Source organism: Lactuca serriola, chromosome 3, assembly GCF_051521515.1.
Source record: "Lactuca serriola cultivar US96UC23 chromosome 3, Lser_US96UC23_V15, whole genome shotgun sequence".
NCBI classification, from domain to species: Eukaryota; Viridiplantae; Streptophyta; class Magnoliopsida; order Asterales; family Asteraceae; genus Lactuca; species Lactuca serriola.
The window spans coordinates 51,146,245-51,290,423 of NC_136410.1; the positions used below are offsets into that span (position 1 = coordinate 51,146,245).

At 37.0% G+C, this 144,179-nt stretch overlaps 5 protein-coding genes, 2 long non-coding RNA genes, 2 other non-coding genes and 1 pseudogene across 10 annotated transcripts in view; 8 read left to right on the plus strand and 2 right to left on the minus strand.

The window, feature by feature from the left end:
- Positions 1–13,583, minus strand: part of LOC145094421 (uncharacterized) — a 40,688-nt gene extending 27,105 nt beyond the window's left edge. Inside the window, exons 1-3 of the long non-coding RNA XR_013703335.1 lie at positions 13,483–13,583; positions 12,833–12,889; positions 12,255–12,344 (exon numbers count right to left, since the gene is read on the minus strand). This is a non-coding gene — a long non-coding RNA (uncharacterized LOC145094421). The remainder of the gene's footprint in view (positions 1–12,254; positions 12,345–12,832; positions 12,890–13,482) is intronic.
- A 12,430-nt stretch (positions 13,584–26,013) lies between these two features.
- LOC145092269 (putative folate-biopterin transporter 2) lies at positions 26,014–29,155 on the plus strand (annotated as a pseudogene). The gene is made up of 5 exons (XR_013702471.1): positions 26,014–26,792; positions 27,134–27,393; positions 27,520–27,612; positions 27,938–28,108; positions 28,400–29,155. The product of XR_013702471.1 is annotated as a putative folate-biopterin transporter 2 (transcript).
- A 15,445-nt stretch (positions 29,156–44,600) lies between these two features.
- LOC145092271 (callose synthase 12-like) lies at positions 44,601–50,398 on the plus strand. Its single transcript, XM_079030201.1, has 2 exons — positions 44,601–49,938; positions 50,044–50,398. Exons 1-2 carry the CDS (start codon positions 44,695–44,697, stop codon positions 50,047–50,049), a joined length of 5,250 nt encoding a protein of 1,749 aa, XP_078886327.1. The 5' UTR covers positions 44,601–44,694; the 3' UTR covers positions 50,050–50,398.
- LOC145096502 (small nucleolar RNA J33) lies at positions 47,672–47,752 on the plus strand. The gene has a single exon (XR_013703907.1). It is a non-coding gene; the product is annotated as a small nucleolar RNA J33 (small nucleolar RNA).
- Positions 50,399–68,583: 18,185 nt separating the features above from the next.
- LOC145095244 (uncharacterized) lies at positions 68,584–70,731 on the minus strand. The gene is made up of 3 exons (XM_079033157.1): positions 70,365–70,731; positions 68,891–70,177; positions 68,584–68,813 (listed from the first exon to the last, which is right to left on the minus strand). Exons 1-3 carry the CDS (start codon positions 70,729–70,731, stop codon positions 68,584–68,586), a joined length of 1,884 nt encoding a protein of 627 aa, XP_078889283.1.
- Positions 70,732–76,785: 6,054 nt separating this feature from the next.
- On the plus strand, positions 76,786–82,289 carry LOC145092272 (callose synthase 12-like). The gene is made up of 2 exons (XM_079030202.1): positions 76,786–81,943; positions 82,047–82,289. The coding sequence occupies exons 1-2, from the start codon at positions 76,970–76,972 to the stop codon at positions 82,050–82,052; spliced, it is 4,980 nt and encodes a 1,659-aa protein (XP_078886328.1). The 5' UTR covers positions 76,786–76,969; the 3' UTR covers positions 82,053–82,289.
- Positions 79,617–79,697, plus strand: LOC145096501 (small nucleolar RNA J33). Its single transcript, XR_013703906.1, has one exon. It is a non-coding gene; the product is annotated as a small nucleolar RNA J33 (small nucleolar RNA).
- Positions 82,290–82,965: 676 nt separating the features above from the next.
- On the plus strand, positions 82,966–84,361 carry LOC145094422 (uncharacterized). Its single transcript, XR_013703336.1, has 3 exons — positions 82,966–83,742; positions 83,870–84,185; positions 84,288–84,361. It is a non-coding gene; the product is annotated as an uncharacterized LOC145094422 (long non-coding RNA).
- A 49,866-nt stretch (positions 84,362–134,227) lies between these two features.
- Positions 134,228–136,522, plus strand: LOC145095245 (uncharacterized). Its single transcript, XM_079033159.1, has 4 exons — positions 134,228–134,624; positions 134,705–134,808; positions 135,051–135,806; positions 136,235–136,522. The coding sequence occupies exons 1-4, from the start codon at positions 134,228–134,230 to the stop codon at positions 136,520–136,522; spliced, it is 1,545 nt and encodes a 514-aa protein (XP_078889285.1).
- Positions 136,523–136,777: 255 nt separating this feature from the next.
- On the plus strand, positions 136,778–137,652 carry LOC145095246 (uncharacterized). Its single transcript, XM_079033160.1, has 2 exons — positions 136,778–136,937; positions 136,985–137,652. Exons 1-2 carry the CDS (start codon positions 136,778–136,780, stop codon positions 137,650–137,652), a joined length of 828 nt encoding a protein of 275 aa, XP_078889286.1.
- Positions 137,653–144,179: the final 6,527 nt, after the last annotated feature.

The window sequence follows — 144,179 nt, forward strand, 5'->3', positions numbered from 1 at the left end:
ACATTTGTGTGTTGTTTAGCAAAGAAGAGGGAGGCTCTAGCCAAGAGGAGGCAAAGGGGACTGCTATTCGGTGGATTTGAAGCTTAGCCCTTCAATCTAAAGGTATGATTTCGGCTCATCTCCTGTTTTGTGAAGTATATTTGATTTTAGGGTTTCTTGTGACCTTGTTGAGTTGATTGGACGGCCAAATAGCCCCTTGCTAGTGATGAGACTTCGGATCTGGATCCATAGAGGTCCAGAGAGCTTCATTCATCAAGCTTTATATAGAACAATGGAGGTTATGACCTTGAGTAGTGAGATTTGTTGATGATTCTTCATATATGGTCATATAGAGGTTGTTTATGCACAAAGTCTGGAGCATTACGTGGTGAATCATTCTAGGAAGGCCAGATCTATGAATTGTTGGAATAGATCTGACCTTAGAAGCAAGTTTGAATGATTGCATGGCATGGACTCGTCGAGTCCGATGAGCAGACTCGGCGAGTAGCTTGAAGATTGCCTTGGACCGACCAGTGAGTGGTCCAGTCGAGTCATGGATTGACCCAGTGAGTCAGGGCGAGTTAGAGAGGGTTGTCAAGTGGTCTAAGTCGAGCTGGGACTCGCCGAGTCGTTCTTGAGACTCGGCGAGTTGAGTCGGGGTGGCCCCGCGATTCTTCCAGGTGGAACTCGTCGAGTCAGGGGGAGTACTCGACGTGTAAGAAGGGAATCCTAGAGAGTTGGTGAAAACGTCTAGACTCGCCGAGTTGTCCTCGTGCACTCGCCGAGTCCGGTCAAAGTTGACCGTTGACCGTTGACCAGAGTTGACCTGTGTTGACTTCTTAAGGATAGTCAACCTTAGAGATAAAAAGTGTTAATTAGAGACATATGATGTTATAGGAGGATTATAGCTCGGAGGATCGGGCACGAGAGATTCAGGATTTGTGAGTCATCGAGATCCGCGAGGTGAGTCTTCTCACTATACTTTATCTTGAGTAGGTAATCAGAGTTATGTGTTAGTGTATGTATGTTATGTGTGTGTTATGTGTTGTACTGCATTATTTCTATGTGATTTATGCTGTGCATGATTACAGAGTTGGAATCGGAAGGTTCCTAGAGTTAGAACCTGAGGGTTCACAGAGTTGGGTGCACGGACCCATAGAGTGATAGCCTCGAGTGGCTAATATGTGTTTATGTGGTATTTTGGGGAACTCACTAAGCTTTGTGCTTATAGTGTTAGTGTTGTGGTTTCAGGTACTAGCGATGACCGTGGGAAGGCGCCGGCTTGATCTGTACACACACAGGGGACTTTGATATATTTACATTGATCTTGGGATTTTGTGTAATGTGAATTGAGATTCAAATCTGATGTTTTTATGAAAATTAATGAGAAATGTTTTTTTTTATATATTTTTTAAATTTTCGGTGTTACAAGTTGGTATCAGAGCCTTGGTTTGAGGGATTCGAGTACACCTTCGGGCCTATTTGAACTCAAACTGAGGATTTAAAATGTATTTTCAAAAAGAGTAAAAGATTTTTTTGAAAAACGCAGAGCAAGAGATGTGTGTACGATCAGTCAGCGCCCGGACGGTGATTTCCCAAAATACCTTTATATATTATGTGATATTGATATGATGTATCCGCATGCTAGAGTAGGCTAGGTATTGCTATTAGGACTAGGGTGGCCTGATTTGTGATGCCTTAGCCTAGGGAGATGTGAGCTGCTATGAGATGCTTGAGAGTGAGTAGGTAGCAGCGAGGGGCTTATGAGAGATCTATTAGAGAGTGGTCTATGCATGATAGAGTACTTGAGACCTGGGATCCAAAGAGAAGGACTTGGAGTGTATTCCAGTGCGGTGCGGACAGTAGTATTGGGCCCGTACTACTGGAAGCACCGGGGCGGTGTGCAGCCCAAGTCAGAATCTTTGGAATGCCAAGAATCGAGGAGGAAAGAGTTGACGAGTGTGAGCATACTCGTGTGGATTCTAATTTATCGTATGTTGTATTTCAAAGGTAGATCATGGTGAGGACACGTTTGATGCCCGAGAGCAGTGGTACCAGTGAGGAGGAGATCCGCCGGATCATTCAGGAGGAGGTGGCTGCGGCCATCAGGGCAGAGATACCGGAGATGTTTGGGTCTATAAAGACCACATTGATTGAGACGTTTGATGAGCGTTATGCCGCTCTTTCTGAGGCTGCTGCTGCAGCGGCTACCGCAGCGATTGCTGCTGCGAGGCCGCAGGGTGGGGATGCGTTGCTGTTCCGTGAGTTCAGCAACACAAAACCACCAGAGTTTGATGGTATTCAGGATCCGGTGGCAGCTATGAGGTGGATATCTGATATTGAGGGGTGTTTCTTCACTTGCTCGTCTCCTGAGCATTTGAAGGTCCGGTTCGCGCTGAACCAGCTTCGCTTGGGAGCGAAGGACTGGTGGAAGTTCGTGACGGCGCATTATACGCCTGCTGAGCTTTCTGCGGTGACCTGGGAGAGGTTCACCACCATGTTTCGGGATGAGTACGTTCCCCAGGTGGAGAGGGAGCGTTTAGCACAGGAGTTTCTGACCCTCAAGCAGGGTACTGAGTCTGTTACAGCGATCACGAGGATGTTCCACGAGAGGGCGATGTTCTGCCCTGAGCACGTGTCCACTGAGCAGGCACGTATGAGCCGCTACTTAAGCATCTTGAGGCGGGATATTCGGGAGTTCGCTGCGAACTCCTCGTACCGGACATTTGCCGAGCTTCAGGCAAATGCCCGGAAGAGGGAGATTGAGCTTGAGACTCAGGCCAGGGAGGAGGCGGAGTCTCAGGGGAGGGATCGGCGACCGGCACTGTCGCAGCCGGCCGCCAAGCGGGCCAAGCCTGCTGATCCCAGACCAGGGAGCCAGAAGGGCCGCACTTGCGGAAAGTGCGGCAAGGGTCATGACGGAGTTTGCCGAGCGGGGTCTTGCTACAAATGTGGCAAGGAGGGGCACATGGCCAAGGATTGCCCCAAGGGGTTTGCAGTGTGCTTTCACTGCAACCAGACCGGACACCGGAAGGCCGAGTGTCCGCAGTTGCGCGGAGCATCTCAGGGGTCTGCTCCTGCCGCCATCAGAGCTACAGAGGGTCGGCCTGTGAAGGCCGAGGCGCCAAGAGCTCGAGGGAGAGCCTTCCAGTTGACTGCGGAGGAGGTCCGCGCTGCGCCCGATGTTGTGGCTAGTATGTTTCCTTTCGTGTATTTATTTTTGATATATGATGTTATGCTTATATTATGTTATGCGTAGGTACCTTTCTTGTGAACTCCGTACCTGCTTTAGTGTTATTTGACTCGGGTGCGAGTCGGTCTTTTGTATCTTTGGCCTTTGGTCAGTATATCAGTGTTAGTCGTGAGGCATTGAGTCGGCCTCTGAGAGTTTCCATAGCTGACGATAGAGTGATTTGTGCCACAGAGGTTTTCCGGGGATGTGTGTTAGAGATTTTCGGGGTTGAGTTTCCGATTGATCTGATTCCTATTGCGATGGGTGATGTTTGTGTCATTGTGGGCATGGACTGGTTGAGCCGATTCAGCGCGGTTATCGACTGTGAGCGTCAGCTGGTGACTATACGAGACCCTAGTGGGGGAGTTCTTTCGGTGTACGGCGAGGGTACCCGTTCGGGATCAGCCTTTTGTTCGGCCGCTAGGGCGAGACAGTGTCTACAGCAGGGCTGTAAGGGTTTTGTGGCGTATGTGATGGATACGCGAGCGACTTCCGAGAGACCAAGTTCAGTTGGGGAGGTACCGGTGGTGCGTGAGTTTCCAGATGTCTTTCCCGAGGAGCTGCCGGGAGTACCTCGTGTGAGGCAAGTGGAGTTTGGTATTGATTTGGTTCCGAGGGCTGCACCTATAGCTAAGGTGCCTTATCGTCTTGCACCTCCAGAGATGCAAGAGTTATCCTCGCAGCTTCAGGAGTTGCTGGGGAAGGGATTCATTCGGCCGAGCAGCTCGCCGTGGGGAGCACCTATTCTGTTCGTCAAGAAGAAGGATGGTTCACACCGGATGTGTATTGATTACCGGGAGTTGAACAAGCTGACGGTCAAGAACCGTTACCCGTTGCCGAGGATCGACGATTTATTTGATCAGTTGCAGGGAGCCTCTTGGTTTTCCAAGATCGACTTGAGGTCGGGATATCATCAGGTGAGAGTGCGGAATGAGGACGTCCAGAAGACAGCATTCAGGACGCGATATGGGCATTATGAGTTTGTGGTGATGCCTTTTGGGCTCACCAATGCCCCGGCGGTGTTCATGGATCTCATGAACAGGGTATGCAGACCGATGTTGGATCGGTCGGTGATTGTATTTATCGATGATATTCTGGTGTATTCGAGATCTAGAGAGCAGCATGAGGAGCATTTGAGGGAGGTCCTTGGGGTATTGAGATCGGAGAAGCTTTATGCAAAGTTCTCCAAGTGTGATTTCTGGTTACGGGAGGTCCAGTTTCTAGGACATCTCATTAACCAGGAAGGGATTCTGGTCGATCCGGCCAAGGTTGAGGCGGTGATGAGCTGGGAGGTGCCAAAGTCACCCTCTGAGATCAGGAGCTTCCTTGGACTAGCAGGGTATTATCGGAGATTTATCAAGGATTTCTCCAAGATCGCAGTGCCGCTCACCAGATTGACCCGGAAGGGTGTTGCATTCTCATGGGGTCCCGAGCAGCAGACCTCCTTTGAGACACTTCGCCAGAGGTTGTGCGAAGCCCCGGTATTAGCTCTCCCGGAAGGGATGGAGGATTTTGTAGTATATTGTGATGCATCGATTTTGGGGTTGGGTGCGGTGTTGATGCAGAGGGGTCATGTGATAGCATATGCATCGAGGCAGTTGAAGCCTCATGAGACAAGATATCCCACGCATGATCTAGAGTTGGGGGCAGTAGTGTTCGCCCTCAAGATTTAGCGCCACTACTTATATGGGGTTCGATGTACGATATACACGGACCATAAGAGCTTGAAGTACTTGATGGATCAGCCCAATCTAAATATGCGTCAGAGGAGGTGGTTAGATGTGGTCAAGGATTATGATTGTGAGATCCTGTACCACCCGGGCAAGGCCAACGTGGTGGCCGATGCGTTGAGCCGCAGGGCGGAGAGCACTCCATTGCGAGATGTATGTTTGAGATTGACCATGATAGCTCCGGTGTTGGATGTCATTCGTGGGGCACAGGCCGAGGCTGTGCAGCCGGAGATGCAGAAGAGGGAACGGGTCGTTGGTTTGGTTTCAGAATTCGTTGCGGATGGGCGAGGGCTTATGACTTTTCAGGGTCGGATTTGGGTACCGTTTGTGGGTGGTACGCGCACTTCTTTGATGGAGGAGGCTCATCGGTCGAAATTTTCGATCCATCCGGGGGCCACGAAGATGTATTTGGATTTGAGGAAAGAGTATTGGTGGCCCTGTATGAAGAGAGACGTCGCATGGTTCGTTGAGAGGTGCTTGACCTGCCGTAGGGTTAAGGCCGAGCACCAGAGGCCGCATGGCAAGTTGCAGCCATTGGAGGTTCCCGAATGGAAGTGCGAACAGATCACTATGGATTTCATCACCAAATTGCCGAGGACGGCCAGAGGAGTTGATGCAATTTGGGTGATTGTGGATAGGTTGACGAAGAGCGCTCACTTTCTTGCCATCAGTGAGAGTTCTTCAGCGGAGAAGTTGGCGGAGTTATATGTGAGAGAAGTGATATCTCGGCATGGGGTGCCGATCTCGATTGTTTCAGACCGTGATGTGCGCTTCACTTCCAGATTCTGGAAGAAATTTCATGAGGAGTTGGGTACTAGATTGCATTTTAGTACCGCATATCATCCCCAGACAGACGGTCAGAGTGAGCGGACGATTCAGACGCTTGAGGACATGCTTCGAGCATGTGTGTTGGATTTTGGGGGTAGCTGGGATGCGTATTTACCCTTGGCAGAGTTTTCCTACAACAACAGCCATCATTCGAGCATTGGTATGCCACCCTTTGAGCTGTTGTATGGTAGGAGGTGTCGGACCCCCATTTGTTGGGGAGAGGTTGGGCAGAGAGTGATGGGCAGTACAGAGATCGTGCTTCAGACGACAGAGCAGATTCAACAGGTCAGACAGAGGTTATTGACCGCCTAGAGCCGACAGAAGAGTTACGCAGACAGACGCCGATCCGAGCTTGAGTTTCAGGTCGGCGACTTCGTTCTCCTGAAGGTCTCTCCTTGGAAAGGAGTGATTCGATTCAGGAAGAGGGGCAAGTTGGGGCCCCGGTATATTGGGCCATTTCGCGTGATTGCAAGGGTAGGCCGGGTAGCCTATCCTTTGGAATTGCCAGCAGAGTTGGGGCAAATCCACGACACTTTTCATGTGTCGCAATTGAGGAAATGTATTGCCGATGAGTCGGCAGTAGTTCCATTAGAGGATATTCAGGTGGATGCGAGCCTGAATTATGCCGAGAGACCAGTAGCCATCCGAGATCGGAAGATCAAGGTACTGAGGAACAAGGAGGTACCTCTGGTGTTGATTCAATGGCAACACCGGAAGGGATCAGAGATGACCTGGGAGCCGGAGCGCGAGATGCGGGAGCAGCATCCGGAGCTATTTTCAGAGCGAGACTTCGAGGACGAAGTCTAGTTCTAGTGGGGGAGAGTTGTAACAGCCCGGATTTCCAGGTATTTTATTGTTTTGTATTTTTGGTGTTTTGAGAGGGGACTCGGCGAGTTGGAGCTCAGACTCGCCGAGTAGGGTCGCGATTCTGGACGCGGGATTCGTCTGGACTCGGCGAGTCCAGGATATGGACTCGGCGAGTCCACGCTGTTTAATGAAACCCTAATTTCTCGGGTTTGGGACCTATTTAAAGGGCCTTATGGCCGTCATTTGCACCCAACAGTCCATAGAGAGAAACCCTTGAGTGCTTTAGCGATTTGAGAGAGAAAGGAAGCATTTCTTGACATTTGTGTGTTGTTTAGCAAAGAAGAGGGAGGCTCTAGCCAAGAGGAGGCAAAAGGGACTGCTATTCGGTGGAATTGAAGCTTAGCCCTTCAATCTAAAGGTATGATTTCGGCTCATCTCCTGTTTTGTGAAGTATATTTGATTTTAGGGTTTCTTGTGACCTTGTTGAGTTGATTGGACGGCCAAATAGCCCCTTGCTAGTGATGAGACTTCGGATCTGGATCCATAGAGGTCCAGAGAGCCTCATTCATCAAGCTTTATATAGAACAATGGAGGTTATGACCTTGAGTAGTGAGATTTGTTGATGATTCTTCATATATGGTCATATAGAGGTTGTTTATGCACAAAGTCTGGAGCTTTACGTGGTGAATCATTCTAGGAAGGCCAGATCTATGAATTGTTGGAATAGATCTGACTTTAGAAGCAAGTTTGAATGATTGCATGGCATGGACTCGCCGAGTCCGATGAGCAGACTCGGCGAGTAGCTTGAAGATTGCCTTGGACCGACCAGTGAGTGGTCCAGTCGAGTCATGGATTGACCCAGTGAGTCAGGGCGAGTTAGAGAGGGTTGTCAAGTGGTCTGAGTCGAGCTGGGACTCGCCGAGTCGTTCTTGAGACTCGGCGAGTTGAGTCGGGGTGGCCCCGCGATTCTTCCAGGTGGAACTCGTCGAGTCAGGGGGAGTACTCGACGTGTAAGAAGGGAATCCTAGAGAGTTGGTGAAAACGTCTAGACTCGCCGAGTTGCCCTCGTGCACTCGCCGAGTCCGGTCAAAGTTGACCGTTGACCGTTGACCAGAGTTGACCTGTGTTGACTTCTTAAGGATAGTCAACCTTAGAGATAAAAAGTGTTAATTAGAGACATATGATGTTATAGGAGGATTATAGCTCGGAGGATCGGGCACGAGGGATTCAGGATTTGTGAGTCATCGAGATCCGCGAGGTGAGTCTTCTCACTATACTTTACCTTGAGTAGGTAATCAGAGTTATGTGTTAGTGTATGTATGTTATGTGTATGTTATGTGTTGTACTGCATTATTTCTATGTGATTTATGCTGTGCATGATTACAGAGTTGGAATCGGAAGGTTCCTAGAGTTAGAACCTGAGGGTTCACAGAGTTGGGTGCACGGACCCATAGAGTGATAGCCTCGAGTGGCTAATATGTGTTTATGTGGTATTTTGGGGAACTCACTAAGCTTTGTGCTTACAATGTTAGTGTTGTGGTTTCAGGTACTAGCGATGACCGTGGAAGGCGCCGGCTTGATCTGTACACACACAGAGGACTTTTATATATTTACATTGATCTTGGGATTTTGTGTAATGTGAATTGAGATTCAAATCTGATGTTTTTATGAAAATTAATGAGAAATGTTTTTTTTTTATATATTTTTTAAATTTTCGGTGTTACAAGAATTTTCAAAAGATGATGTCTTAATATGAAAATTTGTGAAAGTTTAATGAAATTTTGTAATCTATGATGTCTTAATATGTAAAAAAATTAAAAAACTTCAAAATACGATGCAATTTTTAAAGTATGATGACTTAATATCAAATAATTGAAAGAAAAATACAGTTATCAAAGTATGATGGCTTAATATGAAAAAATTGGAAGAAAAATGCAATTTTCAAAACTCGATGTCTTAATATGAAAAAGTTGGAAATATTAATGCAATTTTGTAATATATGATGTCTTAATAGGTAAAAAAATTGAAAATTTTGTAAATAAGATGAAATTTTGAAAGTATGATGACTTAATATGAAATAATTGAAAGAAAAATGCAGTTATCAAAGTATGATGGCTTAATATGAAAAAATTGGAAGAAAAATCGAATTTTCAAAACATGATGTCTTAATATGATAAATTGTGAAGTCTAATGCAATTTTGTAATGTATGATGTCTTAATAAATAAAAAAAAATTGAAAAGGTTCAAGATAATGTGCAATTTTTAAAGTATGACGACTTAATATGAAAAAATTGAAAGAAAAAATGCAATTTTCAAAAGATGATCTCTTAATATGAAAAAGTTTGAAAGTTTAATGCAATTTTGTAATATATCATGTCTTAATAGATAAAAAATTGAAATTTTTTGAAAATAAGATGCAATTTTTAAAGTATGATGATTTAATATGAAAAAGCTGAAAGAAAAATGCAGTTACCAAAGTATGATGACTTGATATTAAAAAATCTGGGAGAAAAACGTCATTTTCAAAACATGATGTCTTAATATGAAAAGTTGGAAAAGTCTAATCCAATTTTGTAATGTATGATATCTTCATAGGTTAAAAAAATGAAAAAGTTCAAAATAAGATGCAATTTTCAAAATAAGATGACTTAATATAAAAAAAATTGAAAGAAAAATGCAATTTTCAAAACATAATGTGAAAAAGTCTGAAAGTTTAATGCAATTTTGTAATATATCATGTCTTAATAGATAAAAAATTGAAAATAAGATGCAATTTTTAAATTATGATGATTTAATATGAAAAAGTTGAAAGAGAATATGATGATTTAAAATGAAAACACTGGAAGAAAAGATGCAATTTTCAAAATATGATGTCTTACTATGAAAAATTTTAATAGTTAAATGCAATTTTGTAATGTATGATATCTTAATAGGCAAAAAATTGAAAAAGTTAAAAGTAAGATGCAAATTTCAAAGTAGATGACTTAATATCAAAAAATTGAAAGAAAAATGCAATTATCAAAGTATGATGACTTAATTTGAAAAATCTGGAAAAAAAATGCAATTTTCAAAACATGATGTCTTACTCTGAAAAATTTTAAATGTTTAATGCAGTTTTGTAATGTATGATATCTTAATAGGTAAAAAAATTGAAAAAGTTAAAAATATGATACAATTTTCAAAGTATGACGACTTAATATGAATCAAGTGAAAGAAAAATGCAATTTTCAAAAGATGATGTCTTAATATGAAATAGTTTAAAAGCTTAATGCAATTTTGTAATATATGATGTCTTAATAGGTAAAAAAATTGAAAATTTTAAAAATAAGATGCAATTTTGAAGTATGATGACCTAATATTACAAAATTGAAAGAAAAATGCAATTATCAAAATATGATGACTTAAAATGAAAAAACTGGAAGAAAAATTCAATTTTCAAAACATGATGTCTTAATATGAAAAATTTTAAAAGTTCAATGTAATTTTGTAATATATGATGTCTTAATAGGTAAAAAAATGAAAAACTTCAATATAAGATGCAATTTTTAAAGTATGATCACTTAATATGAAAAAATTGAAAAAAAAATGCAATTTTCAAAAGATGATGTCTTAATATGAAAATGTTTGAATGTTTAATGCAATTTTGTAATGTATTATGTCTTAATATGTAAAAAAAATGAAAACCTTCAAAATAAGATACAATTTTTAAAGTATGATCACTTAATATGAAAAAATTGGAAGAAAAACAATTTTCAAAAGATGATGTCTAAATATGAAAATTTGAGAAAGTTCAATGAAATTTTGTAATCTATGATGTCTTAATATGTAAAAAAAATAAAAAACTTCAAAATACGATGCAATTTTTAAAGTATGATGACTTAATATCAAATAATTGAAAGAAAAATACAGTTATCAAAGTATGATGGCTTAATATGAAAAAATTGGAAGAAAAATGCAATTTTCAAAACTCGATGTCTTAATATGAAAAAGTTGGAAATATTAATGCAATTTTGTAATATATGATGTCTTAATAGGTAAAAAAAATTGAAAATTTTGTAAATAAGATGAAATTTTGAAAGTATGATGACTTAATATGAAATAATTGAAAGAAAAATGCAGTTATCAAAGTATGATGGTTTAATATGAAAAAATTGGAAGAAAAATCGAATTTTCAAAACATGATGTCTTAATATGATAAATTGTGAAGTCTAATGCAATTTTGTAATGTATGATCTCTTAATAAATAAAAAAAAATTGAAAAAGTTCAAGATAATGTGCAATTTTTAAAGTATGACGACTTAATATGAAAAAATTGAAAGAAAAATGCAATTTTCAAAAGATGATCTCTTAATATGAAAAAGTTTGAAATTTTAATGCAATTTTGTAATGTATGATGTCTTAATAAGTAAAAAAAATTGAAAGTTTTGAATATAAGATGCAATTTTTAAAGTATAATGACTTAACATTAAAAAACTAGAAGAAAAATGCAATTTTCAAAACATGATGTCTTAATATGAAAAATTGTAAAAGTCTAATGCTATTTTGTAATGTATGTCTTGATATGTAAAAAAAATGAATATTTTGAAAATAAGATGCAATTTTTAAAGTATGCTCACTTAATATGAAAAAATTGGAAGAAAAATGCAATTTTCAAAAGATGATGTCTTAATATGAAATTTTTTGAAAGTTTAATGCAATTTTGTAATGTATGACGTCTTATTAGGTAAAAAAAATGGAAGAAAAATGCAATTTTCAAAAGATGATGTCTTAATATGAAACATTTTGAAAGTTTAATGCAATTTTGTAATGAATAATTTGTAGTAAAAAAAATTGAAAATTTTGAAAATAAGATGTAATTTTTAAAGTATGATCACTTAATATGAACAAATTGAAAGAAAAATGCAATTTTCAAAGTATGATGGCTTAATATGAAAAAATTGGAAGAAAAATGCAATTTCCAAAAGATGATGTCTTAATATGAAAATTTTTGAAAGTTTAATGCAATTTTGTAATGTATGATGTCTTATTAGGTAAAAAAAAAAATGAAAGAAAAATGCAATTTTCAAAGTATGACGACTTAATATGAAAAAATTGAAAGAAAAATGCAATTTTCAAAGTATGATGACTTAATATGAAAAGTTGAATGAAATATGCAATTTTCCATGTATAATGACTTAATATGAAAAATTTAGAAAATTTAATGCAATTTTGTAATGTATAATGTCTTAATTGGTAAAAAAATTGAAATTTTTGAAAATAAGATGCAATTTTTAATGTATGGTGAGTTAATATGACAAAATTGATAAAAAAAAATGCAATTTTCAATGTATGATGACTTAATATGAAAAAATTGATAGAAAAATGCAATTTTCCAAGTATGATGACTTAATGTGAAAAAGTTTGAAAGTTTAATACATTTTGCAAAGTATGATGTCTTAATAGATAAAATATTGAAAGTCAAATGAATTTTTCAAAGCATGATTCCTTAATTCATAAAATATTGAAAGTAAAATGCAGTTTGAAATTATAATATCTTAATACGAAAAAGTTTTAGAGTATGGACCAATTTTCAAAATGTGATGCCTTATTAGGAAAAAAGATTGAAAATAAAATGACTTGAGATGATAAAACTTGCATGACATTGATGTTAAATAATCATGAAGGAAAGAAGATGTTACCTTATACCAGCAAAGTGAGTCCATGTTTTGCTCCTCTTCTTTCTATATGTTGTTTGGAGTTTCCTTCATTTAGTTAATCTTACAAAGCAACTGTACAAGTTTATGTCAAGAAGTTCCATTTTAGAATACAATAATACAATGATTATCTCCAAAAGAAATGAGAAAAGTGAAGTAATAAATAGATAAGACAAGTTATTTGCATTATTAACATTGAACAACATGAAATATAGACTACAAGGATCAAAACAAATCAAGGATAGGTTGCCCTCATAACTTTTAATCTTCGTAGGTTAGATTTTTAGAGTATAATGCTAGATTTTGTTAGATTTTGAAATTACAATATTTTTATAGGAATTAAAATGTGTTGATATCAGTTGCATATGTCATGTAGATAGTGATTATTAAGTTGGTTATTTATATAAACTACTTAACAGAGAAGCAATGTCATATAGATAGTGATGATTAAGCAACTCATGTCTCAGTAGCACATCATTGGTAGACTTACTCTTATAAAATATAGGACAACTGAATTTGAAAATAGAATACAGAAAGTGAACAAAATAGCACAAAGAACTCACATAAGTTAATAAATTCCTTCATGATGAACTCCCAATTGATTTTGCATACACTCCAATCTGAAAATGCATAAAATATACGTTAAGGTATGATTTCCATCTTAAATGCCAAATCCTGAGAGTATTTTACCTATAAAAAGTTCAATAAATATGGACTAATTTGTTAGAATTATCCACTCCACCTATTTTATATAAAAGTCGATCAATTAACAAAAATTATGGAAATTGGAGATCATGTATGAAAAAACCCCAAATTACTCCCTCATGTCCAGAGCCCACCCAAAATTACTGTGATGAAAAACCCTCAAACGACTCATAATATAAAAAGAGGAATGGAGTCAACAAAACAAAGTTAAAAACCAACCAAACGACTCTATTGTTTCAAAGTAAAACAGATTTGACTAATGTTTTCAAAGCAAAAGGAAAATTGATGAAAATCGAACATGAATTTCGTTTTCCCAATTTTTCTAGGGTTCTTAATTTGGTTAAAGGATAGAAGAACGTCGGCTTTAAATAGACTTTGAGAAAGGAGAATTTGGCGGTGTCTGGGAATCATTAAACGAAAGTATGGAGAAACTAAGTGGAGGCGTCAGTTGGTCAAAAGAAGAAAACGAACAGAAAACAGAAACAAGGACAAAGATGAAGAAACTTACCGGAGATAATCGTCGCCATTGAAAAGAATGAGAAGAAAGGTCGGAGAGAATCGTCGTCACTGTAAACTGAAGAGAAGAAAGGTTGAATGAATATATATACGCTTCGTGGGGACTGGGGGAGTAGCGTCTAAATTACGTAGTTTCCATTTTTCTTTTTATACCGTTGCACTAGTCTCATTTATTTTACATTCCTTAATTAAATATCGTAATATAACATGATTTTACTTTAGATTCATTAATTCTTTTTAATTAAACAATGCAATTGGAAATTAAATTTTAACTTGTAAAAATAATGCAAAATTACTGTAATTGTTTTTTATAAATAAAATCTATAATCTATATTTGAACGAAATATATATTTTGTTAATGTAATTATCTAATTACCCAGACTTGATATTAAAGTTCCAATTCCATATTGAAGCAATCTAAGATATATTAGACAACATTGCTCGTGAATAAAGGTGGCAATGGATTGGGTTTGATCGTTTCCAATTCTTTTATTAAATTGTTTGAAATTAGGTTGATATGTTTATTTTTATTTTTTTCAACCCAACTTATTTAATAAATGGGTTGATCTATTTAAATTTTCAAAAAATAAATAAATAAATAAACCTTCTATAATCTTTAAATAAAATTGCATAAAACTTATAAACTCTAATCAACGTTCAAATTTGAAAATAATACAACCAAAATATAAACATAATTCAAGTGTTACAAAACATTACTAATGTTTAATTTCTAAATTTTATGCAACTTGATTTTCACTTTTAGCGGCTCGATTTTTGTTGAAACTTTGATCGTATTTATTGTAATAACTTATACCTTTTCGAGAAAGTCATTGTAGGTCCATGATTATTAAAATTTTAAAAATAGTGAGTCATAACTAAGTGGGTGTCGAGAGTAAGATGAAAGAGAAGCAAAGGGAGGTCGATTATTAGAGTTCAAGATTGGAATAAGTTTCCACCACTTGTGTGACTTCGTGGACGTTAGGTTTAGGATCAATCATAATGTGGAAAAAAAATGATAATAAGGTTAATAGTAGGATTGTATGTTATTAGGGTTAGTATTTAGTTGTATCAAGTATATTTTAATTTTCTCTCCAAAGCTTTTTATTATTAAAATATTAATTACATAATAATCCTAAATAAATATAAATTAAAAATATTTAAAATTCTTTAAAAGGTTGGCGATTGAAATCAAAGAATTGCAACCATTCTGCTACTAGGGTTCCAAACCTTCCCCTTAGCTCTATAAAGACCTTTCCAACTCAAGAGATGCTAAAGCTATTGTTAGTTGGTCTTTCTAAGTCGGAAAGAGGGCTTTGGGCAAAGAGCAACTCAAAAGTACTTGACTTCAGTCCCAGTACTGAAAGACGTGACTTCAGGAGTGGATTTCGGAAGGAAAGACTTCGTTTACTTCCTGCAAATTGCTTATGTAAGAACTAGTAGAAAGAAAGTAATTTTGAACTAAATAAGGCAGCATTGATAGACCGTTGAATGAGAATGCTTGAGACTCAACACATCTAATTACACTAGTTGAGTAGTTACATAAAATTAGTTAAAGAAAAAAAATTAACCCAACTAATTATTGGGTTAGGACCAAATTAGATTGACAAGTTCGATTTGGAATCACCAACACTACTCCTAATTGTGATTGTCAAATGATGGATCAGCCATTTCGGCATTTCCCAAAACTTGAAAACTTGAAGAAGGTAAATCAAGAAAAACAACCATTTAGACATGCACCCATGTCAATAAATGAATCAATAAGTTGGAGATTAAATTGCAATTTTGGCCCTTATGGTTCACATAAATCTACAGTTTAAGCCTAACTTTTTAATTTTTTTTGACATGGCTAGTCTATATAATTTCCAAAAATTGGACGTTTCGTCCCTAAGACTAGTTGTGTCATACCTATCCATTAAATTATGTGAAATGAACATTATATCCTTTTTATTTTCTTTCTTTCTTTTTTTTTATAATATCATTAACTTCAAGTACCATTTGTATTAACTTCACAAACTACTGGATACAAACTCTATAGGCTTAGGCCGACAAACTATTTATACTTTCTCTTATCCCCTCTTGGCAGCTCCGACCTCGGCAACACCTTGTCGGACAGGACACTGTCATTTTTTTTACCAAGATTCGCTGTTTTCTCACCACCATCCACGTCTCCTTTGCCTTCCCATGACACTCCCGCCTTCATTATTGTCGTGGGAAAACTTTGCTTCAATCACCGCCGCTCAACCACTATCGGCCTCCTCATCCTTTATCTTCCTCTTCTTCTCATCCCACTACTTCTCAATCAACCCAACCATTTTTAAAAGTTAGTAGATTTGGTATATACTCGACAAAAAGCCTTACTTTCTATCCTTGATCCCCTCATTCACCCCCAACGTCACAATAAATTCATCAAACAGTCACCGACTCCACTTTCCTGTTAATGTTCAACCCCCTCCCCCCCTCAACTTCACTATTATTTTCAATTAGGTTTTATGGATTTGATTTGTGCTTGAAATTTGTTTATGTACAAGATCTTGCTTTTGATATTTATATTTAGGAGTTGAATTTGGTTTTGATCTTCGGTGTATATTTGAATGTGATGGTGTTGTACGACAATTTTAGGCAGTGTTTGTTGGTGTAGCATTGGTGAGTGGTGATGTATTGTTGGGGATAGTGTGGGGGATGGTATTAGTGGTGTTGGTATTGGCGATGGTGGTGATGGTATTAGTGGTATTGGAATCGGTGATGGTGGTGTTTAGTGGTCGTTTTACTAGAAGACTTGTAGGTGATGGTGGTTGGATGACATGTATTAGTGGTGGTGGTGGTTGGTTTCTAGCAGCAATGGGTAATAATGGTGGGGTGATGGTGGTGGTTCTTTGTTGTGTAATGGTGGTTCTTTGATTTAATGAATAAAATAAAATTAGGGTGGACAAGTTGGTGCTAACTTACTCGGCTAACATGGTGGCTAACAAAGTGTTTCTAACAAGAAGACCATGGGTTTAGTCTAGAAGACCATGGGTTCAGTCTATAACGTTCCAAAACTCAAAACCAATTTTTATTATTATTATGAATAGACCATCATCCAAATATGTTTGTTAAAACCATAAAGTATTCAAAGTATATCAATAAACATCCCAAAAGTACATCAAAGTCAAACAAGAGGAAAATAATGGTGTGTGCAATGTGATCATCCCGAGCTCTTCTCATTCGAACCGGAAGCACCTGAAACATAAACTGAAAACCGTAAGCATAAAGCTTAATGAGTTCCCCAAAATATCACATACCATACATATACACCAGCTCAAGGCTATGCCGAGTCTATTTCACCCCGGGTCTATTCCGCCCTCGAGTCTATTTCAACTCATATGTTAGTACAAGGTTGTACCGGGTCTATTTCAACCCCGAGTCTATTTCAACTCATATGTCAGCACAAGGTTGTACCGGGTTTATTTCACCCCCGGGTCTATTTTATCCCACATACATATAACGAATGGGCATAGAGGCATACAACACATACAATAGGAGTCGCAAAAGCTACAAGCACATACAATCCCTAGTGTCCTACAATATATTGAGCAAACTCGCCTCGCAAAGCAGCTTAAAAGCCGACACGTCTTCAAAATTCCACAACAGGTGTTAGCGCCACCTAGATAACCACACGAGGAAAATACTTAATTTACCTATTAGGACATTAATGACTAAACAAAATCCACAAATCAAAATTCAACCCTCAAGGTCAACCGTCAGTGTGTAACAGTTCTTTATAATAAGACCAAAAATTTCATTTTTTTTTAAATTAACAAAACAGTAATCCCAAACATCATCATAGAATCCAAGGTGTATCAATACATCATAAAATATTAGATTAAATCATAAAATGCATAACACGGTGGTGTGTGCTCTACAATCATCCCGAGCTCTTCCCCTTCAAACCAGAAGTACCTCAAACATCAACCGAAAACCGTAAGCACAAAACTTAGTGAGTTCTCCAAAATACCACATATCATATATATCAAACATATAATGCCCGTATCATCGGGCCCTACTCAGCATCGAGCCCCACTTAGTATACATAATTGTCAGTCATCAAGCCCTACCCGACATCGGGCCCTGTCCGGTATACGTATAAGCATATAAACATAACAACATATTCACATGCAATAATCACAAGATAAATAGCATACAAAATGATCATCGGGCCCCGCTCGACATCGGGCCTTGCCCGGTAAGCACATACACACATAACACAAACAATGATTTCAAAAATAGATAACATAAAAGATGGTCATCGGGCCTACGCCCGACATCAGGCGCCACCCAACATCGGGCTTTGCCTGGTAAACATGTAAACACATAACTTATGCAACAGCCACACAGACATCTAGAATCCAAACATAATAAACCATGGGCTGCCATTGGTGCCTTCGACCCGCTAAACATAGTGAGGAGACTCACCTTAAGTTGTCGAATCTCTCGAAAGATCTCTAGTTGTTGACCTGATAAATCCATGCGCTATCAGTATCAATAACATCCAATTATTAATTTGATCCCAACTCATAATCAGAAGTCTAATCCATTGGGCCCATCATCAGGGAAAAAAAACATTTTACCCTTTATTTAGCATAGCCCAAGACCAAGGCCCAACTCAACTACTATGAAGGCCTAAATTCTATTTGACAATCTAAAGCCCAATTATGGCCCAATCTTCCAAATTGGGCCCAACCCCATCGTGGGCTTAAAATCCAAAGAACTCAAGGCACTAGCCAAAAGCCCAAATCATAAGTCTAATGGTCCAAAAAGGCCCAAATGAGGAAAACTCAACCTAAGGCCCAAACTGAGAATGAAAACCCAAAAAGCCCATTTGTTGAGTATGTAGGGCGTACTCAGCTTGTACACTTAACATACACCATCTGGGGCTAGTACGTGCAGCGTACCAGTTGGGTATGCCTGACATACTCCCTAGTGTGCCACCCCCACACCATTAAGCACTTAAACGGTTCAGCCCCTACTCTAAACTCTCAGAACTTGTCTCAAAAGATGACTTATCACATAAAGTTTGCAACTTTACGTGCATGAATGGCATAATGGGGCTCTAGAGTTCAAAAGAGCTTAACAAAGGTCTTAACTCATGGATGAATCAATATACACCATAAAGTTTGCATTTTTATGCCTAACAGACCCCTAAAATGTCCAGATCTAAGGGCTACACTTCTGAAACTGTAACACCGTAAATTTTGAAACAAAATTTTCATTTCAAAACACAATAAAACACATGTCACATTTCCTTAAAATCACAAGTAACAACTTATCAACACATTTTTATTTAAAATTGTTTATCACAAATCTAGGATCCTCCAACATAACTCTTTCTCTCGTGTGTCCAATGGATTTCCTTTTTATGCAATAATCCTAATATGAGACAGAGTCTAAGAGATCCTGAATTCCAGTGAATCTCTTAGCCTGTAACCCACACCAATTAAAGATCCACAATTGAACAGTTTGAGCGAATTCTCAGTGAAGGAAAAGATGTTCCACCAACTCCGTGTTTCTATTAAATAAGAGACATGTTTGGTTTGGAATGTACAGACCCCTGATCAATAATGATTTTGCCACCAGAATCCTATTTAATACAGTGCGCCACATAAAACATTGGACTTTTAGTGGTATGAGTTTTAACCAACATATAGTGGGACCTTTATATGAGATTAGTTTGGAATCTATAAGACGCCTCATGCGGTTGACTATGTATTCCCCACCTGTTGTTAATCCTGAAACCATAAGAACTAGTAGTCGTATTGATTTCTAAACCACCAATGTTCTTATAGATATGTAACAGTTCTTGCAGTTTAATGGGGTTAGAAGGCTCATCTTTCCAAACCCAGGAGAATCCAGATTCACATAGTCGATCACTAAGGAGACAACATTTGATCCATTCAAGAGCATATAGATGGGGGTAATTTTGTTGAAAGGGAGTTGTGCCACACTATACATCTTTCCAAAAGAGAATTTTGAGATCAAAACTTGGAATAAGGTTAAAGAGTTGTTGACTGTCAATATTCATGACATCAAGAGCCATAACAACTTTGGAGATATTACACCACACTCTAGTGGATGTCTTTCTGTTAATATAAGTAGCAGGTTTCTTTCTCAGATTGTGAATGCTGGAAATTACATCTTTCGGAAGACTCATTTGATCATTCATTAATCACCATCACCATTTAATCAACAAGGCTAAGTTTTGTGCCTTTAAAGTCGACACTCCCAACCCCCCATCCCCAATTGGGGCAATAATCTTGGACCAATCAACCCAATGTATCTTGTTCTTTAACTCACTTCCACCCCCATAGAAATTTCCTTCTAATCTTTTCCAATGCATCGATGATGCCTTGTGGAGCTTTAGAGAGAGACATGTAGTATGTTGGGAGGCTATTTAAGACAGATTTGATTAATATGATTTGGCCTCCAAATGAAAGAGCCTTGGCCTTCCAATCAAATAGCTTGTCTTTAAATTTTTTGATTATCCGTTTCCAATATTTAAGTAAATTCATGTTTGCCCCACCGGTACCCCGAGATATGTGAACGGGAAAGTGCCAACTGAACATCCCAAAATTCTGGCCATGTCCTTTTCTTCAGAATTTGAGATTCCCACACTAAATTAACGGGATTTCAAGGTTTATTTTCAACCCAGAACCAATGTGAAAGCATGTGAGTATTGCAGAGAGGTTCTTGATGCTTGACCTATCCCATTCACCCGCAAAAATTGCATCATCCGCGTAAAATAAATGGGATGATTGGGGAAAATCATAGTCAATTTAATTCCTTGGATCAGAGCCTTTGCACAAACGATTTTTATAGTGATGTGTAATCCTTCCATCGCAATGATGAAAAGGTATGGTGATAGCGGGTCTCCCTGTCGAACGCCCTTATAGATTGAGAATTCCTTCGTGGGTGATCCATTGACTAAGATTGATGCCCAAGAAGAGGATAGACATTCCATGATCCAGGTTCTCCATTTACGACCAAAATCCATTTGTTCCATAATGCAGTTTAGGTATTGTCGGTTGACATAATCAAAAGCTTTTTCGAAGTTTACTTTAAATAAGTAAATCTTCTTGTTTGATTTTTTGGCCCAAGAGTGTATCTCGTTCATGATTAAAGGACCATCCAATATATTCCTCCCTTCTATGTATGCTGATTGAACTTCATTCACCACTGAGCCAACCTCCTGTTTTAACCGTAGTGCTAGCAATTTGGCAATGATCTTATACATGAATCCAAGTAAGCTGATGGGTCTGTAGTCGCCAAGGTTTAACGGATCTGAGACTTTTGGTATTAAGGTTATAAAGGATGAGTTGCAGCCTTTTACAATTGAACCGGTGTTTTCAAAGTGCCTGATGAAACGAATAATGTCATCCTTCATTAAGTCCCAATTGGATGTTACGAGTTTGAAAGAGAAGCCGTGTGGACCCGACGCTTTTTCATCGCCACAACACCACACCACATTTTTTATTTCTTCAATAGAAAAGAGAGATTCCAAGAAATATTTTTGATATGGGGTGAGCTTTTTGAAGTCATGGCTGAAGAATTTCGGCCTATCAGGCCAATGTTCATGGAACTTGTCTGCATAGAATCTATGAACTTCTGTTTTGATTTCCTGAGGATTTGAAACCCAAGATCCATTGATAGAGATCCCGTGAATATTAATCTGTACTTTTGCACTTCCATACCAATTTAGTCTCAAATCAATCTTTTTTTTTGAACGCTAGTCTCAAATCAATCAGTATGATTTTCATTTTGGTCACAAATCGCTCAATTTTAGTGAGTGCCATTTTTGTCATAACAGACATCCAATTAGAATTAGTGACCAATTTCAGGAAATTAATGATCGGATTTAGTGACTACCAAGGTTTTTGACAATCAAAGTTTGGTGACTAATTAATTATTAGTTCGCATTTTTGTCATTATGAAGGCTGGTTGTAGTGACTTTTTTGAGCTAAATTGCTGTCTAATGATATTTTCTCATGTATTGAACATTTCATTTTATAATCTTTAAGTGCATATGGTATGGGCCCGTTACAGACATGTTATGGATGAGGTGGAAATGAAAACGATGTCATAACACCATGAACACCACTCCTGGTGCATGTTAAGGATGCGTTGTGGCATTTCTTGTTGTAACAAAGACGTAATAAAACGAGAAATGTGATTGGTTATTCATATTTTCGACCGCGAATGTTATTAAAAAAATTAATTAATATTTTTTAAACTATAAATATATACTATCTATTCATTTATGTATTTCACATCATTCTCATATTTATCTATACTTTATACAATTCCAATAACGTTAAAAAAATTATGATGGTTACGTACAAGACAAAATTGCAAGAATGGTCCCTGTGGTTAGGTTGAAATTGCCACTTTGGGCCAAACACGTTTGGACTAGCACTCATGGTCCACATGTATTCATTTTCTTGCCACTTTGGTCCAATTTACTTTAAATTCTTTTATAATGACCGTTTTGCCCTTTTTTAATTTTTTTTAGTTTATTTATTTATTTAAACAGTTTCATAATTAAAAGAAAAAGAAAAAAATCCCTCTCTCTCTCCCTCCCTCTCTCTCTCTCTCTCTCTCTCTTTCTCTCTCTCTTCATTGCAGACCCCATATCTTCATCGTCCTCTTCTTCTTAAGGATATGCAGAAAAAAGAATCCCTAAATGTAATCTCCATTATCAAAAGCAACTTTGCCCATTAATCTGTATCTCAACAAGATCCAATGGTTTTCAGACGAGCTTCTATGAGAGAGAGAGAGAGAGAGGAGAACCCTAATTGTTGTTCTAACTCTGAAACGAAGGTTTGTAAATGGGGGTTTCAGATCCGCCTCCTCCTAAGAATCAAAGAGCTTCTTCTTTACAGATCGAAGAACAACGATGAAGACCAAACCACCGGCAACCCCTGAAAACACCTACTGCCACCCCTCTTCACCACCATTTCCAACCATCCCCACTGTCTCTCGACTCTCCTGGCTCCGTCAGACCCTCAGGTGAGCTTTAATCGAGTTTGAAGAAGGAAAGAATGCCAAATGACCCTCGGGTGAGCTTCAATCGAGTTTGAAGAAGGAAAGAAGGAGACCCTATGGTTTTTAGAGGTTGTCGCCATTCTCTTTTCTTTAAATCTTAGGGTTTTTAGAGGCCGCCGCTGCTAGAAACCTTAGTTTCGATCTGTCCCTGAAACTTTGAGGGTTAGGGTTTCGCTGCCAGAGCTTCGATATGGTGTCGTTTATCTTTTTCCGGCGGTAGTGTTTAAGCTTCCCAGCGGGAGTGAAGGTTGGGGGAAGGGTGAGGACGGTAACGTTCTTTAAATTGGGGAGAGAGAGAGAGAGATTCCTTTCTTCTTTTTATTTTTTATTTTTTTGTTAGGAAAATAATTAAATAACAAAAGGAAAAGCAAAAAACAAATAGAAAGGGGCAAATTCGTCATTTTAATTTGTTTTGGACCAAACCCACAACAAAATGGAAACTTTTGGACCATTAGTGCTAGTCAAAACCTGTTTGGCCCAAAGTGACAATTTCTACCTAACCATAGGGACCATTCTTGCAATTTTGTCTACGTACAATGATGATGAAGAATGTTATTTAGGAAAAAAATTATGTATTTATTTTTGTCTTGTATTTTTTTTTTAAAACCTGGATGTTATGTTCAATTTAAATATTATGTTTTGTAAAAATATATTTGTTTTAGTAATTTTTTTTTTGAAAAAAGACATGGAAATTAATGGATGTTATAACATGTTCTTAAGATGGTAATCATTTTCTCAATTGATGTTATAACACTATGGTGGATGATGTGGCATATGAGGTGACACCAAAATGCTATGACATGTTGTCCATAAGCTTAAATAACAAGATGTAGATACCTTGGGGACTCATGGTATAAGCTTAATTGCACTATTTCAGTATTCATCACCATCTTCTATCTATAAACCATTGCAAGATTGATCTAGGTTGTAATTAAATTCTAGGTCATAAAATTGAAGAGCGTATAGTTATAGAATCAGACATTTTCGTCAATGGAATATTGGTGTTTTGCCAAATTATCACGTCATATTAAATATTAATCTCTTCATATTTCAAAAATCTTACCGAATGGATAGCCCACACAAAAGCATCAAATTAAAGCACTACTTCAGACCCACTCATATTTCAAATCAGTAATTGGTGTGGATACTTAACTCATTTTATTGTCAATAAGAAACAAGCTTTGTCAGCCATGATCTTTTCACTGTTGGGATTTTCCTTCGAGATTATATATTCATAATACAATTCACATTTATTTATAGCATTATACAAAGAATTCTAAAGATCGTAAGACCCCAAATCATAATAAAAGAAAATAATATTATATATTAATAAACAACCAAGTAAACAACACTCCAAAGTCCAACCAGAAAATGGAAATGTTGCCATAAATAAGAAATCTAGCAGCAGATGCAACAATTAATGCTAATACAAAACTTCTGGAGAGGTTGCCTAATTACTCTGGAAAATTTCTTGTCATGCAAAAAGTTAGGGTTTCGAAGCCCGTTCATCATCAAAGTCGGCTGATATGTAATTAACAAGGTCGTCATCTCAACATTATGTAATTTAAAATAAATGGCAGGGTAACAAATAAAGATTTGTTGTGATGATTTGCCTACGTTTCCTTAGTTTGTCAAACTCCATTAGAGAGTAGCAGGTAGTCTCTTTTCTTTTATATGCTAAACTCTATACAGTGACGGACGCAGAACATTTTCGTAGGGGTGGAACTAAAAAAATTTCCAAATAAATCTATATCAGTAGTGTCACTCGTGTTTTAAACCGGTGCACCCGACAGAAAAAAACATTAAGAAAACATTAAAATCTATTTTTTTTACACTACATGCCGGCGTCGGAGCAGTGGTCCGGGACCCTTGGGGCACCACTAAGGTCCGCCACTGACTCTATATCAAGTAACTTCGATAATGCATGGCAGACTGATTAGAGAATCCAGGAGAAGCAAATGTCACTCTTTTTGGCAAATAATATATAGCTACTGTTAGTGATTTAATCACCAAATATATTTTAGTGTAATGGATTTAACAAGTGCTTTAAGAATATTGTTTTAGTTATAATAGAAGTTAGGAGGTGTGGGAGTGCACACTTGTATTCACTGAACATTGTTAGTACCGAACCCTGATCTACTGTATCAAGTCATTCTTTAAAGATGCAAATTCAAGGATTAATTCGTATTTTCTGAAAGTTGAAAACTGTTCTCGTTTTATCCGTTGTGTGGATAAGTCCGGGAAATGGATGACTTCGTTGAAACACAGAAAACTGAAAGGAAGCTTTCTTCTTCATTCTCTCTCAAAATTGATTCTGTGTTTTGTGCCTAAAATCAGAATCGTTTCTTCATGAATTATCCTAGTTTGGATTTCGTGATACCCAAGGCAATTAGGGTCGAAATATCAAACAAGGAAAGTGTATCACACGATTCCTGTTTGTGATCCAGATTTCCTATAACCCAATTTCGAAATTCCCCAACAGCCACATGATTAATCTCCCTATTTAATAAAACAAACCATATTCCACGTGTCCATCTTTTCAAAGCAGGTTTCGTCCAATATAAAATTACACTTGTGTCCTTTGTTATGAATGAATAACATGCACATTTAAATGATACAATATGAATCAATATAAATCTCTATGTTTACGGAAATTATTTGAAAACATTATTCCATCCATAATTAACTGGATTTAAGGAATTATTTTTGTATAAAGGAATATTTATACACAAATAGTTTCTTAAATCTTTGAGGTAGTCAAATTATCCTCATACTCAATTTTTTACAGAAAATGATTTCGTCTGAATTTGTTTATAAAATACATACCATACTTTGGTGTATATATACACCAATCTGTAATTCTGGTGGCTTCTTCATCACTGTGAAACATTAACATTAACATAACCCTTCCTTAGATATCGATTTATTTCTCTTGTGGAGGTATACATTTTTGTTGATTTTGTTTTGCAAATTTAAAATATGTAAAAACTTAAGTGGTCATCACCCACTACAACAATGTACTCTCCATAGCTTCATGTTTTTCATTGTCAATATTATTGTTGTAACTTATTAATGTACTTGTTTTTTTTCTTTTTAATTTCATTCATATGTTATTGAAAATATAATTTTGTATTTAGTTCTCACTTTGACATATTTTGTCTGGTGATCAAAAGTTTATAGTATGTGTGTGATATTACAATAATAATTATAAATGTTTTATAAATTTTTTACCCGTGGTTTCCACGGGTTGTAACCTAGTTAATTAATGAAGGGGTATGGATCACATCCAAACGAAACATACCCTATCTTCAAAAACGACTCGATCACTCGACTCTTATCCCATTATTTTATTTGGAAAATAATATTTTAAAATCAATTTACTTTGGACAAACACAAATATGGGCAACGCATCGCGTCCAAACATTCTCTATCTTCAAATAAAACCAATATTAATGCAGTCAACAATGTCATAACAATTGCCACCTACTTTCTTGATATTTTCATATTTAGATTTCCCCGGAACTTCCTATATTCCATCTAACGAACATCAGTTGTGAAGTTTTTCCATTCATGCTTAATCATCATCATATTGTGATTTGAGCATTTTTTTTTCAAGCTTTAATTTGCTGATTTTACATCCATCCGAGAGGTTCCTTTTGAAGGAAAAATTTTTTAGACTCTAATTAAGTAGAGGGCATTGCACTGGTAAATGGGTTAATTAAGATGATGTATTTGCTGCAGTCGTTCTCTAAAACCTATTTCATAGATTTTTCAAGAAATTTAGAAGAGAGCTCGCTCCAATTATATTCAAGACCAACATTTGAGGAGCGTTGGTTTTGACTTTGGCTTTGGAGGTTTTTTCAAAGGCCATCAATGCTTTTGATTGATGTTAATATCTATTGAATAAATCTTGAAATCAAGAAACACCTTTTTCTTTGGATTTAATGAATCCAATTGGTTGGCTCGGAGAGCTATTAGAGAAAACACATTGGAGTTTCGTGGTTGCCATTGTGGTGATTTATGGTATAAATCAAGGGTTTGGTTATGCTCTTGCTAAGGTAGGCACAGACTACTACATGAAAGATGTGCAGAAACTCCAACCATCTGAATCACAGGTTTACCTACAAATCGCCAGAATTCCATGGTTTATTAAGCCCGTTTGGGGTCTTTTTACAGATATTGTTCCCTTTTTCGGGTATCACAGGAGGCCTTATTTTATTCTTGCTGGTAATTACCCATATATAAATATATATGTTCATTCATATGCTAGTATAGTTGCTTGCATATATTGAATTACTTGAACATATAGTATAATATTATACTAAAGTTAATTACTCTTTTAGGTTCATAAAAACTGCAACAATCTGCCTAGAAACAACTATAACTATATATTTGCCTATTGGTCACTTGCAATTTGATGGTACGGATTTTTTTTTTAAGGAAACAATACAAAACGATTTTGCCTATATGAGGTTACTATGGTCATGAGTATCTGTACAAATTTAAAGGATTTTTCCCGTATAAGGTTTCATCGATTTATTATTAATTGAATATTTGCAAAATTTCAGGCATTGTAGGAATTCTATCGATGCTTTTCTTGTCATTGCATGAAAAGCTTCATATAGGACTAGCATTGCTGTCTTTAATGGCCGGGAATGCTGGAGGTGCGATAGCAGATGTGACAGTTGATGCGTGTATAGCATATCAAAGTGTTACTCATCGTTCTCTTGCTCCACATATACAAAGCTTATGTTCCATGAGTTCTTCCATAGGAGCTCTTATCGGATATTCTTTGAGCGGTGTCTTTCTTCATTTAATTGGTCCCAAGGTTGCTTTCTTTTTCATTTTCTATACATGGAAATATCGTAACACCTTTTTTTATAGATATCCAATGAAAATTGAAACATTTTTTTTCATGTTAAAATTACCTGTATGCGCCCTTCTGCATTTACAGGGAGTTTATGGCTTGCTAAGTATACCATATGCCCTCATGTTGCTGGTTGGCATTTTGCTAGATGAATAACGAGCTTTAACTGATTATACACAGGTGCATATATATAACTAGCCTCTAGAGGGTTTAATTACAATTTTTGTCCTATTGTCCCGTTCTTAATTAGTCCTATATGGATCCCAAACAAAGTAGAGGGTTGTCATGTTCTGTCCTATTAATTCAATCAGATAAATCGGCATTATATATGGTTGATCAAGCAGGCAATATCGATATGATATCCATTGATCTCTACATATATATAAATAATATAATATGAGCACCTATATATGCATGCTTTTTGCATTGTATTTGTAATATTTTGAAAATAGGTTTACGCTTTGTGACTGCTAATTCTGAAAATTTTACCTTGTTTGAATATCAGGTTCCTAAGAAATTTTCGGATGCTATTATGCGTATGCGGACGACTCTGAAAAGACAAGATGTGTGGGGGCAGTGTTTTTATATGTTTATCTCCTTTGCATTGAGCTTGAATATCCATGAAGCCTTGTTCAATTGGGAAACCGATTCGAAAGCAAGCCCATCTTTCTCCCAGGTGCCTCTCTCTCTCTCTCTCTCTCTCTCTCTCTCTCCACAAATGGACATAGCGTCAAATGTACCAAGGCCGTGTTTTTTTACATTAATAAAGAATGTTTAAAACATATTTGAGAATGATAGAATGGAAAAAATAAAAAAATATAAGTGTTGTATAAATAAAATGTTAAGAGTGTTAGTCTTTTGTATGGATAAGTGTTGAATGGATAAACATGTGTTAGAAATAAGTGTTGTACGAATGTAGACTGTTTCTTTAAATGAACAATAACTATTACTCATATTCTATGTGCAGGAAGCTGTTGGTTTTATTTCATCGATTTAGATGCAATATTGTATCAACATAGTTTAAAGACTCATCCTATCCGAAGTCTACTATTTTGGACTCAGTTGTTTTTGGGCGTATCAGGGATGCTAGATCTTGTCTTAATACTTAGGCTAAACCTAAAACTAGGAATCCCTGATATGTTATTTGCGATTATCAACGAAAGTGTCTTCCAGTTGGTTCAAAATTTGAAGTGGTTGACATTTTATGTTATAACTTCTAAGCTTTGTCCAAGTGACATCGAGGGTACGTTCTTCGCTTTGGTCATGTCCATTGACAATTTGGGCAACTCTTCCTCAGAATGGCTTGGTGCCTCACTTCTTTGTTACCTAAATGTCACAAGTACACAATTTGATAAGTTATGGCAAGCAATTTTGATTCGAAATGTTATGAGAATTGCACCTCTTTGTTTTCTGTCTTTAGTGCCTAATGTTGGTGAGGATAGTGAATCCGGTTTGAGTAGTTTACAAGATAATGAAATATTGGAACCCAGGAATGTGGAACTTACACCCCTCATTGCAAGTGCTTCAAGTTGAAATAAGGTTTAAAAGCATTGAGAAACATTTTATTTTTTATGTTTTGTTACATTTATTTAGCAAGGGGCAAGATTGGTCCGAGAAAGGCAAAATTATGTTATGAAATAAGGTAAAATTGATATGAGGTAGTGATACTAATCCAGTCGGATCATGTTCCATGTACTAAAAAACAAGCTATAAGTTGGATGAAGTTCGTACGTGAAGTGATTAATCCTTTAGGTTTGATTACATTTGGATGATTGAGTCTTCTCATGACAAGGATTTCTCTTGCCATGAACTAGACGCTTTGTGAATCCATGTTGTCAAATCATACTCTTTTTTAAAGTAATAGTTTTTAGATTTGGTCAAAGGGCATTTTGTTATTTAGGAAAAGACTAACTAGTCAAATGTTAAAGTCAACACCAGAAGAACCATTCATGCAATTTTTGAGACCATAAGGACCAGTTACGTAACATTTTTCATAGAAATCCTCAAAGTATAATATCTTGCTAATCATAAAGAGCACTTATAAAATTTTGTCTAGTTCATATTGTTCAAGTAGTATTCAAGACTCTGTAAGATTTATTTTGTATATGATATTTGTCATTTGAATTCAACATGTCCATCTAAATAATTTGCAATTAGAGATATGTAGTAGGATTCAAATTTTATTTATGTAGTTTATTTTTCATGGGAGGTTTAAGATTTGTAAACACTAGTATTTTATTAAATTCATTCAAATATTAGTAATTTCATAATTTTACTTTAAAATGTTAATGTTTTTTAAGTGCGAAACAACTTTATTGTTGGTTTTTCCCGGCCCATTGTGACAAAGTAGTCACAACAATGTGTAGGATTATGGAGGGGTGAAATACTGAAAGACACTAGTGAAGTCTTGCATTTATGTTCCACATGACCAACTAAATAGTTTGCGATCACGATCGAGAGTAAGATTTGGATTTTATTTAAGCATCGTATCGTATTTAATGTTGTACATTTTAGATTTGTTAGGCTTCCCCCCGTCGTGCCAAAGCATTCACAAAAGTTTGTACAGCCGAGTGCGTTCAAATATACCAATATACATATGTAAGTATTATATTTATGAGTAAATTACACAGATGGTCCTTGTGGTTTAGGGTAATCTTTGCGCTTGTTCCATAATATATATTTTTAATTCAGATCACCCCTACTTTATATTTTTGTTGCACGCCTCGTCTCTGTCCATTCTAAAAAAGACTGATTTACCCTAACTGATTTATTTTTACATTTTTTTTAAATTACCAGTTAATTAAATATGAAAAAAAATATTAACCAAATATATATTGGTTTCATTCATTAACCCACACCACCCCAATCATCATCTCTTACCCTCCCACTTACCCACTCCACCCCTACCTTTTTCTTCTAATCCTTTTTCTCCGATGAGCCACCATCACTCCCTCCTGTTCCATTCATGGTCTCCTCCATACTAAAAATTCAACACCTTCACAAAAAATGCAAAACTAAAGCCTAAATCTACAAAACTCAAAATCAATGTTAAACAAATCAATAACATTAAGCAAAAGTTAGATCAAATCAATCAAATTCACAGGTTAAACGTATCTTGATAAAGAGAAGGTTCTAAAAAAACTTCCAAACCCAAAAAATCAGATTTTGGCTTCTATAAACACAATGTTGCTATAACTAATTCTTCACCTGATTTCAACTGTGTTTGGATGTCTGTGAGGAATGAAAGGGTGTTATTATATCTAATTCATAAACTTCAACCAGATTTGGGTTTCGAAAGCAAATCCAAACCCCCCAAAAAAAATCATATTTGGTTTTTTAAAAAAAATTTATGATTTCTGAACATGACATCAAAATTAGATGAAAGGCATTGTCAAGGTTAGAGATGGATCTGAGATATATGTGAGGGTCGTCGGTTTTACAAAATCAATTTAGGTCGACGGTGAGGAGAGAGGAGGAAGAATATGCCGTCAATTAAAGGTGAAGATGGAGGTGATTAGAGAAGATGATTGTACACGAGTTTAGACTATAATTTTATAATTTTTGGTTTAATATTCAATAACTTACAGTCTCCCAAATTCGGGATATGAAGTTGAAAAAAATTCAACTTTTTAGCTATTTATTTTTATATTTTGTATTATGTGAATATTTTAAAACATGCATATCACATTAGTTTTAATTCGGATTGACATTAGGTTTTTTAAGATTGTATATTAGAGTTTGTACTTGATTTTAGACTATAATTTTATCAAATTTGGTTTCAAATAACTTAAACTCTCTCAAAGTCGAGATATCAATATAGAAATTTTCAAGGTTTAACCTGTTGGATTAGGTGTCTAAGCCCATAACTATAACTGATATACACTTGATTTGATTATGAGTATAGTCCTTTTGGGTTGCCTTCACTCCTGCAACTTGACAGAATGGCAAGTGGAGAGAGAGTAGAATTTATTATATGAATAATAAATTGATACTCAGAATGATTTTATTAATATAATATAAGATTGATATATTATTTGGAAATCATATTATTAATTAGTAATTAATATGATATTAATTTCAGGATTAAACGAACTGATTAATAATAGAGGGATTGTTTTGCAAATCATTGATAGTTGTGAAACTGGGCCTAGGGACTCCTTAATGGAAGTGGAAAAAATTTATAGCTTGGGCTTATAAGATTTCGTCCAAGGCATCTTGTGGAGGTCCATGGGTTGCTTTGGGCTTAATTGTGACATCCCCAAAATCACGGCCAGAAAAGACCGGTTTGTTTATGCTTTGTTTAAAAATCAGAGTAACATTTTAAATAAAAGTGTTGCGGAATTTGTCCCAAAACAATAATATGATAAAGATTTATCAAAAGCATTTCCATAGAAATGTATTTCATTAAAAGACTCGGGATGTCATGTTCGTACAGATCAAAAGCATAAACAGTACAATACAAGCCTTACTACATTATTTCATATCTATAGGCCTATATCCGTAATCCCTCGTCCAAACATCATATATATGCTCAAGCGCCACTACCTGTAATACATAAAACTGAGTGGGTCAGGCTTGGGAGCCTGGTGAGCACATAGGGTTTTCAACCCACAATAAATAGTTTATTAATTTCATCAATCAACAATAACCCGATTACCCGTTCCCGTTATCCTCACTTTACGTCCCTAAACACCTATCATAAGGGACCTAGCCTAAGGATCATCATCGGGACGAACACTACTACTAAGGGGATTCCTCAGCAATAAATGTCCTAATAGGCAACCATGTGGGGGATGGAGTACATCTGGTGAACACACAGTTCAAATAAACACACAGTTCAAATAAACACCTACAGGTTGCGAGCCTGCTAGTGTTCCACTGGACTGTCTAGAATAGTCCGTGGTCGTCATCTATACTCCGCTAGATGACTGGATCATCAATAACATCTATAACGAGGCCTCTCATTATTTTATTTTGTCACACAGCAACTATTACATCTACCCATGTTTTACCCAACACATTTTGTAGATATAAAATACATATACAGTTTAAATCTTTGAAAACATGTATAAAACGTTCATCCAGCATAGATAGCAAGTATTCAGATAATATGCACAAATAGCACGTAATTTATATTAAATACTTCATATCTATGTGTAAGTTGAAAGTAAATATGCACTCACCTGAAAAGGTGGTGATTCCGAACTCAGACAGCGCTTCGCTTCTTAAAAAGAATTTTCTTCGACGAAACCTAGTATTATTACCACTAGAGTTTAGTTTATTATTCGTCGAGACTAATTAATAGTCTAGCTATTATTATTATTATTATTATATAAGCGTCAAAAAAATACTTATATAACCCATAATAATAGCCCAAGTATTTATTATAAGTTCCTAATAACGCTACTATAATTAAATAAAAGCTATATTAAAAATAGCGTAGGCGTAGCTCACTTACAGCGGGTTTTATAGAAAACCGGGCTTTGCTTGGAGCAGCGTTCCCGAGCCGAAAAGCTCTTCTTCTCGGAGCCTTCGAGCACTCCGGGGCTTCCGCCTCGTGCTAGGGAGGTTCCCTAGGCTTTTCGGGGGATTTCGGGGCTAGAGAGAGGTTCTAGAGAGAGAGAGAGAGTAAAGAGAAGAAAGAATGGGAAAGGTGTGAAGAAAATGAGGGTGGGAGAGGTGGTATTTATAGGGTGAAATGTGGCTGAACTTGGTGCCACATGTCACCATCTGGTGGCAAGCCTTGGGGAGAAAGCAATGGCCAAGATTGTGCCACATCACCCATTTTCGCACAGCACACTTCCGACTTCTAAAATCCGTAACTTTCACATACGACCTCCGTTTTTGACGTTCTTTATATCCACGCGTAGGTAATAATAAGATCTACAACTTTCATTTTGACACCGTCAGCTAATTCTCGACCGATCTTAAATTTAACAGTACAAGGAGATTATACTGTTAAACGTCTGCGTAAAATTAATAACTTCTACATACGGACTCTGTTTTTGTCTGTCTTTTTACCGTTGATTTCCTATTAATGAGATCTTCAACTCTCATTTACGTTGCGTAAGCCAAAAACCGCTCGAACTAAAATTCGAGTTTCAGGCCGTGCACTGCTAAGCCGAATCTTAGAAAAATCATAACTTCTTCATACGAAGTCAGATTTGGGCGTTCTTTTTATCGATGTTCTTAGTTTAACATATTCTACGACTTTTTTTTAGATTGATAAGGCTAAAAAGTCTTCTATCGTAAATTCACTATTTACGTCTCCCGGTGTCGTGCCGGTTTTGCCGTAAAACTTCGGCGGGCCATAACTTCTTCGTTATAGCTCGGATTTCGGCATTCTTTATATGTACGGAAACCTTGAGACGTATTCTACAACTTTATGTAGAGATATCAGGATTATCTCACACTTTAATTTTGACGCTCATTTTTATTCTTTATTAATTATACATTTATAATTAAATAATAAACACATAAACACACATAATTCACATAATACTCAAATATTTTATATTTATTACTTCAAAAAGAGTTACAATAGTTGACCTAGACTATTACATTGACAAAAATGCTTAGCCCTGAAAACCCGGGCGTTACATTAATTTAGGAACTAGGGTTTCCTTATTCAAGTCTCGCTTAAAGGTTAAGCAACCCAGCCCTATATAAATCCTCTAAACCTAGGAAATTCGACCCTAAGCTTCTAAGAGTTGCCCTAGCCGATTTTCCACCTCTTTCCATGTCATTTTTTGCATTGAGTGTTTATGACTCCATTATAGGTGCAACACTTGGAGCACTAGGCTTTCAGAAGTCAAGATCAAGCAAGGATTGCTCTTGTTATTACAATACAACAAGTGAGGTAATCTCCTAACCCTAATATATATGTGAATTTCTAAATTGTATATACTAAATCTAGGGGTTTTGCTTTGGATAATTTAATTTACATGTATAACTTGAGAAAAACCTAGATCCAAAGCATTAGGGTTGCATATGCACCACGTGAATGTTGTAGTGCTCAAAACCCATCAGTGGTATCAGAGATTATGGTGTTTTTCTGTTATATTTGATGCTATTATGAATTCTTCAAAGCTGGAAGAAAATCGTTTTTGGACTCTGTCTGATGAACACGACGTGTTCATAGTTGAACACGACGTATCCATAGTTGAACACGACGTGTTGACCCGTCAGTTGGCAGATTTTTTGGATTTTAGGCCAAAATTAGATAAGGATAATTACCATAAGTTGTTTTAACTGATTAAAACCAAATTTTCTGATATGGTAATGAATATCCTCATCTAATTGAAAGATAATTGTCAACTTTTAAGATAATTACAAGATTATATGATAAATTAATTATTTGTAAAATTTGATTTGAGCTTTCTTACCAAATAAATTGGATTAGGTCAAATTTATGATAAAGATAAAATTATATGATTAATTTAATTATTTTAAATTTCATCTAGAATTTTTTTGAAAAATGTTTCTAAATTTGCTCTCAAGTTTTAGAATTTAAAATTTAATTAAAAGTTTTAATTTTGAAATATTAAATTCTAAAACACTAATATTTTAAAAGTTTAAAATACATCCTTATACTATTATAATATTAAAATTGTAATATATATATATATATATATATATATATATATATATATATATGTGTGTGTGTGTGTGTGTGTGTGTATAAGATAAGTCAATCTTACCGTTACTAGGCTTCATTCACGAAACTGGTCTATAAGGAGTGTTTAAGGAAGCGGCCTGTAAAATGACTGCCATTGGGTATCCATTCTTACCCACCGCACCTTTAACTAGTAGAGGGTTGTTAGCCAAACAGGTATGATAGGACACAAACTCTCGTTAATAAGTAATGAAAATACAAAGTAACTAAACCCTTTTATAAATTCCCAAATCTTAGTTATTTTAGGAAAAATGTGAATTTGATGCTAATCCATGAAATTACACATTACACCTTATTGGTCGTTAGTGGAGCGCATGTGGTTAACCGGCACACTAATATGGGACTAATGAATGATGGCAATGGGTAGCTCGTAAATTATCATATATCGATTGAGCGTGTGTGGCTAACCGACACATTGATTAGATGATAAATGACATCGAGATTACCAAACTATTTGCATGGTTATTCACACCTTGTTTGTGATCCTTGGTATCCCAGTCACAAACTTGAAGGGCATTATCAAGATTAAACATGACATTGAAAAGTTCAATTAATCTCAAAAGATCTAGGAATTTCATTTAAAACCTAATTTGTTTAAAATTTCATTTTTGTGGTGGAATTGGTAAATTGTTATTTACCTACCTTCAAATAATTTACAATTGGATTACGGCACCCCTCTTCCAAATTGTGAATTATTCTGTTGGGTCCTAGCCTTAATATTTCATTTGGGTGTTATATTATAGATTGAATCAACTAACTTGAATTTCTGCCTTGTAGATGTCTAGTTCTGACAACTATGGTCTTCCTAATCATTTTGGAAAAAGCTTTCCTTATGAAGATGATATTCCACGTGTCGATCGAGGTGAAAGATCAATCCCTTCTTCGTGCATTGGTGGAACTTCTCTTCCTCCACCTCCTCCAGTAATTCTCCTTCACCCACGTGTTCATCGACTTGAAAAGTTCAAGGTCACTCAAGCCCTATTGGCAAGCAAACACCAAGATGGAAAGTCTGTATATGATCACGTCTTGGAGATGAAGTCGCAAGTTGACAGACTGGGAATGTTGGGTGTCGTTTTCCCAAGGAAGCTGGCTATTGACTTGGTTCTTCAATCACTTCCTAAGTCATATAGTCAGTTCGTTAAGGACTACTATATGAAATACCACGACATGACTCTTATCGATCTAACTTATTTGCTAATTGTTGTTGAAGCATCAATGCTTTGGCACAGTGGTCAAGCAAATTTTTCTAGAAGATCTATCTCTCAAACTTCCATGGACATTGAAAATCGCAACACTGGAAGTCCATAAAAGTTTTCTCTTCCCAATGGAAAGGGATCGACCAAGGTCAAACCGTTTGACCAAATGGTAAAGAGAAAGGCTGAGTCTGCGATAGTCCCATTTACCATTTCGAAAGAGTCTGTTTGTTTCTATTGCTAAGAGAAGGGGCATTGGATGTGAAGCTGCCGTATCTACTTGAAGGATCGCAAGGATGGTAAAGTCAAAACGTATGACTCTACTTTAGGTAAGTCCACTATTTAACTCTATTAAGTTCCTATTTATAGATTCTTAATGTATGATGTGATAATATTGCATCTTGATGTTTTGTAGGATCGAAGAAAAGGAAGGAAGCTTAAAGGAAGAGTAAGCTGAGTCCGATAGCGAAAAGATGGATTTCGATCGCATGGTTCAAAGATCAGATTTTTGAGCTACTACTAGAAGTTATGATAGATTGCTTAAAAATATTTAGAAACATAGTTTTCATATGAATTTGCATTATAAGGACAAGTTTTCACACTTTATAAATAAAGAAAATTTTGATTTTGTCGTATTTTATCCTTGCAATGGCTTTTGTGAAAATTGGTGTTTATATTTCTATTGTTAGCAATGTTGAAAATGGATTTGATTCTTGGTTATATCGTTTGTGGTATTGTCATAATTTACCAAATAAGGAAATAATCTCATCACCCAAGTTTCAATTGAACGGAAACTTGGAATCATGCGACTTGTATTATGTGATGAATGAGAACCTTCATCTTTGGGAAATTTAGACTAATTTATGACAAAGTGTCAATTTAAGGACTAAGAGATTGAGTACACTAGGTCGTACATTGATCAAGTCTACCACAAGAGTAACAAAAATATTCGTCATAATTCACTAAAGATTAGTGAATATGGTTATACTTATAAGATTGAGTATAATTATGAATTGATTAAAAGAGTTTCAATCAATAGCAGAACAAATAAGAAGAATCAAGTAGGCAAAAAGATAAAAGTTTCTTCGTTCTAAAAAGAAGGGAGAGTACCTTTATTATGTTTTATGATAGGACTTAATGATTAAAACCATATCTCAATTGATCCTCTAACTGAATCTTAGTACAATTTGTATGGAGGAATCGAGAATTGTGGAAATGGTTAAATCAAGATGTCAATCATACTTCATTCCATTATCAAGTCTTAGAGTAATACTCCAAGATTGTGAATTGAGTGACAAGTCTTAAGACGGTTTATAACATTCATCAAATGTGGAATTTGGGAAAAAGGTTTTCTTATTCTTGCACATTTGAAATTGGTAAGTTGTGATGTCTTGTATAAGACAAACACCAACTAGGACCAATCATGTGAAATGTTTTGTATTGATAAAACTACACTAACTCTTGAATATTTGTTTGTCAAGAAATGTTTATTGACAAGAGAATTTTATATGTCAAGGAGTCAGTGGGAGTCTTAATGGTATTGAAAGGTTTCAAGAACAAATCAAGAATAAACCTTATCAATCATCACTAGCACACGACTTGAGGTTTACAACCTATCGTGTTGACACTATTTTTGTTTCTGTGCCATTCCAATTGAGTTAATTATGCATGTGAGTTCTACGAGTTCTCGATGGATTGTATAGGGGCAAGACACCTTGTTCAATGGAAAGTACATTGAAATGAAGGGGTGGGCTGCTCAATAACTTAGAAGTAATGGTGGGACCCTTGATGGCAAGAAATTAAGAAGAACAAGTTCTATCCATAAGAGTTTGGATTTGTCACTGACATTATCTTGTGATTATGGTTATGACGAATTCACATGGATGGGAACGTATACACCACAAAATCTAAGTGTCATAAGGTTTCTTTCATTCATGAGAATGATTGTGAGGAAACGCTTTCACTAAGACAGATTTTGAAGATAACATTATGTAATTTGGGTTTCTCAAATTCAACTAAGATTACGGGATACCTCTTTATAGTTCGAATTGTGGGAAATAGAAAATGGGTCTGAACATCTTAGACTTATTGATATGAGTCCTAGAATCATTCAGACACACACACACACACACACATATATATATATATATATATATATATATATATATATATGAGCTGTCCAAGGAAAAGTGTATGAGTTTGAGAAGCTTAGATAAAGTCTTATCGAAGCATCTAGTATTAAAAATATGAACTTAAGAAATTGTTTTCTAGAAGTTCAGCTGATTTCTGAATACATGTCGAAGCTAGTGGGAGCATAAGTGTTATGCTGGTAAAGAAATAATCATCATGTAAGTGGGAGCATGATTATTATGGTAAGTATTGCAAGTTAGCAATATTAATTATATAAAAACAAGTGTTGTGCTTTGCAAAATCGTAAGGGTTGAAAAGTTGTTTTGCTATAATTCAGGGAGAGAATATTGTACTTCGTTTCAAAATCTAAAGCTTAGATTGAGAAATTTTAATAAAATTAATCAAAGGATACATAGTGTGTTTTTAAATTTTGATTATGATTATGACATCCCTCTTCATAGTTCGAATTGTAAGAACGTGACACATAAAATATTATGGCAGAAGATTGATAGAGTATCGTATCTTTATGTAAGACATTATGCATCGTGTCCCATACGCTTCGGGTATAGGAACAATTGCATATGCTATAAAATTTAACCATTCTAAAATTTTTCAAATGTCTAACGCATTAAGAGGGAAAAAGGACAAGAATCGGTTTTGACTAAGATAATTAAACAGCTATCAAAGGACGATCCAAAGTTCGCTGAGGATTGGTCGCTTGTGAGTAGTTGGAAGTATGGTATTGAATGGACCATATCGACATTATTATGAATAGATAAGATTCTATTAAGAATGAGTTGTCATATGGTAAATATGGAAATGTTTCCATAATTGGGAATTGGAAATTAAGAATTTATGAAGATTAGAAATTTTTTATGCAAAAGGATGTTCAAAGGAATGTACTTTGAGTGAGAGACATCACATCTATCGAATTGTTCTGTAATAATTTTGATAGAGTACCTTGTGATTTCGTTGGCCGAGTCTTTGTGATTTTTGTGCTGTGACTTCACAAGAGAATCATTGCATAGAATATTAGAATTTGACATATTCTAAAAGGTGGCAAGAATTTGGTATTCTTACACTAATTATAAGGATTGAGGATTGTGAAATGAGTTGCATTTGAAAAGTTTCAATTGATCTATTTCACAAAGTATGGACCATAGGAAACCAAAGTGTGCATGCTTGGAGCATGGGACAATTGTGGTTATGATTCAAGTTATAAAGTTGATTATCTGAAAGGTTAAACAATGGATAATGAGCAATGAATATGGTGATTAAATAAAGGTGTTTTATTTATACTCACAAGTTTGGGGTCATATAAGATTAAGTATTATCATTGTGTTTCTCTTTGCATGTTTTGACTTCCAGAATAATTGAGTTTATTAAGAATAATCAAATTATTCAAACGGTTCGCAGTCGGTCATACATTGGAAGTAGGTATAATTGAAGACTATCATGAATTGGTTTGTAGATTGTCTAAAGTGTATTGGACATAGCAAAGGTTTGCTGCAATGTTCATGAGTGCTTATGAATATGATTTTGAGCATTGGATTAAACCCACGCTCACTTGGATTGCTTCATGGATTTTTATCACGAGCGATTGGTGAGACGATAATATCTTGTATTCTTGAAACCGAGATGTGTAAGTTGTATCTTACGAATTGGTTGCACATTGATAATATGTAAACACACTAGTAACTTGGTGTTATAAAACTTATTGTTGTGTGTGATTTGGTGAGTGAGTGCAAGCAAGCATTGAGTCGAAGTTTGTCCGTTCCTTTTACCCAAAGTGGAAATCGGAAATCGAGAAACAACACATAGACTGAGAGAATAATTTCAATCCATGTCTCACGTCTATACGATATCCAGAATGGAGGAATATATGATCCCTTATCTAAAGGACAGGTTACTGATAAGATCAGAGTTTGACAGCGTCTTTGAGAGCTACGATTTTTTATCGAGTTGTACTTACATTTGTGGTTACTAGACATATCCAAGTGGGAGACTGTTGGATTGGTGTCTAAGCCCGTAACTATATATGGTAAGTACTTGACCTGGTTGTGCATGATCCTTTTGGGTTGCCTTCACCAAAGCAACTTGACTAGAGAAATAATAGAGAAAGAGGTTATTATGATTTATTAATATGTTATAAGAATAATATATTAAAGGAGAAGTCATATTTGTTTAATTAATATTGGTCAATCATTAATCAAGAATTAATTTTGTGATAAAGTGTAATTAATTAAATTAGAGGGGCTGAATTGTAATTATGTGATAGTTACAAAGTAGGGTAAGGATTATCCTAGATATGGGTTGGACGAAATCAAGAGGATAAGGATCCTTGAAATCGTCCAAAGATAAGGGCATTCAAGGCTTATCTTATTGTTACTTGGTGGGCAAGCAACTAGATAAGGATAAGGACTGAAACCCTAATCTCCACACCTATATAAACACCCCTTTGCCATAAGAATTCGTCCATGCTTATTAAAGGGTTCTTAGGGCCGATTTCTATCTCTTTCCTTCTTTCTCTATAGCCTCTCCAATTGCTTGTGGTGTTTGTGAGCCATTAGAGGCACTACACTTGTGGTGCTTGCTTTCAATACTTAGGGTTTGAAGATTTAAGTTGTTATTGCAATATAACAACAAGAGGTATGTGATCTATCCTTCTTGGTGAATTTCGAAAATAGTAGACCACGCATTAGGGTTTCATTATGTGTTCATAATGTTGTGTATCTAATGGTAAAAACATAGATCCAAATCTAGGGTTGCATGAACACATAGGATTGTTTGTATAAAACCCAACAAAAACTACTTCTTCAGTTGCCTTTTAAGCTCATCCCAAGTCTCTATGGTGTATAACCCTTTTTATATGTCGTTATGCTTCCGCCTCCACCATAGGGCGGCGTTCTCGCATAGGTATAGGACGGCCATGTCAATTTTAGGCTTATCATCCTTTACCCTGATTGCATTGAAGTAACATTCTACGGACAAAAAAAAAAATTCCTCAAGAAGTTTAGGGTCATGCTTACCATCGGCATGCAAAATCATCTTTGTACTTGCTCCTCCAGCAATTGCGACTTTGCACAGATTTACTTCGGCTTCTAGAGTAGCTACCTTCTCATGGAACTCATTCTGCAGGGTGTTAATAAGTCCAAGGACTTCTTCCTTGATGACACCGATGGTCTCCTTCAATCCATCGCTCGTGTCACTTATCTCGGCAACGAACTGATCGATTGTATCCTTCCATTCAAGGATCTCATCGACGTTAATCTCAGTTCTTGTAAGCTTGTTCTCTAAGCTTGCCAAGGCATCTATCGATTGGTCCCTTTTCTTGGACTTTATTCCTTTATCCTCGACGACAGGAGGCACGTTTGCTACTTCACTACCTCCTCCTTCCATAGCCATGATTTGTTGCTTGTACGGACTCTGGCTCTGATACCACGTGTCACGGGATGCTTCAATCATCGTATGCCACTTAGTGTTCTCTCAGAATAAGTCAGGCTAATTACGATGGCTTAGATGTATTAACGATTAAAGGAAGCAAGAGAAATAAAAATAAACACTTCTAAGAAAAGAGCTTCTTTATACAACTTAACTTCTTACAAGAGAACTTCTCTGATGGTTTGGACAAATGAGTCCTCCCCCTATTTATAGGTATCCTACACCTCCTCAAAGGGAAGTTTCTAGGTTTCATACATTCCCGAGTATTCTAGATTGTTCTTTACAAGATCCTTATCTATATACAAAGTTCTACACAATTCTATTCTATACTTTTGTGTCCTAGAGAATTCTAGGTCGTTCTAGGGACTTATGGTAGATTATTACTTATTTTACCATCTTCTTGAACAGTTTGGAAAATTCTAGAACCCCAACTCGTGACAGGTGGGTGAGAATGAACACCCATTCAACAACTATTTTATTGGTCGCTTCCGTACAACCCCCTTATAGTCCGACTTCGTGAATGAGACATACTAGCGATTTGAATGACTTATCTTATACATATAATATACTAAACATTTAATCATATATAGTATACAGTGTATTTTAAACTTTTCAAAATACTAGGGTTTCGAGAAGTTTCTTATTCCCAGATTGTGGACAATAAATGGATCAAGTAAAGGCCTTGGGCTTCAAGAGAGTAAGTTTTAGACCCTTTTGTATGTTGACCATGTTATTTATGTTATCTAAGCTATTGGTTTGTGTTTTGGAGTCAAAAGGTAAAATGAGAAAAATGATGTTTTGGACTTCTTTCATTAAGGATTTTATTTCGGTATGTTTTAAGTAAAAACTCATTCGATAGATTTGTGGGGCTTGTCAATGCCTTTTCGTTCATATAACGATTGCGAAAAACAGAGTTCAAACGAAGAAGTAATGGCTGATTGGAGGTGAAGTGGATTTGAGTGAAAAATCGTCGCCACGAAGTGGAGATCAGAGCTCCATGACGTGGCAAACCACGAAGTGGAGACACGTGGCCATAGAATAGCAATATGTCAAGCCTAAGCCCATGATTGCCTACAAGAGTGATTTTGATTACCCATGTTTGAGAAGGGTAGTATAGTAATTTTATTTCATACAGTAATCACTGTTTTTTGATAACTAATTTTTTTTTATGAAGTGACCATCATTATGTCGTCACAATGTGTGGTTTTGAAAAGGGCGTTGCTATTAAGACACCTTTTAGACACCATATATACATCGTTATCAAAAGTCAACTAATAGGTAACTATTTTTAATCATCTTTTTCAAAAAAACAATGTAATTTTAACCAATAAAAAAACCTAAAAATTATATAGGGTGTTTAAATTGTAAAATAGGATGTCCATTTAGCCAACCTTTTTGAAAAACAAATAACAATTAATGACCACCATTTTTGTTCACTAAGTCTCCACCGTAATGATAGTTTCTTTTGGTCATTAAATGTTAAATCAGTGACCACTAATTTTAGTCACTGATACTTGTTATGAAATAAATAATACTAATAATAATTGTTAGTGACTACTCAATGACAATTATCTCTGATTTATCACTAAATATGTATAACTACTAAAATTCAGTGACCACTTTATATATATGATGACTAAAGAATGTTGTTAGTGTTGTTAGTGGCCAGATTTCTAGTCGTCACTAAAACATTGGTCACTAAAAAGGAATTTTCTTGTAGTGGATCATACTTTTCTCTCCCCATTAATGTTGTTGATCAAGAACCATTTGCAATCGTCATGTAATTAATAATGTCTTATGGTTTTCTGTTTTGAATTTGCATGTGTTATTCGTATACATTATATCATCAGATTACAACACATCATGGTGTATATTTAAACTTTAATGAAATTAAAAAGAAGTAAAGGCATATTAGTATTATTATATTATATTATATAGCTAATTAACTAAATAAACGCCCCCATCTGGCCAACCATAGTAGATTTTGGTGATGATTAAAGCTAATGGGAAAACTCATAAAGAAAAAGCAAAAAAGAAAAAGAAATCAGACCAACACATGTAGTGACCTTTGTCGTGGGAGCCTCTATAATTATTCATAAAATTGTCGAAAATTTTAAGATTGTCTATATCAATTATAATTGTATTTGTAAAAGATAAATCGTTGAATATACATTTGCTGTTTTTTCCGTTTAAAAAAAGTTGTACCGCTTTTGTAGTTATCTTTAGACCACTTATTAAAATATAAAACCTTCAAAAACAACATATATGGTGATAACTACGAAATTATAATTTATAATATTTATCTTAATTATTAAAATATTTGATTAAATAATAAAAGGCATAAAAATGTATATTCCGTACAATGATCATTGCTGTTTATACACAAAAATATTCATAATTTTCTAATTAATTAATTCTTGTTGTGCATATATTCCTTAATATAAATATAAATATATTCAAATATAAATACTTAATCCATTATTATGAATATTAAAAATATAGTAATGATTTTTTATTCTATATAATCATCATCCATGCAAATATAAATAGAAATAATTAATAATATACAAACAACTTGTAATATTAGATTAGTCATTAGTGAGAAGTTGGTGTCCACTATTATTGGGTACTTTGTTCTTGTAGTGGTAGACTTGCTAGTGCATGCATATGCATGACATTTGTAATTGTAATCACACTTGGTCATGGGCGCCACCTCATGCTTTTCTAATCATTTCTCTCCCATATCAACACCTTGCATTCAGGTCTATCTCATCAACTCAATAGTCGTCTTAAACTAAATTTTTTAACTTCGGTCGCCACCATATGACTCGCACGCAGCGCCCTCCGCCGTCTAACCGTTCACGGAATCCCGACCCAAGATCCGATGAAACAATCTATAACATAATCCCATTAAACAACTTACACCCTGATCATCCATCCCACCGTTTCCCGGAAGTACATGCTGCCATTGCTGCTCTGGAGGCTGGTGTTGACCTCCGCAGATCACCCTCTATCCAACTGCAACCCAACGACGACCTCCTCGACTGGCTTGGCATCTTGTTCGGTTTCCAACGTCACAACGTGTTAAACCAACGGGAGCACCTCGTTCTCCACCTCGCTAACGCCCAGATGCGGTTGCAGCCACCACCCGACAATATTAACACCCTCGACCCCGCCATGCTACGCCGCTTTCGCGTTAAGTTGCTCAAGAACTACACGCACTGGTGCTCTTTTCTTGGCCGTAAATCCAGTGTCTGGGTCACCACATCCTCCGGCGCCGACAGAGACCTACTGTATGCTGCACTCTATCTACTCATTTGGGGCGAGTCCGCGAATCTACGCTTCATGCCTGAGTGTATTTGTTATATATTTCATCATATGGCTGAGGAACTGAATAAAATTCTAGATGAATACATCGATGAGAACACCGGTAGGCCTGTTTTGCCATCAATTTATGGGGAAAACTCATTTTTGAATCGCGTTGTTAAACCAATTTACAATATTATCAAGGCCGAGGTAAGCAACAGTAAAAACGGCACAACACCTCATTCTAATTGGAGGAATTACGATGACATCAACGAGTACTTTTGGAGTAGAAGTTGTTTCGAGAAATTGAAATGGCCTATGGAAATCGGGAGTAATTTCTTTGAGACAAAAAGCAAAGAAAAGTGGGAAGGGAAGACGGGTTTCGTTGAGCAGAGATCTTTTCTGAACCTATTTAGAAGCTTCGATAAGTTGTGGACTATGTTGTTCCTCTATCTACAAGCTGCCATCATTGTTGCGTGGAAAGATTCCAACGATCCTCAGTTGCACGCTTTAAACGACAAAGATGTTCAAGCAGAGCTTTTGAGTGTGTTCATAACTTGGAGTTCCCTAAGGTTCCTGAAAGCTCTTCTCGATGTTGTGATGCAGTATAAACTGGTTTCCAGAGAGACTTCTTTCTGGCTTGGTGTAAGAATGGCGTTGAAGATCAGTGTTTCGATTGTTTGGATTACTGTTTTTGCGACGTTGTATGCTAGAATCTGGAGTCAGAAAAAGAAGGATATGGGTTGGTCAGATAACACTACTAAGGAAATCATAATTTTCCTCAAGACAGCATTCGTCTTCATCATCCCTCAAGTCTTAGCACCAGTCCTCTTCATTTTTCCAATTCCTACTGACTTGATCGAGACTACTAACTGGAGAGTCTTCTACACGATAACATGGTGGTTTCAGACTAGAGCTTTTGTAGGCCGAGGACTTAAGGAAGGATGGGTTGATAGGATGAAGTATTCTATGTTCTGGATCATGGTTCTCGCCACAAAGTTTTGTTTTAGTTACTTCTTTCAGATCAAACCAATGATTCATCCCACTAAAGACCTCTTACACCACTCCAACATCACATACGAATGGCATCAGTTCTTTAGTAAAAGCAACAGGTTTGCAGTTGGCCTTATCTGGCTACCAGTTGTATTGATCTATTTGATGGACTTACAAATCTGGTACTCCATTTATTCTTCATTTGTGGGTGCGGGTGTTGGGTTGTTTAGCCATTTGGGTGAGATCCGCAACATGCAACAACTGAAATTGAGGTTTCAGTTTTTTGCTGGTGCAATACGATATAATCTCATGCCAGTTGAGTTGTCGCTAGTTCCTATCAACTTGATTAAAACTCAATGGGGCATGGCTAGAGATCGCCTTCATCGATTGCGATTAAGGTATGGTCTTGGCCTGCCTTTCAAGAAAATTGAATCAAACGAAGTTGAGGCCTTTAAATTTGCAGCGACATGGAATGAAATAATTTTGAATTTTAGAAAAGAAGACATTGTTAGTGATGAGGAATTTGAGCTTCTTGAGATGCCTCGAGATACATGGAATGGTAGAGTCCTAAGATGGCCGTGTTTTCTGCTTTGTAAAGAGTTATATCTTGCTATCAACCAGGCAAAAGAGTTGGCTGATACAGGAGACGAGTGGTTATGGCATAAGATCCAAAAGAATGAGTACAGACGTTGTTCGGTTATAGAAACTTACGACAGTGTCAAGAAGTTGCTGCTCTCGATCGTAGAGGACGAAACGCAAGAAATCGCAATTCTCAGAAAACTGTTTGAAGAAATCGAAAACTCAATTGATATCCGCATGTTTACTAATACGTTTAACACGTCCGCCCTTCCCATGATTCATGAAAAATTGGTCACTCTTGTCGATTTGATCATAAAGTCGAAGAAAGTTTTTGAGAAAGTGGATAACACGCTACAGGAACTTTACGAGCTTTTCATAAGGGATTTCTTCACAAAGAAAAGGACCATAAAGGAGCTTATAGACGACGGCTTGGTTCCTGACAGCTGGCCGCTTTCAGGCGCAGGTTCATGGCGGCTGTTTTTAGAAAATGTTGTCAAGTTGCCTGATCCAAGCGATGAGGTTTTCTATCGACAGACTCAAAGACTCCACATGATTCTCACATCACCTGACTTGTTGAACAATATTCCTGTGAATATTGAGGCCAGGCGACGACTTGCATTCTTCAGTAACTCCTTGTTTATGAACATACCTCATGCTCCTGTAGTTGAGAAGATGATGGCTTTCAGTGTCTTGACACCCTACTACAATGAAGATGTAGTGTACCAAAAAGAACAACTTGTTACAGAAAACGAGGATGGGGTTTCCATTCTTTATTATCTAAAGACCGTTTATGCTGATGAATGGGCCAACTTTTTGCAACGAATGCGTCGCCAAGGGCTTGTCTCAGAGGATGAGTTGTGGACAACTAAGCTCAGAGAACTTCAGCTTTGGGCATCATACAGAGGCCAGACCCTTGCTCGCACAGTTAGGGGAATGATGTACAATTCTCGAGCACTTCAGAAGCTAAACTTGTTTGATGCGGCATCTAAGGAGAACATTGATACTGATGGGGTTAATGCTTTGGAAACATGTTATAAGCGTGGAATGGAGTCGATAAAATATACGTACATAGTTGCTTGTCAGATATATGGGACTCAAAAGGCGAAAAAGGATCCTAATGCTAATGAGATTTTGTATTTAATGATAGCAAACCAAGATCTTCGTGTGGCCTATGTTGATGAGGTGTCCACAAGAGTTGGAATAGATTATTATTCTGTTCTCGTCAAGTATGATTGGACTTTGGAAAGAGAAGTTGAAGTTTATCGGATACAGTTGCCGGGTCCTTTGAAGCTTGGCGAGGGAAAGCCGGAGAATCAGAACCATGCACTTATTTTTACTCGGGGGGATGCGGTTCAGACCATTGATATGAATCAAGACAACTATTTTGAGGAGGCTCTTAAGATGAGGAATTTACTTGAGGAGTTCAAAGTTTCATATGGTATTCATAGGCCACAAATTTTGGGAGTTAGGGAACATATCTTTACGGGTTCTGTCTCTTCCCTTGCTTGGTTCATGTCGGCTCAAGAAACAAGCTTTGTGACATTGGGCCAACGCGTTTTGGCAAACCCTTTGAAAATCCGGTTTCATTATGGGCATCCAGATGTGTTTGATAGATTTTGGTTCTTAACTCGTGGTGGAATCAGTAAAGCATCGAAACTAATCAACTTAAGTGAAGACATTTTTGCTGGTTTTAACTGCACCTTAAGAGGGGGAAACGTGACTCACCATGAGTACATACAAGTGGGGAAAGGAAGGGATGTCGGGTTAAACCAAGTATCCATGTTCGAAGCAAAAGTTGCAAGCGGAAACGGCGAGCAAGTTCTTAGTAGAGACGTTTACAGATTGGGCCATAGACTCGATTTCTTCAGAATGCTTTCGTTTTTCTACACAACAGTTGGATTCTTTTTCAACACCATGATGATTTCGTTAGCTGTATATGCCTTTTTATGGAGTCGGTTATATCTGGCATTGAGTGGGGTCGAGAATGTTGTAGCGGACAATGCTAACACAAACAATGCTTTGGCTACGATTTTAAACCAGCAGTTTCTTGTCCAGCTTGGTCTTCTCACTGTCTTGCCCATGATTTTCGAAAACACTCTTGAGTTCGGATTTTTCTCAGCAATTTGGGATTTCATAGTAATGCAGCTACAACTTTCCTCTGTATTCTACACATTTTCTGTGGGAACCCATTCTCATTACTTTGGTCGAACCATCCTTCACGGTGGAGCAAAATACAGGGCAACAGGGCGTGGTTTTGTGGTGCATCACACAAGTTTTGCTGAGAATTACAGACTCTATGCTCGTAGTCATTTTATAAAGGCGATTGAACTTGGTTTGATCCTAATCATTTATGTTTTCTATAGCCCTGTTGCTAAAGGAACATTTGCCTACATTGCATTGACCATTTCAAGTTGGTTCCTTGTGGTTTCATGGATCATGGCACCATTTGTTTTCAATCCTTCTGGGTTCGATTGGTTAAAAACAGTCGGTGATTTTTACGATTTCATCAACTGGATACACTTTCGAGGTAGTGTGCTTGCAACACCTGAAGAGAGCTGGGAAAAGTGGTGGTATGATGAACAGGGTCATCTGAGAACCACTGGTGTATATGGAAAGTGTTCGGAAATTATTTTGGATTTACGGTTTTTCTTTTTCCAGTATGGAATGGTTTATAAGTTGGGTATTGCTGCCGGTAGTAAGAGCATTGCTGTTTACTTCCTTTCTTGGATCTGCATGGTTGTGGTTCTCGTAGCTTATATGACTATTGTATACGCACGTAAAAAGTATTCTGCGAGAAAACATATCTACTATCGGTTGATTCAGCTCCTTGTTACTGTTCTTGGAATACTTATAATAATTGTTCTTATGGTGTTCACACAGTTCAAGCTTCTTGATCTGTTAACGAGTCTGTTGGCTTTCCTTCCCACTGGGTGGGGTGTACTTTTGATTGCCCAAGTGTTCCGACCCATTTTGGAGAAAGCTCAGTTGTGGGAGACTGTTGTCTCCATTTCTCGCATGTACGATATGATGTTTGGGATGATCGTGTTGGCACCAGTGGCTGTTTTATCATGGTTTCCGGGGTCACAATCGATGCAAACCAGAATCCTTTTCAATGAAGCATTTAGTAGGGGTTTGGGATATGCGAAATGGTTGTTGAAAGGGAAACCAAAACGTAAACAACGATTCCAGGTAATAAATTTTGGAATTCTTCAAGTTTTAATTGTATAATTAGTTCTTTATCTTGCTACAACATAATGTTGGTTAATGACCTGTGATATTTTATTTCTGTTGCAGGATTGATGCATCTTTTATACTGTGTGACGACTTTTGTGTTTGTCTTGTCGGGCAATATGGCATTCCTTCTTTGTTTTGCATTATTATATGTCAAAGTGTGCTTGTGTCTGTAAAATAATTAAGATCTGATTTAATGAAAATGGATGTACTGTAGAAGATCAAAACTAAAGTTATCTGTTAATTATTCTGATTGTTTTATGTAATTTGAGATTTTCTCTCATCTCCCTCATACTAAAATGGGTGGTGACTGGTGAGCATAACATGGTTCCTGCCATACTACCTTTACTTGCTGGTAAATGGAGTGTAGCCACCTCCAAATGCTGAGCAAAGGCCATCCATAGCTGAAGCTTTCAAAACATATGCAGTAGCATGACTCCATTATTTCCAAGCCACATGCAAGTCTTGCTCCTTATTTTAATGATATTTATAATAATATATCACACATTTTAAGTTTATTATTACATTTTTATCTATCATATTATATTATATATGTATATAAACAATTAAATATGTATTCATAAAGACACTAAAGAATCTCTTAAATTATACTTTATTATTACCAAGGTGCGCATGTAAAACATAAACGATTAATATATAATATTTTTTTATAACAAACAATGTTTAAATTTTAAGATATTTCTTATTTTTAAATAATAAAAAATATATTTGTATTGATGTAGAAGTTTATTGCAGAATTAATATAACATATTTAATTAAAAGATGAGTTTGGCCTAATCAAATACCATTTAGCTACAAGTCGTCACTACAAGAAAAAGACCCTTTTACGACGTGCAAGCCACGACACTTGTTGATTTATGTTGCGCAAAAGAGAGTGACATTAAAAAAATGTCATCTCTTCAAAAAATTTAAGGATAGTGGACATGCATTATTGCATGCCCTTAAATTAGTGTCTCATGTAAAAAAAATTAAAAACATGGAGGGCACTTTATCTAAAATGTGCGTCCTTTGTCAATGTCGTTTTATATATATCTTTTTTTAATGAAACGCGCATCTCTCTTCTTAGAGGGAAATGAAATCCCCAAAAATTTTAAACCTCTCTTTCTTCTCCTACATTCGTATCGATCTGTTCTCTAACATTTCCTCTCCTTCATCTCCGCCTCTCACCCACCTCCACTATCTCCAACCCACACCGACTCTTCAGGCCTCACACGACGATGATGTTCAGGCCCTCTCGACCAACCTCTAGATACCCCTAACACTCAAAAAATGAACGATGCAGTAAACCCTAACACTCAAAAAATGAACTCCAAGGATTCTACTCCAAAGCATTCTTCTAAATATGAAAAATGCAGAGAGCAAAGAACGATGCAGTAACCCTATAAAACCCCTAATCGTTGTATTTCCGCTTTTCCTTCCTCTGTCCCCTCCCGTCGATCCTCTAGCCCAAATAAGCCTTTGATTTGCCTGTAAAAATCCCAAATAAACCGGAATCCAGTGCTAATTTCTCAACTTCTTTCACAGTTCTTCCAATTTCCAAAATTTCAATTTTAACCATATCGAAATTCGAAAGCAATTGCTTCAATCGATTTCCTGTGGATTAGCTTGATACCCTTGATTCGTCCGGTTGTGCTGCATGAGTAAAGTATCCCCACCCTATCGGACCGCTATACATCTCTGCTTCAAGATATCACATCTCAATGAAAGTGATTCAGGCCTCACTCCTCTCTCATAGCGATTTAGGGTTTTTTGGTACAAGTTATGGACTAAGACACCGACGACTTAGGGTTTTTTCATAAAATTTGTGTATGTGCACTTCGATTGCTCCAATGACGAATCCACAATGTTTGGTTTGGAAAATGTAAAACAGAGGTAATATTTGTTTCTTTTTGAGTTCATACAAATGAGAGAATCACGTCATCTGTCGATTCTATCATCTCACAGCGTTGGTAGCCCCTTCAGGCGGTTTCTCCGGTCAGTGGTTCACTCCTTAACACTTAGGTACAATTTTATTCTGATTTCATCTTCTTATACTGCTTATGTATTTTGTAAACACAATTTTGATTCATAAAATATCAGTTATTCTTTCTACTCAATTTGCAGTTACAAATTCTGCTCTTTCAGCTCACAGTCGTAAGTGGTATACAATTTCACTGAAGCCAAGTTCCATGTAGTGAATATGATGGTTGTTATCATAACTTCATAATCACAGAAGCCAAACAAATTGTTATATTTTTACATATCTATTCAGGGCACAAGAATTGGGTTCTCTATGTTGCAATGGTGAGAATTAGAAAACAGTTGATTTATTAGTTTTACATATTTATGCTTGCTTGTGCTTGGTTCAATGATTAGAGATGCACACAAAAACCGGTTTCACTATTCAAAACCGGATCCAATCCGAAACCGGATTAGGTCAAAACCGGTTTTGACCAAACCGGATCGGATCGGATTTAAAACCGGATTTTCAATCAGATCCTAATCCTATATTCCAAATCGGATTTGATACCAGATCGTAAACCGGATTCGCTAAAAACCGGATCCAAATCCGCCCCAAAATCCGATTAAAACCCACTAAAATCGGTTTAAACCGGTTTCAAATTGGATTAGAATCGGATTCGGATTTTGGTTGGAACCGGATCGGATTTTGACCGGATTCGGATCGGATTTTGACCGGATCGGATTTTTGATGAAGTAAGCGAAACCGGATCGGATTCGGGTTTTGTGCATCTCTATCAATGATTGGTGTATCCTAATAAATTCAAAAATATATTGAGCTTTGTAGTCGTCATCAAGAAATAAGTGGGCTCAGAGAGAGGATAAAGTTTATATCACAGTTTTATTGGCGGATACAAAAGATGCAAAAGTGAATCTTGCTCCAGAAGGTGTTTTTACATTATCTGCTTCAGCTGGTCAACATGAGTATGATCTTAAGCTTGAGCTTTTTGACAAAGTTAATGTAGAGGTAAGCAGCCATTTATATTCTAAATTACTTTATTATATCATTATGTCATTTTACTATATACTATATCTAGATTCAAATATATTCATATTTAAACTCCATTTATATTCTAAATTACTTTATTATATCATTCATTAGGCATGGAGGGTACCTAAAGTCTTGCGTCATTTATATGATCTCCAACTGTTCTCGCTCAAAAAAACAACAATGATGGTAATACAACATTTTAAATCCATAACGTTTCCAAATATACCCTTATGTCATTTTACTTAATTAATAAAAAATTGAATATGTGACAAGATTTACGCCAGCTAAGACAGATCGCTCTAGAAACTTCAAAAACCTCATTGATTTCAACATCTTCTGATTCTTGTGATTGCAGCTAAGACAATCAGGTATAAATATAATTATGGTCTTTCTTATAATCTTTTGTACTTTACTGACATATTCTTGTGATTGCAGCTTGTTGAACATGTTGATACATGCTTAATTAAAATAGCAGAAAGAGTACAAGAATCCAGTGAAATGCTTGATGAACTTTCTAAACATGGATTGATTCATCAAGTGGCACATCTTATAGACCTGATCAACCATACCACTCTATCTTATTCTGTTCATACTGTATGTCCATCTTCTTCTATTTTTAGCAATTTTTGTTTTTTTTTTCAATCTTTTTTGAAGAACGCTTGTGTATTTTTATGTAGGGTTTAATTGGACTACTTGTTAAACTTGCTTTTGGTTCTATGGTGGCTGTGAAGACACTTTTTGATCTTAATATAAGTAGTGAAAGAGATCTTGTCAATATATGACCTTTCACATGGAGTCCCTTCCCCTCTAACAATTGATGGACATTATAATCAAATGCATGAAGTTTTGAAGTTGTTGATTCAGCTTCTACCCGTTGTATCCAAAAATCAAGAAGTTCCATTAGCTGCAGAAAAAGAAGCTTTCTTGGTGACTCATCCTGATCTTGTACAGAAATTTGGGAATGATTTATTACCTGGCTTGATCCAGGTTGGTTATCATTTGTCAATCATGTTGTACTGATTTCTTGATAACTTTTACAATTTCCCTGATATACCCTTTCTTTTCTTCTCATTTCTGAACAGGTTGTTGATTCTAGGGTGGATTTATATATCTGTTATGGGTGTCTATCTGTTGTTGACAAGTTACTTTATTACAGCAACTCTGATATGCTTCTTGATTTGCTTAAAAGCACCAACATTTCAAGGGGACATAATCTTGAATTCTTGATACTCAACTATACTTTATTTTATCAAATTTCTCTTCAGTTTTAATGGTTTCATGTTGGTAATTTCTCAGGTTTTTGGATGGAGTGTTCACTAAGAAGGATATACGTGTACTAATGCTAGCTCTTAATATTTCTGACACTATCCTACAAAATAATACCGATGTTTTCATGGGACCTTTTGTTAAAGAAGGTGTTCTTTTTGCCATTGATGCACTTATAGACCCTGAAAAGTGTTCACAGTTTATGTTTTCAATGTTCAACGACCTCCAATTATCGAATACTTCAAGCAGCTGGAAAAGATGTGATTCGCTGCTTATGCTTTTCTTTTGATGTCAACAAGTCTTCATCATCTTCAGAATCAAGGAAATGTAAGTTGGAATTGGAGTGTATTCGAACTCTTGCAAAACACATAAGAACAAATTACTTTGACACAAATTCCTCCCCTTAGCTTTTTGGATTATGTTTGGATACGATTTCAGGATTGGCTAAGCAGGGCGACAAATTGGGTTAAGTTCAGTGCGACGGCTGGTGGTGGTGGAGGTGGTAGTCCCTATTCAGAAGGGGTTGCACTTTATGCTCTTGGTTTAATCCATTTACAGCAAGGAATAACTATTTTATGCTCTTGAAATGGTTAATCTTGCCTCCAAACCTGAGGGAAGTGGGACCCTAACAAAAGGCTTCACATGTCAACACTATGTTTTACGGTATATGTTATCAATGATTCAAGTTCTTAAATTCTACTCTAATATATATATGGTAAAAATGATTTATTAAAGTATAAGGGTAAAATGGTAACTTCCTACATTTATTTTGGAAGGATATTTTAGTACAAACATAAAGGATTTTAATTTTTGGATAAGTTTTTTAATATTTGATTAATTTAAGCCTATTTAAATTATCACTTTGGATATAGATGTGAGTTTTATAATTTGAGAAGGATATATATGTAAGTATAAAATTTATAAGGATATATAAGTAATATTTAAACTTTCTAAGGTTATAAACAAAATTTTCCCTTGAATTAAGTAAGATTTGTTTTAATTATTTGAATTATGTTTAGACAGGTATGCAAGGTCATCTGGAAGGCTCTCGCCTTCGGCTTTGGTGGGATGTTGGGCTTAGTTGCCTCCTTCTTCTTCGAACAGTCTTTCAAAATGTGCCCCTCTTCATTACAACCAAAACACATCCTTTTGTTGGACGGACACTCATTGGCAAAATGCCCAATTTTTCCACACTTGTAGTAGGTTACATCCTTACTACATTTCCCAAAGTGCTTTTTCTTGCACTTCTCACACCATTTCGCTTCGCCTCCTTTTCCTCCAAACTTTTTCGAATCAGACTTCGAAAATTTGCTTTTCTTATTGGAACCTAAAGTTCCTTCAAACTTTTTCTTCTCGACAACTTCAACCTTGCTGGTAGTTCCTTCCCTTGATCATGTCCTCAACAGACTTGGCAACCCAAATAGCTTCCTCCAGAGTAGGTGCCTGACGAACTGGCATTGCATACTCCCATGAGAGTCCCTTTGTGTACCGGTCAATCTTTGTCAGCTCATCTGGAACGATGCGCAAAGCAAACGCCATCTTGTCTGTAAAGTTATTAGTGTATTCATCGACTGACATGCTGCCTTTCGTCAATGTCAGAAACTTATTCTCCAACTCCAACAGATTTTGAGCCGAGCAGAACTTGCGCTTGAACTGCACCAAGAACTCTGCCCATGACAACTGTAGTGGCTCATTAGGGCTTAAAGTCTTCCCTAGAGTGTTCCACCAACGAACGGCTCCACCTCGGAACTGACGCACTACGTACGTGGTCTGCAACTTGCCTCTGCAGCCACAAGTCATAAAGGCCAATTCCATCTCCGAGATCCAATCCATAACTCCGATCGGATCCTCCTTTCCAGTGAAGGTCGATGGTTTGCAAGTCAGAAAGTCCTTGTACTTGCATCCCATTCCATCATTTCTTCCATCCTGATTGTTTTGTCTAACTATCGGTGGGTTGGCTTGACCAACAGACCCACTGAAGTTTCCACCTTTAGAGTGCCCTTCATTTAATTCGGGCTCTTCCACATGAATTGACAGTTCTTCATGATTCTGTTGAAGCAACCGTCTAGTCTCCTCCATTTAATGATCCAACATTGTTGGAATCATCATTTCTACACCAGCCATTGTTATCGGCTCAGGTGCTGTTGCTACGATAGGTATTTGCTCAATCACTGGTGGTTGATTCCTGTTTTCATCAGCATTTCCAACTCCACTCCTCGTTCTCACCATTTTTGATCTATACACCGAATAAGGTGAAATTAGATCCTCATTCACGATAGATATTCAAATCATACTAATCACTCTGAAACGTTTACATGTTAGTTCTAATATTGTAGACGTACGCTTAGAATCCTACACACATAAGGTTTCCAGATCCGGTCGGCAACAGACCATAGATGCGAACAAATAATATCATATATGGCAACATATAACATTTATGACATAAAAGCATTTTAAACAATTTTCCTAAAATAAACTAGTGCTCGTGTCTAAAACATAACGGACACACATATCAAAATTTCACTTAGCATTTTAAGTTTAAGTCTAGAAATCCTACAAATTCCTAGTTCGCTTAAACTGATGCTCTGATACCAACTGTGACATCCCCAAAATCTCGGCCAGAAAAGACCGATTTTCATTTATACTTTTAAAATAATTTCAGAGTAAACGAGTTGCGGAATTTGTTCCCAAAAACAAAGTATGATAAAATAATATTTAGCAAAGCATTTCATCAAGAAATGTATTTTCATTATATAATCAAAACTCGAGATGTCATGTTCCGATACAGACCATAAAGCATAAACGATAACATTACAAGTCGTTCAACAAATATATACATATACAGACTTGTAAACAAAACAACTTGATGATCCATCCATCTTATGCCCGTGCACCACTTCCTGTAATACAAATAAACTGAGTGGGTCGGGCTTGGGAGCCTGGTGAGCATATAGGGTTTTCAACCCACAATAAATAATTATATTTAATTCCACCAACCAACAATAACCTAATTACCTATTCCCGTTATTCTCACTTTACGTCCCTAAAACAACTAACACAAGGGACCTAGTCTTAGAATATTTCATCGGGGTGACAACACATGCATTCGGGGGTTTCCCAGCAATATATGTCAAATAAGGCAACCATGAGGGGGATGGAGTACAGCGAATGAACACCCAAGTTCATTAACACCTACAGGTGGCGAACCTGCTAGCGTTCTACAGGACTGTCTAGAAAAGTCTGTGGTCGTCATCTAAACTCCGCTAGATGACTGAATCAAAACAACATCGAGGCCTCTCATCTGTTTATCACACAACTATCTACCCATGTTCTACCCGACATATTAGTAGATAAAAATATATATTTTTATACATAGTTTAAAACCTGTATAGCATTCTCATTCAATACATATTCCAAACAACAGATGAGACACATACACATAACATGTATTTCATAGAGAATAAATCATATCTATGAGATAGAAGAAAGTGAATATACATTCACACATATAACAACAAAATATACACATAACACGTATTTCGTATAAAATAATTCATAATTATGCGTTAGAAGAAAGTAACTACACACTCACTTGATCAGAAGATGATCGAACAACACTACGGCTTATAGAAGTAGTATTCTTCGGCAGATCTGGAAGATTTTCACAAAAACCGGACTCCTCGCGGGCAGAGCTTCGGCTCGGGAATGGCACTTCTTGGGATCTTCGGGGATTCGAGACTTGCTTCGGGGCTCAGGAATGATACCGGGGCTTCGGGATAATTCTTGCACAAAAAACGATGCAAAAACGCGAGAGAAAGGGAAGAAATGAGCAAAGAACTCGGCTGCCCTCGACATCCTTTTATAGGGGGCTGGAACTTTGATTTACGCTGGGCGTAATCTGAAATTACGCTGGGCGTAATGAGGATCAGCCCGCTGACTCCCTCCCTTGGATAATATTGGATAATTTATATTTAAATTAAATATCGAAAATATTTAATAAACTTCAAAAATTCATATCTTCCTCATACGAACTCCGTTTTCGACGTTCTTTATATCCACGCGTAGGTGAGACTACACTCTACAACTTTCGTTTAGACTCTGTCGGCTAATTTTGAATTTATTTTTATTATTTATTTTTAGTAGGCCGGGACACAAAAACTCCGTTATAAAATCATAACTTCTTCATCCGACGTCCGTTTTCGCTTATCTTTTCATCATTTCACTACAATTAACGAGATATTCAATTCTTGTTTAGATTGTTTCGGCTAAAAACAGCTCGATCTCAAATCGAGTATTCGGGATGCATACTGCTAAGTCGAAACTTCAAAAAATCATAACTTCCTCATACGAAGTCAGATTTGGGCGTTCATTTTATGCACGCTCTCGGTTTAACGAACTCTACAATTTTCGTTTAGATCACTAAGGCTAAATATTTCTCTAACGTAAATTTCACTTTTTATGTCATTCAGCGTTGTCGGTTCTGTCGCGAAACTTCTACAGGTCATAACTTCTTCGTTATAACTCGGATTTCGGCATTCTTTATATCTTCGGAATCCTTGTTTCGACCACTAAATCGTTATGCAAAGATATCGGGCTTATCTCACACTTTAATTTTGACGCTTATTTTATTCTTAATTCATTAAATTATAATAATTAAGAAAATAAACACATAATTCACATAATTCACATAATATTCAAATATTTCATCATTAATACTTCAAAAAAAGTTACAAGGGTTAAACTAGACTATTACATCAATAATAATGCCTAGTCTGGAAACGCGGGCGTTACAGTCTTGATCTCATCAGATATATCAACGCCAATTTCGAAGGACCCTCACTCTATCCTGATGTAAGATTTCATACATAATTGAAATCAATTGCCCTAATCTTTAAAAGAAAAAGTTGATTCAGTCGATTATAATTACAAAACTATAATATAGGATCATCTTAAAAAAAGAATTTGGAGAAGAGTTGCTATCGTACATCGGTACATTCAATAAATCTATGACCACCTCATTCAAGGGAGATGGGGTTGATGAAGCTAGTATATTTCCTTTTGAAATTAAAGGCCAATTATGAAATTTTAAAACTGAATATAATATGTAATTTGATAAATATATATAATTGCAACAACTGCTAGTTTTAATTATATTGAGAATGCTCTTTCCAAGTTTGATGATGGACCATTCTTTCTAGGTTAGTTGAGCCTGGTTAGTAGTAACATTTTTTATTCTCAATATCAAGTTCTACATGCTCAGTTTCAAGGACCTTTTTATTCTCAAGGTTTACATAGTGGAGGTCAAACAACAAAAGCCCAAAAAGTCAATAACCAAGATAGATATAAAGAATTTGGTGGAATTCAAGAAAGTGGAATGGAATATGTGAGTGGGAATCAGGATTTGGCTACTTTGGCTCTATTAGAACAAAAGATTTTGTTAGGAGATAACATGTTTGAGAAGACAAAAAATGGGCATAAAGTACTACAGTATTATTATATTTACTTTGTCACTTCTATTACGTGTCAAGTATATAAGTGGTATTTCAATTTCAAAATTTATTGATAGAATTTGTTACCTTTAGCTATTATGCATCAAGTATATAAATGGTATTTCAATTTCAAAATGCTCATCAATCATTAACACAAGTAGATGATGATACTTTACTCTTTCCCATCAAGTTATCAAACTAGTCAACAGGAATCTATAATATACAACTATTAGATTCTTCATCAAAAAGGAAATCATAAATTTATAGGAACTTCAATTTTCAGTTGATACTTTCTCTTGCTTATATGTACTTACTAATAGCTAGGGTAAGAATATTAGAAATGCGGCAACTAAACAACGTTGCTGGAGGTGAATCTAGCTTTGTGAATATATTTTTATATAACAAAATACATGTAAACTTTTATGTGTAATAAAATACATGGAATTTCAAAGGCAACTAAATTTCATCAGCCTACCAATTAAGGTGTTAGTGATCAGATTTTGTGTTGGTCGACATAAAATAAAGTTTTTCTTTTTCATATATGCTTAAAGAATCCATAATTATCAGAGCTCTAACAATTTGTCCTCTTAATGAATCCTCATACACAAAAATACAATTGATTCAGATGAGTTATACCAAAGACATTCTCATCTAACCCTGAATAATCTGATCACCTAGCTAATGTGCAACTTATGAGTATATACAAATGATATGCTTCCACTTTAACAATGCATTATGCTATGTAATCAGTCACAATGAAAACTAGAAAGAGAAGCATGGAACATGAGACACTAAGATAATATTGTGCCCAACTGTTCTGCTGAAAAATTATGTGAACACGAGAGGTAAATTATGTGAACACGAGAGGTTATGGATGCTTTGCTGGCCTGAAAGATAAAGACTCATGTTGCTCGGTTTAACTGGCAGTTAGACAAATTCTGAATCAATATCCATATCAATTGAAATGTCCCGTTCTTCAAACTCCAGTAAAATACACAAAGGGTTCTATCAGACATTAAACGCTAACGATTCAAGGTGATTCATGTATGTAATGCTAAGAGATAAGAGGGATGTTGATTGAAAAAGAAAAAATGGGGAAATTAAACCCTAACGAAGTATATTATGCAATTGAACTAAAACTAACCTAATATATGACTAAAGCAAATAAAATCAAGAGATTTACTTGAATCGGAAGTTAAGGAAGAATACTTTCAGATTAAAAAATGTGGTGGTTGCCGGAATCGGAAGTTGCAATGGTGAGTAGTATCGTCATCTGTTCGAACAGAGATGGTGAGATAAAGTAGAACCGAAATTGGGTTAACAGATTGAAGGAAACTTACTGTGATAAAGCTGGAGGAAGGAAACTTACATCACCTCTGTGAAAATGGAACTGGGTTGCGCCAATTTCCGCGAGAGAGATTGGCGATAGAAAAAACAAAAAGCAGATACCCCAAATATAGTTTATGTCGTCGTTCTCTCGCTAAATGCGTACCGGATGACACAATTTTTTTATCCCTCGTTGAACCCTAGCTAAGTGTCTTCATTTTTCAACTGATTAGCGAGGAATAGTAGTGGATCAATATATACTTGCGAGATCGAGCCCTCGGTAAATCCTCATTAATATTCCATATGTTAAATAAATAAAATAATTATAAAAAACATAGTAGATCTATGGTAATTCTTTAGCTATAACTCTAAATGTTGCTAGAGAATAAATCCATAGCAAAATCCGTAACTTAAAGTCAAGTTTCTAGTAGTTATATACACATTCAAATAATTTATAATATAGGACCGTGATATACAGATTCAAATAATTTATAATATAGGACCACTGCAACTTGATAATATAATATAGTTTAGTTCAAATTAAATTGGAATCCACTATTGGGTACTTTGTATTTTAATGGTAGACTTGGTAGTGCATGCACATGCATATCATTTGTAATTGTAATATACAATTGGTGTGATGGCCCCGCCTCATGCTTTGCAAATCATTTCTGTGGAATGCAAAAACCTTGCATTCACGTGTCTCGTCTCAAACTAAAAAATTGAACATCAATCGCGCCATATGACTCGCACGCAGCGCCGTCCACCGTCTAACCGTTCACCGGATACACACCCAATATCTGATGAAACAACCTATAACATAATCCCATTAAACAATTTACACGTTGATCGACACTACTACAAAAAAGGCTATAAAAACCCAGTTAATATGGCTAATAGAACCCGGTTTTGCAACAGGGTTATATGAAGGCGAGTCTTATGTGAAAGTATAAAAAGAACCCGGTTTTGCAACCGGGTCTTATTAGGAAAATAGAGCCCGGTTTTACCTATGCAACCGGGTCTAATGAATTCAATAATATAGCCACTTTTCTTGTATGAAATCACAGTTAAGACTTTACACATACCACCAATTCCACAATCCCATGAGCATCCAAATGTTGTTAATAGAAGATAAAAAAAATTACCAACATAAAAACATGAAAGAGTAAGCAAAGAAACCTTCAACTACTTAATTAGGTAGATTCAACAATAAACAAAATATTTCAATTTAAAATGACCAGTTGCTAATACCAACAATAAAGTTCAAACAATAATAAAAATATTGTTAACTAAGTTAAACAATTGTTGCAACTGACTAAATACAAAAACTAAAACTAGCAATGATGGTTCTAATCATTTTGAGTCCAGCCTTCATCATTGTGCCTCTTGATTTGCCATAACTAAACATGAAAGAAGAACCAGGTTAGAACATCATATGCAGGGTAGGTGTTCTTAGTTTGGCACACAATGGTTAAAGTTAAACTAAAAGTTTGATGTTGTAAATATTAAAAACTAACCAGATATGCCTTTCTACCCAACCACATCTTTCATATATTTGTTCAGGAATTGTGTTGCCCACTTAACAACAGTTGAAAACAAGGTGGTTTCAGAAAATGGAGTTGTGTCATTCCAAGGGGTAGCAGTCTATAAAAATATAAATTACAATTGTTATATAAGAAAGATAGAGTATATTGTGATAGACAAATGACAAAATATATATATATATATATATATATATATATATATATATATATATATATATATATATATATATATATATATTTAAGTACTTACTCTACTCAAGAATCCGTGTTGTTCAACCATCACAAAATCTGTCATCCATTTCATTACATAATACCCACACTCCCAATCGCCCGGTTGTTGGTTGCACTAAATTGTAATCACAAATGTACACTAATCAAACAAGTGAAATACAAAATCTATTTTTTTGGATATAGTGACATGAATTACCTCAGCGAGCGTCTAGCTAATTGGATTTGATGCGTCTTTCCCGTACCTTGCAAAAGCCCTAAAAAAGAAAAATTAGTGTTGTAATAAAAAAAATATATAAAAGAAAACAAATTTTAAGATATTTCTTACGTGTCAACATGTTTCTTGAGTAGGTAATAGGTATCCATAGGCTTTTGTATAGGACTCCTGATTGAATCCAATATGTACCCGGTGCGATTATGAGGGGAAATGACAAAGAGGACCCAATGCTCACTTGTAATGTTTAAGGTATCAGTATAAACTATAAATATGGAGAACATTTAACAATTATTATAGTAACATAAATAACCTTTGAAGATATGGAGCGATAAGAAATTTTTTTCCTTGATTAATTCGCATCGCATCAACAATGTAATTTATGACAGCTTCCGGGTTTTCTTGGCAATCTGCCCCAAGAATCCTATGCGGGTTTAGGAAAGAGCATTTGTTCTTCAAACGTGAGATCGAATGTAGATTCCTAAAAATAAGACAAAAACATGTTACGATCATCTAATATCTAAGCACCGGAGAAAAAATATTAAGAAATTTAAGTGTACTTACATCTGCCAAACCGTTAGAATGGTAACATCAAGTGTTCTTTTGTTCAACAAACGAAGAATTTCTTCTCGTGCAATCCAAAACTCAAATTTCTCAGCTTCTAAAATGCCATAATCAGCTACAACATGAATTAATGGGTTGTTCTTTAATCGCTCACGTAGTAATTCAATTGGCTTCGATTTGTTCATTGGAGCGAGTGTGTTCTTTTTTGTACAACCCCCTACCGGGGTTTGTAGCGAACTTGGAGTTGAATTCTGTAGCTTTCTTCCTTGTATCTATATCCACAAACCATTTGATTAAACACATTGGTAATAACTTGATGCATATATATATATATATATATATATATATATATATATATATATATATATATATATGTAGTAACTACAAAAATCAAGGATAAAAAGAATGTTCCTCAGTTAGAATAATAGCATTCCGTGGCCATTGAATTATTTGGCCAACTGCACTTTGAAGATTACTGGCTTCATCAGTCACTACAGGAATTGGAAGACCCTGAAAGTCTTTGTTGATTTTGTCTATCAAAACTTTAAGGTGGTTTTCACGCAGAGGGAGTGAGTGTATTAGCCCATTCTCGTAGGGAAAGACCAGCCCACTAGCGCAATTCTGGTCCAATGCACCATATGGAAACACCAATTTACATTGAGTAGGGTTCTGCAAGCAAGCAGGTTTTGTATATAAATAACACGAATGTTAAATACCTAATTGAAAGTTAAAATACAGTATCAAGATTAAAACTCAAGCAAATAGGTACACACAATTACTGTTATCTCAACCAAGGCTGGCATTGAGTCACAGCTACTATTCAGAACCCCTAGGCTCACATTGTCCACAACTTGCTTATTAGACTCATGCATCATTGCCTTTACCTCTGCCACCTGTTTTGTAACCCTTGGGCTCTCATTGTCCACAACTTGCTTGTTAGACTCCTGCATCATTGCCTTTACCTCTGCCACCTGTTTTGTAAGGTCATCTATCATGGCGCGCATCTCATTCATAGATTCTTTCACATGCATTTTCCTCTTCTTTTTATCATTCCCTTGCATGGCTTTTCTCAGTCCGACAGTGTGACCAACTGACCTAGTTCGGCCAGGGTGCTCCCTTCCTAACACCGCTGTCAATGAATCCTCTCCGGGTTCAGGCACCCAATCTCCCCGGGACATTTGACTTTCGACCTCTGCCTGTTAACAAAAACAACAGGATTATGTGAATAAATACTGTACCAGTGTGTAATCTACAAAACCTTACTTGTTGTTAAAAACATTCAATAAGAGCAACCTTAAGTAGGCTAGCTCCTTTGTTTCATGTATTAAAGGACTGATTTCATTTATATATATAAAGGTTTAAGATTGTGTAATTAATTCATTATCATGAAGGCTAAGTAGATGCATATATGGATCTGGGAAATTGCTACCTGATTGATATTCTCAAAAGAAATGCAATTGATGTTGTAGGGATTAGTTACAACATCAACATTTTATTGGAACAAAGCTAGCAAGGCATTACCAGATAAAAAAAACATTGATGTCCTTAAGCTGTTAGTTGAGACATTGATAATTAGCATTAATCTAGAATTCTATATTTCATGGTTAACTTAACTTTATCTCACCTTGCTTTGTAAATATACTAGAATTCAATTATTTCAATAGAAATTATAACAAAATTTAAAAAGGAAGAAATATCTTACAAGCTTAGTCATTGTTGGTTGTATGCCAGGTGGTGCATAATACGATCCAGAATCAGTTTTAGATAGCCTACCCATGACAAAATCTCTTGAACACTAGCTTTTTATCTTGCACAATTCTAATGCCAACTCTTCTGACAACCCTCCAGATGCAATCTCTTTTTCCCACTGAGCTTGTTTACCCCGATATCCATGTGGACCTAATCGTGCAGGATTTTTTTGAAGCTTTGCATTGGTTCTCGCTTTCTCACTTATTGCCTGCAAACATAGGTAACACAATTTAAACATTTGCATTACAATAATTAATTTCATCGAAAGAATCAGATGAACTAAAGTCCAACAAACCCGAAATTCCTTTGAAGATCTCTCTTTTTTGAAGGTTTTCCATGTATCAGGGTCTAGATATGGGTAGATTGGAATTGGATCTCTTCCATTGGCCATGAAATCACGTATGAGCCTCTTCTTGTAGGATTTCCATGCAGTGTTGCAAATTTTAAGCACATCACCTCTGCGTTTGTTATTTTGAATATTCCATCGTCTCTGTTTATGTCAAAGTAAAGATTTTAACCGTTAATAACATATTCTGACTAAATGAAAACACATATAATAGGTCTTAGATATCATACTTTAATACTTAACCACAACATTTCAAGTTCACCCTGCGACACTTTCTTCCAAGTTCGATAATTGATAGAAATCATCGATCGTGTGAGGACTCCACACTCATTGGCAAACTTAATTTGTTTATCCCCATAATGCAGACCAAAATGATTGAAATCAACTTCTTGTGGCTCTTGATTGTCAATTAGTTGTGTGGCTATTCTCTTTTTTCTCTCTTGTGGTTGCGGTGGCTGTTGTGGTTGATCATCCATTGTATACCTCAATAGTTTATTGGCTATGGCGGTGATGAAGCTAAGCATTGACATTATTTGTGTGTATTGCTATATTGGGGACTTAACCTGGTGGTTTCTGAGTTTTAGTATCATAGAGGAGCTTAAAAACCGCATAGTGGGTCAAATGGCGGGATATCGAAAATTAATGGCGGTAATTTTTCTCCATTAGACAACGTGGTTGATTGATGGTAGAAAGTAGAAAACGATTTGTTTTATAAGAAGTAGTTATGGTTAATTTTCATTATGGAAACAAAATTTTGATTAATTAATAACCTGTGATGGAAAATGATAACGTATAAGGTCCATTTACCATTAATATAATCTTGTTTTTTAATTCCCCATGCCTAATGTATAAGTTTAATTTCGATTGGTATACACTTGTTTTCTTAACTCTCCGTAATTAATATTCATTTGATTATATACCCATTTGCATAAAATTAATATCAAATTTGACTAAATCAATAGAAGATTTGTTTACGGATATTAAAATTGCAAATGATTTAACTTCCATTTCCTTTGAAACTTTTCAATTTCAAACGCCCTCTTATACATAATTATTTATTATATGTCACATTCATAAAATTTAATATAATATAAATTTTAATATAATGAAATTCAATAGCAATATTTTTTAGATATTATTGATATTCTGGTTTTATTAAAAAATAATTTAATAATATTCTGCTTATAGGTTAATAATAAAATTATTTTGTTGTTGAAGTTTATAACGCCCGGCCTGTTCCAAATCATTTCCTAATAATGTAGGATGGTGACCCGAAGACCGAGTATCATCAGGCTTCGGGACTTTGAGGAAAAGAGATCTATACCAATTTGGGTGTGGGTAATGTAATTTGGATGATCCGGGAGTTCGGTTTGTGTTTTGGAGCCAAATAGTATTTCAGTACAGTGTTAGTTCGGGCTTTCATGGAAATTGGATTTTCGTTCGGGAAGTATTAAGGCAAGTATGAGTTGATAAAAGTGTAGAGCTTCTCATTACCTCTTCGTGGATATAAAGATCGTCGGAATGGACTTATAACGAAGAAGTTATGGCCTTTGGAAGTTTAGTGATTTTAGGGCTTAATCGAGTATGTGAGGCGTACTAAGTAGTGTGATTACGAGTGTTCTAGGCAGTACGCTATGCTCACTCGAGTCAGACCTACACCCTAATTAGGATCTTAGACCCTGTTTAAGCTCCTTAACTCACCACCAAACCTTATTATCTTCAGCCGCCATCCCTCTAAACCCTATAAATGAAACCCTGGCCCTTATTTGAGTGGTTTTTTGAGTTTTTTATGGTATTTCATGCATTTTGGTGATCTTTGAATAAGAAGAAGCTTCTTAGAAAAGTGTGAAATTGCCTGGAGTTTTTGGATCCAACCTTTGTGCACCTTGATCTATCTTTTGGAGGTATAAAGTTTTTATCTTGATGAATCTAGGTGTTAGATATAGTTTAAGGAGTATATTGGGTTCATTTTGGGTCCTTAAAGTCATCATTATGAGTATGGACTACTCCAAGAGCTTTGTATGTTGGATGTTGACATTCGGGAGGTCTCTTGTTCATAAAAATGTCATCTTTATGAGTTATTGTGGTGCATGCATGAGTTTGGGTGATTATTATGGATTGTATTAAGGTTTTGGTCTCATTAAGCCTTTCAAAGGAGTAAAGTTGCCAACTTTACGTGTTAATCATCTCGTTAGGGTCATATCCAAGTTTGGAAGTCATTGTTTTAACCATTAAGAGCTTTTTTAGGATTTTTGGACCCTGAAAGAGTACATAGGGCGTACGCATATTGGGCGGGGCCTATATATATGACGGGCTAGGCTCGTTGTATGACGGGATAGGCCCATTTGTGTGTTGTGCTAGGCCCATTGTAAGTTATGTACGTGTTAACTATCTTTGTGACTTTTACATTTGTATGATAGGCTAGGCCTAATGGTTTGGCAAGGCCAGGCCCATTATGGTGGGTTGGGCCTAATATGCGGGTTATGCCCAATGGTTTGTATGGTATGTGGTATTTTGGGGAACCCACTAAGCTTTGTGCTTACGGTTTTTATGGTATGTGGTATTTTGGGATGTTGCAAAGTTAGTTTAATTTCAACTTAAGAACAATCATTTTCAATAAAAACATTTCAATACAAACCAAATTTAAAAGGTTTTTTGGACCTAAATAATTAAACTGAAAGCCTAACTACATTAAATCTTCTCCAAACAAATCCAATGAGCAAGCACATCTTCTTATATCGTTGTTGTTCGACCTGTAATAAAACAAATTGTATTAATATGTTGATCATAATAGCAACTTTACAATGAATTTTGTTTGCTTCAAATCAAATAACTAGGTTGTTACCTTTTAAAAGTGTATTATGCCATCATTCCCATAATCCTTCATCATGGTCAGATCTTAAGTAAGTGGTATCATCAACATTATCATCCGAAGATGGGATACCAATGGAAAATGGAGGTAGCTCATCAAAATGATCGTTTTCTTCTTCATCTGTGACATCATCAACACCGAGTATACGTCGTTTACTGTGCAAGACAATGTGACATCCTAAATATTTCGGATCCTCAACAAAGAATACTTGGGTGGCTTGCTTGGCTAAAATAAATGGCTCAGATGCATAACCATTTGTTGAAAGATCGACAATAGCGAAACCATCGTTGTCAACTTAACACCTCGTTGGTTGTCAACCCATCTGCACTTGAACATGGGTACAATGATGGAATCATATTTCAATTCCCAAATTTCTTGAACGACACCATAGTAAGAGTCTTTAGCGATCTTGCACCTTTCCTCGTGATTAGCCCCACTGAATTCCATTGTAGAGGCTATTAGTGTCACTCCACTATTTTGAAATGTACTTTTACCATCTTGCCGATTGGTGTAAAATGTATACCCATTGATATCGTAGCCTTGGTACGTTGCCACAAGATTTTGCGGACCATTTCCCAAACTCACTACTACTTCATCCATACTTTCTCCGTCATAACTTGCTTTCACTTTATTTTTCAGCCATTTTGCAAAGGTTTTGTTATGCTCAATAGTCAACCATCTTTCGCCCTTATTTCTATGCTTCGTCTGTAGCATTCTTTTGTGCTCATTTATGTATGGAGCAATGATTGTCATGTGTTGTAACACTGTAAAATGTGCAAGCTGAAATTCCTTACGATTTGGAACAAGCCTTTTCAATCCAGTTGTCCCGGTCCCTACAAGTCTACCTGCATGTCGAGATCTCGGAATGCCAATATTCTTGACACCTTGAAGATAGTCTGTACAAAATTCAATCGCCTCTTCTGAAGCATATCCTTCAATAATACTACCCTCTGGTCGATTTTGGTTCCTTACATACCCTTTTAAGACACTCATATATCTCTCGAATGGATACATGTATCGTAGGAAAACTGGACCGCAAACCTTTATTTCTCTTACGATATGAGATATCAGGTGAACCATTACATCAAAAAAAGAAGGTGGAAAGTACATCTCGAGTTGGCATAAAGTCATGATAATATCACTTTGCCATGAATCCAACTCTTCGTGGCTAATAACTTTTGAATGAATCATGTTAAAAAACAAGCAAAGCTTTGTGATCGTGTGTCGAATACGGTCTGGAAGTATTCCACGAATTGCAATGGGAATCATATGTGTCAACAAAACATGACAATCATGGGATTTCATACCTACCAATTTTAAGTCATTCATCGACACCAACTTCTTAATGTTAGCTGAATAGCCAGATGGAACCTTCATAGTATGCAAGCATTGGCAAAATTTTGTTTTTTCATCCTTGGACATGGTATAACATGCTGGAGGCAAATACGTACGTTTCCCAACATTCTCAACTGGAGCAAGCTCGGGTCTAATTCCCATTGCTACCATGTCTCTTCGAACGTTAGCCCCATCTTTTGACTTCCCTTTAAGGTTTAACAATAACCCTAACAAACTTTCACAAACATTTTTCTCTATATGCATGATATCAAGACAATGTCGGACTTGCAAGTGCTTCCAGTATGGTAAATCCCAAAATATAGACCTTTTCTTCCAAATACTATTGGTAACAGATCTACTTTTACCTTTTACTTTACCGAACACAATGTTTAGATTTTCAAGTCGGGAAAATAAAATTTCTCCATTTAATGGTTTTCTTGCCTTTTTTTCTCGATTCTACCATTGAAGACCTTTTTTTCTCTACGATAACGGTGTTTATGTGGAAGAAATCTTCGATGACCCATGTATACAGTTTCTTGCAGTTTTTTAACCATAATGAATGTGTGTCGTCTTCACAAATAGGGCATGCCTTTTTCCCTTTTGTACTGTATCCTGATAAATTCCCGTATGCCGGGAAATCACTTATGGTGCAAAAAATCATGGCTCTTAGTTGGAAATTATGCCCTATATATGCATCATACACTTCAACACCGGAATTCCATAATATTTTCATATCGTCTATTAATGGAGCCAAATACACATCGATGTCGTTTCCAGGTTGTTTTGGACCTTGAATTAGCAATGACATCATAATATATTTTCGTTTCATGCATAACCAAGGTGGGAGATTGTAGATACAAAGAAGTACTGGCCATGTACTATGACGACTACTCAGACTTCCAAATGGATTAAAACCGTCAGACTTCCAAATGGATTAAAACCGTCAGAACTAAGTCCGAATCGAATATTTCTAATCTCTTGACCAAATTCTTCAAAATCATTGTTGATATTCCTCCATTGAGGAGAATCAGCCACATGTCTAATCTTATCGTCTATTTTACACTTAGCATGCCATCTCAACAGCTTTGCATCTTTGGCATTCGCAAATAACCATTTCAATCTTGGTATGATTGGAAAATACCATAATAATTTAGCAGCTGGGCCTTTTTTGGTCGCTATAATATTTTCTTCTTCCATCTGGGCTTTCCTCTTATACCGCGAAGTACCACATATAATACACTTATCTAGGTCCGCATGTTGGTTTCTATATAACATGTAATCATTTGGACATGCATGTATTCTTTTGATTTTCAATCCCATTGGACAAATTAATTTTTTTGCTTGGTATAATGAAACAGGGAGCTCGTTATCTTCGGGAAGCATTTCATGCACAATCTTAAGTAGACTTGTGAAGCTTGTATCACTCCAACCATTGGTTGCTTTTATGTTAAACAATTTGAGCACAACTAAAAGTTTGGTAAATTTTGTACACCCAGTATACAATGGTTTTTCTGACTCGTCAAACAATTGTTGAAATTCGTCATAATATTCTTTTTCAGGAACATTATCCTCACAATCATGGAACATATCATACACATTCTCATGATCGTCATTCCAATCAGTTTCGTTGTTAAGTTCTGAGAAACTTGTGTTCTGATCGAGCAATATCTCACCATGTCGTGACCAACACGTATAGTTACTCATAAACCCACGAGTTATCAGATGTTCTTCTATTTTTGTAGAATCAGTGTACATATGACAATTTTGACAATCAATACAAGGACACCATATGTAACCTTCTCCCTTTTTCACCCGATTTTCCTCTGCAACTTTTAGAAAATCGGCCAAACATGCCAAGTATCTAACGTCTGAACGTTTCATTTTGTACATCCAATAACTGCGATCCATCTATAATTTCAAAATATATATTTTAATATAATCAATATACTAGAGAAAGTATTTATATAATGACTATACGAGACAAATTATTTAACAAACAGTTTTAAAATGAGAATCTTGAAAATTCAACTTTATTATATTAATTTTGGATAAGTATATATCTAAAAGCATATGCAATGTACATGATACTAACTAAATTACTAAATGGATGTTGCAAATATATGATGGATTTCCTAAAAAGTGATAAAAAAAATAAAGTTACTTTCATGATTTAGATTAAACAATTAACATATTTTTTTCTTTTATCATTTCAATCAATTTTTAAATTAAATACCACCTAAACACTCATAATTTCAAGTGCTAATATATCCTAAATTTCTAACACAATTGTTTATAAATAACATTTAAGAAAACAATCAAGAAAAAAGTAACAATGTAAACAATAAAACAAAATACGTGACACATATCACATATCATGATATCATATAAATAATTTAATAATTAAAAACATTAAAATTTATTTTATTCATTTTATAATGGTTAGATATCATTTATTCTAATTTATTCTAATTAGTTTCCCTCTTTCACATTGATTTTTCCTTCCCGCCTACAACTCTATATTTCCCTCCAAAATCCACATCCACAATTTCACATACTTCCCAATATGGTATGATTAGAGAGAGTATTGTCATTTTTCAACAAGACATAAGAACATTCGTTATACCCACCACATACCATATATGTGGTGGGTGCCACATCAGCATCACATTCCATTACCACTAACATGGATACTTACCACTAACACACCACTCCACATCATTATTTTTATTTTTTTTTAATTCAAAAATACAATAAAATAACTTTTTTTTTAATTCAAAAATACAATAAAATAACTTTTTTTTTAATTCAAAAATACAATAACATTACTTTTTTTTTAATCCAAAAATTAAAATAAAATTACAATTTTTAAAAGTAAAAAGCATTTATTTTTTTAAACTATTTTTTCATTAATTATAAAAATAAAATAACAATTTTAAACTACATTCTAGAAAACAAACATTACATTAATAAGAAAACGAATAAACATACATATAAAAATCATAATCGTCGTTCATGCTATGTTGGTACAAATGTTCCGCGACATCTTCTCGAAGATTGAAACACGTTTCACTGTTATGAATTTCGACAACTCGCTCCAAAAAAGCATTCGTTCCGGGTACGAACTCCTCAATTGGAACGACAACGTCGTTCGGACATACGTGCAAATCGCTCGACCTTCATCTTCAATAATCATATTATGCATTATAATACATGCTAGGACCATTCGCTTAATTCTTTCTTTATCCCAAAGTCGTGTAGCATATTTCACTACATGCCATGTTTGCTTAAGGACTCCAAATGCCCTCTCGATATCCTTTCTCGCTGATTCCTGTTTTTTTGTAAACAATTTTGCTTTTTCACTTCGAGGAACTGAGTATGCCTTCATCAATGTAGAATAATCCGGGTATATCCCATCACCAAGGTAGTAACCATATTTGTACGCGTGCCCGTTTACCGTGAACGTCATATCAGGTGCTTTGCCGGTCCAAATATCGTTGAAAAGTGGAGACTGACCAAGAACATTAAGGTCGTTGTTAGACCCCGCTACTCCAAAAAAGGCATGCCATATCCACAAATCTTGAGATGCAACAGCTTCTAGGATGATAGTTGGTTCACCTATATCTCCTCGAGTGAACTGACCACGCCATGCAGTTGGACATTTTTCCCAAGCCACATGCGTACAATCTAGACTGCCAAGCATACCGGGAAATCCATGCCTCTCTTCATGAGCCGAATATAATCTCTCAATATCACGTTGAGTAGGTTTACACAAATATTCTTCGTGAAAAACCTCATAAACACATGCAGAAAACCAATCTACACATTCAACCGCGGTCCTCTCGGATATTTTCAAGTATTCGTCAGATGCATCAAATGCTATACCGTATCCCAAATACCTAAGAGCAGCCGCACATTTTTGTATACTACTAAAACCCATTCTTCCTCTAGCGTCGGGTTTTTGTTTGAAAAAAATCATAACTAGATTCTAAAGCATTACTAATACGTAAAAATATAACCTTATTCAGACGAAAACGACGTTCGAACGAGTCGTCATTATAAAGACAATTATCGGCAAAGTAATCACGTACCAATAAGTCGTGTGCGGCTTGGCGATCACGATTGATAACCGCCCTTGTACGCGCTGCATTCGAACTTTCTTCGGCGTGAACGTGTTGCACAACATTGAAGAATGTCTCGACGAATTCTACGTCGTCATCCGAGTCAAAACTTTTTAAAAATTCCATATTTGTCGAGGGATCCATAGGTGTAATTGAGTGTAGAATGTGTATGTATGTGTATGTGTTTTGGTATTGAGTTTTTATAATTGAGTTTGAAAAAAAAAAAAAAAAAAAAAAAAAAAGAAACGGCCAAAATAGCCGTTCAACGGCTCCAAAAAGAAACAACCAATAGCAATCCTCGTTTCAATTCGTTGTCCCGACCACAACTTGCAACGACCACGGTCGACCACGAACCACCGGGACGGTGTGCACGTCCGTGGTTCGTGGCCCACTAGACCACGGTCCGCTTCGTTGATAGTATACCGGTTAGCCTAATGGGGATCAATCGGAAATCTAATTTCAAAAGGAAACGGAGCGACACCGAATATGGAAATTGGAAATCGTAATATCAGAAGAAGAGAACTTGATTGGAGAATTCGGTAAGAAGTCGAATGGTCATCATCACAAAATCTAGGGTACATCTCCTCTGCTTCTCATTGACCACCGCTTATAAATAACTTTTTGGTTCTATCTCAATCTCTTCCTCTGCAGATTAAAAATAGAGAACGATGGTTGTATTTTCTCTCTCAATCACCCCAGCACCGTATCGACGGTAGACAGGTGAGTTATCGTTTCTGTGTTTATTCCATGGTAGATTTGTCACCTTCCACCACTACAATCCTCTTCCCTCGCCATTGTTGCAAGTATGTAGCTTACAATGTAGCATTAGATAAGTCGAACCCTGTTTTCTTTCTATTTTTTATTGTATACTTTTGATCCATTTAAATTAGAAATATATTCATGACAGTTCCCTGTTCCTAATTTTAGTCTAGTTGATTTGTTCTGATATCTAATCGAAGCTATGTGGTAAAGAATGAGGTTTTCTTTATTATTTTGTGTGATGCTCTATATCCAAGAAAGCTTGCTTCCACTACCATGAAGATGTGTAAAAGGAGTTTGACAATATTAATCTAAACCTTGTTAAAGGCTAAATGGCTAGCCATAAACAATAATTACATGTTCATACTCAGCAAATCTATTTAATTAGTTTAATGGAAGAGAAGATTAGGTAATATTATGTCCACCAAAATACTCTAATTTACAACACCAGTTCATGCTTTTGGTGAAACAAAAATAGTTTACAACTTACATTCACCCGACTTTTTGTTATCAAATATGCTGGAGAGAATGATGAAAGCACATAAAAGTGATCTCCAATGTGGGGTTCCAAGACTCTTGAGGTAATTATATTGAAGGGTTATTTGAAAAAATAGCAAAGTAGTTTCATTTTACTTGTTTTTTAATAAATTTATAGCACCATACTTTCATTTGGTCATGTTACAACAAAGAAGTTAAATTTTTTTGTGGAATAATAGCAATGCTAACCAAATAAAAAACAACTTTTTACTGTTTTAACTGATTAGAGTTTTTTTCGTTAATCTCATGGTTCATATTTTATTTGCAATTATTGATATATGTACTTAATTATAGGCTGAAGTTGAATGGTACACTCACTTTTTTTTGCTATCACTACTAACTCTCATGAAGAGGTAAATAATTTTGGTTAATTCATTTGCTATTAATTGCAGGATGTGTTTTCTCCAAATTATTCCCGGTGTCTAGCTTTGTTATTTGTTTGAATAATAACTTTTATGCTTTTTTTTTTAAAATTTTCAAAGTTATATTATTTGTTTGAATTGTTTAGTTTAAAAAGTGACAATAGAAAGACCAGTTTTTGTAGACTTTTAACTCATATTGTCAGTAATATTTTTGTAAAGCAGTTATGTGATGTATTAGTGGTTTGGTAATGATGTCAAATAGCATTTTTATGCGATGTATTATGTATCTAAAATATTAAATAAAATTTAGAATAATACGAATGATTGCTTAAAAGTGAAAAAATGTTACCTTGGGCAGATTAGATCAAGCTAGAAAAGTGTACTTCGTGGTTCAATTGATTTCTGCCGGCATTCCTATTATGTAAAAGAGTGAAAATATTTTAACAATTGTACTCGATCTTAGAAGTAAAATGCAAACTTCTAAAATAAATATATAACATGAATAAAAGAGTAATCACAATACCTTAAGAAAGTGAAGTTGAAAGTGATGATGAAATCGGTAATGTGAAAATAATGCAAAGTGGTAATCCTGTAACATAAAAAAACTAGCTCTTTTAACAAAATATAACCTACAAATACAAACTTTTGAATTAAATATGTAACATAATTAAAATAGTAATCACACTACCTTTCGAAATTGAAGTAAAAATATGATGATGAACAGCATAGAATGCAAATTGGTAATGGGAAAGAAAAGAATATAAAAATTGTAGTTTGTTGAAACCAGGTGAAGTATATGGATTTATACGTAATCAATTGCGAATACTTGGGGAGTTGAACAACCAGGCTGTCATTATTGATAAAACTTTATCTCACAAACAAGGTTGTTGCTCATTGTACGGCAAAAAAAGTCTGGTAGTTAGCTGGGCCCTATGAATTCATGAAAAGATCCAAACAGTATAAAACCAGGTTACTTATTTTAAACCGGGTCATAAACGAGAAGCCCCTCTTTCCCTATTAATAAAACCCGTTTTTCTCAAAACCGGGTCTTTTCAAGAGGGTCCCATGTACTTTTTTGTACCGTTTCCCAGAAGTACATGCTGCCATCGCTGCTCTAAAGGCTGGCGATCCTGACCTCCCAATACCACCCTATATCCAACTGCAATCCAACTATGACCTCCTGGACTGGCTTGGCGCCTTGTTCGGATTCCAACATCACAATGTGTTAAACCAGCGGGAGCACCTGGTTCTCCACCTCGCAAACGCCCAGATGCGGCTGCAGCCACTACAGGACAATGTCCACACCCTCCACCCGGCGGTGCGAAGGGGATTTCGCAATGATCTGCTCAGCAACTACACCCACTGGTGCTCCTTCCTCGGCCATAATTCCTGCATCCAAGGTACCAACCGAGACCTTCTGTATGTTGCACTCTATCTACTCATTTGGGGCGAGGCGGCGAATCTACGGTTCATGCCTGAGTGTATCTGTTATATATTTCATCATATGGCTGAGGAGATGAATAATATTCTGGTTTGTTACACCGATACCATCACTGGTAGGCATGTGTGGCCCACAATTTCTGGGGAAAACGCATTTCTGAATTGCGTTGTGAAACCAATTTACAATACTGTCAAGGCCGAGGTAGCAAACAGTAATAACGGCACAGCACCACATTTAAATTGGCGGAACTACGATGATATCAACGAGTACTTTTGGAATAGAAGATGTTTCAAGAATTTGAAATGGCCTATGGAACTTGGGAGCGATTTCTTCGTCACAAATAGGAAAAGAAAGAGGGCAGGGAAGATGGGTTTCATTGAGCAGAGATCCTTTCTGAACCTGTTAAGATGCTTCGATAGGTTGTGGACTATGTTGTTCCTCTATCTACAGGCTGCCATTATTGTTGCCTGGAAAGATCCAAACGTTCTTCCATGGCAATCTTTAAAAGACAAAGACGTTCAAGAAAAGCTTTTGAGTGTATTCATAACCTGGAGTTCCATGAGGTTTCTGAGAGCTCTTCTTGATGTTATGATGCAGTATAAACTGGTTTCCAGAGAGGCTTTATGGCTCGGTGCAAGAATGGCGTTGAAGATCATTGTTTCGATTGTTTGGATAGCTGTTTTTGCCACGTTATTTGCTAGAATTTGGAGTCAGAAAAAGAAGGATCTGGGTGTCTCGGATAATTACATTAAGGAAGTGGTAATTTTCATCACGGCAGCGTTGGTGTTCATCCTCCCTCAAGTATTAGCACAAGTCCTCTTTTTTCTTCAAGTACCAAGTTACTTAACCCAGACTACCAACTGGAGAATCTTTTACCTGATAACGTGGTGGTTTCAGACTAAAGCTTTTGTGGGTCGGGGACTCAGGGAAGGTTGGATGGATAGGATGAAGTATTGTATGTTCTGGGTTGTGGTTCTTGCCACAAAGTTCTATTTTAGTTACTTCTTGCAGATAAAACCAATGATTCAACCCACTAAAGACCTCTTACACCACCACTCCAAGGTCACATCCGGATGGCAACAGCTTTTTTGTAAAAGCAACAGGTTTGTAGTAGGCCTTATCTGGCTACCAGTTGTATTGATCTATTTGATGGACTTACAAATCTGGTACTCCATTTATTCTTCATTTGTGGGTGCGGGAGTTGGTTTGTTTAGCAATTTGGGTGAGATCCGCTACATGCAACAACTGAGGTTGAGGTTTCAGTTTTTTGCGGGTGCAATAGGATATAATCTCATGCCAGTCGAGGAGTTGGTAGCTACTAGCCACTTGAATATTCAATCTCTATGGAGCATGGCTAGAGATCGCGTTCATCAATGGTGTTTAAGGTGGTGTTGTCTTGGCATTCCTTTGAAGAAAATTGAATCAAACCAAGTCCAGGCCTACAAATTTGCCGCGATATGGAATGAAATAGTTTTGAATTTTCGAAAAGAAGACATTGTTAGTGACGAGGAAGTCGAGCTTCTTGAGATGCCTCAAGATACTCATAATGGTAGTACTGTCCGAATTAGGTGGCCGTGTTTTCTGCTTTATAAGGAGTTATATCTCGCTGTCTGCCAGGCAAAAGCGTTGGGTGATGCAGGAGACGAGAGGTTATGGCATAAGATTGGAAAGAATGTGTACAGACGTTGTACCGTTTTAGAAACTTACGACAGTGTCAAGAATCTGCTGCTCAAGTCAATATTAGCGGAGAGAACGCAAGAACTCTCAATTCTCGAAAATCTGTTTGAAGAAATCGATAACTCAATTAAGAACAATAAGCTTACTAATACGTTTAACATGTCCGCCCTTCCCATCATTCAAGAGAAACTGATCACTCTTGTCGATCTGTTGATCATAAAGTCAGCCGAGAAAGATGTTAACAAAGTGGTTAGCACGCTAAGGGGACTTTATGTGTTTGTCGTAAGGGATTTCTTCAAACCTAAAGGCACCATGGAGAAGCTAAAACAGGATGGCTTGGATCCCGACAGGCTTTTCCAGAATGCGGTCAGGTTGCCCAATCCAAACGATGACAACTTCTTTCGGCGGGCTCGGCGGCTCCACTCAATTCTTATGTCCCCCAACATTCTGAACAATAATATTCCGGTAAATATGGAGGCCAGGAGAAGACTTGCGTTCTTCAGTAATTCATTGTTTATGAACATGCCACACGCTCCTCGAGTTGAGAAGATGATGGCTTTCAGTGTCTTGACACCTTACTACAATGAAGATGTAGTGTACAAAAAAGAACAACTTTTAACCCAAAACGAAGATGGTGTTTCCATTCTTTACTATCTGAAGACTGTGTATGCTGATGAATGGGCCAACTTTTTGCAGCGAATGAGTCCGGAAGAGCTTGTCACAGAGGAGCAGCTGTGGACTAAAAACCCTAAAGATCTTCGGCTTTGGGCATCATATAGAGGCCAGACGCTTGCACGCACAGTAAGGGGAATGATGAACAATTATCGGGTACTCCAAGAGCTAAACTCGCTTGATGTTGTATCTGAGAAAGACATTGGTGAAGGAGCAACCAAATTCATTCATTCTAGACGTCCACGGCTTCGTCACATACTGCAGGAGACTTTAGATGATGACACTTTGACTAGAGGCCATAAAAGTGGAATGGAACTGATGAAATACACGTACGTAATTGCCTGTCAGATGTACGGGACCCAAAAGGCGCAAAGGGATCCCCGTGCTGAGGATATTTTGTATTTGATGAAAGAAAACAAAGCTCTTCGCGTGGCCTATGTTGATGAGGTGTCCACAAGAGCTGGAACAGATTATTATTCTGTTCTCGTCAAGTATGATGGGAATTTGGAAAAAGAAGTTGAAGTTTATCGGGTGCAGTTACCAGGTCCTTTGAAGCTTGGCGAAGGAAAGCCCGAGAATCAGAACCATGCACTCATTTTTACTCGGGGAGATGCGGTTCAGACCATTGACATGAATCAGGACAACTATTATGAGGATGCCCTGAAAATGAGGAATTTACTTGAGGAGTTCAAAGTTACGTACGGTGTTCATAAGCCACAGATTTTGGGAGTTAGGGAACATATCTTTACAGGTTCTGTCTCGTCCCTTGCTTGGTTCATGTCGGCTCAAGAAACAAGCTTTGTGACATTGGGCCAACGCGTTTTGGCAAACCCTTTGAAAATCCGGTTTCATTATGGGCATCCAGATGTGTTTGATAGATTTTGGTTCTTAACTCGTGGTGGAATCAGTAAAGCATCAAGACCGATCAACTTAAGCGAGGACATTTTTGCTGGTTTTAACTGCACCTTAAGAGGCGGAAACGTTACTCACCATGAGTACATACAAGTCGGAAAAGGAAGGGATGTCGGGTTAAACCAAGTATCCATGTTCGAAGCAAAAGTTGCAAGCGGGAACGGCGAGCAACTTCTTAGTAGAGACGTTTACAGATTGGGCCATATGCTCGATTTTTTCAGAATGCTTTCGTTTTTCTACACAACAGTTGGATTCTTTTTCAACACCATGATGGTTACGTTAGCCGTATATGCGTTTTTGTGGGGTCAGTTATATCTTGCGTTGACTGGGATGGAGAATGTTGTAGAGGGCAATTCTAGCACAACCAACGCTTTGACTACCGTTCTAAACCAGCAGTTTCTTGTGCAGCTTGGTCTTCTCACTGTCTTGCCCATGATCATCGAAAACACTCTTGAGTTCGGATTTCTTACTGCGTTATGGGATTTCATAATAATGCAGCTACAACTTTCGTCTGTATTCTACACATTCTCTGTCGGAACTCGTTCTCATTACTTTGGTCGAACCATCCTTCACGGTGGAGCAAAATACCGTGCTACAGGGCGTGGCTTTGTGGTGCATCACACCAGTTTCGCTGACAACTACAGACTCTATGCTCGTAGTCATTTTATAAAGGCGATTGAACTTGGTTTGATCCTAATCGTTTATGTTGTGTATAGCCCTGTTACTAAAGGAACACTTGCCTACACTGCGTTGACCCTTTCAAGTTGGTTCCTTGTGGTTTCATGGATCATGGCACCATTTGTATTCAACCCTTCTGGGTTTGATTGGTTAAAAACAGTTAATGATTTTTACGACTTCATGAACTGGATACAGTTTCGAGGAATAGTGTTTGAAAACCCTGAACAGAGCTGGGAAAAGTGGTGGTATGAGGAACAAGATCATCTGAGAACAACTGGTGTATATGGAAAATGTTTGGAAATTATTTTGGATTTACGGTTTTTCTATTTCCAGTATGGAATGGTTTATAAGTTGGGTATTGCTGCCGGTAGCAAAAAGATTGATGCCTACTTACTTTCCTGGATCTACATGGTTGTGGCTCTTGTGGCCCATTTGATCATTGTATATCATTGTAAAAAGTATTCTGCGAGAGAACATACCTACTATCGGTTGATTCAGTTCGCTGTTAGTGTTCTTGGAATAGTTATAATAATTTTTCTTATGGTGTTCACACAGTCCAAGCTTCTTGATCTATTAACGAGTCTGTTGGCCTTCCTTCCCACTGGGTGGGGTATTGTTTCGATTGCCCAAGTGTTCCGGCCTATTTTGGAGAAAGCTCAGTTATGGGAGACTGTTGTCTCGATTTCCCGCATGTATGATATGATGTTTGGGATGATCGTGTTGGCACCAGTGGCTGTTTTATCTTGGTTTCCGGGGTCACAGTCGATGCAAACCAGAATCCTTTTCAATGAAGCATTTAGTAGGGGTTTGGGATATGCCAAATGGTTGTTGAAAGGGAGACCAAAACGTAAACAACGATTCCAGGTAATAAATTTGGAATTCTTCAAGTTTTAATTGTATAATTAGTTCTTTATCTTGCTACAACATAATGTTGGATAATTACCTGTGATTTTTATTTCTGTTGCAGGATTGATGCATCTTTTATACTGTGTGACGACTTTTGTGTTTGTCTTGTCGGGCAATTTGGTATTCCTTCTTTGTTTTGCATTATTATATGTCAAAGTGTGCTTGTGTCTGTAAAATAATTAAGAGCAGATTTCATGAAAATGGATGTACTGTAGAAGATCAAAACTAAAGTTATCTGTTAATTATTCTGATTGTTTTATGTAATTTGAGATTTTCTCTCATCTCCCTCATACTAAAATGGGTGGTGACTGGTGAGCATAACATGGTTCCTGCCATACTACCGTTACTTGCTGGTAAATGGAGTGTAGCCACCTCCAAATGCTGAGCAAAGGCCATCCATAGCTGAAGCTTTCAAAACATATGCAGTAGCATGACTCCATTATTTCCAAGCCACATCAGTCTTGCTCCTTATTTTAATGTTACATTTTAAGTTTATTATTATATTTTTATCTGTCATATTATATTATCTATATATATACAAAAAATATATCTATAATGACACTAAAGATTCTTTCAAATTATAACTTTATTATTATCAAGGTGCGCATGTAAAACATAAACGATTAATATATACTAATATTTTTTTATAAATGAAATAACAAACTTACACATTAATGTTTAAATTTTAAGATATTTTTCATTTTTAAATGATAAAATATATATTTGTATTGACGTAAAAGTTCATTGTAGAAGTGACATAACATATTTAAAAGATTAGTTTGGCCTAATTAACACCACTTAGCTAAAAGTCGGTAATACTGCCTACGAAATGATCGAGCTATATAGAATAATCATACTGTTTTCTACGGTGTCTCATATTTTGTCGCAACTTTCTAACAAATTTGCAAGGACTATAGGGCATGGGAGCATCTCACTTTTCCTCACCTCATTTTATTGAAGACATCTTAACACCACACACTTCTCGTTATCCTCTCACCTTTTCCTTTTTCATCTAGGAATAGGTTTCCCATGTTCCCACAAAATGATATGATAATGTCTTCTTTATCTGTACCATATAGAATATATATTTATAAAACAAATTTGTAGCACATACTTTAATCAAAAACACCCGCATTAAATAAATAGTTGCTACAGAGGTAGGGGTCACATGAGGAAGGCCGGGCATCATTAGAGTAATGCAATGTTGGAAGAGAATGGTTCTTGCAGTGGGAGGACGAAAGTGTTGTGTGAGGGCCGTTCAACGTTTGGCGAGTGAAGAATGAAGAAGGAGCAAGTGTAGGCAAAGGGCAAGCCTGTCAAATATCACTACTAGAAACTGAGGTCTCAACCGACAATTCTGTTGCTAAAGACTATCAACGATAGAATTGTCACTCCAGAAAACCTTTGTCGCTAATTGCCAGTGACAGAAAAGCGATGACACAAATAACTCAAGGAGCCTCTAGATTTTGCCGTTATCCGTCACTGATTTACATCGCTTACTTCCTTTCCTGGATCTACATGGTTGTGGTTCTTGTGGCGAGTATTGCCGGAAAAACTCCTGCCGGTGGCCGGAATATTAATAGAGACGATACTATTAGAGACGACAGTGGTGTATTAGGGACGACGTGTATTACAGACGACAAGGGGCTATTAGCTACGAGCCAATTGCGGCGACACTTTAGTAACGACATGTCGTCGCTAATACTATTAGCGACGACAGACGTGATCAATTGCGACGATTTTTGTCGCCGCTAAAGGTTAGTTTTTTTGTAGTATGCATGTAAAAAGTATTCTGCGGGAAAAGATATCTACTATTGGTTGCTTCACTTCCTTGTTAGTGTTGTTGGAATACTTATAATAATTGTTCTTATGGTGTTCACACAGTTCAAGCTTCTTGATCCGTTAACGAATCTGTTGGCCTTCCTTCCCACTGGGTGGGGTATTGTTTTGATTGCCCAAGTGTTCCGGCCTATTTTGGAGAAAACTCAGTTCTGGGAGACTGTTGTCTCGGTTTCGCGTATGTATGATATGATGTTTGGGATGATGGTGTTGGCACCTGTGGCTGTTTTATTATGGTTTCCGGGGTCACAGTTCATGCAAACCAGAATCCTTTTCAATGAAGCATTAATTTAGTAGGGGTTTGGGATATGCCAAATGGTTGTTGAGAGCAAAACCAAAACTTAAACGATAATGATTCCAGGTAAATTACATCTATAATTCTTCAAGTCTTGATGGTATAATTCTCTGCCGGGCTACCACATAATGTTGATTAATCACCTGTGATATCTTATTTCTGTTGCAGGATTGATGCATCTTTTATAGTGCGACTTTTATGTATGTCTTGTCGGGCATGCTTGTGTCTGTAAAATCCTTAAGATCTGATTTCATGAAAATCGTTCTGTTTTGAGTTTGCATGTGTTCTTCGTATATATCATATCATCATATTAAAACACATCATGGTATGTATTTAAACTTTAATGAAATTAAAAAGAAGTAAACGTATTAGAATTATATTATATAGCTAAAAAAAAAACAAAAATCAGACCAACACATCTAGTGACCTTTGTCGTGGGAGCCACTAAAATTATTCTTAAAGTTGTCGAAAAATTTAAGGTAGTCTATATCAATTATAATATATAAACCATGTAAAAGACAAACCCTTCAATACATATTTTCCTGTTTTTTCCGTTTAAAAAAAGTTGTACCGCTTTTGTACTTATCTTTAGACCAACTAAAATATAAAACCTTCGAAAACAACATACATGGTGATAACAACTACGAAATTATAATTTATAGTAATATTTATCTTAATAATTATTAAAATACTTGATTTGAATAATAGAAGGCGTAAAAAAGGTATATTCAGTATAATGATCTACACAAAACTATTCGTAATTTTCTAATTAATTAATTCTTCTTGTGCCACACAAAACATATATAGGTGATAACTATTCATTATTGACGACAGCGGCAGCATATCAATTTGTCGCTGCTAAAGATACATGTCGCCGTTAAAGAAGACGAACTCGGTCTTCTGCTAAATATCAATTTGTCGCTGCTAAAGATACATGAGACCTGCGGAACGCAACCGATGATTCTACGCACGAAACAACATTCCCAAGACACAGAAGCCAACTCGGTCTTCCATTCTGAAGAAGACGAACTTTAAACTTTTGCGAACCCAAGCTACTTCGCATACAGGACCCTCATGCTAGACACTTATGCCCGAACACAATGTTGCCACTTGCCTTCTTTCCAAAGGAACGGGGACCTCCCAGGTCCGAACCTTTCTGTCCACCATCCGAAATACCAGATCCCCTCCGGTTACTAAACCCAAGCACAAACTCTTTGTCGCTCCCAGCGACCTCCGAAGAAACTTCGGCTAGCTAAAACTGTCCTATCTATCTTGTCACTCTGGCTCCCTAAGTCCTGGGATCCACGATCCTCTAAATTGGCCCTACGGTCTTAACCAGGTCCTAACTGCGCTGCTGCAATCATACGGGCCTCGCCCACAGGTCTCACCCAACTACATCTCGGATTGGCCTCTCCCACAGGTCTCACCTATCTTGGGCTATGCAGGCCTCACTCCACCCTAAAACTCAACGAACTACCCTCTCTATCGATCTTCATCATGCTAACTAAGAGATACGGGCCACGCCCACATTCTGCTAAGCAGGAGATACGGGTCCTCGCCCACACTCCTCTAACTAGCTGCTAACGAAATGTTACAGCTACCCTGCAGCTATACTACTCTTCCCACTCCGCCTAGCTGCTGGAGATTGCAACGACGACCCCGTAGTCTTTCATCCTGACTAAACTCGTACCCTGTCGAGAAAATCTCCCACCTGGTTCCCACCTAGGTATCATCTACCGCGAAAACACAAACTCAATGTTGGGAAGTTTCCCAAACCCCCAACTTGCGCGCTCCTCTAATCCAACAGCCACTGGGGCTGCTTTCCTTTCTAACAAAGTTGCGAACGCATCCCAATTTGAACTTACCCCTGCTCTTGACCTCTGGGATACTTCTCCCCCACTTCGATTCGACTATATCCCTACAGCTCCCAGCTTGGGAAGGATTCCTAATCCTTCTCTCCATCTAAAAGAGTCGATATGCTGACATCCAACACTTACCACTACTAACATTCCAACTAACCAATACCAAATCTAAACTACTCTTGAAGACTAACAGAACACTTTCCGAGAACCGGCTCCAAAAAGGGGGGTATTGCTATGAACTACCGCCCGAAAATCCATGGTATGCAGATGACATATGATCCGAACACGAACATAAATAAAGTTCTAACATACATTCATTAACACAGATTCAATACCACAACAACATGATCATGAATAAAAGTAGGCAGGAAAGCAAAAGATTCATACCTGCAACCTAGATTTGATGCATGTCGAGAAAAATGTGGGTGAGAGTCTTTTCGATACTTCTATGATGAATGATAATAGTAAAGACACATCAAATGCACGTGAGGACTTGAAAAATCTAAATATCCGACGTAATCAATGGTTGCAAAAAATGGCAACAAGTTCACTAGACCACATGCAAGCTACTCATTCAAGAAACCTGACCACAAAAGCTTTTGTCAATTTATAAGAGATGTTAAATTTCCTGATGGGTTTGTATCTAACATCAGTAAGAAAGTGGTAGATAAGGATACAAACATTATTGGGTTGAAATCTCATGACTATCACATTCTTATGCAACGTTTGATACCGATTGGAATTAGAGCGTTATTGGACAAAGAAACTTCTACACCAATTGTAGATCTTTGTACGTTTTTCAAGCAAATTTGCTCTAGAACACTAAAGGTGGAGGATATGAGGAAAGCAAAAGAAGACATTATTAGAATCTTGTGCAAGTTAGAGTTGATTTATCCTCCAACATTTTTCGACATTATGATTCATTTAGTTTTGCATTTACCTGATGAAGCGATTGTCGGAGGCCCGGTATGTATGAGATGGATGTATCCATTCGAAAGGTATATGAAAAAACTAAAAAACTATGTCATAACTAAGGCGAGGCCAGAAGGTTGTATAGTTGAAGGTTATATTGTTGAAGAAGCTTTGACATTTTGTTCGATGTACCTTCAAGATGTCAATCACCTTGAAAGAAATGAAGACGTTGTCATTGAAAAAACAAAGTTTTGAATGTTTGAGTCCAAGTGTCGACCGACGAGCGCAACGCAAATCAAACAACTTGATATAAGGGAGAAACGTAATATAGAATGGTTTATATTGAATAGTTGTCAAGAAGTCAGACAATACATCGAGTAAGTGTTATTACTTTTAATTATCTTTCATTATTTATTGTTACTTTTTTCCATTCATCAATTATATATATATATATATATATATATATATATATATATATATATATATATATATATATATATACATTCATCAATATAGAAAATTCAATTCTAAACATCCTGAAAGTGACGAAAAGACCGAATTTCCCAATTGGTTTCTTGAAAAGGTAATAATAATTAACAAACAAATATCTTTGATAAATATAACAAATCAAGAATACATAACACATCAACATATGTTTAATAGGTTTATCAGATGGAAAAAGAAAACTCTCCAGAATTCCACAAAGAGTTGTCAGCCATTTCAATGGGTTCACAAATGGATGTTTATACTTACACCGCGTGCATAGTCAACAGTGTTAGGTTTATGGTACTTAGTCGTGATGCACAACACAAAACACAAAACTCTGGGGTTCTAGCGGTTGGTGAGAATGGAGAGAAATATTATGGCCAGTTAGAAGAGATTATGGAGGTGCAATATCCATATGATTATTCGACTTTAATATTTTGGTGCAAGTGGTTCGATACGGGAGATATTCCTGATGATAATTTCATAAGTATCGACACAGAAAAAGAAGTGTACCAAGATGATCCACTCATATATGCTTCGCAGGCCAAACAAGTGTTCTACATCTGCGAGCTTGTTAGTCATCGAAGAAACCAAAACAACAACCCTCGTTGTGTCGTCGAGCATGTTAATCATCGAAATATTTGCGATCTACCATCCGACAATGCTCGTGTCCAAAAGGCTTACAGTGACTCTGTCCAAGATGTCGACAATGTGGAGGCCGAAAATGTTGACATAGTTCAAAACAACTCTTCATCTGGAGCTAGACTTTTTATCAACTTCTCACAATACATTCAAAACAATGTTGATTATAACGATGAAGACGAGACTGAAGTACCTTCCCCAACAGGTAGAATCGATAATGTTTCCGATGAAGAGACTGATTATGATGATGACGATTCTGATTATGATACTGATGAAGAAAACATTGAAGTATATGATGAAGATTTTGATTAAGAAAATCAAATGTTTTTTTTGTAATAGAAACTTTATTTGAAATGTACCTTTAAGTCATATTGTTTGTCTAACTTTTATTTATGTTGTTTGTCTATATTGTATATCTTACAATTTCACAAGGTAACTAACTTTTATTCATATTGTATTTCTATATTGTACATCTTGTAATTTACAGGCTACAGATGAGGTTTACTTGGGCGATACTCTTGGCCATGATCACCGATGTTATGGGGCTTGGACATGGAGGTGATGAAGTCGGGGATCCACCACCTCCAGTAGGCTTTGGTCGTGGTCAACATGAACAGGATGGTGAGTTTTATTATGATATATTTATTAACTATTTTTATTATTTTATAATAAGTTATCGTGACTAATATTTTTAATTGTATTTTTTCAGTCGAGCTTCCAAAAAAAGAAGGGGCATGTCAAAAAATATCGAGCTGGAAAAGTTAATACGGGCAAACAAGGGAAAGCCCGTGGATTTGGATTTCGACAGGGAGATCACATATTCCCCTGTCGGGAAGCATGGTAATTGGTTCACACATGAAGTTGGGAGGTATTTGTGGAACAACGTCCCCCTGAACGTATCTGGTTGGGACAATGTTTCCCCTACCTTAAGGAATGCAACAGTTGTGCATCTAAAGGTAACTTGGATACAATTTTAAGTTTAGTTGTGATTGTTATTTAATTAACTAAATATTTTGTATTTTGCAGAATAAATTTGATTTGGATAAGGTTAACATGGATCAGGAGCGTGCTCAATTGTTGTGGAGCATTGATTCGACACTTGCAAAAGTTTACAGAGGCCGAAAAAGTAAAGCTCATTCTTATTTAAAGGAAATCGGGGGCCTGCAGATATCCCAGCCGCATTAAACAACCCCCCGATGGTATGTCACATGAAAATTGGGCGAAGGCAGTCGAACATTTTCAAATGCCAGAATTTTTAAGGCGTTCGGTGTCAAACACAGCATGTCGTGCAAAAACAAGTAGTTGTAAATAGAGGGGGATCGAGCTCATACAGCAATGCATGTTTCAAAGAAGTAAGTTATGATATATTTAAATATTTATTTAAAGTATAAGTAAACTAATTTTTAATGTTAAATAGGATATCAGTCGAATTGAAGTTTTTCGTAAGGCTAATTTCAATCGACAAGGGGTATTTTATAGCCCTGTAGACTGTAGTCGAGCAACAATACGTAAGTGGTTAATTTATATTTTCATATAAGTGTTTATATCGTCAAGGGTATTTAGTAATCTAATTTTTATGATTTTTATTATTTTTTGGAAATACAGAATGCTTTACTCCAGGAGATCAACCAACGAAACGGTCTAACACCCACTGATATAAAAAACTGTTTTGAAAGAATATTGGGTGTTCGACGCGGACATATCAGAGGCATTGGGCGTAAACCCCCAACCGTTGTGTCCATGTACGATCAGGAACAACCAGTGACACAAGAACAACCGCAATCACAGGTAATTGTTAGTTTAAGTTGAAAAGTATAATGATATAATGGAAAATACAATGCTATAATGGAAAGTAGAATGCTATAATGATATGTTGGTTATGATTTGATATGTTGATATTTTGTAGTTTGGTAATTTTTGAAAAATAAATGCTATAATGGAAAGTAGAATGCTATAATGATATGTTGATTATGGTTTGATATGTTGATATTTTGTAGTTTGGTAATTTTTGGAAAGTAAATGCTATAATGGAAAGTAGAATTCTATAATGATATATTGATATTTTGTAGTTTGGTAATTTTTTGAAAGTACAATGCTATAATGGAAAGTAGAATGCTATAATGATATGTTGGTAATGGTTTGATATATTGATATTTTGTAGTTTGGTAATTTTTTGAAAGTACAATGTTATAATGGAAAGTAGATGTATGTTTAAGTGTATTTGATATATTGATATGTTGATATTTTGTAGAATGGTATAATTTTTGGAAATTATAATGTTATTATGATATGTTGGTAATATATTTTGTTTTCATTGTAGTTGGAAAAGCTACAAACAATAATACAGGACCCGACCTGTTCTACAGCATTGAAAAAGTGGTTTCACTCATTACCGCCACCAAAAGATGAAGGAAATGATGAGGATGAGTAGTTACTTTAGGATTTTAAGAAAATGTTTTGTAATTTGGAAGAATAATTTAATTAGGTGGTATGGATTAATAGTTTGGATTGTTTGTGTATGGATTAATATTTCTATAAAAAGTTATCAAATTTTATAAATGTTATATTATTTTTTATAAATTTAATGTTAAATAAGCAAAAAAAAACAAAAAAAAACAGTTTTTACGGCGACATCTTTTGTGGCGGCAGCTGCGAATTAGCAGCGACATAGTATTAGCGACAACGTCGGGCTATTAGCGGCGATGTAACTCCCCATTTCTAGTATGAGATCTAAATAAGTTTTTTCTTTTCTAAAGGGGTACTCGACGAGTCTGTATCCCGACTCGTTGAGTAGAGATGGGACGATCACGCGTTTTGAGCTGGCCACTCGACGAGTCCATACGCTAGACTCGGCGAGTCCGCCTGTCTGGATGAAGCCCTAATTTTAAGGGTTTGCACCCTATTTAAACACACTTATATGCCCCAACCTCGCCTCTATCACTCTCAGAACATTTCCCCTATAAACCCTAGCCCCCATTGTTGAGTTTGAGTGTGCTTGTGATAGATTGGAAGCTTTGAGGAAGAAAGAAGGTCCATAGAAGAGAAGGAAGATCCAGGAGTTAGCTTGCATCTGTTTTTCATTCAGGTAATGAAGTTATGACCTTGTGTAGTCCTCCATTACAACCTCCTTTATGCTTGTTATGCCTTCTTTGGAGCCTTTTATGATTCAAAACTTGAGATATGGACTCTCCTTGGATGGAAACTTCAGATCTGGACCCTCATTGCATTCTAGAAGCGTAAAGTTTCAGTCATGTTCGTGATTGAGGTCCCTCTTGAGATTAGAACCCCATTAAGAGCTTAGTTTTGTCATTTGAAGCCTTTAAAGCCATGCATGCATGTAAAGTTTGCAACTTTACGTGATAAGCATACCCTAGAAGCTTAGATCTGTGATTTGGAACCGTTGTATGGCTCAAATCAGGTCTGTATGGATAAGGGACTGAATGGACTCGATGAATCGCAAGCTTGACTCGGCGAGTCATATGAAGATAGTCGTGGACTCGACGATTTGGATGAGCAACTCGGCGAGTCCGATGAAGATTGCCTTAGACTCAACGAGTTGTTCATACAACTCGGCGAGTCGAATGAGTTTCCTCGAGAAAAGTAGTGTTTGAGTGAAATATCTTCATTCCTTCTTAGTTACAAGATAAGTTAGCAACTTTACGTGTTCAGATGGTTACAGAGGATCAGGTCTACAAGTTAGATGCTCTAGAATGGTTTAGAATTCAGCTGTATGGAATCTGCACGATAGGACTCGGCGAGTTGTTCTTCGGACTCGACGAGTCGAGTCGCGAGTCCCTGTTTTTCTTCGGCTTGTGAGTTCAAGGTGATTCAGTGAGTGGGAAAGGGTCTTGGTGAGTTAAAGTCAGTGTTAGTAAAGATGGGACTCGGCGAGTCTGCTCCCTGACTCGACGAGTCCGGTCAACTGGAAGTTGACTTTGACCAGGGAGTTGACTTGACCAAGGGTAAAATAGTCATCTTACCCCGAGGGTATTTGCAAGTATCTAATCTAGTGTTTTTGGGAGTTGTAGTCGGACAGTTCCGGAGCAGCAGTCAGCCACTTTTAGAGTTAGCATCTCAGCAGCCAGCATTACGAGGTGAGTTCCTTTTAGTAGGAACGGGTCTACGGCCACAATGCCGGCTCGTCTAGTTAGCAGTAGATCCGGACTTCGTTCCGATGCAGTAGTTTAGTGTGCTTGATGTCTTTGTGATTCAAGCATGTCTTTGTGATTCAAGCATGTCTTTGTGCTATGTGTTATGGACTTCGTTCTGATGCAGTTAGCTGGACTTCAGTCTGATGCAGGGGGCAAGGCCCCAGTTAGTCCGGAATTCGGTCCGATGCAGTTTTCAGACTTCGGTCCGATGCAGGGGGCAAGACCCCAGTTAGTCCGGACTTCGGTCCGATGTAGTTTCCGTACATCGGTCCGATGCAGGGGGCAAGGCCCCAGTTAGTCCGGATCTCGGTCTGATGCAGTGGGCAAGGCCCAATATGTGTTTATATGTTATTGTATGGTATGTGGTGATTTGGGGGACCTCACTAAGCTTTGTGCTTACAGTTTCAGTTTTGGTTTCAGGTACTTCCGCAAGCAAAGGGAAGAGCTCGGGATGATGGCACTACATACACCACAGTTTCAGCTTTTGTCCTGGGAGTTTATTTCAGATACTATGTTATGTTGATACAGTTCTTTTGTCATGACACATCTATTAAAACTTTTTGGGATTTATGACGTACGATTTCATGACATATTATGATGGTTGCTATCTTTAGTATAATTTTAACAAAAAAAATTTGTAGCACCTGGTTCTTGGTACATATTCTTTGTAATTAACTCTTTAAATATTGCATTTTTGGCCTTGGACTCAGCAAGTTGAAGGACCAACTCGTCGAGTAGAAGCGAGATAAGACGCGGGGTCTAAGCTGTAGACTCGGCGAGTAGACACTGTCTGGGCAAAAACCCAAACCCGGGTGTTTTCACCCTATTTAAACGCTCTAACTTGGCCTCCTTTGTCCTTAACACTTCCGGAGAGTTTTAGAACGAAACCCTAGCCCCCATATTGTTCTTGTGAGTGATCTTGGCCTTGTAAAGGAAATTGGGAGCCTAGTAGAAGAAGGAGGAGGTTGAAGAGTGCAAGAAGGGGGAGTAGATCTGAAATCTACACTGTGGGAAGCCTCCATTCAGGTAGAAAAGTTCCTATCTTGATCACTAGTTCATTAAATCCCCTTTTGTCCTTAATTAGTGGTTTTCAAGCCCTAAAACCTCAAACTCCATGTGTTTATGCTCTATGTTCTGAAAGGACTTCAAATCTGGACCTTATGGACGTCTTAGAAGTATAAAGTCTTTGTGGTTGAAGTGATTAAGGTCCCTATTGAGTGTATGACCTCATAAAGAGCTTGGAATTGCCTTTTGGAGCTCATAGGGCCATGCATGCACGTAAAGTTCACAACTTTACGTGATAAGCATGCTCTAGGAGCCTAGATCTATGGTTTGGAACCGTTGCATGTCACAGATTTGGTCTGTATGGGAGGAGGGCTGAAGGGACTCGACGAGTTCCAAAGTGGACTCGGTGAGTTCTATGATGATGATCTTAGACTCGACGAGTTGGATGAACAACTCGGCGAGTCCTATGAAGATTGCCTGGAACTCGACGAGTTGTTCTTCAAACTCGGCGAGTCACATGAGCTGTTACTGAGTTAAGGGAGGGTTTAAGTGTAGAAGGTCTAAACCTTCATAGATGCACACAAAATTAGCAATTTAACGTGTAGAAATAGTCCCCGAAACCCAAATCCTCAAGAAGGATGCTCTGGTGAGGATTTGGAAGCGAGTAGGAGATCTGCTCGTGGGACTCGACGAGTTGTTCTCGGACTCGGTGAGTCGGATCGCGAGTCGATTTAATCGTCCCAAGTAGTGAGTTAAGGGAGACTCAGTGAGTGGGAAGAGGGACTTGATGAGTTAGTACTGCGATAGTAGGGAGGGACTCGGCGAGTCTGTGCCATGACTTGGCGAGTCCAGTCAACTGGAAGTTGACTTTGACCAAGGAGTTGACCTTGGACCAGGGGTATGTTAGTCATTTGACCTAAGAGTATTTATGAGTGACTAATGTATGTTTATGGATTTATAGCAGGAGGATTACCGGTTCAGCAGTCAGACGCCTAGCAAGCAGACTTTCAGCAGCTACTTTTCGAGGTGAGTTACCTTCCAGTAGCGGTAGGTCTACGGCCACAATGTCGGTCCATCAGTAGGAGTTGTATGTTAGATGATTTTCTTTGTGATATTCATCTAGGTTTTCTACTACCTGATATGTTATGTGCTAGTATAATATGATGCTATCTGCTAGTGACAGTAGGGGAGATAGTCCCCAGATTACCAGTCGATAGGGCTGAAGGGGTAGTCATGCCTATCCATGCTAGATAGATTATGTGATATGTTTTATGAGGTAGTAGTATGGGTGAAATAGTCCCAAGTATCCGATCGAGAGGACCGAAGGGGTGGCCAGCACCCAGAAATGCTAGCCAGTGTCCGGTCGAGAGGACCGAAGGGGTGGCCAGCACCCAGATATGCTAGCCATTATCCGGTCGAGAGGACCGAAGGGGTAGGTCGGGCACCCAGATATGCCTGACAATATATGTTTTGTTATGTGTTGGTGGTATGTGGTACAGTGGGGGAACTCACTAAGCTTCGTGCTTACAGTTTTCAGTGTTGGTTTCAGGTACCTCTTCAGCAAAAGGGAAGGAGCTGGCGCGGCACACACACGCTCTTTGTTTTCCGCAATATGAGATATATTCTAGGATTTATACTCTGACATTATTATGTTTTACGATTCGGTTTTCAGATACGAGACATGTTTTTATTAAATGATGTGATCAGATGATATTTTGTTACAAACGTTTTGCAAATCACTTAATCAAAAATGAAATTTTTGGACGTGAAAATTGGGTCGTTACAAGTTGGTATCAGAGCCCTAGTTTGAGGGATTCGTACACACCTCCAGGAGAGTCTGAACTCAAATCGAGGGATTAAAAAGATTTTTGACAAAGAAAATGACTTTCTAAAAGATAAGACAAAAGGGTTTTGAAAAGGAACAAGTGTGTGATGTGCGCGACCGGCCGAGCTCAAGTAAGTATTCCCCAAAGTACCCATACAATGTTATGCTATGTTTATCAGTTTCAGTAGAACAACATGCTAGAATAGGACTAAGGATTTGGAATGATGCCTTATGTGCCTGCTTTATGCGTTTCAGCTTATGAGAATTGCATGTTGGTATTGAGTGGACAGTAGTAGAATAGCCTGTTTAGGTTATGCCTGGTAGTATGAGCTCAGTATTATATGCTAGTTCAGCTTCTTATTATGAGGATAGATTTGCTTGAGTAGTTTCCCTGCGTCTGAATGATGCTTGCTTCGTGCTTTGTGGGACTCTGAGTGATGGGAGTTAGCCATTAGGTGAATACGTCACGTCACAGGTGACCAGGGTTGAATAATCTTAGAGTGCTGGATTTGGCCCTATTGTGTCACACCCCAAAACCGGAACGGTGGAAACGTTCGGGGGCGAAGGACGTCATGTACAGTATCACAACAATGCAAAGTAGTAAACAAGCAACAACATCATTCATTGCATTATTAGTATAATTTTACTTACAAGTGTATTCTTTCATAGTAATAACTACATAATGAATGCTCAAAATAAAAGACGAGTCTTGACTGCTCCGTCTTCTCTAAACCTTGCATCGGTACCTGTCTATTTGTGACCTGAGAATACAAGTTATTTTGAAAGCGAGTATCAGCTTTAAAGCTGGTGAATTCATAAGTATTTAATGTCGTTATCTAAATAAGTATAAATGAAAAGTCTTATAAGTAAAACTGTAAACGTTTGAATTTCCTAGAAAATCCCATATTTCCTATTAGTATAAAAAGGTAGTCTTCTACCAAAACTGGACTGTTTTGTAAGTAGTCTTCTACCAAGACTTTGAGTGTAAGAAAGTAAGCAAGTAAGTAGTCTTCTCACGAGACCCGCTGTAAGTAAGTAGTCTTCTCACGAGACCCGCTGTAAGTAAGTAATAATATGATTGGTAGTCCCTATTCTACATTTGGAACTAAAGGTGACTTCCGCAACGAATCGCTAGGTCGAAATCCATATTTATTACCAAATCATATATAAGCCCAAACTATACCTATAATAGCTTACTAGGGATATATGAACGTATACCTTTGCTACTCAAAGGTACTGAACTGACTGATCAGAACTATTATGTATGTATATGTACACATGATATATAACTAAATATTTAAACGACCTTCGGACGGATACCTGATACCCACCAGACCACATCCCAATGAGGAAAAGTAAATAAAGAGGGTTAGCCTTCCTAAGTCCTTTAAACATTACTTATATAACTATACACATACATGCATGCTTTTAACAAGGTATCTATGTAAAGGTATCCATGTAAGTGTATCCAAGTAAGTGTATCCATGTAAGTGTATCCAAGTAAGTGTATCCATGTAAGTGTATCTCTTCATGTAGCATTTAGTATAGACTCATGTATGAACTGACTCTGGTGTAATTCCTTCTAATAGGAATAGCAAGTAGTATCTCCTAACTATACCTATAATAGTTACTAGCAATGTACAAGTATCGACGAAAGTATACCTTTGCTAGACAAAGGTACTGAACTGTCTGATGGTACTTTTATGTCTATATAGGTATACATGATATATAACTGATAGTTGAACGACCTTCGGACGGATAACCGATAAAGCCACATCCCAACGAGGAAAAGGAAGTAAGGTGAGCTAGCCTTCCTAAGTCCTTCAAACATTACTTATATAACTATACATATATAGGCATGCTTTTAACAATTTAAAAGTATAAAAGAAGCTTTGTAAAACATTTACGGGTTTTGAACAGTAAATAAATATTAATGACTTGATGTCATTCTATAAAGCATTTCAAAAGTAATTCCTTTGATAACAAAGTATAACAGAGTTTGGAAGAAAACATACAGAACGTAGTACAGTTTAATAAAAAGTTGTTAAACAAGTAAAACATTTTGGAAATCCATTTGAAGTAATCAGTTTGATAAAACAGCTAAAAGTGTAGTAAATGCATTTTTATGTTGGTTATTAATCACATGCGATTGATATAATAACTAGCATGATTTAACTTGCATTCTCCCCCCCCCCCCCTTATAAAAGCATTTAAAAACATTTAAAACATTGATTAAGGGGTATGAACTCACCTGTAGTTGATGGTTTGGATGTATTGACTGATGTAGGATGCTAAGTGTCAAGTAAAGACTTGAACACACACAAGGATCCTAGTTAACATATAGTAGTACATATATGTATCCAATTAGTCTTTAAACAACTAATTAACAAAGTTAAGACATCCTAGGACATGATAAACACTTTATATAAGTGTCATAAGTGCTAAGGAGTGCATCTAAGTGTTGTAGGACAAAGCCATTGAGTTTAGGGTTCAATAGAACCCCTTTCATGAGTTTACACTTTAATGACCATAAATCATTGAGTTTATGGTCGTAAACCCTTGAGTTCACGGTCGTAAGCTCATAATCCTTTGACCATTTGTTGATTTGAAGTCCTAGAAGTCATTTTGAAGCATCCTAACTCCAAGTCTAAGCCTTAGGAAGTGATTAGGGCAACAATTCACTCCTAAATGGAGTTTACGGCCCATGGACCATTTCTCAATGTGTTTGCTGCTGTAAACTCCTATGGACCATTGTATTTTGATGTTTTCAAGTCCTAAACACTTCAAGACAAAAGTCTAGGCTAGATTCTAGGCATAAGGAAGGAATATGAGTCATCATAACACATTTTGGGGTGTTTATGGTTTTGGGAGATCCCTAAACCGTAAACACATATAAATGGGGTATTTTGGTGATTTTTATGTGCTAAACACGTCAAGGTAAGGTTCTAGGTTAGTTTCCAAGGCTTATGAAAGGATAAGGCACACTTTGGCACCAAAATTAGGGTTTATGGCCCAAGATGTTCTTGGACCGTAAACACCCTTGATCCTTGGTTTCTTGGGTGCTTTCTTGGTGTTTAGAAGTGTAACAACGCTTATAAGACTCTAGGGTAGAAGCACTTACAAGATAGAAGCTTGAAAAGGTGCTAAAAGTCCAAGAACACTAGTGTGTGTTCTTGGTGTTCTTGGTGTAACTTGAAGAATCAACCTTTTGGAATATTTTCACGGATGAAAGTGTGTTAGATCACTAGATTAAGGTAGATATCAACTAATTAGGGCTTGAAACACTTACAAGTTGAAGATCAAGAAGGAAAATTCGGATGCTACTTGAGAGGATTTGAGTTTGGATCTTGGAATTGTGAAAAAGTGATAAAAATAACTAAGTCTCACTTATATAGCCATTAGGGTTTACGGCCCTAATACCATTTGGGCCATAAACTCCAAACTTTAGGGGTTTTGGAACCTAATTGATGTACAATAAACAGTAGGACATCCTCTCTCCAGTTATCTCTTGAAGCACTAACTTTAAACCACTCATACTTATTCCAAAAAGCTTGAAAGTTAGCAGAAACAGTTTTGACTTCAATTAAAGTGGATGGTTGTACATAATGTAAATGTTTGGGTTGTCACATATAGCGCAGCTCTTGTTTGAGTCTAACCATTGTAGGGACGAGTCTGTTACTCGAAGGATTATCTGAGCCTCATCACATGTGATGGTATTCAGGTAATGACTAATTGGCATTACAAGGAGGCCTTCAGCAGCTGAAGACCGGTCTGGGTGGAGTTAGAAATATTCCCTAGGGTAATCCTGTTGGGTTTTTAGCATTCTAACACTTCCTAAGTGTACATGCAACCCTAAATACCTTGGATCTATGTTTTCTCTATTATACATGCAAATAAGAACTTCCAAGGTATTATCCTAATCTAGCATATAAAACAATGGATATAGTAGGATAGAATACATACCTTTTGGTGTAGTAAGTCTTCATGAAGCTTGAGTGCTTAGTGCCCCAAGTGTGACACCTCAAATGGAATCACAATCATCAAAACACTTGGAATGACTTGAGAGAATTCTACACTCATCAAAATCGGCTAGCCCTTTCTTCACTATCTCTAGTGGCCGATTTTTCCTCAATAATAAGATGCTTATATAGTTACACAATTAGGGTAAACTCTTAATTGTCATGGCTTTCCATTTCCTTGGATCCATGGGTACAAATACACCATGGAGCATCCATGGACCATCCTATGGGTTTTAGCCCAACTTGATTATCCATGGAGCATTAGCCCACTATACAAGTATGGATGATTTACACAATCAACCCATATATTTAATTAGTCTTCTTTTGATCACTTAATTAATCCTAGATTAATTCTTGATCAATACTAATTAAATAATCTTATTATTCTTATTATTAATATACTAGAACTTATAATATATTAATAACCATAAGTGTCTTATTTCTCTCATTCAAGTGCATGATGGTATGCAACCCAAATGGACCATGCCGGGTCGGGTCAAGTCTTACCAAATATAGTTATGGACTTAGACATTAATCCAACAGTCTCCCACTTGGATAAGTCTAAAACTATTATTGCGTATGACTTCAGGAACCAACCGGCAATCGTAGCTCTCAAAAGCTTCTGTCGAACTCTGACCTTGTCGATGAACTCTGACCTTTGTCAGTGACTTGTCCATTAGATAAGGGATCTTATATTCCTCCATTCTAGATATCATATGGACTGAGACATGGATTATAATCATTCTCTCTGTCCATTTGTTGTTTCCCGATTTCCGATTTATGACGACTGACTAATTGAACAAATCAAATCAGTCCTGGCCCGGCCGAGCACTTCCATTTGTCATCATCAAATCATCGAGGGGCCCACAGATATCACTTTTACCCCGAAGGTAAAAGGAATGGATAAACTTCGACTCATATGGCTTGTTCTACTACTTGTTGAATCATACACAAAGGCACGTTTTATAGCACCGAGTTACCAAATGTGTTTTCGTGCAATCAATGTACTATCAACTCATAGTAACAACTCATATCTCTAGGTTTGAAGAATATAAGATATTATCGTCTCATGATCACTCGTGATAAAATCCATGAAGTGATTCCAATGAGCGCGGGTTGAATCCAATACTCAGAACTTATGAGCACTCATGAGTGTTGTAGCCCTTTGTCCAACACCTTAGACCTCTACAAGCCAACCCATGACAGTCTTAATTCATATCTACTTCCAACATATGACCGACTGTGGATGGTTTGAATAACTTAGTCATTCCGGAAGAATAACCCAGTTTATTCGGGAAGTCAAAACATGCAAAGTGAAACACAATAATAATTGAATCCAATATGGTCTCAAAACTTATGAATATAAATAAAACACCTTTTATTTATCACCATATGATTACACATTATTCATTGTATACTGTTTCAGCTATCAACTTTATTCTTGAATTTAAAACAATAGTTGTCCCATGCTCCAAGCATGTACACTATGTTTTCTAAACACTAGTCATGCCATACACCAAGTATGCATACTATGTTTGTCTATGATCTTTACTTTGTGAACTAGATCAATTGAACATAACTTCAATGATTCTCTTTTCACAGTCCCAAATCCTTACTGCAAATGCAAGAATTCCAAATTCATGCCATTTACTGAAATCTGTTAGATTCTAAACTTATATGCATTGATCCTCTTGTAATGATTATGCACAAATTCACAAAGACTTGGCAACAATCATTACAGAGTATTCCAAAGGAGATCAACTCCTTGGAAACATCCTTCTTGCATTAAGTTTCCTAATCTTAAACAGATTGAAAATTCTAACTTTGAAACATTTCCAGATTCCATTTTGACTATCACTTCTGAACAAGAGTTGCCTCCTTACAGACTATGTTAATACGGTCCTTCCAGAATTATCACTATACTTCCAATTGTCCTTGAGCAACCAATCTTTGGTAAACCTTAGATTGTCCTCGACAATTGTTTAATCCTTTTAGTCATATCCAGTTCTAAACCTTTTCCCTTCTTAATGCCCCAGGCATTTGAAAATTTTAGAACGGATGAATATAGCACATGTAATCGATCCTATATCCGAAGCATATGGGACACGATTCATGATGTCTTACATAAAGACTAAACCAGTCTTTTGCTATAATATTTCCATTTCAATTTGCCAAGTTCTCATAATTCAGATTATGAAAAGGGATGCCGTAGTCATAATCGAATTTTAGAACGCAAATAATGGACCCATATACAAAATTTCCTTATGTTGAGCCATTCCAACATGAAATTCATATATATCCTTGACTAAATGATTAAAACCTCACGATCTAAGCTTATAGATTTGAGATGAAGCATAATTTCCTCTCCCTTAATTATAGCAAAACAACTTTTTCCCAATTGAAACTTTTGTTTTCTATAATTAACATTGCTAACTTGCAATACTTATCATAATTATCATGCTCCCACTAACATGATGATTATTAGCATAACACTTATGCTCCCACTAGCTTTGACATGTACTCAGAAATCAGCTAGACAGTCTGAAATTTAGATTCATACACCCTTTCCGTAGATAGCTCACCTGTGTGTCTAAGCAATTTCAAGAACCATGAAAAGGGATACCGTAATCATGGTCTCAATTGCTTAGGCATTTGCCATTTCTCACAAGTCCATGTTAGTGTGCCGGTTAACCACATGCGCTCCACTAACGACTTTTGAAAATGCAAATAACACAATTGATATCTTCGTAAAATCTACTTAGTGAAAGCGTTTCCTCACCATCATTTTCATGAATCGGAGAGAAACCTTATGACACTTAGATTTATATGGTGTATGAGTTCCTACCCATATGAATTTGTCAAACCATAATCACAAGACAAAGATAATGACAAATCCAAAACCATATGGATTGAACTCAATCTTAACTTCTTGCCACCTGGCAGCTCAAGGGCCTGCCATTGCTTCCAAGTTGTTATGCAACAAACTGAGAACTCTAAGAACTCATATGCAAATCCAACTTTAACTGGAATGGGCACAGATATGTCAACACGATAGGTTATAAACCTCAAGTCGTGTGCTAGTGAAGAACTTGAGGTTTTATTCTTGATTATTTCTTGAGACTTTCAAGACCTTTAAGACTCCCACTGTCCTCTTGACATATAAGACTCCCTTGTCAAACATCCAAGAGATAGTGCGGATTCTAATCAAGAAAAACACTTTACCCAATTGGCCTAAGTTGGTCTTTGTTTTATCCAAAACATCACAACTTACCAATTTCAAATGTACAAGAGTAGAAAACTTTTACTCTTACATTTGACAAGTGTTTTAAACCTTCTTTAAGACATGTCACTCAAATGACAATCTTGGAGTATGACTCTAAGACTTGTATTGGAACGAAGTATGACTCATCTTCTTGATTTAACCATTTCAACAATTCAAGTTCCTCTTCTTAGTCATAAGAATGCACTAAGATTTCCTTAGAGAACTAATTTTGATATGGTTTCTTAACCATTAAGATGATCACAAAACTGATACTAAAGTACTCTCCCATCTTTTCAGATTTGAGAAACTTTTATCCTTCTGCCTTATTTGATTCTTCTTAACGATCTTTAGTGGTGGACTTAATCAGTGCACAAGAATGTGTACTCGATCCCTAAGTCCTTTACTTGACTCACACATCCATGTGAACAAGTAATTAGTCTTAATTTTCCAAAACTTGAAAGTTCTCATTCATCATGCTATACAACTTGCATGATTCCAAGTTCCGGTCCAATTGAAACTTGGGTGATGAGAATCTTTCCTTATTTGGTAAATTTAGACATTACCACAAATGAAAGAATCAATTTCATACTTCCACTCTTGCTACTAATGGAATCTTATAAGCAACAAAAATTTCCACAGATGCCATTGTAAGGATATTTTAAAATAAATAAAATCAAAAATTTCCTTTTATTTTAAAACTTTGCGGAAAAACTATCCTTACAATCCATATGAAAACTTGTTGTTATCTATTCCTAAGCAATATCTCATAACTCCTAAGAAGTAGCTCAAGAATCCGATTTTTCAAACTATGCGATAGAAATCCATCTATGCGATCAGATTCAGCATATTCTTCCTTTAAGTTTCTTCACTTTCCTTTGATTCTTAAACCATCACCATGCGACCCGGTCACATCATGTATCAAGAATCTCAGAATAGAAACTTAACAGAGTTAGATAGTGGATTTTACCTGAAGTAGAGTCAAACTTATTGACTTTAACATCCTTAGGTAAATTTGGCAGCTTCGCAACCAATGCCCTTTCTTTGGTAATACAAACATATGGACCCTTTGATAATGGTACACAGGACTATCACAGACTTAGCTTTTTCTCTTTACCATTTGGTCAACCGAGTTGACTATAGCCGATCCCTTTCCATTGGGAAGAGAATGCTTTACTGGATATCCAATGTCATCATTGTCAATGTCCATAGAGTTTTAGGAAGTTGATCTTAGCAAATAGATAAGATCATTAAGGGTCTTGTCATAGTCTGTTTCATAGGTGTCCCAAAGGAACTCACTATGTGACTTAGAAAGTGATTGAACCACCAACTTTCTCAAGAATTTGACACCCAACTCTCCCGGCTTGTCAATATGTGACTACATCTCCAAGATGTGATCACACCTAGACCTTGCCTTGCCAATAGGGCTTGAGTAACCTTAAATTTTTCAAGAACTTGTAGGTTGGGGAGAAGAATTGGAGGAGGTGAAAGAAGTATGATTTCCAAAGGACATCATCTTCATTTAGGAAACCTTGTTTCACTAGATTTGGGAAGATCATAGGTGTCTATTACAGACATCTTTTGGGAGAGATTCAAGATAATTGATTTAAAGTCCTTAATATGACACCCAATATGAAATATTAAGGCTAGGACCCAACAAACTATTTTATAACTTAGAAGAGGTATGCCGTAATCCAAGCTATAAAATATTTGAAGGTAGGTGAATGACGATTCACCAATTTCCACCAAGATAAACGAAATGTATTATTAGGTTTTAATTGGTTTTGAAACTCCTAGATCTTTGAGATTCATTGAACTTTTCAAAGGCATGTTTCAATCTCGAGTGTGCCCTTCAGGTTTTGTGACTGGGACGCCGAGGATCACAAAACAAGGTGTGAAGTAACCATGCAAATCACTTGGTACCCTTAATAAATTACCCCTCAATCGATGTGCCGGTTAACCACACACGCTCCATCGATACTATGATAAATATTAAGTCACCCTTTACCTACCTTGTTAAGTCCAAGTTAGTGTGCCGGTTAACCACACACGCTCCACTAACGACTTAGACAAAGTGTAAAGTGTAATTTCATGGATTAGCACCTTATTCACATTTTTCTAAGTAACTAAGATTGGGTATTATTAAAAGTTTAGTTACTTAGTATTTTCATTAATACTTTTAATGAAGGGAGAATTATAGTCCTGTCAAACCCGTTCGGCTAACGACCCTCCACCGGTCAAGCAAGCGGTGGGTGAGAGTGGACACCCATTAAGTTGCCATTTTATAGGCAACAACCTTATACCCACCTTATAGACCGGCTTCGTGAATGAGGCGTACTAGCGGTAAGACTGACTTTACTCTTATACATATATATATTATTAACTTATAATATTATAAAGTATAAGGGTTGAATTTTAACTTTTAAAATTCTAAGGGCTAACTTGGAATTAAAGTATTCATAAGTGAAAACTTTACAAATTCCAAAACTTGAGGGCAAGTTTTGAAACTATTCAAAACTAATTAATTCCATAACTTATGTGTTTAAAGTAGTTTTAATCCAAAAACTCTTCAAGTTCCATAACTTGAGGACAAGTTATGGAAGACTTTAAACTAATAAAAGAATTAACTTTTCTTTATTTTATAACTTATGGAATTAATTAAGGTTACACCTTTTTTTATTTTATTTTATTTTATTAAATGAAGAGACTCTTGGTCCTCCATAACTTGAGGACAAGTTATGGAGTCATAAAACCATTTAATTAGAACTAGACTCTTCATTTTTGTAACCTTTGCCAATTTTTATGAGTTTTATGATTCTTAAATGTGACTTTTCATATAACTTGAGGACAAGTTACAAAAACACATTTTAGAATCAATTCTTAGATTAATTTGGATTAAAACCAACTATCACATAATTTTATTCATTAATCTAAATTTACTCATAAAACAAGGTAACACAAAAAACTTTTGGTGATCCATAACTTATTCTTAAGTTATGGAATCCTTTAAAACATTAACACCAAATTTTGTAACTCCAAAAAAACTTTGAATCAATTTTTTTTTAAAACCTTTTCATATCCATAACTTATGGAGGTTTCAAAAAATAAAACTCTTTAGATCAAACTTTTAAAACTAATAAAATAATCATATTATTTTATCTTTTATTAAATTTTGACCTAATTCAACTCATAAAGCAAATTATTCAAATTTTACAAATAATTAGTTTTTCACAAGAACAAGTAATTATCTTAAAATTTGACGAACTTCATGGTTTTTTTTTCTTTTTTTTTTTTCAACTTTGAAAATAAAATATTTGCATCAATATAACAGAAAACAACCCGTGGCTCTGATACCACTGTTGGGTTTTTAGCATTCTAACACTTCCTAAGTGTACATGCAACCCTAAATACCTTGGATCTATGTTTTCTCTATTATACATGCAAATAAGAACTTCCAAGGTATTATCCTAATCTAGCATATAAAACAATGGATATAGTAGGATAGAATACATACCTTTTGGTGTAGTAAGTCTTCATGAAGCTTGAGTGCTTAGTGCCCCAAGTGTGACACCTCAAATGGAATCACAATCATCAAAACACTTGGAATGACTTGAGAGAATTCTACACTCATCAAAATCGGCTAGCCCTTTCTTCACTATCTCTAGTGGCCGATTTTTCCTCAATAATAAGATGCTTATATAGTTACACAATTAGGGTAAACTCTTAATTGTCATGGCTTTCCATTTCCTTGGATCCATGGGTACAAATACACCATGGAGCATCCATGGACCATCCTATGGGTTTTAGCCCAACTTGATTATCCATGGAGCATTAGCCCACTATACAAGTATGGATGATTTACACAATCAACCCATATATTTAATTAGTCTTCTTTTGATCACTTAATTAATCCTAGATTAATTCTTGATCAATACTAATTAAATAATCTTATTATTCTTATTATTAATATACTAGAACTTATAATATATTAATAACCATAAGTGTCTTATTTCTCTCATTCAAGTGCATGATGGTATGCAACCCAAATGGACCATGCCGGGTCGGGTCAAGTCTTACCAAATATAGTTATGGACTTAGACATTAATCCAACAAATCCTAGGATGGGGATAGCAGTGTTCAATAATGGTAAGAGGGATCTGGTGAAGTCAAGGCAGTCCTCGGGGAAGGTACGGATAGATGTCGAAGGTAGTCTGGGCCCGTACTATCGAAAGCAGAGGATCCGTACCTGAACTGAGGAAGGCCGAGACAAGACCAGGGAACTTGTAGAGGAGGTGATCCTTCAAGATGTATCAGTATCACTAATGGTTGTTATTATGTATTGCAGAATGGTGGTACTACGTCCGAGGCCAGCAGTTGGCAGTTCAGGAGAGGGATCGGGTTCGGGTTCAGGGTCCGAGCCAATTGATAAGAGCCTACGCGAGTTCATCGCGTCAGAGATCACTAGAGGTATCCTTGAGTCGACCCCTATCATCTTCGGGTCGATCAAGGAAGGGATAGTCGAGCTGATGGAGGATCGCCTCAGGGCGTTCAGAAGTGATATGGCATCAGGCCAGTCAGGGTCCCGTACATTGTACTTTAAGGACTTCAGGGGCAGTGGTGCACCAGATTTCCATGGGACGAAGGACCCCATTGCTGCCAGACGATGGATTGCAGACATTGAGTCTGCGCAGTTAACTAGCTTCTGCCCTGAGGGGTCGAAGGTGAGATATGCAGCAGGGTGTTTATGGGACCGAGCTAGAGATTGGTGGGAGTCCGTCGGTGACTCATTGGGAGCCTTGGCTGTTGAGGCTATGACCTGGTCGGACTTTGTGACCAGGTTCAGGGCAGAGTTTGCGCTAATTGTCGATCTTCAACAGCTGGCCAGAGAGTTTTTAGATATGAGGCAGACGACGGAGACTGTGGCGGAGATCACTATCAAGTTCCGGGAGAGGGCGTTGTTGGTGCCCCGGTACGCGGGTGATGAGGACATGATGAGGACCTGCTACCATGACATGCTACGAGCTGATATTCGGGAGCATGTCAGTTTTTCCGCTTGCCCTACTCTAGAGTCCATGATTGCTAGGGCAAGGGAAAGGGAGATCGACCTAGAGCACATCCAGAAGAGGAAGGCAGAGGAGGGGCAGGTTGCGGGGGCTTCGGGGAAGAAGCCCAGGGGACCAGACGCAGGGCCGAAAGGCCAACAGGGACGAGGCCACTGCAGGAAATGTGGCAAGATGCACGAGGGAGTGTGCAAGTTGGGATCGTCAGGCTGCTATAAGTGCGCCAAGGCGGGGCACTTCAGCAGGGATTGTACCGCCCCTGCACCTGTGATACAGACTTCAGAGTTGTTGTGTTTCCACTGCAACCAGAGGGGCCACAAGAAGGCCAACTGCCCCTAGTTGATAGCAACAGCGCCAGTGAAGGCGCCAGCTCCAGCGACCCTGCGGATCACTGATGGCCAGCAGAGGCTCCGGTGGTGAGGAGCCGGGCATTTCAGCTGACTACCGGGGAGGCACACGCCGCACCCGATGTGGTGACGAGTATGTTTCTTTCCCTCTGTTTTATTTATATAATGTTATGATGTTGATATGTACTCTGTGTATATGTGTTTAGGATCGTTCCATGTGAACGGTATCCCAGTTCAGGTGTTGTTTGATTCGGGGGCTACCCGATCATTTGTTTCCCTTGCGATTAGCAAGAAGTTTCCTAAGTCCTCGGGCATGTTGGATTTCCCTCTAGAGGTTGAGATTGCGGACGACCGGTCGGTGCGAGCATCAGAGGTCTTCCCGGATTGTGTATTGAGATTATTTGAGGAGCGGTATCTGGTTGACTTGGTTCCCATTCCGTTGCGGGGAAACAAGGTCATTATTGGTATGGATTGGCTGAGCCCCAATGGGGCAGTGATAGACTACGCGTAGCAGCTAGTACGATTCGGAGCCCCAAAGTGGGGGAGAGTTGGTGATTCAGGGTGAGAGACCATAGCAAGGGCTAGCTTTATGCTCGGCGGCGAGGGAAAGGCGTTACCTTCAGCAGGGTTGCGCAGGATATGTCGCTTATGTCATGGACACCCGGGAGGTAGGTAAGGCGACAATGGGCGAGGTGCGTGTGGTTCAAGAGTTTGCGGATGTATTTCCCGAGGAATTGCCTGGGATACCTCCGGAGCGACAGGTGGAGTTCATAATCGACCTAGTCCCTGGTGCGGCTCCGATAGCCAAGGCACCATATCGGTTGGCTCCTCGCGAGATGCAGGAGTTGTCTACGCAGCTGTAGGAGCTGATAGACAAGGGATTCATTAGATCGAGTAGTTTTCCCTAGGGAGCCCCGATTCTGTTAGTGAAAAATAAGGATGGGTCGCACTGGATGTGTATAGATTACCGGGAGTTGAATAAGGTGACGGTGAAGAACCGCTACCCACTCCCGAGGATTGATGACCTCTTCGACCAGCTACAGGGAGCATCTTGGTTCTCCAAGATTGATCTGCGTTCGGGGTACCATCAGATGAGGGTTAGAGAGGAGGATGTGCAGAAGACCGCGTTTCGGACGCGCTATGGCCATTATGAGTTCGTGGTGATGCCGTTTGGGCTCACCAATGATCCTGCCACGTTCATGGGCGTCATGAACCGCATGTGCAGACCGAGACACAGGAGGAGCACGAAGGGCATCTGTGATAGGTGTTGGAGACCCTGAGGAGGGAAAGCTTATATGTTAAGTTCTCCAAGTGTGAGTTTTGGTTGTGCGAGGTGCAGGTTCTTGGACACCTTGTCAACCAGAATAGGATTTCGGTGGATCCGGCCAAGGTAGAGGTTGTGATGAGGTGGGAGGTTCCAAAGTCTCCATCTGAGATTCAGAGTTTTCTGGGATTAGCAGGGTACTATCGGAGGTTCATCTAGGATTTATCCAAGATAGTTGTACCCTTGACGCGGCTAACGAGGAAGGTCGTAGTCTTCTGATGGGGGCCTGAGCAGCAGGCGGCGTTTTGAGACGTTGAGGAAGAGATTGTGCGAGGCACCAATCTTAACCCTGCCAGAGGGCATGGAGGATTTCGTTGTTTTTTGTGACGCGTCTGTCTCGGGACTGGGCGCGGTATTGATGCAGAGAGTGCATGTCATTGCATACGCCTAGAGGCAGCTGAAGCCTCACGAGGCGAACTACTCGACGCATGATTTGGAGATGGGGGCTGTGGTGTTCGCCATCAAGATCTGGTGTCATTACCTCTATGGGGTTCACTGTACGATTTACACGAACCACAAGAGCTTGAGGTACCTTATGGATCAGCCAAATTTGAACATGAGACAGCATCGGTGGCTTGATGTGGTGAAGGATTATGATTGTGAGATCCTTTACCACCTGGGGAAGGCCAATGTGGTGGCCGATGCGCTTAGCCGCAAGGCAACACCGATCAGGGATGTCTGTCTGAGGATGACAATGGTGACCCCGCTGTTGGAGCAGATTCGGGAGGCTCAGCAGGAGGCGATGAAGGAGGAACATCAGAAGAGTGAGAGGATTGTGGGTCAGATTTCCTCTTTCGACTATGACAGTCGAGGGTTGTTGACACTACACCGTAGGGTGTGGGTGCCCTACCATGGAGGCGTGCGCCAGGTTCTGATGGGAGAGGCGCACAAATCTAGATTCTCCATTCATCCCGGGGCAACGAAGATGTATAGGGATCTTCAATTGGATTATTGGTGGCCCTGCATGAAGCGGGATGTAGCCTGATACGTGGAGCATTGCTTGACCTGCAGGAAGGTCAAGGCCGAGCACCAAAGACCACACGGTAAGATGCAGCCGTTGGATATCCCATTGCGGAAATGGGAAGATATTACGATGGATTTTATCACGAAGCTTCCCAGGACCGCGCGAGGAGTGGATTCGATATGGGTCATCGTGGACCGATTGACCAAGAGAGCCCATTTTATTCCGATTCAGGAGAGCATCTCGGCCGAGAAGTTGGCCGACATCTATATCAGGGAGATAGTGGCACGGCACGAGGTGCCAGTGCCAGTGTCAGTGATTTCAGATAGGGATGTGCGTTTTACTTCCAGGTTTTGGAAGAAGTTTCATGACGAGTTGGGTGCTCGTCTGCATTTCAGCACTGCTTTTCACCTGCAGATGGATGGTCAGAGCGAGCGGACCATCCAAACATTAGAGGATATGTTGCGGGCTTGTGTTCTAGATTTCGGAGGAAGTTGGGATACCTACCTTCCGTTGGCGAAGTTATCGTATAATAATAGTTATCATGCGAGTATCGACCGTCCCCCCTTTTAGATGTTGTATGGGAGGAAGTGCAGGAGCCCGATATGTTGGGGAGAGGTTGGCCAGAGGTTCATGGGGAGCACCGAAGTGGTGCTCAAGATGACCCAGAGGATTCAGCAGGTCCGTAGCAGGCTTCAGACTGCTCAGAGTCGGCAGAAAAGTTATGCCGACAAGCGCCGATCAGACTTAGAGTTTTAGGTTGGAGACATGGTTCTCCTGAAGGTGTCGCCTTGGAAAGGTGTTATCCGATTCAGGAAGCGGGGCAAGTTAGGCCCCAGGTACATTGGACCGTTCCGGGTATTAGCCCGGGTGGGCAAGGTGGCATATAGGTTAGATCTGCCAGCCGAACTCAGCCAGATCCACAACACTTTCCACGTCTCTCAGTTGCGGAAGTGTCTGGTGGACGACTCGGCAGTGGTGCCTTTGGAGGATATACAGGTCGATGACAGCTTGAATTACATTGAGAGGCCAGTAGCAATCCTCGACCGGAAATCGAAGGATTTGAGGAACAAGAGGGTAGAACTCGTGAAGGTGCAATGGCAGCACCGGAAGGGATCGGAGTGGACTTGGGAGCCGGTGGAAGAGATGATGGAGCACTACCCCGAGTTGTTTCATAAACGAGCAGCAAACTTCGAGGATGAAGTCTAAAATAATGGGGGAGATTTGTAGCACCTGGTTCTTGGTACATATTCTTTGTAATTAACTCTTTAAATATTGCATTTTTGGCCTTGGACTTGGCGATTTAAAGGACCAACTCGCCGAGTAGAAGCAAGATAAGACGCGGGGTCTAAGCTGTGGACTCAGCGAGTCGGTTCCCGGACTCGGCGAGTAGACCCTGTCTGGGCAAAAACCCTAACCTGGGTGTTTTCACCTTATTTAAACGCTCTAACTTGGCCTCCTTTGTCCCTAACACTTCCAGAGAGCTGTAGAACAAAACCCTAGCCCCCATATTGTTCTTGTGAGTGATCTTGGCCTTGTAAAGGAAATTAGGAGCTTAGTAGAAGAAGGAGGAGGTTGAAGAGTGCACAAAGGGGGAGTAGATCTGAAATCTACACTGTGGGAAGCCTCCATTCAGGTAGAAAAAGTTCCTATCTTGATCACTAGCTCATTAAATCCCCTTTTGTCCCTAATTAGTGGTTTTCAAGCCCTAAAACCTCAAACTCCATGTGTTTGTGCTCTATGTTCTGAAAGGACTTCAAATCTGGACCTTATGGACGTCTTAGAAGTATAAAGTCTCTGTGGTTGAAGTGATTAAGGTCCCTATTGAGTGTATGACCTCATAAAGAGCTTGGAATTGCCTTTTGGAGCTCATAGGGCCATGCATGCACGTAAAGTTCACAACTTTACGTGATAAGCATGCTCTAGGAGCCTAGATCTATGGTTTAGAACCGTTGCATGTCTCAGATTTGGTCTGTATGGGAGGAGGGCTGAAGGGACGCGGCGAGTTCTATGATGATGGTCTTAGACTTGACGAGTTGGATGAACAACTCGGCGAGTCCTATAAAGATTTCCTGGAACTTGACGAGTTGTTCTTCAAACTCGGTGAGTCACATTAGCTGTTACTGAGTTAAGGGAGGGTTTTAAGTGTAAAAGGTCTAACCCTTCGTAGCTGTACGTGAAATTAGCAATTTAACGTGTAGAAATAGTCCCCGAAACCCAAATCCTCAAGAAGGATGCTCTGGTGAGGATTTGGAAGCGAGTAGGAGATCTGCTCGTGGGACTCGACGAGTTGTTCTCAGACTCGGTGAGTTGGATCGCGAGTCGATTTAATCGTCCCAAGTAGTGAGTTAAGGGCGACTTAGTCAGTGGGAAAAGGGACTTGATGAGTTAGTACTGCGATAGTAGGGAGGGACTCGGCGAGTCTGTGCCATGACTCGGCGAGTCCAGTCAACTGGAAGTTAACTTTGACCAAGGAGTTGACCTTGGACCAGGGGTAGGTCAGTCATTTGACCTAAGGGTATTTATGAGTGACTAATTTATGTTTATGGATTTAAAGCCGAAGGATTACCGGTTCAGCCAGTCAGACGCCAAGCAAGCAGACTTTCAGCAGCTACTTTTCGAGGTGAGTTACCTTCCAGTAGCGGTGGGTCTACGACCACAATGTCGGCCCATCAGTAGGAGTTGTATGTTAGATGATTGTCTTTGTGATATTCATCTAGGTTTGCTACTACCTGATATGTTATGTGCTACTATAATATGATGCTATCTGCTAGTGACAGTAGGGAAGATAGTCCCTAGATTACCGGTCGATATGGCCGAAGGGGTAGTCATGCCCAGCCATGCTAGATAGATTATGTGATATGTTTTATGTGGTAGTAGTAGGGGTGAAATAGTCCCCAGTATCCGGTCGAGAGGACCGAAGGGGTGGCCAGCACCCAGAAATGCTAGCTAGTGTCCGGTCAAGAGGACCGAAGGGGAGGCCAGCACCCAGATATGCTAGCCACTATCCGGTCGAGAGGACCGAAGGGGTAGGTCGGGCACCCAGATATGTCTGACAATATATGTTTTGTTATGTGTTGGTGGTATGTGGTACAGTGGGGGAACTCACTAAGCTTCGTGCTTACACTTTTCAGTGTTGGTTTCAGGTACCTCTTCAGCAAAGGGGAAGGAGCTGGTGCGGTAGCGGCGCATCACACACACGCTCTTTGTTTTCCGCAATATGAGATATATTATGGGATTTATACTCTGACATTATTATGTTTTACGATTCGGTTTTCAGATACGAGACATGTTTTTATTAAATGATGTGATCAGATGATATTTTGTTACAAACGTTTTGCAAATCACTTAATCAAAAATGAAATTTTTGGACATGAAAATTGGGTCGTTACATTTTTGGGTCGTATTTTGGGTTGTTACAAGTTGGTATCAGAGCCTTGGTTTGAGGGATTCGGGCGTACTTACGGGTGTAACTGAACTCAAACTAAGGAAATAGTAAAACGATTTTTGAAAGAAAAATGTTTTCAAAAGAATTTTTTAGAAAGAGACTTAAAAAGAAAAGAGTTTTGAAAACAAGAAATAGGGTATGGTGCATGTGATCAACCGAGCTCAAGTAAGTACTCTCAAATTACCCATACAAGTTTATATTATGAATACCTGTTTCAGTTTCAGTAGAACAGCATGTAAGAATAGGACTAAGGATCTAGGAAGATGCCTTATGTGCATGCTATATGTGTTTCAACTTTATGAGAATTGCATGCTAGTATTGAGTAGACAGCAGTAGGATAGCCTGTTTAGATTATGTCTGATAGTATGAGCTTAGCATTGTATGCTAATACAGTTTCTCGTTATGAGGATAGAATTGCTTGAGTAGTTCCTGTGTCCGAATGTTGTTTGCTTTGTGCTTTGTGGGACTCCGAGTAATGGGAGTTAGCCATTAGGTGAATACGTCACGTCGCATGTGACTAGGGTTGAATAATCTCAGAATGCTTGATTTAGCCCTACTGCGCAGCTCTTGTTTGAGTCCAACCGTTGTAGGGACGAGTCTTTTACTCGAAGGGTTATCCGAGACTCGTCACATGTGATGGTATTCAGGTGATGACTAATTGGCATTACAAGGAGGCCTTCAGCAGCTGAGGACTGGTCTATGTTGAGTCAGAGATTTCTCCTAGGGCAAGCCTAGGATGAGAGTAGCAGAGATGAGTAGCAGTAGTAGTGACTTGATGGATCCGAGGCGGTTCTTGAGGAGGGTACGGATAGATATGGAAGGTAGTAGGGGCCCATACTACTGGAAGCAGAGAATCTGTACTTGAATCAAGGAAGGTCGAGGCGAGACCAGGAAACCTGTAGTAGTAGCGATCCCTTGAGATATATCGGTGTTTCTGACGTTTATCATGATGTGTTTTCAGAATGGTGGTTTTACGCCCTAGGCCAGTAGTCGGCAGCTCAGGTGCCGGGGAGGGATCAGGATCAGGCTCGGGGGCCGAGCAGTTGGATGAGCAGACTAGGGAGTTTTTCACTTCATAGGTTACCCGTATCATACTTGAGCAGACTCCTGTGATCTTCGGTTTGATCAAGGAGGGTATCTTGGAGTTGATGAATGAGAAGTTGAGCACATTTTGTGCTGAGATGGCGGCCATGATGGGGTCGTGCACACTCACCTTCAGGGAGTTTCGGGCTTGTGGAGCTCTAGACTACCATGGGGCGTGTGACCCCATTGCGAGTACTAAGTGGTTGGCAGATGTTGCCAACGCGTTCTGCACTAGCAGATGTGTCGAGGGGGACAAGGTCAGATTAGCATCCTATCTTCTGAAGGACAGGGCATGGGACTGGTGGGAAGAGGTTGGGCATGGTATCGGGGATGACACATCACTTGATACTATGACTTGGGCCGATTTTACCACCTGTTTTAGAGCCGAGTTCACACCGGTCATTGAGTTGCAACAGTTAGCCAGAGAGTTTCAGGACCTTACTCAGACTACAGAGACAGTGGCGAAGATTACCGCCAAGTTCAGGGAGAGGGCTCTTCTTGTTCCTCAGTACATAGCTGACGAGGAAATGAAGAAGGCCCGTTATCATGAGATGTTGCGGAGTGATATCCGCCAGTTTGTGAGCCAATCCAGCTGTAAGATGCTGGATGATATGATTGCAAGGGCTCGAGAGAGAGAGAGAGAGAGAGAGAGAGAGAGAGAGAGAGATTGATCTTGAGATGGAGAAGAAGAGAAAGCCAAAGGCGACTTCAGGTACAGGGAGTTCGGGCAAGAATCCCATGGTTTTGGATCATAGGTCCAGAGGTCAGCAGAGCCACAGTCGGTGTGGCAAGTATAGGAGATTGCACGATGGGGCGTGCAATGCAGGGAGTTTCGGCTACTACAAGTGCGGTCAGACTGGGCATATGAGCAGAGATTGTACAGTTTCTACCACTGCCACCACAACATCTGATCTGATTTGCTTCCATTGCAATCAGAGGGGACATAAAAAGTCCCAGTGCCCGAGCTTAGCAGCAGCAGGGAAGGTGTCGGCACCTACCCCTGCTACATTGAGGATTACGGATGGTCGTCAGGGTCGGGCTGAGGCGCCAGTGGCGAAGAGTAGAGCTTTTCAGATGACAGAAGAGGAGGCGCGAACGACTCCTGATGTGGTGACGGGTATGTATTTTCCTTTTATCTCCGCATTTATTATTGATTGTTTCTAATGATATATGTTTGCGTATAGGGTCGTTCTTAGTGAACGGCATTTCAACTACAGTGTTATTTGATTCGTGGGCTACCCGCTCATTTGTCTCTCTTGTGCTTAGCAAGAGGTTTACCAGAGCTCCAGGGGAGCTGGATTGTCCACTCGAGGTGGAGATAGCCGATGATAGGACCGTCAGGGTCGCGAGGGTGCATAGAGCATGCTCGCTGCAGTTATTCGATGAGCAGTTTTCGGTGGACCTGGTCCCTATTCCTTTGCGAGGGAAAAAGGTCATAGTAGGCATGGATTGGTTGAGCCCCAATGGGGCGGTGATTGATTGCGAGTTGCAGCTAGTGAATGTTCGCACTCCAAGCGGAGGAGAATTAGTGATTCAGGGCAAGAGGCCACAGCGCGGACCGATTCTTTGTTCAGCAGCGAGAGCAAGGCACTACTTCCAGCAGGGTTGCACAGGTTAGGTCGCATATGTGATGGATACCCAGGATAAGGGTACGATGACAGTAGATGATGTAGCAGTGTTGCGAGAGTACCCGGATGTATTCCCATAGGAATTGCCTGGGATACCTCCGGAGAGACAGGTTGAGTTCAGGATTGACCTGGTTCCTGGTGCGGCTCCGATAGCCAAGGCACCGTATTGGTTGGCTCCTCCAAAGATGTAGGAGTTGTCTATGAAGCTGCAGGAGCTGCTAGACAAGGGTTTTATCAGACCAAGTAGTTCGCCATGGGGAGCCCCGATCTTGTTTGTGAAGAAGAAAAATGGGTCGCACCGTATGTGCATAGACTACCGGGAGTTGAACAAGGTAACGGTGAAGAACCGTTACCCACTCCCGAGGATAGATGACGTGTTCGATCAACTTCAGGGAGCATCTTAGTTTTCAAAGATTGATCTGCGCTCCGGTTATCATCAGATGCGGGTCAGGGGTGAGGATGTTCAGAAGATAGCTTTTAGGACCCGTTATGGTCATTATGAGTTTGTGGTGATGCCATTTGGGCTCACCAACGCTCTAGCCGTGTTCATGGACCTCATGAACCGCGTGTGCAGGACGATGTTGGATCGGTCTGTGATTGTATTCACTGATGACATCTTGGTTTATTCCAAGACTCAGGAGCAGCACGAGGAGCACCTAAGGGAAGTGCTAGAAGTCTTGAGGAGGGAGAGACTTTTCGCGAAGTTCTCCAAGTGCGAGTTCTGGTTGCGTGAGGTGCAGTTCCTTGGGCACCTCATCAACCAGAAGGGTATATTGGTCGATCCAGCCAAGATAGAGGCCGTGTTGCAGTGGGAGGTCCCGAAGTCTCCATCAGAGATTCGAAGCTTCCTAGGTTTGGCAGGTTACTACAGGAGATTCATTCAGGATTTCTCCAAGATAGCAGTTCCACTCACCCGACTAACCAAGAAGTCGGCGGTGTTTCATTGGGGGCCTGAGCAGCAGGCAGCTTTCGAGACTCTCCAATAGCGATTGTGCGAGGCACCGATTCTAACCTTGCCATAGGGAGTGGATGATTTTGTAGTCTACTGTGATTCCTCGATCACAGGTTTGGGAGCAGTGTTGATGCAGTGGGGGCATGTGATAGCTTACGCCTCCAGATAGTTGAAGCCTCACCAGGCTAACTATCCGACGCATGATTTGGAGTTGGGGGCAATGGTGTTCGCCCTCAAGATTTGGAGACACTACCTCTATGGGGTCCATTGTACCGTCTACACGGATCACAAGATTCTGAGGTACCTCATGGACCAGCCGAATCTTAACATGAGGCAGCGTTGGTGGTTAGATGTGGTGAAGGATTATAACTGTGAGATCCTTTATCACCCGGGGAAGCCCAACGTAGTGGCCGATGCCCTGATCCGCAAGGCGGAAGCGGCCCCGATCAGGGATATATGCCTAAGGATGTCAGTTATTACTCCATTGTTGGAGCAGATCAGGGAGGCACAGGTCAAGGCCCTCAAGGAGGAGAGGCTGAAATGTGAGAGGATCGTGGGCCGAGTAACTTCCTTTGATTATGATAGTCGAGGATTGTTGACCCTTCTTGGGAGGGTTTGGGTACCGTACTAGGGCGGAGTATGGCAGGTGCTGATGGACGAGGCTCATAAGTCTCGATTTTCCATCCACCCAGGGGCAACGAAGATGTACAGAGATCTTCGACCCGACTACTGGTGGCCCTGCATGAAGCGGGATGTCGCCTAGTATGTGGAGAGATGCCTGACCTGCAGGAAGGTCAAGGCAGAGCACCAGAGACCCCACGACAAGATGCAACCGTTAGACATTCCCGTATGGAAATGGGAGGACAATACCACATATTTTGTCACTAAGCTTCCCAGGACCGCACGGGGAGTGGATTCGATTTGAGTCATAGTGGATCAGCTGACCAAGAGCGCACATTTTATACCGATCCAGGAGAGAATATCGGCTGAGAAGCTAGCTGACATCTATGTGCGCAAGGTAGTAGCACGACACGGAGTGCCTGTGTCGGTAGTGTCAGACCGAGACATCCATTTTACTTCCATATTTTGGAAGCGTTTTCATGACGAGATGGGGACTCGTCTTCATTTTAGCACCGCCTTCCACCCCCAGACGGACGGGCAGAGCGAGAGGACGATTCAGACTCTCGAAGACATGCTCCGAGCATGTGTTCTAGACTTCGGTGGTAGTTGGGATATGTATCTTCCACTAGCGGAATTTTCATATAACAACAGTTACCACACTAGAATTGACCGCCCTCCTTTCGAGATGCTCTACGGGAGGAAGTGCAGGACCCCAATTTGTTGGGGAGAGGTCGGTCAGCGAGTCATCGGGAGCACCGAGGTGGTGCTCAAGAACACATAGTTGATCCAGCAAGTTCGTAGCATACTACAGACTGCGCAGAGTAGACAGAAGAGTTACGCCGACAGGAGGCGTTTAGACTTGGAATTTCAGGTGGGCGATATGGTCCTCCTAAAGGTATCACCCTGGAAGGGTGTTATCAGGTTTCGGAAGAGGGGCAAGCTGGGTCCCAGGTACATTGGTCCTTTTAGGGTTCTGGCCCTGGTGGGTCGGGTTGCTTATCGGTTGGATCTTCCGGCAGAGCTTAGCCAAATCCACAACACTTTCCATGTTTCTCAGTTGCGAAAGTGTCTGGTGGACAACTCAGCAGTTGTACCCGTGGAGGATATTCAGGTTGATAGTCGACTGAATTATATCGAGAGACCAGTTGCGATCTTAGATCGGAAGACGAAGACCTTGGAGAACAAGGTGGTTCAGTTAGTGAAGGTGCAGTGGCAGCACCGAAAGGGTTTAGAGTGGACATGGGAGTCTGAGGGGGAGATGAGGGAGCATTACCGATAGTTATTTTCAGATGCAGTAGCAGCAGCAGACTTCGAGGAAGAAGTCTAAGATAAGTGGGGGAGAGTTGTAATGCCCCATTTCTGGTATGAGATCTAAATAAGTGTTTTCTTTTTTAAAGGGGTACTCGACAAGTCTATTGCCCGACTCGTCGAGTAAAGACGGGACGATCACGCGTTTTGAGCTGGCGACTCGGCGAGTCCGCCTATCTGGATGAAGCCCTAATTTTAAGGGTTTGCACCCTATTTAAACACACTTATATGCCCCAACCTCGCCTCTATCACTCTCAGAACATTTCCCCTGTAAACCCTAGCCCCATTGTTGAGTTTGAGTGTGCTTGTGATAGATTGGAAGCTTTGAGGAAGAAAGAAGGTCCATAAAAGAGAAGGAAGATCCAGGAGTTAGCTTGCATCTGTTTTTCATTCAGGTAATGAAGTTATGACCTTGTGTAGTCCTCCATTACAACCTCCTTTATGCTTGTTATGCCTTCTTTGGAGCCTTTTATGATTCAAAACTTGAGATATGGACTCTCCTAGTCTCCTTGGATGGAAACTTCAGATATGGACCCTCATTGCATTCTAGAAGTGTAAAGTTTCAGTCATGTTCGTGATTGAGGTCTCTCTTGAGCTTAGAACCCCATTAAGAGCTTAGTTTTGTCATTTGAAGCCTTTAAAGCCATGCATGCACGTAAATTTGCAACTTTACGTGATAAGCATACCCTAGAAGCTTAGATATGTGATTTGGAACCGTTGTATGGCTCAAATCAGGTCTGTATGGATAAGGGACTGAATGGAATCGACGAGTCGTAAGCTTGACTCGGCGAGTCATACGAAGATAGCCGTGGACTCGACGAGTTGGATGAGCAACTCGGAGAGTCCGATGAAGATTGCCTTAGACTCAACGAGTTGTTCATACAACTCGGCGAGTCGGATGAGTTTCCCCGAGAAAAGTAGTGTTTGAGTGAAATATCTTCATTCCTTCTTAGTTACACGTTAAGTTAGCAACTTTACGTGTTCATATGGTTCCAGGGGCTCAGATCTACTAGTTAGATGCTCTAGAATGGTTTAGAATTCAGCTGTATGGAATCTGCACGACAGGACTCGGCGAGTTGTTCTTCGGACTCGACGAGTCAAGTCGCGAGTCCCTGTTTTTCTTCGGCTTGTGAGTTCAGGGTGAGTCAGTGAGTGGGAAAGGGACTCGGTGAGTTAAAGTCAATGTTAGTAAAGAAGGGACTCGGCGAGTCTGCTCCCTGACTCGGCGAGTCCGGTCAACTGGAAGTTGACTTTGACCAGGGAGTTGACTTGACCAAGGGTAAAATAATCATCTTACCCTGAGGGTATTTGCAAGTATCTAATCTAGTGTTTTTGGGATTTGTAGCCGGACAGTTCCGGAGCAACAGTCAGCCACTTTTAGAGTTAGCATCTCAGCAGCCGGCATTACGAGGTGAGTTTCCTTCTAGTAGGAACGGGTCTACGGCCACAATGCCGACCCGTCTAGTTAGCAGTAGATCCGGACTTCGGTCCGATGCAGTAGTTTAGTGTGCTTGATGTCTTTGTGATTCAAGCATGTCTTTGTGCTATGTGTTCCGGACATCGTTCCGATGCAGTTAGTCGGACTTCGGTCCGATGCAGGGGGCAAGGCCCCAGTTAGTCCTGATCTCGGTCCGATGTAGTGGGCAAGGCCCAATATGTGTTTATATGTTATTTTATGGTATGTGGTAGTTTGGGGGAGCTCACTAAGCTTTGTGCTTACAGTTTTAGTTTTGGTTTCAGGTACTTCCGCAAGTAAAGGGAAGAGCTCAGGATGATGGCACTGCACACACCACAGTTTCAGCTTTTGTCCTGGGAGTTTATTTTAGATACTATGTTATGTTGATACAGTTCTTTTGTCATGACACATCTATTATAACCTTTTGGGATTTATGACGTACGATTTCATGACATATTATGATGGTTGCTATCTTTAGTATTATTTAAAAAAAAAAATTGGGTCGTATTTTGGGTCGTTACAGGCGACGAGGGCAATAGCGGCGACGAGTAACTTTTAGCGGTGGCCGTTTGTGTGTTAGCGACAAAGCATTAACGACGATGCATCTGCAGCAACATGTCGCCGCCAAAGGCATTAGCGGCGACGACCCCAACCATTAGCGACGACACGCGTCACCGCTATTACCCAGACTTCTTGTAGTGATATGGTTGCCATACTACCTTTACTTGCTTGTAAATGGAGTATAGGCGCCTCCAAATGCCGAGCAAAGAGCATCCATAGCTGAAGCTTTCAAAACATTTGCAATGACATGAATCCTTTATTTCCAAGCCACTAACACTCCTTATTTTAATGATATTTATAATAATATATCACACATTTCAAGCTTATGAGTATACTTTTATGTATCGTAATATATTATCTATGTATATAAAAATATATTTATAATGACACTAAAGAATCTTATATTATAACTTTATTCTTATCAAGGTGCGCATGTAAAACATAAAAGTATTTCTTAATGAAATAACAAACTAACACATTAATGTTTAAATTTTAAGATATTTCTCTTATTTAAATGATAAAAAAATATGTTGGTATCGACGTAGAAGTTTATTGTAGAAGTCAGTAACATATCTAATACCACTTAGCTACGATTTAATCCGAAAACTGCCTACCAAATAAGTTATATGGAATAGTGACACGGTTTTCTTTAGCGTGATATTTTGTCACAACTTTTCTTGACAAAAATGCAAGGACAATAGGCATGGGAGCTTCTCATTTTTCCTCACCTCATTTTATAGAAGACAATATAACGTCACATTACTTCCCATTATCTTTTCACGAAATGGCATGATAATGTCTTATTTATTTATACCGTATAGAATATACATTTATAGAACAAAATTGTGACACATTCTTTATTCAAAAACACACGGCTTAAATAAGTATTTGTTACCGAGGTAAGGGTCGCATGCGTGAGGAGGGCATCATTGGAGTAAGGGGGGTTGAGTGAAGAAGGAAAAGGGAGCAGATGTAGGCAAAGGACAAGTCTGTCAAATATTTTCAGTCACCATATGTTTGAGATTGACTGAGCTAGATCTTCTAGTTGTTGACCATAATTAGAGGCTTATCAAACAACCACTTAGGCCATTTTCAAACCATAATTAGAGGCTTATCAAACAACCACTTAGGCCATTTTCAAACCATAATTAGAGGCTTAACAAACAACCATTTAAGCCATTTTCAATGAATTGAACATTTCAGAGTGAAGTGGATTGTCACATCAAAAATCTATTTTTATACAACTTTACCAATTAAACCTTATATTCCATTAAATATCATAAAATTTAGGGGACCTATATCAACATATCTTTTTTTAATCATTTATCATTTTGTTTTTATATATCTATCGTCTTATAAATAAGTAATACTATATACTATCTACGTATATCGACATATATATATTGTTCAATAAATATTTAAATATTACATAAAATTCAACTATTATAATAAAAATCAAATTATAAACTATATATTAAACGTGCAAAATAAAACATATGGGCATTTAAATTTGTGGTTTAAGTTTAACAATCAAGTCCTTGACGGCCAAGCTTAGAAAGTGATTTTGGTACAATATATATTTGACTAACAAAGAAAATTTTCAAAACAGTCAAGACATACATTGTATTAGTTTATTTCATTACCCTCCTCCCCACGCCAAGAAATTATTAGGAAATTTCTAAGAAATGAATTGTCTTTGGTGTATAAATATTGCAAATTAATTTAATTAAGGTTATCAGCCACAATATTAACAACATATTTCAAGAATTCTTTTTGCCTGGATTTCTTTTACAAGTACTAAATTTCAATCTCTTTATCTTTTTCGATCAAGATGGCTATTATATCTGGTTTCTTTAGTTGTTTCTCGGGTGCAAACAAGGTGATGGATGAAGGAAATGATAAAAATAGTGCATCAAGAGAAGTTGAGAACATTTATGGTGACCACGATGCAAAGGTGAAGAAGAGCATAAAAAGACCAATTCCGGTTGCATATTTCCCCATTGGCTCAAATTTTCCACGTTTGTAAATAAAAAGATCGGTCCAATTAATATCACGAAGTGAGCTCTACTATGCTTAATGGATCAAGTAGGGATATTCTGATACACCATAAGAACAAGAGCATTTTGATGTAATTTTTCATTTTTTTTATACATATTCAAATTAATATTTTTATAAATTTTGACAAACGAAGTCTCTCTTAGCAATTTAGAATTGAACTTACTTGATGGATATTGGCGTTATAATTACGTTTAGGCACAAAAGTTTGGGTTTGTTTGGACATTAGTATTTGTGGATGTTTGAAATTAGTAGTTCATATGAAATTGGTGTCGACTATGGGCATATATAATGTACATGTTGCTTGCTCAATCTAACATGTACCTAGCCATGCATTCTATTTGTGTAAGATATGTACTATGTGTTGTTTGTGTTAATAACGGCTTATCATGTGTTGTATAGGCAATCAAACAAGTTTAAAGTAAAGGGTAGCAATTGATTGTCATCAATTAAGGTGATTCTATGATGCTTTATAATAACTAAGTACACATGAAAATGATTATTTTGTAGATGAAATAATCATGAATTTTATAGTTGATGTTGCAAACGTGTGATATCTATGAATAAAAAGTATATTATATTTGTGAAACATGTGACATGATTTCTTCTATGTGAATTCCTGTTTTATATATAAACTAGAAAGGTTACCTCCACTACGCGGGGGCCAGAAGCTTTCAATGTTGTTTCCGAATCGATAAATATGACAAACGTAGAAAGTGCAATGATAAAAAGCCCGGGCTTTGCCCCAGACCGCTTTTTCATGTTTTTATGAAAAAATATAAAACTTTTGGCTGCAAGGATCAGAAGTGTCAAAACGGCTAAAGAATTAAAGGGATAGGAATTAGCAAACTTTTAGAAAAGGGATCAAAGTTGTCAAACCGTTAAAGTTTTGTGGCCAAACTTTAAATAATTAAAGGCTCCTAAAAAGTATAAAAATATTGATTGTAAGGACCAAAAATGTAAAAAATAGGTAAAGAATGAGGAGCAAAGTGCAGGGACCAATTCTACCAAAAAAATGATAACTTTACTATTTCTAAGATTTATATATATATATATATATATATATATATATATATATATATATATATATATAGAGAGAGAGAGAGAGAGAGAGAGAGACAAAACTTCAAAAATGGTCCCTGTGGTTTTTGAAAATATCAAGTTTAGTCCCTAAGTTTAAAAAACCTCACGGATCGTCCCTATGGTTTCAAAACTTTTAACATTTGGTCCCTCCGGCTAACTCCGTTACCATTTAGACGTTAAGTCAGGGGCAATTTTGTCATTTCACTCCTTAGGGACCATTTATGAGGTTTTGTATTCTTTTTTTTTAAAATAAATAAAATTTAATATGCAAGGGGTCCCACCTCTCTCTCTCTCTCTCAACGAAAAATTGGAAAAGGAAGTGAAAGACCTAAGAAGAAAAGCACCTCCTATTTCTCTTTCTTTCCCTTCCCCTCTCCATCTTCATCTTTAACCCGAAACAGGGGAGGAAAAGATGAGGCAAAACCCTAACAAATTTCATGTAAATTTGATCCTCTCTTTGTGGGTATTGTTGCTTTTTCTTTAATTTGGAACCATGGATTACGATAGCATTGAATGCGTTTCAACCTCGGATGGATTGGGCAACGAAGAGATCCCACATCATCATCATCATTTTACGTCATCCAAAACTCACAACGTCAATGTTATTCCTTCAAAAATCCATCCCACCAGTGTCCATGAACTTCTTGAATGCCCTGTATGTACAAACTCAATGTACCCTCCGATTCATCAGGTTCTCTATCTTTTCTCCTCTTAATCCTTATGATTCTGATTCTCAAGTTTGTCTTCATCACGTCTTTCAATTCCTATGCTGTTTTCGACAATGATTTTGACAAATCAGTAATTTTGGAGTTAAAGAGCTTCGTTTACAATCCATCGGGAGTGCTGGAAAGCTGGAGAGAAAGATATTCAGATCTCTCTTCGAGGGTAGGATTCTCATATGGGTCGTAATGTGAAATTGATGGGTATAGTGTCCTTTCGCCCAATTGTTACCAGCGTCGGACTGGCCAAAAACAAAGTTATCAGGCTTGAAGATCTGTCCGTAAGCACCAGATCTGAGACTGTCCATGGTACCAGGCTCCAGATCCATGAGCACCGCGCGTGGAACAAACCTGCCGCCACTAGCCTCATTGTAATAAACGTTGATCCTCTCGAGCTGGAGTTCAGAGTCTCTGGTATACTTCCCGGTCACATCGATGTCGTGCTCTGCACACACGACCTCCCAAAACTTGGCACCAATCTGGTTACCACATTGGCCACCTTGAATGTGAAGAATCTCACGCATTTTCAAATGGAAATGAAGGAACGAAAAATCTAGGGGTAAGAGACAAAGCTGCAGGAGAGAGAGAGAGAGAGAGGTGGGACCCTTGCATATTAAATTTTATTTATTATTTATTTATTTAAAAAAAAAGAATACAAAACCTCATAAATGGTCCCTAAGGAGTGAAATGACAAAAATGCCCCTGACTTAACGGCTAAATGGTAACGGAGTTAGCCGGAGGGACCAAATGTTAAAAGTTTTGAAACCATAGGGACGATCCGTGAGGTTTTTTGAACTTAGGGACTAAACTTGATATTTTCGAAACCACAGAGACCATTTTTGAAGTTTTGTCATATATATATATATATATATATATATATATATATATATATATATATATGTATATATATATATATATAATCATGATATATGCAATGATCATTTGTATATACATAATACATGCATGCTATGTATAGTTTATATGTATATTATTAATACATCCGGCCCACTATGGTCCGGTTTGCTTAGACATTAAGGCCCAATGTATTTTGTAAATTTATAGTGAATTAATGCAGTTAGATTTATAAAAGAATTAAATACAGTGGCGGAGCCATGGTCAACGTAAAGGGGTATCCTGAACCAATGGGTTCGGTTTCTTGGTTTTTCAGTTTTCCAAACTCGGTTTCGGGTTTAAACCCAAACTCATTCAAATGTTTAACTTGTTCAGAATTGAGAAGCTTGTGTTGCTTATATAACAGATGTATAGGGGCTATGTTTTATTTTATGGCCAATGTGGGACAATTTTAGAATTATAAGAAATAAGAAAAAAGTTGAAGGGATATAGGATAGAAACTGATAAACAAAAAAATTAACATATGTCAAGCCTAAGATTCAAACTTCCAACCTCCAGAAAAACACTATGGCAGCATAACCAACTAAACCAACTAGAGCTTTTGTTATTTTTTCGCAAAACACATTTATATTAAGAAACGCAAAATAAACGATATTTTTCGGAAAAATTTATACTACTAAAATTTTTTTGAGGGGCATCCCGGGATACCCCGAGATCCAATGTGGATCCGCCTGTGCTTAAATAGATGTGGAATGAAATTTATAAAGAAACAACAAAATTAGAATAGTCTTTAAATTAAAAGATTAACAAAAATATAATCATATAATTCATTATGGAATTGAACTAATTATAATGGTAACAGAAGGAAATTGACAGAACAAAGATGTTTTTATGAAAAAAAAAAAATCTAAATACTTTTTTTTGGTAAATCAAAATACTAAATCACCAACCACACCTTATTTATAACCAAACGTTGGGTAAAAACTAAATTATCAAACTATCCAAACTAGCGGTATAAGAGTTTATTAAAAACTTGAACCAGTTTGTTTTGTAAAGCATATCAAACATCAAAAAATGAAAATCAAATACAAGTGTCCAACAAAATTCAAGAATAAACCCATTGGATAAGAGATTATTAAAAAAATAAAAATAAATAAATAAACAAACAGATTTATTTAGTCGATAAAGACAGGGCCAGAATATAAACATTGGTCCGACTAAAATATACACTTGCATGAAGGAGGAATATTGGACTTGTTCACTCTGGAAAAGTTCGACTTGAATCAAAAGACACGTTCCACTTTAAACAATTTCATCGGCGTTCTCCCCAAGCAAAATATATTAGTATTAGGAAACTAGTAAGCGTGTTAAGTTTGTGTGAATAAATATGAGAAAAAGTATGAGTATTGGTTCATCCCAACAAAAACATAAAAACGAAATTTTCATTCTTTATCACTTGAAGATACAAATTAAAAATGGCAGTTATGTTGGGTTTGTTTAGTTGTGTACATATAGGGCGTGTTTGGCACGGAGCTTTTGGAAGCGTTTGGCAGCTTCTAGCTTTTAGCTTTTGACAAAACGCTCTAGTTTAAACAAAAAGTTTCGTTTGGCAGTACGAGCGTTTAGCTTTTAGTTTTAACAAAACGCTTCGATTCTAAAAGCTACTTCATGTAGCTTTTAACAAAATGCTCCGGAGCTTTTAAAATCAATTTTCATAATTACCCTTAAAAATATATTTATATATTTTTTTATTTTTACTCAATTGTCCTTTTATGTAATTTTATATATTTCAAAAGCTTCTAGCTACTTTTGCCAAACATTCATATAACAAATAAAAGCTACAGCTTCCCGCTACCAGCTACCAGCTACACACTACCAGCTATCCGCTATCAGCTAACCGCTACCCGCTTCCAGCTACTTTTGCTAAACACGCCCATAATCCAACTCATAACATTGTATCCCCGGTAATTACCAAAATCGTCAAAAGTGCACACGCATCCACTTGCATAAATTAGTTGGATTAGTTCTTGGTCTCGATTAATACTTTGGTAGATTCATCGTCCATCTGAGCCAATCCTTTTATAAGTACAACCGCATCTCCTTAATAAATAAATATTTTCTGTCACATGTCACCTCCTTATTCAATATGTCACATGATATTTTTTTTATTTTCTCAATTCAATTTAATTCCACTTGGTAAATTGTGGATTTTTTGGTTTTTTATCAAATTAAAAAATGTCAATTATTTTCAGCATCTTATACAAATAAAGGAAACTTGAATATCATTGAATATCTCCTCCCGATTTTTGTCAATCAATACATTAAATCCAAATATATCTTCCTAAATTACATACACAACTGTCGAAAATCACCACTCAAATTGATTCTTATTTGCAGTAACTTATCAAATTTCAATTCATTCACAACTATTCTTCATATCCTTTCCAAATTCAATTTTGAAAAATATATACAACTACAATCTCATTCATATGTCGCTGTTTATTGAGAGATTGAAGATTTACAGCATCACCAGGTTCATCATTAGAGTCCATTATCAAAAGTATCTACTACATCAGGTTAGCATATGTAATGATCGATACAGTTAGTTTAAGCATCACGAAAATGATTTGATTCTTTTTTATTTGAACATTTCATGTTTTCCTCTTCTCCTTTCCATGATATGGTCGAATTGTATATACATTTATGTACTAATAATTTACTCATGTTTCATTGCATATAAGTTGTTCGATTAAATGCTTCAAAGAAGTTTTTGTTTCCTTGCATATAAGCTGTTCGATTAAATGCCTCAAAGAAATTTTTTTTTTCCTGTCACACACCCTGCTGCAACTGTGATATGGTCGAATTGTATGAAATTATTTTTGTTCTATGTTTGGTTTTACATATCTTTCAAAAAAAATTAGAATGCAGTATAAAGGACTAAAATAGAAGCTCATATTTTTGTTCTCTGTTTGGTTTCACGTATCTTTCAAAAAGTTTGATGGTTTTATGTAAATTGGAATTTGATTCAAAATTTATGCTAAACGGGGGGTTTGCAACACGTCAATAGGAATGTCATTATTAATGAGTTTTATACTAAAGTTGAATGCTTTATTGGTTACTTTAAATATTATTCCCCGATATTATACTTATACTACCAACATTTATTCTATATGTTTTATAAAAGCAAGATAAGAAAAGTTAGATATCTAACATAACAATAACTGCTTTCAAAAACTGTTATTTTGATAATAGTCATTTTTTAATAATTTATTGTGTAATTGCTTTTTTATTTTATAATAATAACATACTTGCTTTTTTAAATTATAATAATACCAAATACTAGATTTTGTGCATGTAGGATTTAATTTCAATGATTTGGGAATCCCAAACTTTATCCATTTTGTTTTGTATATTCTGAATGATTATGATTCCATTCCAGAGGATCCATATCCTACCTGTCAATGTGAATCTTTTTGATGATCTAGAAACAGATTTTGTTATTGGATCAAAAAGAAATTCCAAGCCATTATTATATTATTTGGGATTTTATTGTGGAATTAAGGTTAATTACCATTGTCTGTAACTTTAATGTAGTTGGTCCCAAGGCCTACTGCTACAATCACCTGAAAGAGCAATTGTTGACTTAATCAATTAAGTCGACTATATTATGCATAACATATCTCTATGAACTTGGATTACCTTTGTAGCACCAGCATCAAGGTTGTTGAACACCAGCTCTTCCAAGCCATTATTATATTATTTTGGATTTCGAAATTTTGTGTTTGGTAAACTATGAATATTCATTTATGTTATCTTTTACTTTTTTAATTAAATAAGGGAATTGGGTTTTGGTTGTTTATTTGTGATAGCTTTTACTAAACAACAATATTGTTTTCTTTGTGTTTCTTTATAACATAATGTTAGTTGCTAATGCATCGTGGTAGTTGCTAATGGTCTGTTATCATCGTGTTTTTAACATTGTTTGTAGTAATCTTTATGCTTCGTCATCATGCTTTTGAAAATTATTTTTATCATTTATTTATCATACTTTTATGTTATATAACAACTGATCTTCGTTACTACATTTGGTTTACAGGTTAATGGAAAACACCAATGTTACCATGATCAGTGACTTGGCACTTGCACAAGATTACTACACGATCAAGGTTCGAATCATTCGTCTGTGGAAATAGATTCGTATGATTGGAATGATATTGATGGACGAAATGGTATTTTGGATTTTTTTTAGTTTTTTATTTTTAATATTTTTATTAATTTATACAATTTAAGTTATGATTATTTTTATGTGTAGTATAACTTATTATTATATTTTTTTCATCTACTTATAGGGCTCGAAAATTGAATGTAATGTGGATAAACCATTTGCATCATTGCAAGGAAAAACTTTGGAAGAATATGGTGATTACTACATTCAAAAACCCACAATAGGGTTAAATAATGGTGCTATAAAGTTTGTTGATGGACCACATAAACTCTATTTCCAATATAGCACTAAGGTTATTAGATGCAAAGACTTTTGTGGGCCCCACATTTCCTTTGCTTTCATTGACTTCAAACAACTTCATTCTAATTCGATCCAAGCCAATGTGTCATTTGGTTAGTGTATTCCCTCAAACCCCTTTGCTAATGGATTGAATTATCTAAATTTAATTTTTACACCATAACAGATACATCCTTACATTTTTCGTCGTCTATAATATAGATATTATAGGAAACGTTTTCCAATGTTTTCCATTGGAACCTCCAAAAGACATACATGAGCAGAAAATCACACTAAAAATGGAGGATTTAGAGTGAGTTTCATTCTTTATACATATTTTTTTTTATTCTGATGATGCTTTGTTTTTTAATTTTATTTCTTTTTACAGAGCACATGAAGTTTTAGTTACTCTATGGGGACGTTATGCTGATGAAATTGTTGCATATGTTTCAAAGCATCATGGTCATTTTGTAATGATTATTCAACTTGCTAAATTCAAGAATATCCGACGTACGTCTTTACCATGATACTAATTTGTAATATTTTTATTCTTAAAATTTTGGTTTTATGAAATTATTAACATTCATACAAAATTTAAAATTCCCATTTCAGAGCGTCCATATGTCAACAACACGTACTTGGCTACAAAGCTTTTTATTGAGGACGACATTGAGGAGATAACTGCTTTCAAAAAAAGGTGTCATGAATTTTCCAAATGATTTCTCATTTCAATTCAATATTTCTCATTGAAATTCAATATTTTATTATTTCATATTTATTATATATAATAATTATTAAATGCTAAACTAATAGTTTACAAGCAAGAAAAAACTCTTCGTGTTCTTCGGTCTCACGTTCATCTGGATCATCGATCATGTATTCACTACATGATGATTTTGTTCAAAACAACGCCTTTTACAAAATATCCGCGATTCACGAATTGAAGGAGGTACATAATTGATCCCCCTATTAATTTAATTAATCCAATACTAAAATATTAACCAACTCTACATACACCTACTATCATAGGAAAGTTGTGCAGTAATTCTTATGTTTGAAGATATGCGGAATTGGTACTATAATGCGTGTACAAAATGCAAGTCAAAGGTTATTTTAATGGATGTTCCAAATGAGATGGTCAATGGCTTGGACCGGTTTAAAGAGAAAAAGATGATGTTTTGTCCAAAAAAGATTGCAATGGCCTTCTGGTATGTCTTTTTATTCCTATGTCACCAGTTTTTATTGCATTTTAAAGATAGAAAATTATATTTGGAAAAAAGAAGATCCAATCTTATGTCCACCACGTCAATTGGTAATTTTTTTATATACAACCCAAATTACTTTTATTTTCAATCATGTTTTATATTTGACTTATGTTATGCAAATATTATTTTATATCTTATGACGTATTATGTCACATAATCACCACATCATGTAATAACGCATTCTTAATATTATATATTCATTGTAGGTATTCCTCAACAACATTCACCATCTTCAACCAATTCTACATATATTCGCATTGATAATGAAAATGTCAATCCAAATATATCATCTGCATATCAACATACGACTTTCCAATCTACTTCAACTTTTAATATTAAAACTCAATTGTCTGTTGCTACCAAAGAAAACAGAAAACTTAGAAAATTATATTTTGATAACAAAAGATCCAATCATTTGTCCACAATGCCTTCTGGTATGTCTTTTTATTCCTATGACACCAGTTTTTATTGCATTTTAAAGATATTTTATTTTATCCATAATCCTCGGAATCTGAAATAGTTTTCTCTTTTACCTACACTCTTTTATACATTACAATTTATATTAATTAAGATATTGTTATAATTTCACACCTAATACCTAGCACGGTCAACATTTATTTCAAATTTTTTTACATTGGTATTTCATAAATCCCTTGTATAGTAGGTGTAATTATATCATTACATTTGTTTTTTTTTTTTTATATATTTTTCTTATTGTATCTTAACTTACAATAAATGTTATGTGTACTATAACTTATATATTCTTTATTTTTTTTTACAATCATTTCTAATATAGCTACCAACATCAAACAAGTTTGCATATTATGGTAGTAACAATCAAAATGTCACCCCAACTTCTTCATATGGATATCAACAAACACGTGTTCAATCTATTTCCAATATTAAAATCGATAGTCCATTATCATACAACGCCAAAGACAAACGAAAACAAAGGAAATTTTATTTGGATAAAAGAAAATCCAATCACATGTCCACCATACCAATCGGTATATCATATATATCATATTACTTCTTTTATTTTATCCATCTACAGTTATTATAAATATTTTAATAAATATTATGTTCTTGTATGTGTTTCTTTATTGTTCCATAATTAATACATATTTATATTAACATATATTACAATTATAGGTAATAATGGTCGTCATCAAGAACGTTTTGAACATGCTTCTAATTTTACTACAAGAACTCCGTTGTCCAAGATTTCCAACCGGCATATTGTTTCTCACTATATATGGTATACATATTATTATAATATGTACATATTTTTTTATTTTTTTATTTTTATCTATTTACTTTATAAATTTAATACTAAATATCATACTTTTAATTTTAGTAAATGGAGAATGTTCAGTCTTGTGTCGTGACATGAGACCTACAACTTCATCTTCAATCACTCGAGACTATTCCAACCATTTATTGTGCAAAAATATAAATAAAAAAAGGAAGTTTCTAAATACAGTTCGCATACCCATTTTCAACCTAACATCAGAAGAAGAGTTACGTGATCAGCAAATCCATAAACAATTATCTTTAACTTCAAGTGCCACAAAAGGTAAGTTTTAATTTCAATTTATCATCCACCTTTCTTTATGAACTATTACTCATCTCAACATTAATTTATTTCAAAGTTTAACATACATTTTTATTAAACAGATTACTTGGACCATGGTGATCAGAATTTTGTGTGTACGATATGTCATGCACAATTATGGAGGGATGAAGCACTTAAAGGCAATACTTCTGGAAAGAAAACTTCTTTTTCCCTTTGTTGTGGCAATGGAAAGGTCGAGCTTCCTCAACTAAAAGAACCGCCGAAAAATTATGAAAATCTCTTTCGTGATGTTGATCCAAAAGGAAAAAATTTCATGAAGAACATTCGTCGATTCAATTCGATGTTTTCGTTTACTTCAATGGGTGAAAAAGTTGATTCTTCAATTAATAGAGGCAATGCTCCATATGTTTTTAGACTTAGTGGTCAAAATTATCACTGCATGGGAAGTCTTCTACCTATAGATGGATCGAAACCAAAATTTTCGCAATTATACATATATGATACTGAAAATGAGGTTTCAAATCTACAACAAGCTTTCAGGTATTTCTTTATACATTTTTTATACACCATTAATTTTATATATTTCATATAATTATTTAGTTGCTAAATTTTACATATAACCATTATTGTTAACAGTACACAAAAAGAAGGGTGCACATCAACTTATCATTCTTTTGATATCGAAATTATACGCTTTTTGAAGAACATGTTGGATTCTACAAATGAGTTGGTTAAGTGTTATAGAATGGTCAGAGATTGTTTTGATGAAAATCCTCATATAGATGTAAAGTTACGTCTTATAGGAAGAAGGCAAGAAGATGGAAGGACATATAACTTACCTTCTGCTTCTGAAGTTGCTGCTTTAATTGTTGGTGATATTGGTGATGCAATTGATAACAGAGATATCATCGTAACAACTAAATCAGGAAGTCTACAACGTATAAACGAATTACATCCTTCGTACCTTGCTCTTCAGTACCCACTACTCTTTCCATATGGAGATCATGGGTATAGAGTTGACATCCCTCACAAAGATTTTGATGATTCAACGAATAGCAAACGTCGTAACTGTACAATGAGAGAATTCTTTTCATTAATTCTTAATTCACGAAGGCTTTTTCAATAATTTTTTATTGATGCTTATACGATGATTGAAACTGAGAGACTATATTACATACGCAATAAGCAAAAAGTTCTTAGATGTGAATCGTATGAAACATTACGAAACGTACAAAGTGATGGTGGTACTGATATTTCCAACATCGAAAAACGTGTTATCTTGCCTTCTTCATTTACAGGTGGTGCGCGCTACAAGATGCAAAATTATTTAGATGCAATGTCGCTTTGTAAGTGGTTTGGATACCCAGATTTTTTCATAACCGTAACATGCAATTCAAAGTGGCTTGAAATTAAAAGGTTTCTTGCTGACACCACACTTAATCATGAAGATAGGCTCGATGTCCTTTCCAGATTATTCAAAATCAAGTTTAATTCTTTGATTAAAGACTTAAAGAAAAATGCGTTATTGGGTCAGGTCCAAGCAGGTACCTTATAATACAATAATACTTTTATCATTATGTTTTTTATTATATTATAATATTATATTTATTTTAATAATTTACAGTTGTTTATACTGTGGAGTTTCAAAAGCGTTGTCTGCCTCATGCACATATATGTTTATTCATGCATTCTGATTACAAACTCCCAACTGTTGAACATATTGATCGAGTAATTTCGACTGAAATTCCAAACAAAGAAGATGATCCATAATTGTATGCACTTGTCAGTGACTTTATGATGCATGGTCCATTTGGTTCTGATAATCCTAAATGCCCATGCATGAGTGACAACAAGTGTTCAAAAAAAAAATTCCCAAAGTCATTCTTAGAAAATACCTCAGTCGATTCAGATGGTTATCCTATATATAGGAGACGTAATGATGGATCTTTTGTTGAAAAGTCTGGTGTTAGATTAGACAACAGAAATGTCGTTCCATATCACAAAGCCCTTTTGAAAAAAGATATCAGGCTCACATTAATGTTGAGTGGTGCAATCACGCGGCTTCCATCAAATATCTGTTTAAATATATTAACAAGGGTCCTGATTGGGCTACTGTTGCAGTTGTACAAAACAACGGAGATGATAATGATGATGTTTTCGTTGATGAAATACAAAACTACTATGATTGTAGGTATTTTTCTACACGTGAAGCTTCATGGCGTATATTTGCATTTGATGTTCATTACAGATATCCTTCGGTTGTAAGGCTTCCATTCCATCTTCCTGGAAAACAAAATGTTGTATATGGAGCAGACGATGATATTGAAGATGTCCTCAACAAACAATCTGTTTCTTCTTCGATGTTCTTATCTTGGATGAGCTATAATGAACATAATGCTGATGCACGAAAACTTTCTTATGTTGAGTTTCCTACAAAATTTGTATGGAAACAGGAAGATCGTTGTTGGGAACCAAGAAAACAAGGATTTTCTATTGGGAGAATTCACACAGTCTCGCCTAATCTAGGTGAAGCATATTTTTTGATAATTCTTTTAAATAAAGTCAAAGGGCCGACATCATTTGAAGATATTCGTAAGGTTAATGGACAAGTTTTCCCTACTTTTAGAGATACATGTTATGCGCTTGGACTTTTAGAAGATGATAGAGAATATATTGATGCCATCGAGGAAGCAAGTCACTCAGGAAGGATCTGGTTATTATTTACGGTTTCTATTTGCAACTATGCTAAAGTCTAATAGTTTGTCTAGACCATATTATGTCTGGGAAAATACTTGGCAATACTTATCTGATGGAATTCTCTAGAATCAACGAATAAGATTAAAGACTCCAGGTATTATTATTTTTTCCATTATTTACATTAGACACATTATTTATATATTTTTAATATGAATAATTATACAATTATTTTTAAATTAACTTTACTATTGTACAGGTCTATCACTTAATGACGATTAGATTAAAAACTTAACGCTATATGAGATTGAAAAAATTCTACTCTAAAATAGTTCAAGCCTAAGAGATTTTGTTGGGATGGCCTTACCCTGATCATGATTTGGTATCTTCTACAAACAATTGTTTAATTACTGAGGAGTTAGATTTTGATATAACGATTCTACAAAAAGAATCTCATCAGCTACTTGAATCATTAACAGTTGTTAGACAGAAAAAAGGAGGAGTGTTTTTTGTTTATGGCTATGGAGGTACTGGTAAAACTTTCCTTTGGAAGACTTTATCTGCATCTTTAATATCTAAAGGTGATATCGTCCTAAATGTTGCTTCAAGTGGTATTGCTTCGTTGTTACTAACTGGAGGTAGAACAGCACATTCACGCTTTATAATTCCTCTAAATCTTATAGAGGATTCTTTTTGTTCTTTTGGGAAAGACAGTGATGTAGCCGAATTGTTAAAAAAACATCATTGATTATATGGGACGAGGCACCTATGATTCATAAGCATGCATTTGAAACCTTGGATCGTTTTATGAAAGATATATTCACTTGTGATCTTCGTACCAACTCAAAGTTGCCGTTTGGAGGAAAAACAATTGTTTTTGGAGGAGGTTTTAGACAAATTCTACCTGTTATTCCTAACGGAAGCAGGCAAGAGATTGTTAATGCTTCTTTATGTTCTTCTTACATTTGGTCAAATTGCAAAGTGTTAACAGTGACAAAAAAACATGAGGTTAAGTGCTCTCGCATCCAATATTCAAGAAACGACAACTTTTGCAAAATGGATTTTGGATATAGGAGAAGGAAAGGTTGGTAGTTTAAATGATGGAGATGCAATTATTGATATTCCTGATGATCTTCTCATTGTTGATTCTACTGATCCTATTGGTTCATTAATTGAATTTGTCTATCCTTCTATCGTTGAAAATGCCAAGAATCCGATTTATTTTCAAGAAAGAGCATTGCACCGAAGAATGAATTCATTCAAGAGATTAACGAGCGTTTGTTAAAATTATTTCCGGGAGCCCAACAGGAGTATTTAAGTTCAGATAGTCTTTCACATGCAGATTTTGTTCATGATAACATTGATGAAACTTTATACTCCCCTGATGTTCTAAATGGTCTTAGACCTTCAGGTATGCCAATTCATAAGTTGGTATTAAAAGTCGGCATTCCAGTTATGTTACTAAGAAATATTGATCAAAAATCCGGATTGTGCAATGGAACAAGGCTACGGGTTATTGCATTGGGCAAACGTGTTATAGAAGTTAAGATAATATCTGGAAGTAATATCGGAAACCGTACGTTTATTCCAAGAATGTCTTTGACGCCTTCGGATAAAATGATTCCTTTCATATTTCAAAGACGACAATTCCCGCTGGCTGTATGTTTTGCGATGACAATAAATAAAAGTCAAGGACAATCACTATCAAAGGTGGGGTTGTTTTTTAGACAACCAGTATTTATTCATGGGCAGTTGTATGTTGCATTGTCGAGAGTGAAGAGTAAAGATGGATTAAAAATATTAATTTTAGATAAAGATGGTAAACTTACCAATAAGACATCTAATGTTGTATTCAAAGAAGTCTTTGGAAATTTGTAATTCATAAAAATAAGTCTCAATATTTCAATGTTTGTTTTTATTATTATACATTATCTTACCTACTTATTCATCATTTTGTTTTTATATATTTAGCAATTTTTATTTAATTAATGTTTAATGTTTATAACATTATTGTCATCATCATTTTATAAATACGTACGTTTTTTTTTATTTATATTTTGAAATAGTTAATTTATTCTTTATATATTTTTCTCTTTATGTTAAGTTAATAATAAAAAAACATGTAATTTTTAACAAAATATATTATTTTTTTTTTAAAAACCGTGTATTACACGGGTCTCACACCTAATTAAAATAATCACCATAACTTATATATACATATTCAAACAATTGTTTGCCTTGAGCATTCCAAGTGAATCCAAATCTCCAATCTTGTTTTGAGGTTCAACGAAATTATAATCATCTAGCAATCATGTTTTAACCTTCTTTGAACATGACTTTTGTTCTTGGAAGTTTTTTTTAAGCTTGTTGCAATAACTTGTATCAATGAGAACAAGTCTAACACATACTTCAATTGATTCATAAACCTCAACCAAACCAATGAATTTTGTAGCTATTAACCTAGCTCCCAAGTGCAAGGAGTTGAAGTAAGCCACCTAGACTACCAAGTTGTTCATGTTAATTTAAATTAACAATCTTTAATTAATGATCCAAACAATTTTTTGTCCTTGGGCACGATCCAATCAACCACTCATCAACAGAGTTAAGTTAGAACGGTAATTAATGATTTCATAAACCCAACATGAAAGAAATAATAAATGAAGATAGATTAGCTTTTCACTATTCTCCCATCGATGTAAATGCTACAAACAAATGTTTTTTTTTTTTTGAACGGCAGGCATAAATTAAAGGAAAACTAGCCAGGGGCTAGGAGGTACAAAATGTTCCAAAAACAACAAACAACATAAGACAGCAAAGGAAAGAAAAGAGGAGGAAAGGAGAAAAAGCTACATTCTACAATAGCACTCCAAGATTGGGTCACAACACCACTCGATCCATCGAAGCTTTTGTCCTTTCCGACTCCGCGTATTGATCCAAAGGTGCGAATGAGCTTTAAAATGATTCAATATATATTGCTATATGACATATAGAGAGCAACTAGATTATCCATAAGTAAGTCTAAACGTATAGACTTTAAAATAAACCCACACATAAATTACCAGTGGAAAAGTCTCGTAAGAGCTATTGAATTGTACATGAATGAGTTATAGTAGCATCAAATTTTACATCATACTCAAAAACATTTGTTTTCAACTCACATGATGCACCCGACTTCTTTTTCTCAAGCATCCACATGTCATGGGAAAGGCCTAGAAGATTTCACTTGCCCTAAGAACAATGAATATGCCAAAAGAATTTAAAAATGTTACATATATACATGTATAAACACAATACAAGATACCTTAAAAGTACATACTACTATAGAGTATATATATGGCCTCTTTTGTTTTGTTTCAAACACAGTGAATGACACCATAATCGAATTTGCTTCAACTACTTGTTAGGTAATTCTTGACGCATAAGAAAAAATTAAATTCTTGACGTATATGTATTATATACATTAATTTCAAACGAGCAACATACAACATATGGACAATTAAATTTGTGGTTTAAGTTTAACTATCGAGTCCTTGAAGGCCAAGCCTTAGAAAGTGACTTTCGTTCAATATATTTGACTAACAAAGAAACTTTTCGGAATAGTCAAGAGTCAAGACATAAATTGTATTAGTTTACTTTATTTCATTACCCTCCTCCCCTCGCCAAGATATTACTGGGAACTTTCCAAGAAATTAATTGTTTTTTTGGTGTATAAATATCGCAAATTAATGTTGTTAAGGTTATCAGCCATAATATCAACTATTGAACACGTTTCTAGAAATCTTATTACCGGAAAAAAAAAAATACAATTAAATTTCAATCTCTTTATCTTCTTCCATTAAGATGGCGATTATATCAGTAAGTTTCTTTAGTTGTTTCTCGGGTGCAGCAAACAAGGTGATGGACGAAGGAAATGATAAAAATAGTGCATCAAGAAAACTTCAGAACGTTGATGAACATCACAAAACGAAGGTGATCAAGAGCAGAAAAACTGCACCAATTCCTGTTGCTCATTTCCCTATCGGCTCAAACTTTTCTCGCTTGTAAATGTTAAAAATAAAAAAAAAAAAATAAAAAAAAAAACTCCAATTAAGTGAGCTTTACTGTGCTTATTAATGGATCGAGTACAAATATTCTGATGCACCATAGAAGAACAAGAGCATTTTGAGGTAAATTTTCATTTACTTTTGCATATTCGGTTTAGTATTTTTATAGATTTTGATAGACAACGTCTGTCTTAGAAATTTAGACAAAAATATTTGAATTGAAATTAGTTGATGAATATTGTAATGTATAATTAAGTACTTCATATAAATTTAGTGCGACTATGGGCATATATAATGTAGCTGTCGCGTGCTCAAATCAACATGCATCTAGCCATGAATTCTGTTAGTGTAAGATAATTGAGTTGTTTGTGTTAATGATGGCTTATCATGTGTTGTATAGGCGATCAAACAAGTTTAAAGTAAAGGGCATCAATTGATTGTCATCAATTAAGGTTGATTCAATGATGCTTTATAAAAAAACTAAATACACATTAAAATGAGTATTTAATGGATGTAAATAATAATAATGAGATTTGTAGTTGATATTGCGAACGCAATATCTATGAATAAAGAGTATATAATATTCGTGAAACATATGATATGATTTATAAGTAAATTCGTGTTTTATAAACCATCAAATATGCAATGATCATTTGTATATATATGGATGTTATGTGTTAGCATATGGAAAAAGTAAATTATATGTGAAACCTGTTAATCTGTGTATAGTGATTACTGGTTAGTATATGTAAATAGTATATCCGGCCCATGTGGTCCGGATTGCTTTGCCCATTGGACCCATTGTATTTTATATATTTATAGTAATTTGACCCATGGGAAAATAGAATGATTTATACGAAGAGCCAAAACGTAAACACGTTAGGTGGATTGAAATTTTATAAACAAACAAAAGTACAATAGGCTTGAAAAAGTACAAGATTACAAAAATAATCATACAATTAATTATGGAATTGAACTAAAAGTATCTCCAAAAGCTAATTTTATGACTTATTATTATATTATTTGCATTAGACTATTTATCACTTAGTATCTCCAAAATATTTTCATGTATAATACATTTAACCCTCTCTTCTTTAAATCGTATTTCATTTAACCCTTAACTATATTTTAGTTTTAACTATTTTTATTTTTTATTAGTTAATTAATTATTCAATCAATGATTTCATCACATTTTATTTATAAAATATAAATTACAACAACTATATAATATTTTCAACTTTTTGTAATTATGACATATTAATTTTTTCTTATTTTACGTTTATGAAATAAAGGTCAGATGTACTTTTATTTCTAATGATACTACTTATTAAAATATTTTTTAGAATATGATGTTTGTTTAAAAACAATTAATTAAATGGATGAGATTTTATAAAACATTATAAATAGACAATGATTAATTAAGTAAAATTAAAAAATAAATAAATAAATAAATAAATAAATAAAAACTAATAGTAACACAGAATTTGACAAAACAATATTTGTTGATGAAAATTAGGAAAAAGAAAACAGTAAACGAGTAAAGAAGTCTCGATATTTTTTTTTTGGTAAATTAAAATATTAGTTTATACCCAAACATAGAGAAAAACTAAATTATAAAATTTGATTTGTACTTTTGTTTCCTCGGAATCCATTAGAATTAAAACAAATTGGAATTTAATTCCATCACTTTTTTTGTTTTGTTCAATCTTTCAAAATGAATTGAATTTCTAAATAATTCAATTTTTCCTTCCAATGGGGGAAAATAAATTTCATCAAAAAACTTAAGGAATTAAAATTCCTTTCAAGTGAGATTGTTGAAAATTACCATATTACCCATTTTAGTTTTAGCACTACATATGAAACCCCTTTGTCGCCACCACCACCACCACCTCAACCACCACGCAGCACCCACCACCCACCATCACCACCATCGATACCTCCATTACCACCACCCTCCATCCGCTAGCACTGTCACATCCACCACTGCCGACCACTGCCACCGTTATCACTACCTCCGCACAAGCATCACTACCTCCACCACCACACATATAACTGTCGTCACCACCTGCTACACACCACCTCTATCACCACCCACCACCGTCACCATCACTCGCCACCTCCACCACCATCATCACCTCTACCACCACACTACCTTCCACCTCCACCATCATTCACCATCGCGAACATATCATCACTACCACCACCACCGTCATCACCTCCGCCACCACCACCAACACATTCGCCACCACCTTCATCACCACCAATGTTACTACCACTATTGGCACCTCCATCACTACACCACCCACCACCTCCACCACTACTCATGAACGCCGGCATCACCATCATCATCATAATTACTACCGCCACCATCGTCATCACCTCCGCCACTACCCACCATCACCTTCGTCGCCATTAGCACCACTATTGCCACCATTAACATCACTGCCACGATCACCATCATTTACTATTTTATAATTTATATAACATATTTTACATATAAGTTATAAAAAAAAAAGTAAAAAAAAAACAAAAAAACAAAAACAAAAACAAAAAATGGTAATTTTGTCATTTTATATTATTTTAGTTTCATTTTCTGCAAACTAAACATAATATGGAAATTAGATTCAAATTTGATTCTCACCAACCAAACAGAATATGGAATTGGATTGCAATTTCAGACAAATTCCAATTTTTAACGGATTTCAATTTCTTCAAAAAGAGTATGTGAACCAAACGCGGCCTTAGTTTTTATATAATTTTACATTTTAAGAAACTTAAAATTATTTTTGTTGAACACTTTTATACAAATAAAATTAAAACTTTCGGCTACCAATTTCCGGTTTATAGTTTATGGGTAACAACTAGTTTTGCAAAATATATAATCCGTCAAAAATGAAAATCAAGCGAGTGTTCAACAAAATTCAAGAATAGACCCATTTGATCAGAGAAAAAACCCAGATTTACCTAGCCGAAAAAGACAGGGCTATATAGAATATAAATATTAGTCCGATTAAAATAAGTAATGTTGGACTTGTTCACTCTAAGAAAGTTCAATCTGAATCAAAATTCAATAGACACGTGTTCCAGTTTGACCAATTTCATCAGCGTTCTCCCCAAGCAAAATATATTACTAGGAAACTTCAAAGAAGTGTGTTAAATCTTTGTGAATAAATATGAGAAAAAAGTATGGCTTTTGCTTCATCCCAAAAAAAAAAACATAAAAACTCATAATTTTTATTTGATACAATTAAAAAAATTAAGAATGGCAGTTATGTTGGGTTTGTTTAGTTGTTTCTCTGGTTCAAGCAAAGTCGCAGTTGAAGGAAAACAAACAGAAGCTCTTGCTCACAACAAACCAAAAAAGTCCGAAACCAGGAAAACTGCGCCAATTCCGGTGGCTTATTTTCCAATCGGCTCAAACCTTTCTCGTTTGTAGAAATATAGAATAAATGTTTGTAAAGATCTAGAGAAAGCACTACCCTTGATGGATAGAGTATAACTATTGATGCCAGGGAGTTGCAGTTAGAAAAATAGAAACGACACAATTTTGGTTTGTATACATAACACAATTTTCATTTCGTTTTACATGAGTGATCAAAAAGATATGTAACAAAAACATTCAGTTTACGCCTTTTAATAAAGTTATGTTAAATTTATTAATTCCTGGTCATATTTAATTCGTCTTTATGTGTTTTTAGTTTTTATATATATATATTTTTAATCAAAATAATTGGTTGAAGAGCCTTAATTAAGCTCACCCCCACCCCTCTTGTGATGAAAACGGATAAAACGTATTACATCAATATTCACATGCATACATCCACTTGTACAAATTAGTTGGCCTTGAGCATATTTCCAGATGTAATATTTTTAGCCATTCCAGCAAAGGAACAAACAGTATGCTTAAACAAGTCCTTTCCATTTTTAGATGGAAAGAGTCAAAACTCATTCTCAAGACAATTTATACCGAAACCAATTATTTTCTGTAGACACTCTTTTTAATTAGCTACATCACGGTTATGTATACACTTGTCTAGAACTTCAAAAACCAATGTCATTCACAATACTTCACGAGCTAAACTGCCACCTCTTTATAACCTTCCAAGGTTGTTGAAAACATAAAAGCTGTCATGATTTAGTCTCTTGCAAGACTTGCGGTAAGACTTGAAGCAAGTGTTTTGCGTGCTTAGGCTACAATTCGTTTGCACAACTCTTTGTCAACCAACAAATGGCATGAATAACCACAAGTTTGATTCAAGTTCATGGCGACTTTAGAGTTTATGGCATCACTATAAACACCTCATATATAGAGAATGCAGTAGTAGCCTGTAAAAAGATTCGGTACATGAATATTTGATGATA

What these genes read in the sequence shown, in the direction of transcription:
- LOC145092271 (XM_079030201.1), top strand. Translation starts at nt 44,695, where the DNA reads ATGACTCGCACGCAGCGCCCTCCGCCGTCTAACCGTTCACGGAATCCC.
- LOC145095244 (XM_079033157.1), bottom strand. Translation starts at nt 70,731, where the DNA reads ATGTCATTGCTAATTCAAGGTCCAAAACAACCTGGAAACGACATCGAT. An exon ending in GGTAGAATCGAGAAAAAAAG is followed by an intron (nt 70,178 to 70,364) that starts GCAAGAAAACCA and finishes TCATGCATATAG; the next exon opens with AGAAAAATGTTTGTGAAAGT. An exon ending in ATGGGTTGACAACCAACGAG is followed by an intron (nt 68,814 to 68,890) that starts GTGTTAAGTTGA and finishes CATTTATTTTAG; the next exon opens with CCAAGCAAGCCACCCAAGTA.
- LOC145092272 (XM_079030202.1), top strand. Translation starts at nt 76,970, where the DNA reads ATGCGGCTGCAGCCACTACAGGACAATGTCCACACCCTCCACCCGGCG.
- LOC145095245 (XM_079033159.1), top strand. Translation starts at nt 134,228, where the DNA reads ATGATTGAAACTGAGAGACTATATTACATACGCAATAAGCAAAAAGTT. An exon ending in ATTGGGTCAGGTCCAAGCAG is followed by an intron (nt 134,625 to 134,704) that starts GTACCTTATAAT and finishes AATAATTTACAG; the next exon opens with TTGTTTATACTGTGGAGTTT. An exon ending in GGATCTGGTTATTATTTACG is followed by an intron (nt 135,807 to 136,234) that starts GTTTCTATTTGC and finishes GAATCTCATCAG; the next exon opens with CTACTTGAATCATTAACAGT.
- LOC145095246 (XM_079033160.1), top strand. Translation starts at nt 136,778, where the DNA reads ATGAGGTTAAGTGCTCTCGCATCCAATATTCAAGAAACGACAACTTTT. An exon ending in TGATTCTACTGATCCTATTG is followed by an intron (nt 136,938 to 136,984) that starts GTTCATTAATTG and finishes GAAAATGCCAAG; the next exon opens with AATCCGATTTATTTTCAAGA.